Source organism: Ascaphus truei, chromosome 11 (assembly GCF_040206685.1).
Source record: "Ascaphus truei isolate aAscTru1 chromosome 11, aAscTru1.hap1, whole genome shotgun sequence".
Lineage (NCBI taxonomy): Eukaryota > Metazoa > Chordata > Amphibia > Anura > Ascaphidae > Ascaphus > Ascaphus truei.
The window spans coordinates 12655618-12799796 of NC_134493.1; the positions used below are offsets into that span (position 1 = coordinate 12655618).

Here is a 144179-nt window from a genome sequence, read left to right on the forward strand (position 1 = left end):
ACAAATCTATTGTATCTGCCATCTCCATGGGTAATGAATTCCACATTTTTAACTGCCCTTACTGTAAAGAATCCTTTCCGGAGCATGCGTGGTGGCAATGGGTATGGCATCTTAAAGAAACAGCTCCTCCAGTACACAAAAAAATAATCCCTCGTGGGTTAAGAATTAAGAAGAGTCCTTCGTTTGATTTGGACGATGCAGTGTTCATGGGAGCCTGGGAAGGCATCGTGGACAATGCATTGTTTGAACTAATGAAATTAATTATCCTGCAACACAAAAAGAAATTGGCGATTTTAGATAAAGATATTAATACTATCAAAGAGAAAATAGAGCCTCTAATAGGACATCCTGTATTCAAAGAAAATGATAATATTCTACAAAAGCGTCTAGAGAATCTAGAAACAAATTGAAAGATACAAAAAATGGTACATTTCACGTGATGAGGAAGATTATGCCAGAGGAAATTGTAAGAATTGGAACATTACTAGAAAGTCATAGAAGGGGATTCAAGGAATCCTCGTATTGAGAATGAAAGAGAGAATATAGAACAAGGAAATAAAGTTACTAATAATACCAATGAGAGAAAAGAAATAGGTAATCAACCACAACAGAATAGCCAATACAAAATGCCCCTTAACAAAAGGGATGGGTCATTATATCCTCAAGAGAAAAATCTAGATACATCTAAAGAGATAATGAACCAAGCACATCTCATTTTTTTTAGGAACAGGGAGGTTTTCAGATTTGTGGGAGACCTGCAATCGGTTCTCACCACTGGAATCACCTCTGGGTCAGAAAAAAAAGAATAGAGGAAAAAGGAGGAGGAAACATACTAAAGAGAGAGGGTAGTGATACACGGAGGAAGAGTAGCATTTTTAATTTGAGTAGCTCTGTATTAACAGAAGCACAAGAAATAGTAGTGTCAAAGGGTCTTACCTTTCCATCAACTGTAGGTCCGAACAATTTTCAACTTTTTATTGATGCCAATTTATTCTTGAGAAAATGAACTATACAGAGACACTTTTTAAATCGAGCACAGATGATACATTACCATTAAATAGAAATAATAGTTTGTACAAACCAATCTTAAACCTAGATCGACGTTTTATCCAAGCCATGAAAAGGGACACTTTTTAGACGTTTTTTTTCCGATGGTAAGTAATGATTTTAATAAATTACCTGAACGCACTGTTTTTAAAAATAAATTAACTAGAAAAGAAAGAGAAGCACTAGAAAGTTTAATGAACAATGAGGATATTATTATTAAACAAGCCCATAAAGGGGGTGGGGTTGTGATCATGGACAGAAAAGCATATATAGATGAAGCCAATAGAATATTAAATGATACAGATACATATCAAATATTAGATCACAACCCCACCTCCAAGTTTTTTGAACAATTGAGAGTATTGCTAATGAGGGGTAAAGATATAGGGTTATTAAATGAGAATGAATTCAAATATTTGTGTAAAGATAAAGCCAAATTACCATTGTTTTAATTCTTACCCAAGATCCATAAGAGTATTAAAAAAAAACCCAGGCAGACCAATAATATCAGGTATCGAATCATTGACAAGCAATTTATCTCACTATATAGACCTGTTTTTTTTACATAAATATGTCAAGTCGTTAAAATCGTATATTAAAGATACAACACATCATCAGGATTTTAAACAATATTAAGTGGGAGGACGATTTTATTCTGGTAACCGCAGATGTGACATCTCTATATACTTCAATTTTACATAAGGATGGGTTAAAAGCAGTGCAACAGTGTTTAGAAACAGATAGTGAAATTAAGGAAGAACAGGTTCAGTTTTTAGTTGATTCCATCACTTTTATTTTAAAGAAAAATTATTTCTGGTTCAATGATAGTTTTTACCTCCAAAGACGTGGTATGGCCACGGGGACGAAATTTGCACCGAGCTATGCGAACCTTTTCATGGGAACATGGGAGGAGGACTTCATTTGGTCAAATCGCGAGCTCGGTGCAAATCATGGGGCCTATGCAGAGAGCAGCGCTATTTCGAAATTCGCCATTTTTTGGAGAAAATCGCGCAGAAAGCAGCAGAAAATGGCGAGTTCCGAAAAACGCGCCAATTTTTCTTTTCTATTTGTAAAACTCGCCTCGCGGCTGGCGAGAACCTCAATCTCGCCAGTTTTAAAAATATCCGTATGCAGAGAGGCGCGAACGGCATCTAGCGGCTGTTCGCGCCAATAAAATGGCGCGATTGTCTCCTTTTTGCCTCGCCAGAAAAAACTGGCAAGAAGCTGCCGCTCGCGGCCATTGCAAAGGGAAAAAAAAGGCGCGAATTTGTTTTTACACGTTTCTGAAGCGCGCATCTCGCCAATTTAAACTCGCCACACGCATCTATGTTAAACATAGCAGAATTCGCACTTTTCTGCATATGGAGAATAAAACTCCAAAAAAGCTACTTTTTAATAAATTCGCCAATTTTAAAATTCGCTGCTCTCTGCATAGGCCCCCTAGTCTCCTAGCATCGATTTATAGATATCCTATTCATCTGGAGAGGAAGTGTTGTAGAATTGGAAGCATTTTTTATTTATATGGGAGATAACAATTGTAATCTTAAATTCACCACACATTGGAGTAAGAAAGAACTAGAGTTTTTAGATCGTGTTATATTTATTGAAAATAGTGAAATAAAAACTAGAACCAGGTAGAGCAGGTAGATAGCAATAATTTTATTATGGAGAATAGCTGTCATAATCCGGATTGGATTAGAAATATTCCACACGGACAACTCCGACGTTTAAAGAGAAATTGCAGTGAAGAACACACTTACCAACAGCAGTCAGAGGTTTTAATTAATACATTTAAAGAACGAAATAATAATAAACCATCAACCATTGAGAAAGCAATTACAAAAATTAATTGTCCCTCGAACAGATTTATTAATAGAGAAGAAAAATATTAAGGTAGAAAATAATGATTTTAAAATGTCGTTTCTAACACAGTATAATAGGGAAGCGTATCAGATTAAGAATATAATACGGAAACATTGGCATATTCTAAAAAATGATGGTATTCTAAAAGATCATCTACCAGATGTACCCAAAGTCATTTTTAGAAAAGGTCCTAATCTAAAGGGTAAATTGGCTCCTACTACTTTTAAATCTCAAAAGATTTTAAATAAACCTACATGGATGGACAGACCAAAAGGTTTTTATGGTTGTTTTACTTGTACGGCATGCAAATATAAGGACAGTGATAAGCTACATTTTATTTTGAAGAAAACAGGAGAGTCTTTTAACACAGAAAGCTATATTAACTATAAAACAGAATTTGCGATACACCTTTTAGAATGTACTTGTGGATTCCAATATATAGGGCTTACCTCTAGACCTTTGCATTTACGTATCCTCGAACATTTGAGAAACATCAGAAATGGCATACTAACACACAATGTGTCCAAACACTTCAAACTTTGCCATAATTCAGATCCAACATTTTTGAAATATAAAGATATTGAACATATTCCAATTCATTGGAGAGGAGGCAATAGACTAAATAGCTTATCTAAAAGAGAAACATTTTGGATACATAAGATGTAGACCCTAACTCCAAATGGCTTAAATGTTGATATTGATACCTTTCTTATATAGATATTCTTCAGTTTTAATAGTTCTTTTATATGGTCATTCGTTCCTGTTGTGTATTATGGCCTGTTATCTGGTATGTATTTTATTGACATTTCTTTCATTTTTTCCTTCCTCTAGTTCTAACATTTACGTTGTTTTATATACATTTTTTATTCAGTATTTATAGTGTATTTAATAAATTATATAATGTTATTTGGTTAATAATTGATATTGTTATGGGATGTGCGATATCTTTTGTGTATTTACTATTGAATTTGTTCATTATTTGCACTTACTGCTATGTATGGGAGCAGTTACTGCTATGTATGGGAGCAGTTACTGCTATGTATGAGCACTTACTGCTACGTATGGGAGCAGTTACTGCTACGTATGGGAGCAGTTACTGCTACGTATGGGAGCAGTTACTGCTACGTATGGGAGCACTTACTGCTACGTATGGGAGCAGTTACTGCTATGTATGGGAGCAGTTACTGCTATGTATGAGCACTTACTGCTATGTATGAGCACTTACTGCTATGTATGAGCAGTTACTGCTATGTATGGGAGCACTTACTGCTATGTATGGGAGCAGTTACTGCTATGTATGAGCACTTACTGCTATGTATGAGCACTTACTGCTATGTATGAGCACTTACTGCTATGTATGGGAGCACTTACTGCTATGTATGGGAGCACTTACTGCTATGTATGGGAGCAGTTACTGCTATGTATGGGAGCAGTTACTGCTATGTATGAGCACTTACTGCTATGTATGAGCAGTTACTGCTATGTATGGGAGCAGTTACTGCTATGTATGGGAGCAGTTACTGCTATGTATGGGAGCAGTTACTGCTACGTATGAGCACTTACTGCTACGTATGGGAGCAGTTACTGCTACGTATGGGAGCAGTTACTGCTACGTATGGGAGCAGTTACTGCTACGTATGAGAGCAGTTAAAGTGATAAATTTGCATATTACTGTTGATTGGTTGAAAAGTGCCATTCAGGCTGTAAGGAGCCAGAGACTACATTATGGGATATGGTTCTTGAGAAAGCCTGTGCGAAACACGTTGAATCTATGACCCTGGGAGGACTGGAGACAAGGAAGACTGGCAGTGATAGTTGTAAAGATCGTAGAAGCCACTTCCGCCTGCAGTTGGAGAACAAACCGGAAGTGACGCACGCGGATGTGAGTGTGGCGTATAGCGGTGTGGAGACTCGATCGGTGAGACGTGCAACAACCCAGCTAGTGTCCCAGCAGTTCTCTCCCATGTTCTCTTGATTATTCACAAATGTGAGTGCAAATATATATGTTTACTGGTATAATACAAATTTCCCTACAATATTGCACCATTGTATTACTGCACCGACACACTTTATTCGAGCAAATACCCAGTATGTACCTGGCAGATACCTGGAATGCGCCGCTCCTCACCTCTGACAAGCCCCGTTGCGTTTGCCTTCCCAGCCTGGGTTCATGCCTGGCTGACGGGCGGCTGATCTGTTAAATGATAATGATTAGGATTTAATAGGCTGCAATGCTTCGCGTGTCTACCAGATGGCATAAATTCATGAATTGTAATGCAGTATATATATATATACTGTGCAGTATTACAGCCAGCGGGAATAAAATGCTTCAGTCCCTGCCTGGAAAATACCTCAATGCACTCGGGCAGAAAACAGTCACAAACCTCAATACACCCGGGTATACCCGAATTCGTGGGACTAGCCGAGCTCGAATAAAGTGTGTCGCCAGTGTATCTCTCTTCTTTCTATGACCACCATCCAATGAGTCCAAATGGCATGCAGTAGATGATGCACCAAACAACATTATAACTACACAGTAAAGGCCTCCTATCAGAGAGAGATGTATCTCTGATATGCTATATATCATAAGAAGAACTCTGTGAGTGAGACCAACACTTTATTTATAGATACTGTAGTGCGATCTGTGATGACAATTTCCTATCATTGGTTCTATGTTTTTTTATTTCCTTTCATATCATCACACATTCACCAAGCGCTCCCCCCTTACCTGGAAGAAGACCTCCAGTACCCAGCCTAACAACGCACAATTTCAACTATTAAACCCAACAATTCTATATACAAAATACATGTATTAATAGAGGCAGTGTAGAATCCTATCTGACCCTTTGGGAGGCTCATAAAGTGACGCTCAGGGGTATCCTAATTAATATAGCGGCAGGGTGTAAAAAGAGAGAGAGAGAGAAGCAAGAATAGAAAAATTACAGGATAAACTCCATAACCTCTCCACCCTACACAAGCGAACTAAGAGACAGGACACTGAAGGAGCTAAAAGATGCAAGAATTGAGTTGAATTTATTGTTACCTCCCAGGCTGAGAACTCTCTCAATTGGTCAAAGAGTAAGGTTTATGAAAAAGCAAACAAGCCAGATACCATGCTAGCACATAAAATTAGGATTAAACATGCTAATTACAACATTAGTGTCCATAGAAAATCGGGGGATATGACCTCCAACCCTAAGATAATTGTAGAGAAATTCAAACAATACCATGAAGAGTTATATAATGGAGAGAAGGTTGCCCATGGAACCAAAACAGAGCAAGCGTTGAAGGAATTTCTAAAGAACACGGATTTGCCTGGGTTGAGTGGGGAGGAGAGGAAGCATTTACAGAGTGACTTCACTATTGAGGAAGTGGTGGAGGTTATTAAAAAACTGAAACCATCCAAAGCTCCAGGCACTGATGGATTTTCTAATCTTTACTACAAAAAAATTTGGCAAATTCTTAGCCCCTCACCTTTTGCGAATGTACAATGCAGTGCTAGCGGGTGCCTCAATCTCCCTAATATTTAAAGAAGGTAAAGATCCAACAAATTGTAAAAGTTATTGGTCAATCTCGCTAATAAATTCGTGTCACGGTAGCTTGTGACAGGCTGTAATTTACACCAAAAATATATATAAATATATATATACCTGGGTTTGAACTGGGACGAGACTTAGATATGATAAAATATAATTTATTCCTTGATAAAGGTGAACACACAATAATGTACAAATAACAGGCAAAATATAGACACTTACTTAAAGATTAGGACAGAAAGCCATCAGGATTACAGACTGGGTCATTTCTTCCATATTTCAGCTGACATCACAGCAAGACAGGCAGGCCATGAAGCACATGAAGGACATGAAAACATGAAGCCTTTGCATGCAGACATGAAGACATTTGCATGAAGACAATGGGTAAAGGGTGGCTCTGACTTATATATCATTTTAACCCTTCTTTCCCAGTCACGGCGCCGAGCCGTCTAGCAAAAGTCCCTTTGAAGCTTTTGAAGCTGATTTTGGACTTCCATTGTTTCGTGTGAAATGTCACACTTAAACTGGTCAGTTCCTTTGGTCACTTGGGCCAAGCATAAATAATTAAGCAATTTAGCCTTTGATGACCAGGCTATGTAAATTCTAGCCTTCCTGCTCATTATCATAACAGGAAGGTTGCAGCTTTCAGACCACAACCAAAATTCCATATCTGCTGTAAATACCTACCTAACTTCATAACTTCAGTTCAGTAGTACTTACAGGCAGACGAGACATATTAATACATTCTGTCACGCCTGACGCTCCCAGAGAGACCAAACATTACAGTGTAATATTAAAATTAAGAGAGATATTAATATCTGGCCCTTAGTAGCTGTTAGGGATAAAGTGATTAGACTCCCCAGGTGGGGCATGGTGTCACGAATACACATATGTAACTCTTAGCATGTTCAGCCAAGGACATCTCATAATATTCTTATATTTAATAAGGTCACTCATTCTGATATCCCCTTGGGTAGCCCCACCCTTGCCCCCATCAATAAACCCTTTGAAGCAGGGACCCCTGAGGGGGACATTTGTCCCCTGTGTTTTAGATTACACACTCAATGCCCCAGAACTCTTGAAGCAGAGGTGTGAGTTATAACGCTCACAACCCACCCTAGCTTCCTGCAAACAGGTATTAACATACTGTACACTAAAAAAAAACCTTCTGCTTTTCACATTCAACTTCAATTAAGCCTTTTGAAGTCCAGATTTTCTGAAAAGACACAAAATAGTGGTATTTTCTTAAACTGTATCTTATTAACCCCTTAAGCCCCAGTATGTGTGTTGCAGAAACTGATTAAACCAGATATTACAATGGAACGGGGGAACAGGGGAAAACACATTTCATGTCATAACAGGGGTTAAATCACATTTCTGGACCTCAGCCCAGTTAACCCCTTGTCTCCCTAGTGATGTTAGAGGGTGGCCAATTGGGGGGTAACCCCTTTAATCCCGGGCCAAACCCTCAAGATCGTCACAATTCGGACATCAAAATATATTCTAAATTGCTAGCAAATAGGATAGATCATATCATTCCCCGACTGATCCACCCTGACCAGGTAGGATTCATTAAGAACAGACAAGCAGCGGACAACACGAGACAATTAATTTAATTTAATTGGCTACCAGCAAAAAGATCCCAAGCATGGTGTTAAGTCTAGATGCCGAGACAGCCTTTGATAGAATAGATTGGTCATATCTAAAAGCCACATTGGGAGTGTTTGGCTTTGCCGGTAAAATATTAAGGGCAATTATGGCACTGTATTCTAACCCAGTCGCAAGGGTGACCCATCAGGGCTTTCCCTCTAACACCTTTCAGATCAAGAGTGGTATGAGACGGATGCCCACTTTTGCATGGAACCACTACCGGCCCAAATCAGAAAACCCCCAGATATTTTAGGTATTCAAATTAAGGATCAATTGCATAAATTAGCTTTATACGAAGATGATGTTATACTGGTTCTATCAAAACCGCTCACCTCCCTACCCAACTTATTTAATCTGCTAGGTAAATTCAATAGTATAGCGAGCTTCAAAATGAATCAAGCCAAATCAGAAGCTCTCAATGTGAATCTGCCCAAAGAAATGGAAAAACTTATCTCTATAAATTTTAACAAAAGACAGTGGTGCCCAGTGCTACATCCAATTAACAAAACATAAAGTTTAAATACTTCAATAATAATAATATTTACTTGGTTATTTAGTTAAACTATTTGGCCAAAGCGTCATAAGCCTGCATAACATGTCAAGGTAAACCAAAATTAATGTAGGTCCTAACACTAAACTGAACCCTTACTTTTACCTCTGTATGAGGGGAAGCAACAACAGTGAGCCCTGTCCATTCAGCAAAATGCTAGATAGAACCTCCCAAGTTAAAACGTTGGGGGGGGGGGAAGGGTTCACAGTTTAGTGCTAGGACCTCTATAAATTTTAACTGGCAACCAGTAGCTATTAAATATCTTGGAATCTACATCACCAATAGCTATAAGACTCTGTACAAAGCGAACTATCCTTGTATACTACAAAAACTGAAAGGAGATATAGGGCGTGGTCCTCATATAGTATTTCCTGGTTTGCAAGGATGTGCTGTATCAAGATGAATCTGCTCCCGCGACATCTCTATTTGTTCTTAACCCTGCCAGTACCGGTGGTGCTGGGGGATATTCGCTTGGTGCAGAAGTTAATATCTAAATTTATATGGAAAGGCAAAACCCTGAGAGTTAAAAGTAACATTCTAAAAAGACTAATTCTGGTGGGAGGGCTGGCGGTACCTTGCTTGTTGTTGTACTATAGGGCGGCCCAATTATGTCAAATTACACAATGGCACACAAACCCAATGGCACACGAACCCTTTGCAAAAGTGATGGGTGGATCTGGAAAGGGAGATACAGATGCAGACACCAGTATTAGAACACTTACCTGGGAGATTCTGGGGCACTCACAGTAAATGCCTCAACATTTCTGTGAGATTCTTAATGGCCCATTGGATTAACACAGCAGGGGGGTCCCTTCAGTCCCATTCAAACTGAAGGGGACTGCAGGGAACCCTGCTGTGTTAATTTGATGGGCCATTAAGAATCTCACAGAAATGTTGAGGCATTTACTGTGATACTGTCCCAGAATTTCCTAGGCAAGAGTTCTAATACTGGTGGCGGCATCTGTATGCTCTCCGTTGACGTTACATAATCTGATCTGGGCCCTGAAAAGGATGCTTAAATCCATCCAAGAGCCGTTTTCCTCAATGACCAATTCGTTGGCAGTTTGGGAGGCTACCAAATTTAGATGTTCCTTGATTTCCAAAAACTCACTAATGGCCCCACTACTTGATAACCTCAACTATGCTCCGGGGCTGAACAGCATGGATTTTAACATTTGGAAGCAAAATGGATATTGTAGACCAGGGGTCTCCAAACCTGTCCTCAAGAGCTGCACACAGGCCAGGTTTTATGGATATCTCTGTTTCAGCACAGGTGGCTCAATCAGTGCCTCAGAGCCACCTGTGCTGAAACAGGGATATCCATAAAACCTGGCCTGTGTGCGGCTCTTGAGGACAGGTTTGGAGACCACTGTTGTAGACTCCAGGATCTGGAGGGTAGAATAGTTATCAAAACTTTTGACCAAATTAAGTCAGACAAAGACATTTCCAAGAAAACAGAGAAACTGTCCTGCGCTCCGGTACACAGCCTCAGCACCCGTAGGTGTCAGTACGAGCCACTTGGGAACGGAGCAAGAGGTGCAATTGTGAACCACTAGACTAAATCGGGGTTTGGAGGGAAATCCTCCTGCTCGCTACTGAACTTCGTTTTCCTGCGTGCAACCGTACAAATAGTAGAGTAGATAGAAAGAAGGATCCGGCGCTACTACAAGTGGCAAAGATCCAGGCAACTTCCGGTTTGAAACAAAAAAACTTTAATCCGACATCACACACAAGGCTACACCTCCATCTCCCCTTCAACGCGTTTCACGCTAAGACGAAGCGCTGTTCCATAGCGTGAAACGCGATAAGGGGGAGACGGAGGTGTAGCCTTGTGTGTGATGTCGGATTAAAGTTTTTTTGTTTCAAACCGGAAGTTGCCTGGATCTTTGCCACTTGTAGTAGCGCCGGATCCTTCTTTCTATCAAAAGACATTTCCAACTCTGAATTTTTTAGGTACCTGCAGATCTGGGCATTTTATAATAAAATTATTCCCCGCCCACCATTGACTAACTTTGAAAAACCTCTGTATATTAGAAACAGATACGAGTGGACTAACCTCTCTACTGTACAGGGAACTGATCCGTTCTGGAGATGAGTATGCAAGGAAACTACCATATATAGCTAAATGGAAAGCAGATTTAGGGGAGGAATTGGAATCAGAAGATTGGGAGATTTTCTTAGCAGCTTCAAAAAGCTTAATGTGCACAACCTTAAGAGGAGAACGCATATAAAGTCCTAATGAGGTGGTATCTTGCTCCATTTTAAATATCTAAATTCCTCCCAGGTTACTCCCCATTGTGCCCTAGACAATGTGGAGAGTCAGCGGACTTGTTACACATGCTGTGGTCTTGCCCTCGTTTGACTCCCCTATGGGAGCACATTAAGGATTGGCTACAGAGGATTTTGGGCCTTATAATCCCTATGGACCTGTGGCTGTTCTTGTTGAACAGAGCTTTACAGGGTGTATCCAGGTCAAGCTCTAAATTAATTGCCCACTTTTCAACGGCAACGAAGTGTGAGATCGCGGCACTGTGGAAACAGAATGAGATTCCAACGGTGGCCAAATTTAGGAATAAAATTTGGTGTGTGCCAGATGGAAAAATTAACAAGTCTGGTGAATGACTCTGGCAATAAATTCCAAAAAGTCTGGCTGCCGTGGCTGGCCCAGACGGACATCCCAGGAGTGTTCCACCATGATACTGCTTTGATAGTTCTATATGCGTTCTCCCTTGACTCGTAATAGGGCTTTTGGGGACCTACAGACTGAAACTGGGGCCGCGCAGGAGACAGGGAGAGATGATTTTAACAGGGAACTAGGCCAAATGGTAGACACTTTCACAAGATTTGGGAATAGATCTAGATAACAAAAGACAAAACAGACCTTCACTACATTCCCTTTCCCTCCCCCCTCCCGCATCTCCCTCTGGTTATTTCTTTATAATGTGTATATGATTTTCATGGTATTTGAGACTACTAATGCATCTTGTTTGAAAGATTGGTATGCAATGTAATATGTCTGAAGATAAGAATTTCAATAAAATTTGTAACAAAAAAAAACAACCCTTTCCTTTGTTGCTGGTGAAATCTCCTTTCCTCCAACCTTAAGGGATGACATCAAGTCCTCTGTACTGTCCTTGGGATGAATAGTTATTTTGAAAGCTCCTTGTACTGTCCCCGAATATATTTGTATGTAGTTATCATATCCCCTCTTTTCTAATGTAAATAAATCTAATTTAGTGAGCCTCTCCTCATAAGTTAGATTGTCCATATCCATTATTAATTTGGTGGCTTTTCTTTAGTTCCATAATGTTTTTTCTAATGAGTGGTGCCCAAAATTGTACTCCATATTCAAGGTGTGCCCCTTTAATGCTTTTTAAAGGGGCATATTTATGTTTACTTCCCTTCCACCCATTGCCCGTTTAATGCAAGATAAGATCTTGTTTGCCTTTGCAGCTACTGCATGACTTTGGGCACTATTGCTAAGCCTGCTGTCGACAATCACTCCTAAATCTTCTCCGTCAAGGATTCCCCAGTTTATCCCCATTTAATGTGTAAGTCGCCTATTTATTCTTGCTTCCCAAATGCATAACCTTACATTTATCTGTATTAAACCTCATCTGCTATTAACCTGCCCAAGTTTCCAGTCTCTCCAAGTCCTTCTGGAGAGAAATTACATCCTGCTCTGATTCTACTACCTTACATAATTTTGTATCAGCAGCAAAGATGGAGATTTTGCTCTCGATGCCAACCTTAAGGTTATTAATAAACAAGTTAAAAAGCAGGGGTCCCAGTACCGATCCCTAAAGGTACTCCACTCACAACCTTGGCCCAACCTGAAAAAGTTCAATTTATGACAACCCTCTTGTCTATCCTTCAACCAGTTTTCAATCCAGGTGCATATATTTTTACGGGGTCCAATTTGTTTATTTTGTACACCAACCTCTTGTGTATCAAAAGCCTTTGCAAAATCTAAGTAGACCACATCAACTGCATTACCAAGGTCTAAATTCCTACTTACCTCCTCAAAGAAACAAATAAGGTTAGTTTGGCATGATCTATCCTTCATAAATCCATGTGGACTTTTACTAATTTTGTTTTCGATTAGGTATTCCTGAATATTATCCCATATTAAACCTTGAAGAAGTTTCCCCACAATTGAAGTCAGATTTACAGGTCTGTAATTTCCCGGTTGTGATCTACCTCCCTTTTTAAATATAGGCACCACATCTGCTTTACGCCAATCTTGTGGTACTGAGCCTGTGGAAATGGAGTCCTTGAATATTAAATGTAATAGTTTGGCTATTACTGAACTTAACTCCTTGAGAACTCTTGTATGAATGCCATCGGTGCTAGGTGCCTTATTTACTTTAATTTTTTCAAGCCGCCTATGAACGTCTTCCTTAGTTAACCAATTGTTCATTAATATGGAGGTTGTGGCTTCCTCCTGCGGCACTACTATTGAAATTGATTCTTCCCTGCTCAACACAGAGGCAAAAAATGTAGTTTAATATCTCTGCTTTTTCCTTATTTCCAATAATCTGCCTGCCCATCTTACTGAAAGGGTCCTATATTTTCTTTTCTCATTTTTTTTGTTAAGGTACTTAAAATAACTTTTTAGGATTGATCTTACTTTCTATTGCAATCTTTTTTCATTATCCATTTTTGCTAATGTTACATGCCTTATAATTCTGATACGATGCCTCCGTCCCTTCTGAATTCCAGAATCTAAACACCTGCCTCTTCTTTTCCATTTCCTCCCCTATTTATTTAGCCACATTGGTTTTGACTTATTTCTTTCACACTTATTACCCAAGGGCATACACTGATAGAAAAGCACATTTAACAATGTTTTAAAGACTGCCCAAGTATTTATGGTTGAGTGAAGAAAAATGATGGCGCGTGTTGCAGATAATGCTGCATCTTTTAGCATATCTGTGCCAGCTAACACTTGATGCTCCCATAATCCCAGTGACGCATGCAGTCTCCGAATCAATGCAGTCATTTATAGATTGGCACCAAGAGCATAATTTGGCATATGCATCTCTTCGCATCAATGTAGTGTACTTTTGTGACCTAATCCGCTTTTATAAAGAATGGTTATGGGACAGTGAATTCTATTCAGCCAATTATGCTCACTTCAAACCGATTCAGGGTGCGATATTCCACACCGGTGCTAAGTGAATCTCCCCCATAGTCTATTCTATAATTCCTGTGGAGTATGATACTTTTAGATAAATTGAGCAGACTACATTTTTTTTTTTTTTTACATTCTGTTTATTGGTTTTTCAAAATATAACATACAGTTATCACATGAATACCGTAAAAAGCGTACCGTGGGACATACAACACCCATACAGACAGGGGAAAGGACAGACAGGAAGGTATTGGGGTAGGAAAAGGGGGGGGGGGAGGGGGGGAGGTAGAGGAGGTATCTCTAATGTTCAATGTTCTCAGCTCCTACTCAGATGATCCAGTATCACGCCCATCCATGTCTTCGTGGCATCGGGTAGTGGAGGGGGAGCGTACAACCGCCCTTGACGACCTCGTGGGGCGGGGCTAATGTCACCTTCATGTGCTACCAACGTCGGCTCATGGCTACCATCCAAGGAGCACTCACCTGTTCTTATCAAAGCCAGACGGAGGCATTGCTCATCCCTGGGATGTCCGTCTGTGCCAGCCAAGGCAGCCAGACTTTTTGGAAATTTGGGCCAGTGTCGTTGACCAGACTCGTCAACTTTTCCATCTGGCAAACGAACCAAATTCTGTTTCGAATTTTATCTATTGATGGAATTGCATTCTGCTTCCACAGTGCTGCGGTCTCGCACCTCATAGCCGTAGCAAAGTGTGCAATTAATTTGTTCCCTGATCTAGACACTTCTTTCGTGGGTTTACCTAACAGAAACACCCACGGGTCTAGCTGAATTTTGAGGCCCAAAAAAATCCTCTGAAGCCAATCTCTGATTTGAGTCCAGACGGGTATGAGTTGTGGACAAGACCACAGCATGTGTACCAGATCTCCCTGTTCCCCGCACTGCCTGGGACAGAGCAGGGAAGCTCCCGCTATGAATTTTGCCAATCTAACTGGGGTGAGGTACCACCTCATTAATACTTTATATGAGTTCTCCTTCAATGTCGTGCAGATCGAGCTACTGGCCGCAGCCTTAAAGATCGCTGTCCAGTCTTCGTCTTCTAGTGGCCCTGTCAAGTCTGTCTCCCATTGTGTCATGAACCTAGGTTTGTGTGAGCCGTCGATGTCAGTCCTGACCACCTCTTTGTACAAAGCAGATGAGTCCCCGAGTGCCGGCGCCCCGACCACAGAGCCTCTCAAAATTAGTTAGCGGTGGTCTGTTTATATGTTTGGTGTAAAATGCCCGGACCTGGAGGTATCTAAGGAATTCTGTGTTGGGGATGTCAGTTTCTGACTGTAATAAATCGAATGGTTTGATAGTGTCCCGCCCCTCCAGGTCTTTCAGCCTTCTGAGCCCCATGTTTTGCCATAGTGTGAAGTTCTTACCATCTAGCCCTGGAGCAAAATCCGGATTCCCATATAAGGGAGCCATTAAAGTGTGTTTTGAGGTTAATGATTGATTACTTTTGGCCGCCTCCCAGACCGATAACGAGTTGAGCACCGAGGCCAGCGGGTTCTGTAAGTCTTTTAATCTAGATTTAGGATACCAAATTAAATCCTTGATCTCCAGCGGGGCGCACACCACCTTCTCCAGTGCCACCCATCGCCTCAGATCTGGGTCTCCATGCCACTGCGTAATTTGACATAATTGTGCCGCTTTATAGTATGCAAGCAAACTCGGCACCGCCAAGCCCCCAGTTTCTCTAGGTCTTTGCATAATTGTCATTTTTACCCGTGGCGATTTGTTTTTCCAGATAAATTTCGTGACTAAATTCTGCAAATCCTTGATCTCTGATCGCACCACGGGTATCGGGAGAGTTTGAAACAGATACAATAAGCGGGGGAGAAGATTCATTTTTACACAATAGATTCTGCCAATCCAGGAGATTCCGAAGGCGGACCAGGCTTTGAGTTCCTTCGTCAGGGCCCTCAGAAGCCTTGGATAGTTCGCCTGATAAAGAGAGGAACTCTGTTTGGTAAGGTGTACCCCTAGGTACTTTATAGATTTAGGCTGCCATTGAAATTTAAAGTTGATCTCTATTAATTTCTCCATTTCTTTCGGAATGTTCAGACTGAGTGCCTCAGATTTGGTCTGGTTGATCTTAAAACCAGAGATTCGGTTGAATCTTTCCAGAAGGGCAAACAGATTGGGTAGCGAGGTAAGCGGCCTTGTCAGTGTCAAGATGATATCATCTGCGTATAGAGCCACTTTATGTTCCTGTGAGTGGATTTGGATTCCCGCTATGTCCGGGTTGCTACGGATGTGTGCTGCTAGCGGTTCCACGCATAGGGCGAACAACAGGGGCGAGAGTGGGCAGCCCTGTCTGGTTCCGCTTTTGATTTTAAACAGCGCCGACGGGAAGCCTTGGTGAACCACCTTGGCAACTGGGGTTGTATATAATGCTTTTATTGCCCCTAGGATTTTCCCCCCAAATCCGAATGCTCCAAGCGTGGACTCCATATATGGCCAATCGATCCTGTCAAAGGCTTTCTCCGCGTCTAAGCTTAGTGCCAGTCCGCGGATCCCGTTGGCATTAATGAAATCAATAATATCTATTATACTTCTGGTATTATCGGCCGCTTGTCTGTCTCTAATAAAGCCAACCTGATCCGGGTGAATGAGCCTTGGCAGGACAACGCTCAATCTGTTGGCCAGTAATTTGGAATAAATTTTAACGTCCGAATTGATTAAAGATATCGACCTATAACTTTGGCAATTTGTGGGATCTTTATCCTTCATATGAATTACAGATATCGACGCCTGGAGCATCTGGTCTGTGAAGGGCTCCCCTGCCAGGACTCCATTGAATACTTTGAGCATGTGCAGAGCTAAAATCCCGATACATTTTTTATAATACAAATTGGAAAACCCATCCGGGCCTGGGGCTTTAGAGGGTTTTAGGCTTTTAACGACCCCTATTAATTCCTCTAAAGTGAAATCGGTCTGAATTGCCTCGCGCTCCAGTCTGCTCAGCCTAGGTAATTCTGCTTCTCGCAGGAATGACTGTAGTATGGAATTAGTCTTTGTGTTATGTGCCACCTTCTCCCCATTGTATAGCTGCTGATAATAAAGTCTAAACTCTTCCACTATGCGTTTGGGGTTGGAGGACATTTCTCCCGAAGTGGTCCTGATTGCCTGTATATTATAACTTGGTTGCCTATTGCGGATCCTGTTAGCTAACATGGTGTCAGGTTTGTTGGCTTTCTCAAAGAATTTCCTCTTCGTCCAGCTCAAGTCTCTCTCGGCCTGGGATGTGAGGAGGAGGTTAAGCTTAATCCTTACGTCCTTCAGCTCCTTTAGAGTGTCCCCTCTACCTGATCGGCTATGAAGTGTAGAGAGCTCATGTAACCTCAAATAGTTGAGTCAATTTGGCTTCCCTTAGCTTTTTCCGTCTAGCTGCTAGACTAATCAGTGTTCCGCGCATTGTGGCCTTGTGAGCCTCCCACAGTGTGATGTGAGATTCCACACTACCCGTGTTCAGTAAGAAAAACTGCCTAATCTCTTCCTTGACTGTCTGTGCTAGCTCCGGAATCTTAATCAGGGACTCGTTCAGTTTCCAGTTTGCTCCGGGGCTAATCGGCCTAATTTGCGTGCATCTCAGCTCTATTGATGCATGGTCCGACCATGAAATATCATGAATTATAGTGTCGGAGATCTGAGGGACCATTCTACTCGACTCAAAGAAGTGGTCAATCCTGCTGTAACTGTCGTGGGGGTGTGAGTAAAATGAGTAGCTACGCTCGCCAGGGTGTTGTTCCCACCAAATATCCACCAGACCGCCTCTCCTTAGCCCTTCTAGTAGCGTTGTAGCCCCCGACTGTCTTTCCCTATCTTGTCTTGGGGATCTGTCTATGCGGGGGTCCATGACTTTGTTGAAGTCTCCTGCGACTATTATATTTCCTACCGCCCAACGGTGGAGTTGGAGAAAAAACGCATCAAAGAACTGGGGATCTCTCTCACAAGGGGCATATACGCAAGCTAGGGTCACCCTACACTGCTGTAGCAATCCCACAAGGATAATATATCTACCTTCAGGGTCTCGCTTTGTCTGTTCGACTTCGAAGGGGACTCTATTGTGGAATAGTATAGCAACCCCTTTTTTCTTTTCTTTAGCTGAGGCGAGGTAAAATCTTCTAAAATTTTTGTCTATAAACCCTGGGTTTTGCTTGGAGCTATAGTGCGTCTCTTGGAGGAAGAGAACGTCTGTTTTCCTGCGTTTGAACTCAGCAAAAGCAATTCTGCGCTTCTGCGGGGAGTTAAAACCCTTAACATTTTGTGATAGGAACGTTAGTGCCATGTGTGTGTATATATAGATCCTGCGTGTATATGGTAAAGTCGAGTCCTACCCGTGCCTTGTATCCAGGTAGAGCGCCCGGAGCGGCCGTATCATTTTCTTGTTGCCTTTGCACTTCCTCTGTGGGAGCCTGGGGATGGGGAAGGGAAACACATAGGGGGATGACAAAGAACACATATCCATACAACATAAACATATGAAACCAATTTGGTCCTAACCGACCTATGGTTTGCTGCCCGGGAATACCGCCCATGCCTTGGACTCTCCCTCCCTCCTGTCCAGGCTCGTGGGGCTTGATCCTGCCCACGAATTCCCAGGTCTTTGACTGGGCAGTGGTTTAAGACCGCAGCCCAGCCCCCGCCGGCGAAGCGCACATTCTATAGATAATATTTGTTTCTAACACTAAACTCAAACTAGAAGTAACCCAACTCAACCGGTAAATGGACTTGTTTGTACCTTAACTGCGCGGCCAACTGCGCCTTGATACTATCCGTTTTATCTACTCCTAATCTGTATTATGTGAAAAGTCTAACTAAGGGTTACTAAGGTTAGCTAAAGATACCTAAGCTGGAACCCCTTCTAACTTTGCCTACTTGCGCAGCCTGCACCAATGTGTGTGGAAGTGATTGTTTCCCTCCGCTGCGGGTGCAAGCCCCCTCTCTATTCCAGATTTACCTGGGTGCTAACTATCCCTAGCCTTAAATTTGTCTGCGCGTAACTACGCTTCCCACCTCCCGCTCCCCGTCGTCCCTGCTCCAAGTCCTCCATCAGGTGTCTTGCTGGGACTGAGGCCCGTGTCTAGTCGAGGAGACCCCCCCCCCCCCGCGGCAGCTATCCTTCACCCCCCTCCCCGCCGTGGGAATTCACGCACCCCCCGGGGAGCCCCCCCCCGGTCCCAGTCCAGAGCCTCCAGTAAGCTGTGGGTGCTTCCGGTGCTGATACTTCCGGTCAGACGGGGCTCCGTGGGGACCCGCCCCCCCGGCGTCATCATCGTCGGGAACGCACATCCGCCCGTGAGCAGCAGAGGAAGCAGGTGTCCCGAGGGCGGAGCTGGCTGGAGCTCAACAGCTTCGTGCCAAAACAACGTCCGCCATTCTTTTCAGCGCGCCTTCACCTGCTCGTCCTGTGTATCCTGCTGGGCCGCCATTTTGGTGAGTAAGGGCTTGTTCATTTTCAGCAACCGCTGGCTCATTCTTAGAGGTGTGATCTTTTAGGTTCGGGCTACAGCGAGGGGAACCGGGCCCTGACCCGAGTCAGCAATCAACATAGGGGGATATCCAGGGCCAGACATAGGCAATTTGGGACGTTTTAGGGATGCAGACCAGGCGAAGTTCAGATGGGTCTCGGGGTTCCCGCCTTTTCTCTTCTCTGACCGGCCGCTGGGCCCACTCTCTCCCATTCTGCCGGTCGGGGTGGGTAGGCCTCCGGTACCTGCAGTGTGTCAGGGAGTCCCAGCCTCTTCAGAAACTCCGGACCATCCGACAGCTGTTTGAGCGCATGTGTCCGGCCATTCTGCACCACTATCAGCGCAAAAGGGAAGGCCCACCTATATCTTATCCCCTTGTCCCTCAGCAGTCTGGTAATGGGTTGGAGGGTCTTCCGACGCGCCAGCGTTATTGGAGAAATGTATTGATATATGGCCATTTCCACCCCTTCGAACGGCACGAGCGGAGTGGCCCTGGTAAGCTTGCATATTTCCTCTTTAGTTGTGAAGTGGTGGAGGCGGAGGATGATATCCCTGGGCGGATTGTTGGGCAGTGGACGGGCCCGTAGAGCTCGGTGGCACCGGTCCATCACCAGTTCAGCCTCCGTTTTCCCCGGCATGATGGATGACATCCATCTGTTGAGTAGCTGCTCTGGGTCTAGAATCTCCTCTGGGATCCCTCTGACCCGTAAATTATTTCTCCTGTCCCGGTTCGCTATCTTCATGGCGCTCCTCCAGCTCTGCCACCCTCCTCTCTAATTTAGTGATCCGGGAGCTGGACTCTCTCTGGCATTTGGTAGTAACCTCCATCTTCTCCTCTAAATCGTTCGTGCGGGTGCCGATACTGAGGATATCTCTCCTCAGGTGTTCCACCTCCCCCCGGAAAAATGTCTTCAGGTCGGAGAGAAGCTGTGCTATTTCTCTCTTGAGCGACCTGGTATGCTCCTCTGTGGCTATTTCTAGCTCCGGCGCGGAGTCAGAATCAGAGGCCGCCATGTTTTCAGCTTCCCGGGTCTTTTTCGTCCCTGAGAAGTATGCGCGGACATCCACCTTTTGTTTGGGTTTCTTGCGGGTCGCCGCCATCCCTGTGTGTCCGGGGTGACTTTGTGATCTGGGGGCAGCTTTTTAATTTCGGCTGTGTTAGGTTTTTTTGCTACAATTTTATTGATTTTCGCCGGCGGGTAGCGGAGCTGTCAGTTCAAGCCTCTATCTCCATACCCGTAGCGCATGCGCCTCCGAGCAGACCACATTTTAATTACATTTTTACATTAACTTTAAAAATTGGAAAACAAAAAACATTAACTGATTTAAAGCACCAATACTGTGTCCTTAGATGCTGAATCACTCAACTTTCAGCCCTGGAGACCCCCTGGCTGCCAAGATGCACACAGTTTTTGTTGATGGTATTTCTTCATGTAATAGCCAAAATGGCAGCCAAAAGGAAGCCCAAGCTGATGAATCTGCAGTTTCTTATTGGTTTGCAGAATTTGGTGACCATACGGTTTCCCCATAGGCATCGATGAGTACACCGGTAATTATCTCAGGAACCAGAGGGCCCCTAGAGCTCAAATTAGAGCGATTCACCTTGAGGACCCTCTGGTTCCAATTACAGCATGTCAAACAAATCAATGAACCAGGCAGCGTTGAAGCCTTAACACAAGCAGCATTTATTGTATATTCAGTGATTTTATATTGAGCTTCTCTCAGTTGGAGGAGTTTGGGACCTAAACAACCTACAGCTTTGACCTTGCATCACACAATTCCTTCGCTTTCTCAAACTTTTTGGAGAATGAACAATTGTAAGTTATAATATAGAATACACCGTTTGCATCTATAAATCCACAAGACTTTTGTGAGCTATCCAGCCAAGGCTGGTGGATCCCCGATCGGCGCTATCCCAGTTTAATGAATATCACAAAATACACACATACACAATAAAAATCAATATTATTCATGAAACTTAACAGATCTGACATTGGATAGAATATCTGGAATCTTTTCTTCACTTCCCTTCATCCACACAAGTATCGTTTTGCTTTAATATTAACCCTTTAATTTCCAGGATTGCAACCCCGTTATTATTTGGGTATCGTACACATGGCTCCCAGTGACGTGAATGAAAGCGGAAGAGGCTTTCCGAGACACGATATCCCCCTTGAAAGGCACAAAAAAAAGTGAGGAATTTCAATGTTTGACACACTTGTTAAATAATACTAATTACCAATATTTGCTTACTCCTAAAGTTAGTCCTGTATTCAATATTCCCTTTTTAAAAAGTATATGTAAAAATAGCTACTCTTATGATACAGAAAACGGGATGTGCGCAAAATACAACTATCCGTCGGTCCAATGATCGGATGCAGGTTACCGACCGCTTCCTGCTCCCTCGATTCAGCCTGTACTGGCAATCCAGTATCTCTACTGTATAAGGTACATCTCAGAACCCATGAGGGTACCTGCATGTCCTTCAAGTCTCCCATCCAAGCGAAGGAGAGATGGAGCACAGCTGGAAACAAAATGAACTACTAGGAGAGTGGGACCCAGATAAAAAAAGTTAGTTTATTGGATCAGTGCAAAAATACAAAAAACGGAGCCCTCAGGTACCCACCAACGCGTTTCGAGCCGGTGGCTCTTTCTCAAGGTGCATAGTGATGCCTACTACTAACCTGCCTAATATACTCTAATTTCCCGCCACTTGCCGCCATCCATCCGTCGCGGGGACCGCGTCACACGTGACGCGCCATGCGCGGCATGGACTGGAGACGTCAGCGAGCAATTTGAGTATAAACAAATTTTTCCCAATTTTTTTCTCTTCAACAAAACTTTACTGTCAACAAAATTTTTATCAAACATTTCATACATTGTTAAAATGCTCTATTTGAATCTTCAAACTTTATTACTCTATAACAGGACAATCTTAAAAAAAGGTTTATTCAACACTACTTTAAAAGAGGATTCACGAGCACTGTGTCAGAATTAAATGGTTATCACTTTGTTATCAGTGTAATATATAGTGTTGCTCGTGAATCCTCTTTTAAAGTAGTGTTGAATAAACCTTTTTTTAAGATTGTCCTGTTGTTAGAGTAATAAAGTTTGAGGACTCAAATAGAGCATTTTAACAATGTATGAAATGTTTGATAACATTTTTGTTGACAGTAAAGTTTTGTTGAAGAGAAAAAAAAAAAAAATCGGGAAAAATTTGTTTATACTCAAATTGCGCGCTGACGTCTCCAGTCCATGCCGCGCATGGCGCGTCACGTGTGACGCGGTCCGCGAGACGGATGGATGGCGGCAAGTGGCGGGAAATTAGAGTATATTAGGCAGGTTAGTAGTAGGCATCACTATGCACCTTGAGAGCCACCGGCTCGAAACGCGTTGGTCGGGGCCTGAGGGCTCCGTTTTTTGTATTTTTGCACTGATCCAATAAACTAACTTTTTTTATCTGGGTCCCACTCTCCTAGTAGTTCATTTTGTTTCCAGCTGTGCTCCATCTCTCCTTCGCTTGGATGTCCGGTCTCGTGGAGTAACGGCAGCACGCACCCATGGAGGAATTCCCACAAAAGACCCTACAAATGTGAGTCACTCCAACCTGTTTATTTGTATACACCTATACTTACCCAACCGATGTTTATGTCTGGTCACTAGCCAGTGAAGGTCCCACATTATTGCAGTGGGATCTTTTCCAGCTAATCGGTATCTAGTGGAAGTGGTTTATTGCAAGGGTTGGAGTATTTTGGTCTGGACTGTCTGGGACCTCCAGGGACACAATTTATATGTTTATAGTCTTGGGCTATTTATCCAGTGGTTCATGTTGGAGCACCATACAGTTTCTTGTGACTGTCTTCAAGTCTCCCAAACCTGCTTCATCCCATTTTCATGCCATACAGCGATTAAACGGCAGCCATGAATTTTGGGTAATGAATGGAAAATAGACAATGATTATAGGCCTGAAAAGCAGTGAAGGGGTACGGAGTTAAAATAATAGTTTTTGGTCTGTGTTTAAATAGGACAGTTAAGGTATTCTGAAAATGTGGATTTCTGCTAAGCACGGTCATCAGTATACAGCAGAATGTTCATTTTAAAAAGATACCCTGGACGTATACAAATCCTTAAACTCATAATCGTATTAACCAAATAACTGAAGTATATATTATTTTAATATCTCAAATAGAAAGTTAATAGCATTTGGCAAAAGTATATTATAGAAAACTTTATTTAAAAAAAAAAAAAAGTTGTACTGATATGTAACAATTGAAGAATAAGATTTAACTGTATGTATTAAACAATCCAAGAAAACGTTTACATTTTTACACTTAATTTCAGGATCTCTACAGTGCAGTTTGTATCATATGGAAAAAGATCTTTCTTGTAATAAGGAATCACTTGCCATCTCATCCCAGCTTCATCTAAAGAAAAAAAAAAACAATAAAAAACATTTATAACAATTGTTATATTAGCAAAATCCACGTTAAAGAAATGGCAACTTCCTAATTCTGCAACAATGTGACCATTGTAGTCGTATTTTTAATTTAATTACAACATACTAAATGCAGTCATTAAGCGTATATTTTAACGGTGATACAATTTGCAGTTAATACATGCGACAGTCTTGCATGTTCACCAGAATAGCAAGTGCATACATTACTACGTGACGATATGTGATATTGACACATAAAGAGTAGAAATACAATCACTACATACTTCTAACCCCCACAATTTGACAAGTGATCTATCATTTGATCCTCCCATTATTCCATTCAATATTTAAAGCCAATTTCACAAATGATCATTCAAACACCAGCTGTGAATCGACCTGTGGAGATACACTCCATTTGGAGATTCGTTGGAGTTTGAAAACAAGCACAGACACCAAGCAAACTTAAAATGATGCTCCAGGCTCGTACAGTACTATGATATGTTTCCTGTAGTTGTTATGAAGTTTAGAAGTATGTAGTGATGCTTCATAGAGAGCGAGTAGTCTGCGGTAGTTTGGTGTCAATTTCATCAGAACTTTCCACACCAAGTACATTTTCTGCCTAGGGATATTTATACAGTAACTTTAATAAAACTCAGAGTGAATCAAAAGGTTCATGATACTGCCAATGGCACAACAGACTTACCAAGGACTGTCTGAAATAAATTGTACGTCTCTAGGTTGCGAATTGTAGAGGCTACAAACACTTCAAGAATCTTTCCATCTTTTTTGCAGTTAAAAAGTTTTTTTAATACTTGGGACAATGAGAAGATTATCTCTGGATCGTACACAACATCTAAAAAGAAAGTAATTGGTGTGTCAGACAAAAATCTTAAGCCAATGTTCTAAATCACTGTGGTATTGCTCTTCACTGCTATTCATTACCTGCTACGGTCTTAACCCTATGAGTGTGGGAGGGGCTGCGGCACATTGTGATCATGCGAGATCCACGGGAGCGTTTACTTAATCACAGGTGACGCGACCGGAAGAGGCGGAATCCTCCCCTCCCAATCTAGTCAGACCCAGTTCAGCGCTCCACAGGAACGCAGAACGTGACCTCCCCATGGAAACAAGCAAGATGCCCTCAACATAGCGACTACATCATAGGGCCCTCAGGAGCACCAGACCTTAGGATATGGTAGCTACGGAATGTGGCACTCAAGGGGTTAAAGTACCAATCCCCACTACTTTTATTAAATATACAATAGTGAACAGTGGGGTGATTGCTGCTATAAAGCATGTTAGCATCTTGGTCCCAGAGCATATCCTGAATTTTAAACTGGTTTAAGAGTATAGCTCCATTTAAACCCCACAGGCACCAAGTATTTATACGCTTATATCTCCAGAACGAAGCATGATTTAAACAAAACACAGCATTGGAAGGGCAAAATGAGATATCTTAAGCTGCAGTTCAAGCAATATCCTGCATGTGTTTTTTTTTTTTTAAATAAATCAGTTCTGTAGTGAGAAAAAATACTTTTAGCATTTTCTGTTTAAAAAAAAAAACAACTTTGAAAGACCAATTTTCTTGTATTCTATTTTAACAAGCATGCTTGTTCCTATAGCAACGATTTACATTCCCCATATTTAAAGATGTCGCCAAACTTTGTCGATCAATAGACGGAGAACGAATTGACCGGCAGCTATGCAGTTTTTTTTTTTAGGTAAGTAGAGATTGCCCACATTAAACTATTGAAGTTAAAAAAATAAATAAAAATGGGAGCCTGAACTGCAGCTTTAAGGGGCGTTAAAAAAATGGCTATCGGGTAGAAGTGCTGCCTTAATGCATCTTATACAAAGCCATAAAAGGAATCATTCAGTGTTGTTCTTTACTCTTTCAAGCAGCAATCTTCCACCCTTCTCGCCTCCAGAAGCCTCTATGAGTTAGTATCGTGCCCCGTTACCTGCTCTTTTTGTTAATGCTTTTTAGTGTTTCAGATCATAAATGTTCTTACTCTCTAATGTCAAAGGTTATCATATTAACCTTTATACTGCACTGGGCTCTGGGGAAAGTTCCATCTTAACCTCCCAGACACAAAAAGTATCAAATGAAGCATCGGATTTACAAATAAAAATATCCTTAGTGAGAGTATAAAGAGAGCTCTTAAGCGAGAACTTCAGCTTTAAATACCAACAATTTATATATAATTAGATATTACTTATATATACTGTATATACATTTGATACAAAATATTATGTCTGCGTAACACAGTAGGAAAAATGACATAACCTTGGTACATTTCACCATAACATTACTTGTAATGTGACAAAGAGGCAATGTGGGAAAAAAAAGTTAATATGTGGAAGATCTTCTAAAAGTTATTTTAGCAAAGGCATCCAAAAGTAAATGCACTTTAAATATAAAAATTAAAGCAGCATTCGAACGAAACATTTTTATTTACATAATTGGAACCATAGGGTGCCGGTGTTTTCCATGGAGATTTCAACATGGCCGTCACTATGGAGACAATAGGAAGCTACAACTTCATTGGTTGCGGCCTCTAATTAGCTGGCGAATCTCTTAAGGATTTGGTGACTGTTTCCCTGCGAGGGGGAACCAACACTGGTGAGCACAACGGTAATGATCTCGGCAACCGGGAGATCCCCAGGGCTGAAAAATGCTTAGATCCCTAGGTCTAAATCATTTAGATCAGAGGATCTCCTGGTTTTAATTATGTATTATATATATATATATTTTTTTTTTACACAACAAAAATGACATTATGTGCATACCTGATGCAATGACCACATCAGCTTGAAGTTCTAGAAGTTGTTCTTCTGTAACCGAATCCCAATTAAGTTCAATTACGGACAGTTGTACGCCTTCTGGATTTATTGCACCGCCACTTTCTCCTACACGTTGCTCTTTAATCAGATTATCCATTTCCACACCCAGGAGGTAACCGTTCAGACGGATGTTTTCCTTTAGTTGTTGGAGAACGCGCTGGTGATGGTCACTGAACACATATTTGTTTGGAAAGCAACTCTTGCATATGGCGAGTCCAGTCAGACCAATTCCACTTCCCAGCTCTAAAATGGTTCTCACAAAGTAATGGATTAAGTTAATATTAGACAAACATTGTAAAAATAAAATAAAAAAACACTTCTATAAATTCCAGAAAATATATATCTCCTGACGATGGTCAGTTGCAAAGACACATTTATGGAATACATATTGAGTAAAATTACTTAAGGCGCCATAGGACACTTTTCGCAGGGTATCTAATTGCTTAACTCTGCTTAGTATACAAGGTCCTTAATATTTGGCTTTTAAGTACTCAAAACCTTACGTTTTACCTAGCAAAATATATTCCATTTGCAATAAAGTAATGCAACTTAGCAGCACCTTCTCTACCATGTTTAACTGTTATTTATAAATGCAATACAAAATATGATGTTAGAATTCAGGCCTGGAGGCCCAATTATGAAAGAAACTCAACAACAAATACTGCTGTTTATACTGTACACAACACTTACAAAATTTGTTAAGTGGTTACAGGAGTTAAGTATACAGCAGCAATTCAAAGTTGCAAGAAGTGACTGGCAAGAAAGACTTGTACAATAGTTAAATGAAAACAGCAAGTATGAATGCATCTTAAAACATGTTGAATTTAAACAATAATTATGTAAGTGTCCCCACAGCCACTTCCCCCTAGGGAAAGTATAAACTATTAAAGCAACAGAAAAATATCGCTTGTATCTGCACCAAATGTAAAACATTTATAAAGATTTTTATATTTGACTCAGATTTGCCACAGTAGCTGGTCCCATCTGAGACTGGAAAATGTATTTTGCAGGTCTCTTGCCAACAACAGAGAAAAATGAACTGAGACAGTTGCCAAGTCTGATAAGTCCCAATATACTGCAAGTACATACGGTGGTATAAAAAACAGAACTTCACCAGGCGCTCCCACAGGTGTCAGGGATAAACACTAAAAGTAGCAAAAAATGTTGCAGGGGGAACAGAGAAAGAGTACAAACAGTTAACAGGATGCAGCTCAACCTTCACTGGATCTTCCTTGTTGATCCTTGGGGTGAAATACAGAAGTCAGGGAGCGCAGTTCACAGATGAAGAGATATGTAAAACAGAACACAATAATAGTGCAACCCTGTCTGAAAGGGTTAACCCTAAACAGCTTCACAGCAGAGACATATACATAAGCAAATTCCCTACTGCAGATATAGCAGATAGGTGGGTGGGTTCCTTACTGCAGATATAGCAGATAGGTGAGTGGGTTCCTTACTGCAGATATAGCAGATAGGTGGGTGGGTTCCTTACTGCAGATATAGCAGATAGGTGGGTGGGTTCCTTACTGCAGATATAGCAGATAGGTGAGTAGGTTCCTTACTGCAGATATAGCAGATAGGTGAGTAGGTTCCTTACTGCAGATATAGCAGATAGGTGAGTAGGTTCCTTACTGCAAATATAGCAGATAGGTGAGTAGGTTCCTTACTGCAGATATAGCAGATAGGTGAGTAGGTTCCTTACTGCAGATGGAACCAATGGATGAATCAGCAATGAAATCAATGCTAAACAGCACACGGAAGTGCTCTGATCGCGGAGAGCAGAGGAGCCGCAAGACGCAGCGAATCCTCTGCACTACCAGCGTCACCAGTTGGAACACATACCCCCATTACCAGGATGCTTTCTGCCTTGCTACATGCCCTATTTGAGGGTTTTCCTGTAAGTATGTATTGCCTACCGCTGCTGCGGTTTATTGCACAATAATATACTGTTGTTTGTTACACATTACCTCATTTGAGTGGTTTCTATTATTATCACTGCTACACCAGTATAGCGATTCCTTGCCCTGCCTTCCGTGTGCTGTTTAGCATTGATTTCATTGCTGATTCATCCATTGGTTCCATCTGCAGTAAGGAACCCACTCACCTATCTGCTACATCTGCAGTAGGGAATTTGCTTATCTGTATATCTCTGCTGTGAAGCTGTTTAGGGTTAACCCTTTCAGACAGGGTTGCAGTATTATTGTGTTCTGTTTTACATATCTCTTCATCAGTGAACTGCGCTCCCTGACTTCTGTACACCAAGTACATACGGTGTAATTAAACTTTGCTTATTAACACTCCTCACATCTCTTACTGAAATACATTTAATCAAATACATTACATCAAAGCAGATGTTACATTATGTAAAATCATAAGGGGCCAGACTATAGGTTTAGGCAAAGTCACACAATGCAGTTTTGAATTGATTTTTCTGTGGGTATTTTTTCAGCTTTCATTCTAACAAAACTAAAAAGATACAAACTTGGACTTTGTAAAAGTGGCTAATTTTAGCAGAATAATTAACGCGTCAAACGGTATAAGCAACCAGGGAATTATAATAAAAACAGAGCTATATTGCAGGTCTGGTGCAGAAGCACGAGGGTGGAATAGTGAGAGTAAATATTTACTTTACACGCGCCATGGTTCAAGGGAAAACATACCTGTTATTGAAAATGTCAACGTTTTCAATGGCCCATTCAGCTAGATAGAGAGCAGCCTCCCAAGTTACCAGGCCAGTAGTTCCTTCGGAGATGATTGCCATATTCTCTGAGAGAGTGACCGAGTCCCCAGAGGGCTGCAACATAAACATATCAAATGGTAGAGGTAAGACGCTGGATAGCACGTATGGTTGTAAATCTTTACCATCACCACGGGTGAAGTGTGTACACCTGAAGTAAACAAATTGTTTGACATTCCTTATATACACACAAACACACACACAGAAAAATCTCTAGACACGATTTCAAGCAGTGTATTTTTTTTTTGCAATTTTGGAACTGAGCAGAAATATCCATCTCTTTTAAGCAAACAATACCATAATCCTAGATTTTAAAAATGTGTCCAGAAAAAAATTCAATCCATTGACTTAGAGCTCGCAATTACTGTACCATTTCCCAAAGCAGAACAGTTTTAAAATGACATGATTAGCGTTAATATGGTTTACATGGCATTATTACAATTTTAGTGTGTCAGCAATTCCATTTGCACCAAGTAAGAAAAATTAATATATTTATCTACGAGTATGTTTAATGTTTTATTTAGATCTTCATTATGTATGTACTGTTTTGGTGGGGCATGAGGACTAGAGTCGTGCAGCCTTGGGTTATATGACAATGTGTCGAAAAGGACAGCTACAGTATATTAGGAGCGAGAATGAAAATAGAAAGAAGTAAACATTAGGGCCAGTGATAGATAAGGGCCCATTTCTGTGAAACGGGTACAGAGACTATAGGATAGCAATAGTAATGGGATATACAGAGTCATGAGGTTTTAGGTCACTCTTGGTTCTAAAGACCCTAATAAATAGCTGACCCCTTCACTGAAGAGAAACCATTTTTGGGTATGATATGTAAAGATACGTTTAGACTGTCAGCATACACTATACAAAACGCCCTTTTCTGCCCTCCTAATGTTTCTTCCGTTTGCATCAGGGGAAAAACTTACATGGCAGGTTTTTTTTTATTTTTTTTTAAAATGTACTTATCAAATTATAGAGTAATTTATTATAAAAATTGTCATCAATGTTGCAAATCTCATCTTGAAAATCAACAGGTGTATATGTCACAAAACGTCCTCTGGTTGTTATCAACTGTTCCTATGATCTCCATAATGAATCCGTTAGTGATACTTGAGGTTAAACAAACATTATTTCCGTTAGCTAAGAATTGAAACACTTACTAGGAAGTAACTTTTATGGCATATTGTGGTCTCTTCAGAGTTTAAAACGTTGGCAAGTGCATCATACAACTCATCCAGTGGCTCTGCTGCTACCGACTCGTGCTGCAGAAAACAAGCAAATCTATGTAAAGCAACATTCCCGGAAATAAATCTATTATAATTCTGTCATTATTTTTACTACAGGGTGCGAAATTGCAGCCTGCCGTCTCCCAAAAGCAGTGGCAAGAAAATAACCAGGATTGGCGCTCAAGAGGAGATAGTGCCAACAGAGACCAAGTAAAAACAGTGTAATACTGACACCCTCTGGTAACCAGGGCTCACTACAATGAATTAACCCAAAGGAGTGCTATTAACATATGTAATAAAACTGAAATGAATAAAGAAACAAAGGATACCCACTCAACCTAGACAAGATGGGAAAGTCTTCGTTTCCCCTGGGACGTGGTGGGTAGAGGTGACAAGGGAGCGGGACACATGCACATGAAAAAGAGGAGAGATCACAGAAATAGTACAGTACTGTAAGGATTCCTGACGAAGCTAGTTGTCTAGCGAAACGCGTAGAATCGAGGCAGATACCAAGACACGTGGAGGAAAAGACGCCGAGCTGTTCGTTGCTTCTTGTGGTCGCAATTAGGAGCACCTGTGGCGGAGCATCTCTAATCCAAACCTGAGCGCGATTCCTGGAGAGGAAGGGGCGTGCACTCTATCCGTTCCATCCTGGTCCCCAGACGCACCTCAACGTGGGATTACTTGTTCGTGTACACTTTATGTGTGAAATGCCTTTACTCACTGTTTGCTTGTGAGTTTAATCTGTGCAGAATTTCATAGGATTATTAATTTTGTGCTTTACAGAATTGTACTATTTCTGTGATCTCTCCTCTTTTTCATGTGCATGGTGTCCCGCTCCCTTGTCACCTCTACCCACCATCTCCCAAAAGCAGGCCACATATATTATAGGCAAAATGTTTTGCCACCTTCCAGTTCTCCCCCAGGCTGCAGCAAGGCCGCATCCTGTTTCCTTCAGCCGGCACGCGGCAGTGATGTCTATCACTGCCACATCTGCAATTGTATGCCACATAATCCCCTGCTATCAGTCACTTGACAAGGCTCTGGAGTGCAGCTTCCCTCCTACTTATCTCCCTTTCTTGCCACACAAATTGTGAAGGGCCGAGTCGTCAAACAGAACGCTGTTAAGCTGCATTGTCTTATTATTATAATTATTATTATTCAGCCTTGGTTTAAACAGCACATAGCAAAGTGGGAAGTGCATTGTTTTTTGGAAGTAAATGGGATTACATTTCTCATACTGCAGATCAGATTATTCACATTTGTTTATTAAACTGTGTGCATCGCTTGAAATCTGTTGACTCACATTAAACATTTATCACTAGAGAGAAGAGTCAGTTTGAAGAACAGAATATATGTTATTTTTTTATCTGTAAAAAGGCAGAAGCGTAAACACTTCACATGGCATAATAAAGTATTTTTTATAGTGTTAGAGGTATATTTCATTTATTGTAAGGTATATAACAAAGTCACACAATTTAAATCTACTCACATTTGCATTTAGAAAGTATAGAGATCCTTCCAGCCTCTTAACCTCAGGGTTGGTAATGCGGTCAAAGAATCCTGCAGCGGATGTGCCGCCTGGTGTTCTCTCCGATGTCCGCGTTCCGCGTATCCTTCAGATACGTCCTCCGGTTGCAGCGTAGAGACGACAGGTAGTCACGTCAGGCTACGCACGACAGCTCTGTTCCTTTTTATGGGGAGTTCCTCCTGTTCCCTCTGTCCCTATTTGTCCCTGTGTAATACTGATAACTCACGCCCCCCCTATGTTCTTTTTCATGTTCGCTTGACAGGATCCGAATTCTGTTTAGGAATGGCACCCTCTTTAATAGCTGCTCTGTTGGATGGGTTAATGTATTTGATTAGATGTTTCTTCCAAGTGAGGAGGTGTAGGTACAAACTGTGGTTTATAAGGGGCCACGTGTTGTTTATTTGACCTACCTCTATAGGGTCTTGTATTTTCCCTATAGAAATAACTCTGGGGTTACCATTGATCTGATTATTACTGCTGTGTATTATATCTGTTGGAATTCTGTACCCTATTATGAGGTATGAACGATCTATTTCTTTGTTGATCTCTATTTTATATTTGAGGTATGTTTTGGTTATTCTGGAAACTTGTCCAATTCCTCTCTAAAATCACGTATAAATGTCTTTTGTTTGGTATTTATTCTTTTTTCCTCAAATAGAATGGTCCTTTCTTTTTCGCCTGTGTCTACTTGTATGCAAAATACGTCTTCTTTAAAGACTTAAATTTCCCTTGCATACCATCTATATTTATTTTAATGTTCTCCAGTTTGTTTTCCCTGATTTTGATGAGAAACTTCATTAATTTAAAAGAACAGCCCTATAGCATGTTTTCCCATTCTGCAGTAAACGCTACATCTCGTAGGTCAAAAGGTGGATTTTGGGGACTCTTAATCCTCTAGGGCTACAATTATTTTATATAGTTTTCTAGAGTTATATTATCATACCAATTAATTATTTCTGATTCAAATGCTTTTGCTAGTCTAAAGCGCACGTTGGGGTCTGGTACATCAATGTGCAATATATACAGGGGTCCTCAGCACACAATAAAGGAATAAAGACAAAATCTGTCAACAAGAGGATCAATGTATTGAATGTAATAGCAGCTACAAAATCAACCCTGGCATAAGGTCTGGAGAGTACATCTTGTGGAGAAAAACAGTACAGAGGGAGAAGAGGGGAGGAAGGGGAACAAGGGGGATGAAACACAAAAAAAAACAACAAAAAGAAGGTGAACTACGTACATACACGTAAAGTTTAAGGTGATAAAAATGTAGGGGGGCACGTGTAGTAATTTTTAATGAAGAATTTTTTGCCTGTTTTCAAATGCTTTTGCTAGTTATCTAAGGCGCACGTTGGGGTCTGGAACATCAATGTGTATAACAAATCCCTCTAAAAAGTCTTGTTCCTTGCTTCTCCAGATGGAATGGTGCCAAAGGAGCGAGTGGCGGCCGCACTACGCTAAATGAGAACACAATATACAAAGAGTCCTAACCTGGATAATCTACCGTGTGTACATGGGGTAATTATGCTTAGATACCCAAATGGATAGTGTGTAAAAATGATTCAAAAAAATATGTATTGGACCAGACAACAAATAAGGTTAATAAAAACAAAACAAGGAATTAAATGAAATAGCAGGTGTCACTGGTATAAAAGGTAATGATAAGAAGAGGGTTATAGATTAACCCCTTAGCCATACGTATTACAAATATCCAATGAGAAATAGTATATTTGAACAGTTCACTAATCTTACCCCGCAGTGAAGCTGCGCGTGTGTGTGTGTGTGTGTGTGTGTGTGTGTGTGTGTGTGTGTAAGAGCGGAACAATTTATTGCAGAAAAAAAACAAAAGAGCTACCTGAACTGGGATATAAATTTGCTTTTGTGTGTGTGTCTCATACATTGTAGTATTTATCCAGATGGGCCTTCTAATCTAGATGAACATAACAGATATTATTATTAAATTATTATTACATCATCTTTTAAGATTATTTTGTCCAGTTGTTTTTAAGATTTGTTTGAGGTTTAAATGATTATGCAACATGCATTTTCCTGTTAATATACAGTGTGGTACAACCATATCTTGATAAAATATGATACGCTTACGTAACATGAACCTACCACGTAAGCAGTAGTAACTAGTCTTAATAACAGCTATTGGTTTCACATCAGCTCAGTATATTGGTGCAATTTTGAGCACGTTAGGTTTGCTATATACACTATCAATTCACCATTATCATCACTGACAATACATATATATGTTTAACATATTTTTATCTTCATTCATGGAGTCGTCATTGCATATATAAGAAGAGGTGTCATATATGAGTGTGTCCTGTAAGTAAGAGGTGCGCGGTTACCATTGTAACTAGTATAGGATCAACTATCCATTCATAACCCAAGGAAGTGGGAGCAGATTCCTACGCAATGCGTAGGGTGAACGCAGCAAGTCTGGGTTTTCTTATATAGCGCGACGTGATTACCTGTCGACTTCACGCTGCAACCGGCAGACAAATCTGATGGCGGGGAACGCGGAGATCGGAGAGAACACCGGGCAGCACCTCCATAGCAGAAGTGTATGACCGCATTACCAATCCTGAGGTTAGGAGGCTGGAAGGACCTCTATACTTTCTAAGTGCAAATTTAACTACATTCAAATTGTTACCGTGCATTTTTTTTTTATACCTTTGTCCAATACAATTAAAAAAAACTTTATTATGCCATGGGAAGTGTATGTGCTTCTACCTTTTAGATAAACTCCTATATCAAGACAAGAACTATCTGAAGCAGCATCCAACATGTAGCATCGGACTTGCCTCTCTTATAATTGCACGAATAGTGAATTATCTACATATACCTTGGTTTCCTGTTATCTTATTACATATTTTCACTATATTTCTAATCCTTTTTCAACTAACCATGGTAACCATTTTCTAAACACCATACACAATATAATCCTTTTAGATTTGTATACATCAACGCTTACACCTGTTCTGCTAGTGCATCTGACACACACTGCGTACTAGGGGGTGATCAGGGCAATGGTGCGGCCAGCTTGATTGAAACGTTTGAGCCACCTCTACTTCCGTTTCCAGCATCCCGGCGAGTCATGTGATCACTCCTGGCATAGTCACATGACTAGGAAGCACCCAAGGTTCGGCGGCCCTCTCCGCCTGCAGCAATCCTATCCACTTCTGTTTTCTATATGCAATATTTATACCGGATTCCAGAGATATTCACAGTTGTAGGTTCCGGTGTTACTGCCTGGTTATTTAAACATGGTGGCCACAGTTTCCAATAGGAAGTACCAATGTCATCTGTTTATTTTCAATACTCAGAACTAGTCTAAATATTACCTTTTTTATTAGTTCTGTCAAGAAACGTCTTCTGTACTGCAGTGAAGGAGGATTTGTTAGGCATAGTGGATGAAGAATAGTCTAAATAAAAAAACGAAGTGTGCGAGACTCAATTTAAAACATTCAAGTAAGAGCAGGTTTTTATACTTTGAAATGTGCATATCTACACATAATAATATTATTTAAGAAATGTTTCCCTGGAGCTGAACTGAACTATTTACAGCTCGATGAACTGCCTGGTTCCCAAATCACTTACTTTTTTGTTTTTATTCCCTGGAGTTAACTTATTGTCCAGAGAAAACAATACAGACACAAGGTCAGCCCCAAAATTGGCAAACTAACAGGAAGCGTTAACATCATTCAGACATTGACACAATCTTGTTGCTTTCTGCTGGGTAACCCTGCCAGTCACCGTTTTTTTTTTTTTTTTTACTATAACAGGGTTGTGACGGTAGGGGGTAACCAGGCTATAAAATAAAGCCCTCTGGTTACCCCTGAAACCGTGGGGCCCCTAGCAGCTACATAAAGCACCATAAGCCAGAGACAATACATGTAAAAAATAAAGTGACCCCTGCTTTTTTGTTTTTATGTTCCCTTGGCCCTAGAACTGTGAGATTTCGTGTGCGTCAGTTTTAGGGGGGATATTTGGGTAGAAAAGCAATTATTTTGTTTGGAGGAGTTCGAGTATCGAAGTTACCGGTAGTCCTTTAATTCTCCCCGCGAGCAGGGATAATTTGCCGGTACGCGGGGTGAATTACACCGGGGCAACCCAGTGTCCCCCAGACTAATGGATTTCGAACCCAAATATCCCAAATCCATTTCCCTTATAAGTATAAGGCTCTCCAATGTGTATACTTAAAGTGTACTGTATAATGTTTTAGTCATTTACTGTAAGGCTCTATACTGTCAGCCAGGGCATCAGCATAGACGCCGGCATCTCTATATAGAGTCCGTAGTTCAAAGAGGAGAGGATGTCCAGAGGTGAGAAGAACGTTTGGTGGGCGAAGAAGGGCGAATTGCCAAGTTCGGAGGGCACCCTGTTGGGACACCTTATTTATCTGCCAGATTTGGTGGAGCCTGCCCAGCGGGTGGCAAAAAGTTAGCCAGGGGAGATGCAGCTCATAGGCGCTTCTCCCATTTGCCAAATCATATACAGGCATACCCCACATTAACGTACGCAATGGGACCGGAGCATGTACAGCAGCGGCAGCTTTTATTCGAGTAAAAGCCGCCGGCTGCATGCGTCTGGGAAGCGGGTAGCCGCGGCGCGTGGCGGCGCACTGTGACGTCACAGTCACATGCGCGCCCGGCTTCCCCCGTCTTCCCCGACACCCCTGGAGATCAAATTAAGGTAAGCGGGGGTGCGGGGAAGCAGAGGGGCAAAGCAGAAGCCGGGTTCGGGGTCCGGAAGGGGGGGTAAATTGCGCGCGAAGTGGAGGGGGGGTGCGTGGGGGAAACGCGGCGGCGCGCGGTTATTACTGGCGGCAGCTGGGGTAGATCCCGGCATGCCGCCGGCATTTAGTTCAATAAAAGATGTCGCTACTGTATGTAAAGCGTAAATGTACTTAAAGTGAAGCACTATTTTTTTTCCACCTATCGATGCATGTACTGTACTGCAATCGTCATATACGTGCATAACTGATGTAAATAACGCATGTGTAACAGGCTCTATAGTCTCCCCGCTTGCGCACAGCTTCGGTACAGGTAGGGAGCCGGTATTGATTTTCAGGACGTGCTGACAGGCGCATGCGCGAGCTGACGTTTGCCTATTGGGCGATATGTCCTTACACGCGAGTGTACTTAAAATGAGTGTCCTTGAACCGGCTTGGCATGCCTCCTCCTCTGACGGCAGCCCAGAGACGAGCCCGTTTCTATTGGCTGGCGGGGAGGAATTCCCACACTCTGATTGGTAGCTCCTCCTTCCTCCATGCTGAACATAGCTCAACGGAGGCTATATAAGAAGCCCCAGTCAGAGAACCAGGCGATTTTGTGGCTTGAGTCGATGAAGCTAGGGCGGGCTTTTGAAAGTTGCTCTGTTCCAAATAGCAGAGCAACCGGCTTCGTTTTGAAGCTAGGAAAGTCTGCCCTGCAAAGACTAAGTCAGACTCGAGAACCAAGTTCTCGTAGCGGTCGCAAGTTCCTGCCAAAAATAGTTCTAGGACTATTGGGACTAGGTCCCGTCAGGATTTTCCCGCTGAATCTCTGTCCCGGACAAGGTTCCGATCAGGGTAAGCTCTTGCAAGCGGGCGCTCTGCACCTAGGAAAGGCTAGATCTCAAACCCCAGACCCCAGTAATTGGGTATATTTCTGTATTTCAGAGGTTTTATCAAAATAAATCCCATTTTATTTCACTGCCTTGCTTTGCCTATTGAATGATCCCTAAAATATAAATGTGTTAAAAGACCTGGTCTACCGTGACAGGCTATTTTCTGGTGGCAGCGGTGGGATCATAGGGCTTTGGACTGTAGCTCCCGGCAGGGAATTATAGGACAAAGTGAGCTTGAAGATTGCAAGCTCTCAAAACAAGTGGTGTCGGAAAACACGTTATACCAAATCAGGAATCACACTTTTCAGTGTCACTCAGTTTAATGCCACAAGGCAAAGATGGCTGCCTGTTCAGGACGGTAATCGGTCCTGGGATCGTTCAGCAATTGCTGTCAAGTGTGAGACATTCGGTCTGCAAACGGAGGGCCGAAGCAAAGCTGAGCTGGGAGCAATACTGGAGGAACATGAAGATGCCCTTGCCAGTGCTAACCTGACGGGAGCTGTTGCCCTTGCGGAGCGCAGAGGAACGGAGCCCTCTGTATAATTTAAATGTATTAACTTTACCTGTGAACAGAATTGCATGCCTAAATATATTTTTGGCAGATGTGTACATTACCAATGGAACATCTCAAAATAAAGGCACATTTGTTAGATTAAAGCAACAATCCCTTCTGCTCGTTAATATATTGGTACCAGGGAGTCTCTGGAACTGAAATGAATGCAGTTTAGCTCAAGAGAACACGGTTCACAGCTATTAAAAAAATAATGGGATATGTAGAGAAAATCGCTTCTTTAACCCTTTGGCTTGAGGGCACTTGAGGGGCCCCATGACACAAGCCATTTGCTTGTTTTCTAGGGGAGATTGTGGGCCACGGTCTGTCCGGCTGAGGAATAGAAGAGGAGAGGCCTTCTTCTGTTCCGTCATCGGTAACACCATAATCACAGGATTACTCCTCACAGGGTGGTCATGTGATCGCTCGGTGTCTGAGGGTCTGCTGTGTATTCAAGGGGTTAGCGCAGCATAAATTCAGGGTGGCCCACCGGAAATTAATCGAGAAGCATCTAAAACTGGGGATCTCCCAGTTGCTGTGAAATTATATTTTAACCTTCAGGACAAATAGAGCAGCTAGGGTCAGATTTGCTATGGCAGCCAATAGAAAGCCGCAGTGTCATCAAGAGAGGGTGTTACGGCTTTCTACTGTTATCCCCGCAGCTATATAACATTTTTGTAAGAAACTGGGACATCCTTGTCAACAGCAGATAATTGTACAGGAATGTATTTACCTTCTACCTACAGTATCTTAAGTATTGCACAGTAACATCTGAAGTTAAACAGGGTCAGATGTTAATGTGCAATAATTGAAAAATGAATTCAACAGTACAATGTACTTTTGGACTCTTCCTACTTATTGTAGTAAGGTTTGGAGTGCAATTTTCCAAAGACATGATAATGGAACATTTTTACATGAATTTCGTTAATATAATGAATATGGTAGCATTTGGAAGTCGTCTTATACTGTGTATAACAAATTAGATTAAATACTATTCTGCAACTTTTACACATATTGTTTCTATGTATACACCTTCTGGCCACTCCCGCTCCCTTAGGCCTCGGGCCGCGCTGATCCGCGCTCCTGCTCTGCCTCGCCTGCTCAAACTTGAGCTTTTTTGTGCCCTGGCAGGCGAGGCAGTGAGCGCGCTTTGGGGGCGGGGCGGAGCAAAGGCGGAACAGAGGCGTGGCAGAGGCGGAACAGAGGCGTGGTGGGAGGCGGGGCTAGTTCCTCTCTCCCATTGGATGTGACTCCGTTTCCCTGAGCGGCAAATTTAAAATTTGCCTGTCTGCTCAGAATTTCTCAGCCTCTGCATGCATGCGGAAGCAGCTGCTAAAGCCGCGCTGATGACAGATGCAGGGGGTAAGTGCATCTGCTCAGCGCGGCTCAGCACAGCCCTATCTACTATGTCCCAGGCCTTAGAAAAGTCGTTTGAAAGCGCTGCATTACGTGATGTGTTCAAAGTAATTTGGGGGGGGGGGGGGGGATTTGTGAGCCTGCTATATACAGTCTCAACCAAAATCCAAAACTGATACTTACGGTATTCACATTTTTCAACATGAAAATGGGAGGTATAGTTTTTACCTTTTGCAAAATAGTCCGTAGTAACAAGGAGTCTGGTGTATGTCGTAGTGCTTGTTCAAGTTCCTGATTCAAAAAAATAATACAGAAGGTTAAATAACATTTACTAGTTACATCAAAAGCATAACTTCTCTGAAAGGCCTTGTGTTTATATTATTATTATTTTGTATGTCAGTAAAACAAGCCTCCGCTATATAATTACCTTATCTAATGGGTGGCCCTGGGACCAGTGGAGTGGTCTTATTATGCGGCCCCACATTCTTAAAAATGGATCCACAGTGCAAATACCCCCACACATCACCGAGATATTGGTCCTTTATATTTTTATTGCGATTTTACTTCAATCAAACTTGCCCACATTTACCACGAGTTAGCTTTATTAGGGCTGTTATATACAGGATGCGGCCGTGCGTTCCTATGCGAACGCGTGTGCACGTGCCGCATGCTTTTCCTATATATAGTGCCGGGAGCTGCAGGTAAGTGTGTATATATGTGTGTATATGTTGTGTGAGTGAAATTAAGTCTTAAGTAAGATTTTTTTAAATAAAAAAAAGTTTAATAATTTTTTTATTTGTGCATTTATTTACCCCCCCCACACACACATCCATACAAACACACATCTATACAAACACACATCTATACAAACACACATCTATACAAACACACATCTATACAAACACACATCTATACAAACACACATCCATACAAACACACATCCATACAAACACACATCCATACAAACACACATCCACGCACACATACATACACAGTAATACATACATTTGAGCGCAGGCAGTGGCGCGAAAAGATGAATTTCTTCATCTTCGCCGTTGTCTGTCGGCTCCCCTCTCCCTGCCGTGCGAGCGCGCGGCCCTTGTATACAAAGCCAGCTAAAAATCCGCGCACGGCACTATAGAACGTGCCTTAGGCCGGGTCCAGGGTCAGCGCTTAGGCGCTGACCCGTGCTGAGGCGCGCTGACACTTCTCAGTGAGCCCCTGCAGCCGCAATGAGAGCGGCTTTAGCAGGGGCTCGCGCATGCAGGGCCGGTCACGTGAGCGGTTCACCCAATGAGGACGAACCAGCTCCGTGACGTCACAACCCCCCCACCCCCCGACACGCCCCCGGACGGCGCATGGACCAAGTCCAGGGAAAGCACCCGCTTTCCCTCAGCCTCCTATGGACGCAGCCTAAGGCCTGGGACATGGGCAGCGCTGCCGCAGGAGATTTTTCTTGTCCCTGCATGAGCGTCAGCGAGCGCGCTTGTGTGCCGGGTGGGAGGCAGGACTAGGGCGCCACGGCGCCGACATCACGGACTGCCATTGGCTTCCCCTCAGCGCGGCTCAGCGTGCCTCAGCACGGTCTTTTTGACCATGTCCGAGGCCGTATTAGGCAGATTGTGATTGCACTAAACGGTTTGCGCCCTTTAGCAAATGTAACATGAGGGATCTTTGTGTATCAAGCAGCCACAATGGGCTTTGACACAGCAAAGCCGTGTTATTGTTTCTGTGTGATTTAGGTATAATAAAAGGTATTAATCACACGTCACAGGTTTCACACAGACCTGTTTTGCTTGTGAGACCCAAAGTAAATGTAACTTCTGGTTTGCTGCAAGAACTAGATCGCTAAATATGTGAAAGGTGCTGCAGTACTGAGCGCGCAGAGTATGTGTCCGGTTATAGTACTTACTTCCCAGGGGAAAGCGCCGAGGCGGCGGCCGGCCATGAAACAGCGCTGGAAAGTGTCCCACAGAACCGGCCCCTGCTCCCCCGCCTCCATGGCAGGGTGTCCCGGGGGCGGGCAGGGTGTCCCAGAGTGTCCCGGGGCGGGCGGGCAGGGTGTCCGGGGGCGCGGCGGGGTGTCCGGTTGTCCGGGGGCGGGCGGGCGGGGCGTCCCGGGGCGGCTGAGAATCACACACAGGGCCACACTGCGGGACACCACGCGCATCAGGAGCTCAATACAGTAGGATGTATACAGTATGAACCCCGGCTTGTCAAACCCAACCACAGCTCAGGCCTGGTATCAGCAGGACGGCGTGCGCCTATACGCGGAAGAGTGCGGTACAGCGCTCCTCCCCCTGCTCTCAGGGACTGCACGCGCTGTGCAGCAGCGCACTGCCCTCCTGCTCACTGCACAGTGGGAGATTTGCCAACCGGGGGTCCCCAGAGGTCAGTAAACAGAATTTCTGGGGGATCCCCCCCCCCCGGTTTAGGTTACCTAAAGAAATGGAAGCTGCTGAATTAATGAGAAAAATACTTGGTTTCGTGTGAGCATAACTATTGTATAGACCTGGAGTGGCGAACTCCAGTCCTAAAGGGCAACCAACAGGTCAGGTTTTAAGGATATCCCTACGTCAGCCCCAATGTGGCTCAATAACTGAACCACTGATTGAGCTACCTGTGCTGAAACAGGGATATCCTTAAAACCTGTTGGTGGCCCTTTAGGACTGGAGTTGGTCTGCCCTGGTTTAAACCTTCTAAACTGGTATAGATTCCCCTCACATGGTGCAATAGCTCTAAGACAATGTGTAACAAATACCAGATTATTTTGTCAGGCACAATCCCGCTACTTCTCTAACCACTGTCTCCATTGTCTATTCAGGTTAGGATCCAACCTTAGGCTGCACTTATAGTGCATTGTCGCCAGCGCTTAGGCTGCGGTTCCAGTCATGACTGTGACAAGCGCGCCCGGCGGGGGGGGGGGGGGGTTGTGGGGGGTGGGGCACGTGCACAGCGCTAACCGCGATCTGCGGTCTCCAGGAGAGAGGGAGCTTGCGACGGGAGGGGGCGTGGTCGGGGATTTGCGGGTCGCAAGGTTTTAACTCAATTTCATTGAGTTTAAAAAACCTTGCAGTACAGCGCGGCTGCACCTTCAGCGTGAGGGTGAGTACTGAGCCCTTCCCCATTGAGGGGCGGTGCTTACACGCACACCTCTGCCCTCCCCTTTTATGATGTCGCAGGCCTTGCAGCCAGCGACGTCGCCTAAACTTCAAATACAACAATTATCAATGGCGACGGCGACAGGTGATGTCATCGGTCGCATCGCCATCGCCGGCTGTCTGCGCTTATAGTGCCTGCGACAGCGCGTCGCCTCAAAAAAATGCATTGCCGCCGTCGCGTGTGCTTATAGTAAGCGCGGTGCGACGGATTGGTCGCAATCGCTGGAAGTCATCACAATTTGATTTTTCCCGCGACCACAGCCTGACGTCGCTTTCACGTCGCCTGCACTATAAGCGCGGCCTTATTCCCGAAGGACTCCCTATTTGTATAGAATTCATAAAGGTGGGATTTTCACTGTAATTTTAGATCATTTCTGGACGAAAGTGAGCCAATAACCATACCATGTTGAATGGGCCAGCAATCTGTTCAAGGCTTATGAGCTCAGGTTATTGTAGTTGATTTTGTTTTACAGTATCTTATCTCTAAAATCCCCTCATGATCCCAGAAGACGTCCTTAAGCGAAATGTGTGCATCATTGGTATAGGAACAAGGTGCACCAACTAAAGGATACATCATCAGCCAGTGATACCAAAAATGGGAGTTCTGGGTCTCCAAACTGGACCATCAATCTGGTGGTTGGTGGATAAATTCAAATTCTGATCTTCATGTACAGTAGACGAAAAAGAAAATATTGTTCAATTAACAGGTTATCATAAAACATGTTTGATATATTTATATACAGTGTTCGACAAATCCAGTCGCCCACAGGCCCCGGGCAACTGGATTTGACCACGTGGCGACCGCAAAAATTTTCCCGAAATCCTGCAGCCTGATTGGCTGACAGGACTTGGCGGGCTGCAAAGATTTTTTCCCCTCAAGGCCACGCATGCGCATCCTCTTCCTTTCCTTCCTGCTCCTCGAAGAGGTTAGTAGATGGTAGCGGGGTGTTCCCCCCTTGCCCCCAGTCCCCGCTTCCCCCTCCCTGTGTCTGCCCACAGGGCGGGAGGTGGTAGCGGGGGTGTTCCATTTTTAATGAGGGTTTTATATACTGTACTGTATACTGTACTGAGCATTCTTTTATTTCTACAGTAGGCTTTAGCACGTCCCCAGCAGGTATAGTTTTTGTGCCCAAAGAGCGCCTCAAGAGAAGGCTGCAAGGATGCTACCTGCACAGATGCGGTAAGGAATGTCTATAACAAGTCGCAGACCATCCCAAAGGATTTGCGCTGTCACACACTTACCTTATAATCCCATTCTTTGTTGAACAATTAATACAATATTTCCAGCCATTGACCAATTCCAACATAATAGAATACCCAATAATTTAACTGGGACAAATTATTAATTATAATTAAATGTACATATCATGCTATAGAGATGGAAACTAAAATTGGCTTCAAGCAAGCTCAGTGTTTATTATACTGGTTAGTAAAGTTTTATATTACAGTTAGTTGTAACTGCTGCCATGGCCAAACCCCATAGAGAACAGCAGGAATTTTCCCATTGGTTATCAGAAGTCCCATGACCATTACCATGGGAACAAGACGCTATTTAATGCTGGTTCTCCCTAAAATCTGTTACTCCATCGCGTTACAAAGCTCTGTATGTGAGCAAAATACACAGGGCTTCGTGACACTATGACGTCATAACCAGGAAGTGTATGTCAGTGAGGGTTAGTTATGCCACTATGGCAAGGGATAGTTCAGTTATTGGAGTTGACCTTAGAATCCTGTTTCCACCATCCATTTGAATTGTTAGCAACAACAGGCAACTGTCAAGGCCTCAGTATATCAATACTACCGGTCTCTGGGTGAGGGGTAGTAGTAGAGTCCCAGCTTAAATTGTATCTTATCCTGACGTTAACAGGCCCTTCACCTCTCTAGAACCTGGTAATATACACAGTTCAGAGGGTGATTGTCCTGTGTTGCTAAAGCCTATTCAGGCTGCTACATATTCTGCAATAGTACAAAGGGTATTAGGGTGCTCAGGTGATCTGATCCTTCTCAGTGTGTCATAATAATATATACTGTACACAATGAGCTCCATAGTGGGAATATATAACAATAAACAGTCCTGATACAGTAATTTGATTGCAGTCTGACAAATATCCCCTGAAGGTTAAGAAAAAGCGGGGGATGCCACACTCTTTTTAAAAACCTAATTGGGGGTGTCTTCAAAATGATCTTGATCAGGAAAGTACTAACAATTAATTGTATGTGAAGTGAAGTCCCACTTGTGGTAGTTTCAGTGAGGGAAAAGGTGACAAAGCAGCACACAACCAAGGGAGTAGGGTCCAAAAAAATTAATAAAGTTTATTGAATTATCAGTGTAAAAAAAAGGTGGTACACAGCTCTCCTACGCGTTTCAAGTACGAAACGTGTAGGAGAGCCATGTACCTCCTTTTTTTTTACATATTCGGCCTCTGCTAGTAATATATTTGGCAAACAGGTAATTGAACACAGCTGGCTATAGTGTATAACACAGATTTACCAGCCTGTCGCTTACCTTAGCCTCAATAGGAAATAATCTGTGCAGATTTCTTTCTTGCCTGTTTTTTTTTAACTTTTTGAGTTTCTTAATAAAATATTTTTCACGAGTGTATCACTTCACTTATTTTGTTCTATTATCTGCCATCCCATTTTAATACTATCTAATTGTATTGTATGTCTTTATTTGGATAGCGCCAAAAGCGTACTCAGCGCTTCAGAAAGAATACAGTCCAGGGAATTATAATAATACAATAAGTGCAGCAAAATCAGACAATAGGAAAGGAAATCCCTGCCCCTTACAATCTAAGAGGTTTGATGGGGAACTTACAGAGACAGCAGGTGAGGGAATAAGTGCTGTAGATGGCAGTGCTTGGCCACAATGGGTGGTAGGAGTGACTGTGTGTGGGTGAATAGCCATGAGTGCAGGCTATTGGGATGCTTGATTTGTGGGGTGAGTTTTAAGGTTAGTCAGTATTAAAATGAGGGGGCTACACACAAAAGGGGAGCCCCCGCATAGCTAAGGGTATAGGGGTGATGTGCTCTATAGGTAAGGTACAATAGCATAAACAAAAAGAAAAAGGAAACCTAGTGAACGAGCACTCCGTTACAGGAAGAGTAATGTGATTGTGTTAAAATCATTTTGATTGTATCAATGAATATAAAATATAGGGGTTTAAAATAAAACAGCATTAAACGTAACTGTAATCAGAGTAACATTGCTGTAAAAGCTCTGTTGATAATACATATGGGAGATTAGTGACAGTTAAAATCTCATGCTGTAAATAACAGCCGAATAGGGATTAGAGTAAAGGGGCTGATATTAATCACTGCTGTATCATAACTGCCTAGGTGGCCAGTGGTATATGTTGGTAAAGTATAGGTCCAAACAGCTGGAGGCTAAAAATACCAAAACTAGCCAACAGAGCTTTAACAGCAATGTTAAAATGAGAGGGTTAACACAATTTACAGGGGAAGAGATGGCAGGGAGGCATGGGTGAACTCAGGTGTGTATGCCTGGGTTCAGGATTAGGGGAGATCCCCAGCAGCAGGAAGGAGTAGATAAAGGGTGTGAATAGAGGATTTGTGTGGGTGTTTTTTATTGTGGGGTAAAGAAGTTCATGGAAGAAAGGTGTATAAATAATGGTGCAGTGTGGAGTGGAGAAGTTGGAGAGAACAGAGACATTAACAAAGGAGTGAGGAAACAGTAAACAGAAAAAGCAATAGGGAAGGCATAGTGCAGTGATTCCCAACCTTTTTTGTTTGGAGGAACCCTTGAAGTATTTTGAAAACTCTCGGGGAACCCCTATCTGGCTGACACATATTAGGCTGCGTTTATAGTGCTGGCATCGTCGCGTCAAAACAAATGTATTGACGCCGTCGCGTGCGCTTATAGTAGGAGCGACAGGATGGCGCGGCGGCTTGGTCGCGATCGCTGGAAGTCACTTCAATTTGATTTTTCTAGCAACCGCAGACTGACGTCAGCGTCGCCGGCACTATAAGTGCGGCCTTAGGTTAATTTCACCACTCACGAGCCACCTCTATTTCCCACCCTCTACCCATGTATTTCTCTCTCCTCTGTCTCACCCACGCTCCTCCCCCTCCCGCCTTGCATGTATTTCTCTCTCCTCTGTCTCACCCACTCTCCTCCCCCTCCCGCCTCGCATGTATTTCTCTCTCCTCTGTCTCACCCACTCTCCTCCCCCTCCCGCCTCGCATGTATTTCTCTCTCTGTCTCACCCACTCTCCTCCCCCTCCCGCCTCGCATGTATTTATCTCCCCTGCTTCTCACTCTTACTCCCTCTTTTCCTCACTCACTCCCCCCTCTCCTCTCACTCGCTCCTGCCTTCTGTCAATTACCCCACTATCACACAATCCCCCCCACAAAATACATACCAAAAAACACCACCCCTCTAAATACATGTAACCACACCCCGCAATACATAATAAAAATACCTCGCCGCCGCAATACATTTGTAAAAGACCCCCACCGCCTCAATACATTTTTTTTTAAAAAGACACCCAATACATTTTTAAAAAGATCCCCCAAATACATAATTTTTTTTTTAATCGGTCGGCATGGGTAAAATCATCATCATCATCATCATCATCATCATCATCATCATATCTCCCCCAGTACCCCTCATATCACCCCCCCTGCATCTCCCTCACATCACCCCCCCCCTGCATGTCCCTCTCATCACCACCCTGCATGCCCCTCACATCAGCCCCCTGCATGTCCCTCACATCACCCCCCTGCCCTGCATGTCCCATCGCCTTCACATCACCCCCCCTGCATGTCCCATCTCCCTCACATCAACCCCCCTGCATGTGCCATCTCCCTCACATCACCCCCTGCCGTGCATGTGCCATCTCCCTCACATCAACCCCCCTGCATGTCCCATCTCCCTCACATCACCCCCCTGCCCTGCATGTCCCATCTCCCTCACATCACCCCCCCCTGCATGTCCCATCTCCCTCACATCACCCCCTGCCCTGCATGTCCCATCTCCCTCACATCACCCCCTGCCCTGCATGTCCCATCTCCCTCACATCACCCCCTGCCCTGCATGTCCCATCTCCCTCACATCACCCCCTGCCCTGCATGTCCCATCTCCCTCACATCACAACCCCCCATAATGTCCCATCTCCCTAGGGTTGCCAGATGGCTTGTCCAAAAATACTGGACACCCCCCACCCCCCCGAACACATGTAAAAAATACCCCCTCACTCCCCAATACATTTAAAAAATACCCCCACGCCCCCCAATATATTTAAAATATCCCCCCATCATCATGATCTCATCTCCTCAGGCTTGCCCCCATCACCATCTTATCCCCCCCCCCATTATCATCTTATGCCCCCCATCATCATCTTCTCACCCTGGCCCCCCCATCCTCTCCCCCTGCCCCCCCATCCTGTCACCATCTCACCCTGGGCCCCCCATCCTATCACCATTTCACCCTGGCCCCCCCATCCTGTCACCATCTCATCCTGCCCCCCATCCTTTCACCATCTCACCCTGGCCCCCCCCATCCTGTCACCATCTCACCCTGCCCCCCCCATCCTGTCACCATCTCACCCTGGCCTCCCCATCCTGTCACCATCTCACCTTGGCCCACTCATCCTGTCACCATCTCACCCTGGCCCCCCATTCTGTCACCATCTCACCCTGGCCCCCCCATCCTGTCACAATCTCACCCTGGCCCCCCCATCCTGTCACCATCTCACCCTGCCCCCCATCCTGTCAGCATCTCACCCTGCCCCCCCATCCTGTCACCATCTCACCCTGCCCCCCATCCTGTCACCCTCTCACCCTGCCCCCCATCCTGTCACCATCTCACCCTGGCCCCCCCATCCTGTCACCATCTCACCCTGCCCCCCATCATGTCACCATCTCACCCTGGCCCCCCCATCCTGTCACCATCTCACCCTGGACTCAAGAGTGCTCCGGCCCCGCCTCCAGTCTTACTGCCTGCCGTACCAGCCCTCGCGCTTGCGCTGCCCTCTCCGCAAAAATGATACACATGCGCGCGCTAGAGCGCGGGCTCGGGGGGGGAGTAGAAGAGCTGGGCGGCACGCGCATGCGTACACACACGCACGCGCCCTAGAGCGCGGCTGTGTGCGGGCTCCGGGGGGGGGAGGGAGTGGAAGAGCCGGGGAAACCTAGGAGAGGATGAGCGGGGGAGCCGGGGAGAGCCAGGAAACCGCTGGGGCGGCCAGGCGGAACCCCTGGGACAGCTCCGCGGAGCCCCAATTGGGAATCACTGGTATAGTGAGATGCAGGAGGAGAGACTTCCCTGGTACTGGTGGATAGAAAGAGTACAAAGAATCACAGCGTATTGAAAGTAAAGTTCTACAGTTGCAAAGTTGCTGTGCAGAGTCCCGATCTTCCTCCAATTTCAACTCCAAAATTAACTCTGCCACACACTTTTGATGTTACACATTAAGATGGGACATAGCCATATTGCTCACATGCAATTGAATAACAATTAAGGGAGGGGTCTGCCTATCAACTTACAGAAACATACCCCACTAGTTAATTAAATCTTAATTTCTCTTGATGGTAGAAATTCAGTTCAATGAAACATACAGTACTTTTGATGTTACACTTTAAGATGGGACACAGCCATATCTAATGGCTAATAAATATGTAATAAAAGTTCTGTTCTAACTGTCCAGGTGTTCGCCTACAAAGCAAATCTTTTGGGATGGTGTAGACGGACGTTCACAGAGGTACACAATTGGAGGCTTTTATAAGGTGAAATTATAATAAGGCTTTATTGTGCCTTTTCCTTTTCATCAGGAAATGATCCAAACACAGGAGGGGGAAACAAAGCTTAATTCACTTGGGAGTATTTCTAGTGAAATCCCATGCAATTCACAACTCCTAGTTAAGCAGGTCTCCCAGACCCAAACACATAGCATGACATAAACAGATATAAGAAGTCTCTTTAGAATGAAAGTCTTATCTGTTAGCTGCTGTAGATTAAGCTTCTCTGCTCTCCTGGAACCGCACCCGTGCGTGCACAGAAAATCAGCATCCAGGTTTAGAAGTCTTATTTGGTGTCTTGCAATCAGCTCTACTGTTTCTTCTTGACAGAGCTCAAGACAGGTCAGCTCCAGAGATATGTGTTCTCCAAAGTTCAGCCCACAAGTGAGCTAAGGAGTCACTTCCTCTCTCAACAGAAAGGCTTTTGTAAGCAATCTAAATCAGGCAGGTGGTGTTTTATTAATTGACTACCAGCAGTTTAACCATCACACTGCTAGATTAAAGGCACATTACTTGAACAGGGATTACTCCCCTGTTACAGATGGTCTGTGACCCTTATCTTAAAACAAATAAACTCAAACTAAAGTGTGTTGATATATTTGCACTTGCAGTGAAAACAAGACAATTTTTGTGCTGAAACTCACAGGAAGTTATAAATCATTCTCTGCATGATGGGTCATATCTATATTTGACCGATCCTGGATTCAAGCACATTCTGTTAAAACCCCTGCTACAGTGCATGATTATCAACTGAACTGCACTGCATTTATTAATGTGAGTGTCCTCTTGTATACAGTTCAGCATTTACTATCACTTATCTTGCAATCAATTTGTGTTTTACACTGTTCTTTTTTCTATTCTTTATTTCATATTGCACTACACATGCAATCACCTGAGGACCTGCACTGTAGAGAACTATTCTTGTGTCCACAAGATTGGCATAAACGTGGTGCCTATATTTAAAAGGGGGCTAGATCACAAACAAGGAATTACAGATCTGTAAGCCTGACATCAATAGTGGGGAAGCTACTTGAAGTTTTAGTAAGGGATAACATCAAGGAATACCTAATAGCAGGGATGGAAAAAATCCAGTGGCACCTGTGCTGTGCGCAGTGATAGAGAAATGGACACACTGTGACGCAGCACCAACAAGAATGAAAGAGGGAGGGTGACTTCCAAAATTAGAAAAAGTTTTTCGATCATGTACAATTCAGGCGAAACAGGATCCGACATGTTTCGCGTGTAAGGACCTTGAGAATTGTACATGATCGGATAAACTTTTTCTAATTTTGGAAGTCACCCTCCCTCTTTCATTCTTCTTGGTGCTGCGTCACAGTGTGTTCATTTCTCTATCACTACTCTGTCGTGGACAGCACACCGTAGGAGTCCGATCACGGCCTGATTGAGGAGGACAAGAGCAACACACCTCGGCAACAGTGAGTTACTCTGTCCAGCAGGAGAGGATCACAGTCATCACTGGGGGCCCATGTCAGTAGTCAAATTGGTCTATAAAGAAAATTGGGCGTCGCATATTGTTCCTGGATGTTGCAGGCTCTTATAAAGAGTGAAGCCAGGTAGGTGCCATCTTTATTACATATACCCTTCACTGGAAGCCCCCTGACTATTGTTCCCTATATGTACATATGGACTTGATTGGAATACCTTATATATTTTTCATGTTTTTTGAGACCAGCTATCTCGCCCCTGTCGTTTGAATACTCGAGCCCCAGAATCCATCATTGGACTTTAATATCTGTGCGCAGTGATGACTGATCTGTGAATCACCACTGCATTCTCCAGCGACATCAAAGCCGGGCGCGACCGGCAGCAGCGAAGATGGAAAGGTCATGTCACCGCCACTCAGTGCCCGCCCCCCCCTCCCCCCACGCCTGACAAAACGCTGGCTCCGTAAAATTCTTGCTTTCGCCTAATTATTTTATATTTTTGTCCACCACTGTCTACTGGAAAACAAAATGAGTAACAGCATGGATTTATGAAGGATAGATAATGCCAAACTAACCTTATTTGTTTCTTTGAGGAGGTAAGTAGGAATTTAGACCAGGGTAATGCAGCTGATGTGGTCTACTTAGATTTTGCTAAAGATTTTATTCGGTGTCACACAACAGGTTAGTGTACAAAATAAAGCAAATTGGTACTATGTAGAGAAACGTTTATGAAACACATGGATGTACACTTGTTTTGCCTCTGGTGAAATGTAGTTACTGTAGTCACACATTTTGGTCAGAAGTTACATCCTTTACAGTATATCAATTATTTTTTTTATTATATTGTTGAACTAGGTTCTGCAAACTGACAATTCCCTGTAATGTGTTCAATTTAAGGGAGCTGTGCTTTCTCCTTGAAAACATGATTAACAAATGAGTAAAATACTTACTATGCATGTAATAATTTTTTATTTTTGGAATTATTTAAGAAATGGTAAATTAAATAAATATGTAAACTGTTTACTCTAGAAAATTTCATTATGTAAAATATATGTTTTACAAATGTGTTTCAAAATGCTTCAGCAAAGAAATTAATTGATAAAATGTTTAAAAATGCAATTATGGGACACATGACAAAGCTAAAATGTGTGTTGATCTTCAAACAAGTGAAACGAAACGATACAATTTATAAAGCAACTTATTCTTTAGATCACTTTGTGCAATAACTTTTCAGTCCGCTTTTCATCCAAAAAGACAATTAAGGGCTTAGAATGATGTTGTTGGTTGATTTTCATTATTAGGTTTCTTTTGATTTGTTCCTTCATTGGGTTGATCTTTTTTTGTTTTTTCACTATGTTCATCTTTTTTTGTTTCTTTTTCTTTTGTGTTCCCTCTGTAAAAAAAACCAAAGAACAAACAGGAAATGGTTACAGGCATACCCCGGTTTAAGGACACTCACTTTAAGTACACTCGCGAGTAAGTAGAAATTGCTCAATAGGCAAACGCCAGCTCACGCATGCGCCTTTCAGCACGTCCTGAACATAAATACCGGCTCCCTACCTGTACCGAAGCCGTGCGCAAGCGGGGAGACTATAGAGCCTGTTACACATGTGTTATTTACATCAGTTATGCACGTATATGACGATTGCAGTACAGTACATGCATCAATAAGTGGGAAAACGGGAGTGCTTCACTTTAAGTACATTTTCGCTTTACGTACATGCTCCGGTCCCATTGCGTACGTTAATGTAGGGTATGCCTGTGTTACGTACATGCTCCGGTCCCATTGCGTACGTTAATGTGGGGTATGCCTGTGTTACGTACATGCTCCGGTCCCATTGCGTACGTTAATGTGGGGTATGCCTGTGTTACGTACATGCTCCGGTCCCATTGCGTACGTTAATGTGGGGTATGCCTGTGTTACGTACATGCTCCGGTCCCATTGCGTACGTTAATGTGGGGTATGCCTGTGTTACGTACATGCTCCGGTCCTATTGCGTACGTTAATGCGAGGTATGCCTGCGTTACATACATGCTCCGGTCCCATTGCGTACGTTAATGCGGGGTATGCCTGCGTTACATACATGCTCCGGTCCCATTGCGTACGTTAATGCGGGGTATGCCTGCGTTACGTACATGCTCCGGTCCCATTGCGTACGTTAATGTGGGGTATGCCTGTGTTACGTACATGCTCCGGTCCCATTGCGTACGTTAATGTGGGGTATGCCTGTGTTACGTACATGCTCCGGTCCCATTGCGTACGTTAATGTGGGGTATGCCTGTGTTACGTACATGCTCCGGTCCCACTGCGTACGTTAATGCGGGGTATGCCTGTGTTACATACATGCTCCCGTCCCATTGCGTACGTTAATGCGGGGTATGCCTGCGTTACATACATGCTCCGGTCCCATTGCGTACGTTAATGCGGGGTATGCCTGCGTTACATACATGCTCCGGTCCCATTGCGTACGTTAATGTGGGGTATGCCTGTGTTACGTACATGCTCCGGTCCCATTGCGTACGTTAATGTGGGGTATGCCTGTGTTACGTACATGCTCCGGTCCCACTGCGTACGTTAATGCGGGGTATGCCTGTGTTACATACACGCTCCCGTCCCATTGCGTACGTTAATGCGGGGTATGCCTGTGTTACATACATGCTCCGGTCCCATTGCGCACGTTAATGCGGAGTATGCCTGCGTTACATACATGCTCCGGTCCCATTGCGTACGTTAATGCGGGGTATGCCTGTATCTGCTTAATATTGTTTAAAGTTTCCCTCCTGATTTCCTTTGTTTAAATGTTTTTTTTTAATTTTTTGAGTTATAAGATTGAACCTGGGGGTCTCCAGAGCTGAACTGCATTCATTTAAGCTCTGGGGACCCCCTGCTTCCCGAGATACTTACCTCCATTGGGAGTGCCGGTATCTCTGTGCAGACAGCAGCTCTTGGTGGGGCTATCAAAATGGCGGTGTTTAAATATCCCACGTCCCAATAGGAAGCCATAACTTCATCCCTTGTGGCTTCCTACTGACTCTCGTGACCGGGACATTTAAACCTGCACAGAGATCCCGACATCCCCTGCAGAGGGAAGTGTCTCGGGAAGCAGGGAGTCCCCGGAGCTGAGACTAACACATCCCCTGCAGAGGGAAGTGTCTCGGGAAGCAGGGAGTCCCCGGAGCTGAGACTAACACATCCCCTGCAGAGGGAAGTGTCTCGGGAAGCAGCGAGTCCCCGGAGCTGAGACTAACACATCCCCTGCAGAGGGAAGTGTCTCGGGAAGCAGCAAGTCCCCGGAGCTGAGACTAACACATCCCCTGCAGAGGGAAGTGTCTCGGGAAGCAGCGAGTCCCCGGAGCTGAGACTAACACATCCCCTGCAGAGGGAAGTGTCTCGGGAAGCAGGGAGTCCCCGGAGCTGAGAGTAACACATCCCCTGCAGAGGGAAGTGTCTCGGGAAGCAGGGAGTCCCCGGAGCTGAGAGTAACACATCCCCTGCAGAGGGAAGTGTCTCGGGAAGCAGGGAGTCCCCGGAGCTGAGAGTAACACATCCCCTGCAGAGGGAAGTGTCTCGGGAAGCAGCGAGTCCCCGGAGCTGAGACTAACTCATCCCCTGCAGAGGGAAGTGTCTCGGGAACCAGGGAGTCCCCGGAGCTGAGACTAACACGGTTCAGCTCTGGAGAACCTTGCTTCAAACCTTTAACTCACAAGGAAGGGGGCGGATTACAGCAGGAGTGCTGCTTTAATAATGTGTTTGCAATGTAAACATTGGGGAGTAATAAGGGCTATTACAATTACATATCCTTAAATAAATATATGTAGCAGTAACCGATAATATTAAATGCACTTCTGTTGCATTCTACATACATGCCAGAAATAAACATAGAATTGGACTGGTCTGCTGGGGGAAACCCCAGGGGGCCCACAGTTCTGGTGGGTCATTCCAATAGGCCGGGAACGCCGACAGCTGCAGAGAGCCAGGACCGGCAGAGGAAGGGGGGCCAGGTGTACGACACCGAAGTTTGGCAGCTAGAACCCATTAGGGAATCTGATTTTAGGGCTGTGGTGCCAGAATCGGACCTTTGTTCCGGTCCACATCGTTGTTGGCGTTTGACCACCAAGGGACCCTTCACCACAACCGCTCCCACAGAGCTGAATTGTGTCAATAAAAAATGAGCTGACAGGATTGCTACTTTAAATTACAGTAAACTCTCTATTTTCTCAGTTAATAATAATTGTATTTCATTGTGCTACCAAATTAAATTGAAGAAATGCATTTTCTTTAATCACTTTATATAGTCTTTCCTGCTTTACACAATGCACGCAATACAGTACAGTAACTTGTGTTCCACACTAGTGCTAGTCTCTAATGCAGGTAATGGTGCTTCTATGTACTGTACTGTATAAAAATAAGCAAAAATATCAGCCCAGAGACAGCTACAAATATGGGCTTTATGAATATGAACTGAATAGGAAATATTTTTTTATTAGAGCATGTTTTGTACTTATTCTAATAATGCATTACATGTGTTTAAACACTGTAAACATAATATAAAATGCTACTAGTAAACAGTTTGTACTCTTGGTGAATATAACACCATCTAATAAATCATTCACAGTCTACATGATAAGATCATTTTAAATGAGCTTTCAAGACCTAACAAAATCAATTTCAAATGTGCTGCAAGGTTAAAATGTGCTGCAAGATTATATATCTATATATCTATATATATATTTTTGAAAACATTGTATGTCCCTGTGTCTATGGGCAATCACATTGGACCTTTGGCCCGTCACTCCGCCTCAGGCCAATGAGATGGCTCCCTTGTATAAATTCCGTCACCTGGTTACCACTGGGTGACAGGATTTTGCGCGCTCGCGCTGCGCCTGCAAGAAAGGAGGGGGAACCCCCCCCCCCTTTCCTGATTGGCTGCCGCGTGTTGGCATGCAAGATAATTTTTTTTGGCCTCCCATCCCCCCTCCCTCCTTTGCGCACATCCACAGAAGAGCAAGTCTGCGGAGGGAGAGACACCTCAATACCGACCTCCTTCTCCCCACACCGGGCAGCAGTTATGGAGGGTACCTGCTACGATTCCCCCCACCCCGATCAGATTCTCCCCCCTCCCCCCCTGTGCACTTACACGGCCCTTCTCCCCACACCGGGCAGCAGTTGCGGAGGAGGGAACCTGCTCCGATCCCCCCCTGCTCAGATTCTCCCCCCCCGCGCACTTACACGGTCCTCCTCCCCACACCGAGCAGCAGTTGCGGAGGAGGGAACCTGCTCCGATCCCCCCCTGCTCAGATTCTCCCCCCCCGCGCACTTACACGGTCCTCCTCCCCACACCGAGCAGCAGTTGCGGAGGAGGGAACCTGCTCCGATCCCCCCCTCTCAAATCCCCCCCGCTCAGATTCCCCCCCCTGTGTGTGTGTCTGAGAGAGAGTGTGCGTGTGTGTGTGTGTCTGAGAGAGTGTGTGTGTGTCAGAGAGACTGTGTGTGTGTGTGTCAGAGAGAGTGTGTGTGTCTGAGAGAGTGTGTGTGTGTGTATGAGAGAGTGTGTGTGTGTGTCTGAGAGAGTGTGTGTCTGCGAGAGTGTCTGTGTGTGTGTCAGAGAGAGAGAGTGTGTGTGTGTCTGAGAGTGTGTGTGTCAGAGAGAGTGTGTGTGTGTCAGAGAGAGTGTGTGTGTGTGTCAGAGAGAGAGTGTGTGTCTGAGAGAGAGTGTGTGTCTGAGAGAGTGTGTGTCTAAGAGTGGGTCAGAGTGTGGGTCTGAGAGTAAGAGTGGGTCTGAGAGTCAGAGTGGGTCTGAGAGTCAGAGTGTGGGTCTGAGAGTCAGAGTGTGGGTCTGAGAGTCAGAGAGTGGGTCTGAGAGTCTGAGAGTGGGTCTGAGAGTCTGAGAGTGGGTCAGAGAGTCAGAGTGGGTCTGAGAGTGGGTCTTAGAGTCTGAGTGTGGGTCTGAGAGTCTGAGAGTGGGTCAGAGTGTGGGTCTGAGAGTCTGAGTGTGGGTCTGAGAGTCTGATTTCCCTCCCCCTGCCCGATTTTCTCTGTGTGCGTGTTTGTGTATACAGACACCAACCCACAGTCAGTCATAGTCACCCAAAGAGAAGCAGTTCCAGCCATCACATTAGGGGTGAGTTAATTAAATGTTTGACCAAATATAGCAGGCTAATTTTTAAGTTGATAATTTTGTATGGCCCTCGAATGATTTTATAAATATCAAAATGGCCCTTGGCAGAAAAAAGGTTCCCCAACCTTGGTCTATATCCTAGTGGCTAGTCAGACTATATCCAAAGAGGCTTTCAAACCAGGATAAATGTGCGTCCCTGATATATTAAAAGATACACTGTGAATCAGCAGCGTGAAATTCATTCAATCCAGGTATAGACTAACGACAAAGTGATTTGCTCACCATGTTCCTGGAGGCAAAGAAACCTCACTGAATCTGTATATGTCCCAATCTGTTCCCTTTGTACAGTAGATGGAAACACATTCTGCCATTGCCTAAATAGAATATTTTATTTTCCATTTCATAGGGAGAAATAGTCAGGTTACACTCATTAAAATGCATCCAACAATCCTTTAGATTAACCATTTGGTAGAGCACACATAATACGTACGGCATGTCCACGGTTGTGGCATACAGTAAATCTAGTCCCACCGACTGCCATTAGTTTTAAAACACATAGGAGTATGTTACATCAACTGAGCCACTTATCGAGCCACTTATCGAGCCACCTGTACTGAAGCAGGGATATGCTGAAAACCTGACCTGTTGGTAGCCCTTGAAGACTGTAGTTAACCACCCCTTGACCTACCGTCTCCACACAGTTACAGTATAATTGAATTTGGGTTACATTTGAAAGATAAACATACTTCATTTTTATTTTTAATCTGGGAGCGTGATGTATCCAATATCTTCCTATATATATCAGAAGGGCTCAGCTTTTTACTTCTATAGTCTCACGTGAGAGGCTTATTTACTGGTGGCAGCGGTGGGATCATTGAGCTTTAACATAAAGAGCAACTCGTAGATTGCAAGCTCTCAAAACAAGTAGTGACTTACACACATTACACAAAGCAGGAAATGCGCAGGTTCTCTCTGTCACTTTAAGTTTAGTGCCACCAAACGAAGATGGACAAACGTTCAGGTCGCTATCAGACCTGGGACCGTCCACGAATTGTAACCCGGTGAGAAAGTTATGGACTACCGACCGCCGGTCGGCCAAAGACAATGCTGGAGGAGGATCTCGAGAAATATGAAGCGAGCATAGCTTCACCTGAGGTGTGCACAACCTCACCTGTGGATGCAGGGGTCACTAACCCCACCAGGGTACAGGAGGATCATCCAGCTCTGGGGAAGTGGGGGCAGAGGAAGAGGAGGAGAGCGGGGATGAAGAGGAATCAGATGGCGAGCATGATCCAGGGAGTGCAGCCATAGTAGCCCCTGTGGCTTCCGGTCTCCCTGCTACAGGGCTTGCCTCTCTCCTTGCCACCTGGGGAGAGGGGTCACCTTTGAGCAAATGTTACAGTTGATTGCAGCCTCTCAAGGTGTGCAGCCCCCAACACCCCAGTGGAACCCTCCCCTGCCAAAGGTGTCACGCAACAGCTTCAGCAAGTTTGTAGATGGCACAAACAAGATCGATGGATTCCTAAAAGTGTTTGAAGATCAATGTCGCCGGTTCCGTGTGCCAGAACGGGACTGGGTTTTGCAGTTGTCGCTGCTTTTGACTGGGATAGCCCTGGAGACCTTCCAGATGATCCCGTCAATGGACAACAACGATTACGGCATGTGAAGGCTTTATTACTGATCCAGTATGCCCTCAATCTAGAGGCATAGCGTGGCATGTTCAGGTCTGGGGAAAAGATGAGCCAGGAAACATACATGTGTTTTGACTCAAGACTTATCTGGCATGGCACTTAGTGGGTTGGAGGGATGTGATGCCACCAAGTACCACAGCTACTGGACTTAGTGTTCAAGGAGCAGTTTTTACAGCGGTGCCCACCTGAGGTGCGGGATTGGGTCTTTGACTGAAAACCAACCACTTGCCAGGATGCAGCCAACCTGGCTGATGAAGTACATCACCAGCCATGCCCTGTCGGGCAAGAAAGTATCTGCCCAGAATGGAGCCACTCCGCACCTGGGAACAGGGATGCAGGTCACCATACCAGATGGTGGACATAGGTCAATCCAGGTCATCCGGGTGTTTCTCAACTGGGGTGCCAGTCAAGGCATGAGGGATGTGGGGGTTTTGTCTGGGTTGGATACTGAGGTGCTACTCGGTAACAACCTAGGGCACCTCATTTGCTCATTTGCGGAGGAGGCTGCTCCGGTTGCAGCCATTACCAGAAGTAAGAGCAGGGCACTTGCTCAGGCAGGGGAGCCTTTGGTACCACTGCCCACTGAGGATCCCACCGTCCCCCTGCATTTGGGACCAACAGCTCCAGAGGTCTCTGAGGAGACCAGGCAGGTAAGCTAGACAGAGTCGAGACAATGTACCGACCTTATTTCCAACTTACCTGTTTCCTCAGCACCTGACAGTGACTGAGGGAGAGTGCCCGGAGCTGGGGGCACAGTTCAGAGATGCGGTGCGGTCTGATCCCGGCTTAGAGAGAGTATGAGACTTCAGGCATCCGAGTCTGCCTCTGGGAGTGGGTCGGACCGGTTTGTTTGGCACCATGGGCTCTTGTATAGGGTGCAAGCTCCTACTGCTCTGGATAGAGTGTGGACAGGTAGGAGACAGTTAGTGGTACCCAGGGAGTATAGGCAGCAGTTATTGCAGGTAGCCCATTCCATTCCTCTAGCGGTGCATCAGGGGGTCACTCGAACCAGAACCCCGCTATTGCAGCATTTCTACTGGCCGAGGGCATCAAGGGCAGTGGCAGATTTCTGCCGATCCTGCGATGCCTGCCAGCGAGTAGGTAAGGCAGGCGACCGTGTGAAGGCACCCCTGAACCAACTGGTAATTAGGAAACCCTTTCAGAGAGTAGCTATGGACATAGTGGGACCTCTGAAGATCCTTAGCTGGATCGGCAAGCATTACATACTCACGATGGTGGATTTTGCAACCAGGTACCCTGAGGCTGTAACGCTGGCCACCATTGAGGCGAGTTCAGTGGTAAAGGCTTTGATAGTGATTTTCTTTAGAGTAACGTTTCCTAGTGAGATTCTAACTGATCAAGGGTCGCAATTCATGTTGTGTGGGGTGAAGCACTAGTGCACGACCCCATACCACCCCCAGACAAACGGACTATGTGAACGGTTCAATGGTACCCTGAAGCAGATGCTTCGGGCATTCATAGAGGCTGAAGGGAAAGACTGGGAGATTCACCTGCAGCACTTGCTGTTTGCATACAGAGGTACCGCAAGAGTACACTGGCTTCTCTCACTTCAAGTTTCTATATGGTCTCAGGGTACGGGGACCGCTTGACTTATTCCATGAGAGATGTGAAGGGGAGACTACTGCTACTGATGCTTCTGTGCTTCAGTATGTAGTAGATCTCATGGACTGGTTAGAAATGGTTATGGGGTTGTGTGACGGAGCGGCATGTAGGCGAGGGCAGATAGACACATAGACAGAGGGTTCCGCTTAACTGGATTGGTTTATTAACCACAAAACAGCAGCCAAACAATAGGGCTACTGCCCCTTTAAGGCAAAACACAAAATAATAAAATAAACACCTACTCCTTTCAGGAGACTGTTAGGACCAGTAGGTCAGGCCAGAATCTGCACTTGTATTAAGCCATCCATTTTGTCTGTTCATAACTAGTTAAGATTCTGTAGTCAGCCTTTTGCTGATATATAATTTTTAATGTATTCAGCTTCTGCCAAATTACAGTTCCCCTCTTTCTGCTCAGGATATTGCTAAGATACTTTTTATACTATTTGTATTGTCAGTTTCCTGCTGTTTTAGTCAGTAAACAATAAGACTGGTTCTTTTAGAGAGGCAGAATCGTATAATTTAGTTGCTAGAGAAACTCAAGGTTTTTTTGATAACAGACAATGAATAAGCTACTCAGACAGTGCCTGTATTGGGAGAATCACATTCCAAAATCATGCCACTAATATGTCCTGCCCCTAAATCACGCCTCTAATCCAAGCCACGCCCAAGCCACACCCAGGTTACACCTATGTTACGCCTCTAACCAAACCCCTCTGTTTCCCTGTATAAAAATCATAACCCAATGCTTAATAAACTGAGGCGGAAGGATTGAAACACTGTCTGTGTGTTGGTTCTTTTGTTTCAAGGATGCGTACGTTCTATCAAAATCGGAGATAACATTGTCAGTGCGTGAAAAGCTTCCCGGGGGAGTCTGCTGCAATGGTGCAGATATGTGTATCCAGTCACAAGGCCTCCAGCTCTTTTGGCAGAGGAAAGGTTCCTTTCAGAGACTAACTACACTTTGTTGTGGCCCTTTCTAACGGCGCTGGCCAACTAACCTGGTTCCCAGCCCAAAACATATGAAACAGTATTTAGAAAGACAGGGAACAATAGCAAGTCTTATCTGACATTGTTGCTGGTTCGGCATCTCCGAATTCTCCAGCGCAGTCTTTGAGGTCCTGTTACTCCCAAGAAGTATTTTTGCCCTTCTTTGTGTCAACACAGCCTGGATCCCTGCGGGCGGGCACTCTGTCTGTGATCTTCTCACAGACTGCAACTCTGTGATCCTCTCACAGACTGCAAACAGGGAGACTGACATCAGCTACTTCCTGCTTTTTATAATAATTCACTCAGGTGTTTTACATGTCAACTGCAGGAAATCCGACATCTCAGTTAAGTCTCCTGCTCTGTAAAGGGAGTTTAACCCTTGGACTAACTTACAGATTGACACAAACTAACCTCAGGGAGGCTCAGACCAAACAAAAGACTAGGTATGACCAACATGCCCGTAGCAGAGAGTTCATCCCTGGACAGCAAGTGCTTCTTCTGAAGCCCACTCAGCAGAACAAACTGATGGCTGCCTGGTCTGGTCCGTATACGGTACTTAGGAGGATGAACGAGTGCAACTATGTTGTGCAGTTAGATGGAGAGACAGGAAGACAGGACTTATCACATAAATATATTGAAAGAGTATTTCAAGAGTGTGGCATCAGTGATGGCTATCTGTAGCCCACTGATGCGGGACCTGGCGAGCCAAGCTCTGCCAGACCTCCTCGGGGAAGCTAGGCAGGGGGGCACAGTGGAGCAGGTAGAGATAGGGTCTCAGCAAAGTGCACCACAGCGGGTGCAAGCACGAGCTATGCTAGAGCAGCATAGGGTCCTGTTCACGGATAAGCCGGGCAGGACACTTATCACTGATCATACAGTCCACACTGGGTATCAGAGACCTCTTCATAAGCATGCCTTTCGGATATCAGCAGAGGTGAAGGGGAGTATAGAGAGGGAGGTAGAAGAGATGCTGGCCCAAGGGGTAATTGTTCCGTCTCAGAGTCCTTGGGCTTTTCCGGTAGTCCTTGTGCCCAAGAAGGATGGAACCACTCAGTTCTGTGTGGACTACCAGAAGCTCAATGCTCAGGCGGTGTCGGATGCTTATCCCATGCCCTGAATGGATGAGCTTGCGGGTGCAAAGTATCTGACCACTATGGATTTGTCCAAAGGGTATTGGCGAATTCCTCTGACCCAGGAGGCACAGGAGAAGTCAGCTTTCGTCACTTCAAGTGGCTTTTATAAATTTCTGGTTATACCATTCGGGATGAAGATGAAGAAGTATGGCAGAAGATTTGTATCTGGGGCACAGAGTGGGTGGAGGGCATCTCAAGCCGGAGCCAGCTAAGGTAGAAGCCATCATACTGTGACCAGTGCCTAGGACTAGGAAGTAGGTCATGGCTTTCTTTGGCACTGCTGGCTACTATAGGAAGTTTGTCCCCCAGTATAGTGCCATTGCCAAACCCCTGACTTACTTGACTCAGAAACGACTCTCGGTTCTGGTAGCCTGATCTCCTGACTGTGAGGAATCATTACAGGCTTTGAAGACAGCACTGGCTAGTGCTCCAATCCTGGCAGCACCAGATTACAGCAAGCATTTCTTTGTGCAGACCGATGCCTCTGACTATGGTATCGGTGCTGTACTTAGCCAGGTGTGCGAGGAGGGGGCGAACACCCCATTGTCTACTTGAGCAGGAAACTGCTACCCAGAGAAGTAGCTTATACTACTATTGAAAAGGAACGCCTGGCCATTGTGTGGGCACTGAAGAAACTGCAGCCCTATTTGTATGGCAGTCATTTACTGTGATAACTGATCACAATCCTCTCAGTTGGCTACAGAGAGTGTCAGGGGAAAAAGGCAAATTACTTCGCTGGAGCCTTGCCCTTTAGGAGTTTGACTTAACCATACAGCACAAGAAGGGTAGTGGGCATGGTATTGCCGATGGACTCTCCCAACAGGACACCCCCAGCGACACGAGAGCCTCAAGAATTTCCAGCCTTGCGGAGCCACCAGAAGAGGTGACAACCACAGAGCCTTCATCTTGAGGGGGGAGGTGTGACGGTAGGGGATAACCAGGCTCTCAAATAAAGCCTGTTTTTGGTTACCCCCGATCCGTGTATAAGGGTTCAAGAGAGTTTGCTCTTGGGCCCAGTAACATTGTACTGTTCAACTGTGTTACATGTAATAAATGCATTTTTTGTGTGTTTCCATTTCCGGGCATGTCAGCGAGCAGGGATTGCTGGGGGATGAGTTTCAAGGGGGTTTTGCAGAGGAATTGTTGTTAGAATGTGTCTAGGTAGATGGGGTCCTGAGTTGTCGGTTCCCCTAAAAATGTACCTGGGAATCATGCCTGATTCTCGGATACATGTAGGCACATTGTCCCGGCAATATCTTCGTAAGCGCGACTCACCGCTAGGGTTCCCTGTATCAGCATAGCCCAGAAAGGTGAATGGGGCACAGGAATGAATGTGTCCCTATAGCTGAGGGGATCCCTAGGTTAAAAGGGGTACCCCAGTTAGTGCCCAAGTGACCCAGAACCTGTATTGGATTTGTAGGTGCCCAACCGTATATAAGCTTCTGGGGGAACTCTCAGAGTCCAGAGTAAGTCTCAAGAGATTTTGTGTGCCTATAGCCTATCATAGTTAGTGAGTAAGCTACTGGTTATATCTGTCTGACCCACTCAAAACAGGCAAAATTATTCTGTCAGCACCTATTAAATGTCATTAGACTGTTAAGAACATGTGACTCATTAATATCAATAAGTATGTGATCTATTATTTTTAAGCATTCACACTACCTGCTTATCATTCACACTACAGGCGGGCCCCGGTAATGCGGCGGTTTCCATTCTATGATCCCGCCGCAAATACAAAATCGCCAGAAAGTGGAATTGGCAATTTTCGGCATCTGCGCATGCGCAGACCGGCAATTTCCCCTTCTGTGGATGCGCAACCTCCGTTCTGTGCAAGCGTGACCACCGTTCTGCGCATAGGCGACCTCTGCCCCCCTGTCCTGCGTATGCGCAGACATGGCAGCCCCTGTACCGTTGTATGAGCGGAACGCCGTAAAGCGGGGCCCAACTGTACCTGCTTATTTGATACAGGTTTCTAAGTCTGTTTTCCCAGTCCACATTATTGCATTTTGGATAAGGAGTCACCCTGTTATTAAATGAAAGACTTTTTTCTTGCAACCCAGGGGGAGCATGTGGAAAAAAAACAACAGAAAACAGCAATCTAAGTGCAGATGAAACACTTTAAGTTAATATTTTCTCAAGGAGTCTTGGCTCATATGTGTAGCTTACTCACAAGATGTAAGTGGTATGCGGGCAACAATTGGTATCTTTAGTAATATGGTCTCCTGTGTCCGGGCGTTGATACACTCCACCCCAGGTATTCAATGTGGTGGTTAGATGTAAAGACAAAAGGACATATCCATGGTGCAGATCAATGGTATAAAGGTAGGTATTTTATATACGTGATAAAAATGCGCACTTACAATAAAATAAAATGAAAACAGGCAATGCCTGTTATATCTATTGGTGAAACGCGTAGAGGAGTACTGCCCAGAGGAAGAGGGGATTGGTGCAGAGTGACTGCCGACCATAGAAGCCTCACCGGAAGTGATGCGACGCTCTGGAGACCGCAGGGGAATCGAGCTGCAGTCAGTGCAGCATGTGACCAGGCAGCAGTCAGCTGAATGCTGGAGAGCTGTTAGAACAGACAGAACAGAGGCGGCGGGTGAGCCACGGCGGTATCATATCCTCACTTCTTTCACGATTATGTGATATATGCTGTTTTAATTTTATTTTATTGTAAGTGCGCATTTTTATCACGTATATAAAATACCTACCTTTATACTATTGATCTGCACCATGGATATGTCCTTTTGTCTTTGCATCTAACCACCACATTGAATACCTGGGGTGGAGTGTATCAACGCCCGGACACAGGAGACCATATTACTAAAGATACCAATTGTTGCCCGCATACCACTTACATCTTGTGAGTAAGCTACACATACAGTATGAGCCAAGACTCCTTGAGAAAATATTAACTTAAAGTGTTTCATCTGCACTTAGATTGCTGTTTTCTGTTGTTTTTTTTCCACATGCTCCCCCTGGGTTGCAAGAAAAATGTGTCTACCTTCTGGGGACCAGTGAAGACCGTCCCTACCAGAGGGTTCGAGCAGGGAGTTGCAACATTTAATCTAACTCACTACGCCATTTGGCATTATTTTATATTCTTTCACTTAAATCACTTTCACACTGAAGACTGGATTTGTTATTTATCACTTAATATTTAGTGAGCACTAACAGTGTTTAGCGCCTTTTCTGCACCATCACTCTGTCACATTAAATGAAAGACTAACAGGTCTGATTAGGACTAAGAAAGGTCTATCATGACCATGGTCTGACTAACTATCCAGATGTTATTTTGACCTACAAATACCAACTACAGTCATTGGACTTTAGTCCAATTATTCCTATCAATCCGGTTATATGAGCAACTCCTTTTCCCAAGTGGACTTACTAGGGATTCACTGCTACCCTGTGTTTATTTGCTTTTATGTTTTTGTGTATAGTTCACTGATTGGCTACAGACCCTATCCTACCAATCTGTATATATTTTTAGATTATTATGAATTAAAGTATTTTAACTTATGCTCATTTTCACATTTGACACACAGAGTGCATTCTAGAGGGATTTCTTTTTCTATATGACATATTTCCCGCTGACCCGGCTTTTCAGACCGGCTTGGCTCAGATTGGCTACTGGGAAAGTTCCCACGCTCTGATTGGCTGAGAGTTTAATGAATGAAGCTCAGAATACAATAAAGAATGTGTGAGACAATGAGATTGGAGATCCGCAGTAAAAAGAGTGCGGGCGGGCTTTTCAATGTTGCTTCTGCGTTTATGCCCTTGCCCTCAACAATATACTTTGGGTTGTATGAGGAGATGTAAATAATGAGACACTTCTTAGTGTAAAACTCAGGCAACAACAGTCAATGAATGTTGCCCTACTAATACTCAAGTAGGTAAATGAGAATAGATTGGCACTGTATGGTCGCACACAAAAGAGATGTAGCAGCTTTGCAGTGGTATAGTGTTAGGCTGCGTTTATAGTACTGGCTACAGCAATGGCAACTCTACCCGTGTTGTCACACGTCGCCGTTGCTGTAGCGAAAGTTGCACACTGGAATACGGTCGTTGGCGGCAAGGGGCTATGTGATTGGCTGCTGCCAGTCATGTCGTGCGGCTGTCTCTGGAAATCTCAAATTCTTTTAACTACAGTGATTTTGGTCGCTGTGACGTCACATGTCGCCATCACGCCGGACTACATTGAGTTGCTTTGCGGCTGCATGCCTACGCCAGTACTATAAACGCAGCCTTAGTCACGGTGATTGATCCGGCCTCTTTATGGCAACACAGTACAGTGCATGTGCTCCGATGTTACTATATGCTCCTCTGTCTCTGAGGTATTAGTAAAAGTACTCTTCCACAGAGATTAATAAGTAAAGTGCTCTTCCACAGAGGTTAATACAAGTAAAAGTACTCTTCCACAGAGGTTAATAAGTAAAAGTACTCTTCCACAGAGGTTAATACAAGTAAAAGTACTCTTCCACAGAGGTTAATAAGTAAAAGTACTCTTCGACAGAGGTTAATAAGTAAAAGTGCTCTTCCACAGAGGTTAATAAGTTAAAGTACTCTTCCACAGAGGTTAATAAGTAAAAGTAGTCTTCCACAGAGGTTAATAAGTAAAAGTAGTCTTCCACAGAGGTTAATAAGTAAAAGTACTCTTCCACAGAGGTTAATAAGTAAAAGTGCTCTTCCACAGAGGTTAATAAGTAAAAGTACTCTTCCACAGAGATTAATAAGAAAGGTACTCTTCCACAGAGGATAATAAGTAAAGTGCTCTTCCACAGAGGTTAATAGGTAAAAGTACTCTTCCACAGAGGTTAATAAGTAAAAGTGCTCTTTCACAAAGGTTAATAAGTAAAAGTACTCTTCCACAGAGGTTAATAATTAAAAGTACTCTTCCACAGAGGTTAATAAGTAAAAGTACTCTTCCACAGAGATTAATAAGAAAAGTACTCTTCCACAGAGGTTAATAAGTAAAAGTACTCTTCCACAGAGGTTAATAAGTAAAAGTGCTCTTCCACAGAGATTAATAAGAAAAGTACTCTTCCACAGAGGTTAATACAAGTAAAAGTACTCTTCCACAGAGGTTAATAAGTAAAAGTACTCTTCCACAGAGGTTAATACAAGTAAAAGTACTCTTCCACAGAGGTTAATAAGTAAAAGTACTCTTCCACAGAGATTAATAAGAAAAGTACTCTTCCACAGAGGTTAATAAGTAAAAGTACTCTTACACAGAGGTTAATATGTAAAGTGCTCTTCCACAGAGGTTAATAAGTAAAAGTACTCTTCCACAGAGGTTAATAAGACATAATGCTCATATAGAAGTGTAGCCAAGTATCCCCATCGAGCTCCCCTTGCTCTAGTTCCCCCCCTTACCTCTAGAGTGCAGACAGGGTGATAGAGGTGCAGGTGGCTTCCGCAGCAGGGCGCCGCCATGTTGGGAGGGTGCGAGTGCTGAGTCGCGCATGCGCGGGAAGCAGCGAGGAGCGGCATAGTGCCTGAGAGGCTGCGTCTGTGTAGGGCAACCCCACAGCGGCCATTACAGAAGTTGCAATAGTCGCCATCACGCCGGACTACATTGAGTTGCTTTGCGGCTGCATGCCTACGCCAGTACTATAAACGCAGCCTTAGTCACGGTGATTGATCCGGCCTCTTTATGGCAACACAGTACAGTGCATGTGCTCCGATGTTACTATATGCTCCTCTGTCTCTGAGGTATTAGTAAAAGTACTCTTCCACAGAGATTAATAAGTAAAGTGCTCTTCCACAGAGGTTAATACAAGTAAAAGTACTCTTCCACAGAGGTTAATAAGTAAAAGTACTCTTCCACAGAGGTTAATAAGTAAAAGTGCTCTTCCACAGAGGTTAATAAGTTAAAGTACTCTTCCATAGAGGTTAATAAGTTAAAGTACTCTTCCACAGAGGTTAATAAGTAAAAGTAGTCTTTCACAGAGGTTAATAAGTAAAAGTACTCTTCCACAGAGGTTAATAAGTAAAAGTGCTCTTCCACAGAGGTTAATAAGTAAAAGTACTCTTCCATAGAGGTTAATAAGTAAAAGTACTCTTCCATAGAGGTTAATAAGTAAAAGTACTCTTCCACAGAGTTTAATAAGTAAAAGTACTCTTCCACAGAGGTTAATAAGTAAAAGTACTCTTCCACAGAGGTTAATAAGTAAAAGTACTCTTCCACAGAGGTTAATAAGTAAAGTACTCTTCCACAGAGGTTAATAAGTAAAGTGCTCTTCCACAGAGGTTAATAAGTAAAAGTACTCTTCCACAGAGATTAATAAGAAAAGTACTCTTCCACAGAGGTTAATAAGTAAAGTGCTCTTCCACAAAGGTTAATAAGTAAAAGTACTCTTCCACAGAGGTTAATAATTAAAAGTACTCTTCCTCAGAGGTTAATAAGTAAAAGTACTCTTCCACAGAGATTAATAAGAAAAGTACTCTTCCACAGAGGTTAATAAGTAAAAGTGCTCTTCCACAAAGGTTAATAAGTAAAAGTACTCTTCCACAGAGGTTAATAATTAAAAGTACTCTTCCACAGAGGTTAATAAGGAAAAGTACTCTTCCACAGAGATTAATAAGAAAAGTACTCTTCCACAGAGGTTAATAAGGAAAAGTACTCTTCCACAGAGATTAATAAGAAAAGTACTCTTCCACAGAGGTTAATAAGTAAAAGTACTCTTCCACAGAGGTTAATAAGTAAAAGTGCTCTTCCACAGAGATTAATAAGAAAAGTACTCTTCCACAGAGGTTAATACAAGTAAAAGTACTCTTCCACAGAGGTTAATAAGTAAAAGTACTCTTCCACAGAGGTTAATACAAGTAAAAGTACTCTTCCACAGAGGTTAATAAGTAAAAGTGCTCTTCCACAGAGATTAATAAGAAAAGTACTCTTCCACAGAGGTTAATAAGTAAAAGTACTCTTACACAGAGGTTAATAAGTAAAGTGCTCTTCCACAGAGGTTAATAAGTAAAAGTACTCTTCCACAGAGGTTAATAAGACATAATGCTCATATAGAAGTGTAGCCAAGTATCCCCATCGAGCTCCCCTTGCTCTAGTTCCCCCCCTTACCTCTAGAGTGCAGACAGGGTGATAGAGGTGCAGGTGGCTTCCGCAGCAGGGCGCCGCCATGTTGGGAGGGTGCGAGTGCTGAGTCGCGCATGCGCGGGAAGCAGCGAGGAGCGGCATAGTGCCTGAGAGGCTGCGTCTGTGTAGGGCAACCCCACAGCGGCCATTACAGAAGTTGCAATAGTCGCCATCACGCCGGACTACATTGAGTTGCTTTGCGGCTGCATGCCTACGCCAGTACTATAAACGCAGCCTTAGTCACGGTGATTGATCCGGCCTCTTTATGGCAACACAGTACAGTGCATGTGCTCCGATGTTACTATATGCTCCTCTGTCTCTGAGGTATTAGTAAAAGTACTCTTCCACAGAGATTAATAAGTAAAGTGCTCTTCCACAGAGGTTAATACAAGTAAAAGTACTCTTCCACAGAGGTTAATAAGTAAAAGTACTCTTCCACAGAGGTTAATAAGTAAAAGTGCTCTTCCACAGAGGTTAATAAGTTAAAGTACTCTTCCATAGAGGTTAATAAGTTAAAGTACTCTTCCACAGAGGTTAATAAGTAAAAGTAGTCTTTCACAGAGGTTAATAAGTAAAAGTACTCTTCCACAGAGGTTAATAAGTAAAAGTGCTCTTCCACAGAGGTTAATAAGTAAAAGTACTCTTCCATAGAGGTTAATAAGTAAAAGTACTCTTCCATAGAGGTTAATAAGTAAAAGTACTCTTCCACAGAGTTTAATAAGTAAAAGTACTCTTCCACAGAGGTTAATAAGTAAAAGTACTCTTCCACAGAGGTTAATAAGTAAAAGTACTCTTCCACAGAGGTTAATAAGTAAAGTACTCTTCCACAGAGGTTAATAAGTAAAGTGCTCTTCCACAGAGGTTAATAAGTAAAAGTACTCTTCCACAGAGATTAATAAGAAAAGTACTCTTCCACAGAGGTTAATAAGTAAAGTGCTCTTCCACAAAGGTTAATAAGTAAAAGTACTCTTCCACAGAGGTTAATAATTAAAAGTACTCTTCCTCAGAGGTTAATAAGTAAAAGTACTCTTCCACAGAGATTAATAAGAAAAGTACTCTTCCACAGAGGTTAATAAGTAAAAGTGCTCTTCCACAAAGGTTAATAAGTAAAAGTACTCTTCCACAGAGGTTAATAATTAAAAGTACTCTTCCACAGAGGTTAATAAGGAAAAGTACTCTTCCACAGAGATTAATAAGAAAAGTACTCTTCCACAGAGGTTAATAAGGAAAAGTACTCTTCCACAGAGATTAATAAGAAAAGTACTCTTCCACAGAGGTTAATAAGTAAAAGTACTCTTCCACAGAGGTTAATAAGTAAAAGTGCTCTTCCACAGAGATTAATAAGAAAAGTACTCTTCCACAGAGGTTAATACAAGTAAAAGTACTCTTCCACAGAGGTTAATAAGTAAAAGTACTCTTCCACAGAGGTTAATACAAGTAAAAGTACTCTTCCACAGAGGTTAATAAGTAAAAGTGCTCTTCCACAGAGATTAATAAGAAAAGTACTCTTCCACAGAGGTTAATAAGTAAAAGTACTCTTACACAGAGGTTAATAAGTAAAGTGCTCTTCCGCAGAGGTTAAGAAGTAAAAGTACTCTTCCATAGAGGTTAATAAGACATAATGCTCATATAGAAGTGTAGCCAGGTATCCCCATCGAGCTCCCCTTGCTCTAGTTCCCCCCCCCTTACCTCTAGAGTGCAGACAGGGTGATAGAGGTGCCGGTGGCTTCCGCAGCAGGGCGCCGCCATGTTGGGAGGGTGCGAGTGCTGAGTCGCGCATGCGCGGGAAGCAGCGAGGAGCGGCATAGTGCCTGAGAGGCTGCGTCTGCGTAGGGCAACCCCACAGCGGCCATTACAGGAGTTGCAATAGCGCGAGGTGCGGAGCGACAGCCATTAGAGGGAGAGCACGAGGCTCCCTATGTTAAAGGCTATAGGTGGGACTACAATTCCCATGATGCTCAGGGGCAGTGACACCACCTGATACCAGGGAGCCAGTAAGGCTGCAGGATTCTGCCAAAGGAGCAGGAAGGACTATTGCCTGCTGGGAGAGGAAGCAATAGGTGAAGACCAGGAGCCTGAAGCTACAGGTGGGTCCACGGAGCAGTGCTCCAGGGACTAGGCCAGAGGTCAAACCCCCAGGGCCCAGTTAGTCCCCTGAGTCACTGTAGAGGTGCTGAGAGTGCTTGCTGTAGGGAAGGCCTTAATGCAGGGATCTTTCACATAGCTTGAGACAGATCATACTGCAGGACATTGCCTGAGGGCCAGTGCAGCCTGAATGCTGAAACAGACGCTGATTCCTTAAAGAGACAGTCAGTCAAGGATCATCCGGCTGGAGATCCCTCCCCTGGGGGACAGACAAGGGATTCATCTCTGCCAGAGCAGCACATTGCGGCGTGGGATCACTGTGCGGTATTGCTGATTCACCAAGGATTCTCCTGGTTAGGACCATAACCAGGGAAGTAGTATATTAAAGTGCACCAACAGGACCCAACACAGGGAAGCGCTGTCCCTTACACACACACTAACTTCATAGCTGGTGGACACTGAGAGGTTAAGTGCCCTGGCACATTGGTACATTAAGGACAGAGGGTGATGCAATGATGGACACGTGGGCTGGTGGGATGTTATGCAATGTTATGCAATGCTGTGCCATTGATATGCAAAGGATAGTATGCTGATTAGTAAATACTGTTTCATACAGCCGTGTGTGTATTTACTGTATGGTTGTTCTGGTGAGGGCACACTCCCACCACGTTGGGATCCCTCATCAGTGGAGGCGCTGCACCGAGTGTGAGTACACCCCAGGCTCCCAGTGGCGGAGGCTCAGGCCTCTTGTTAGCCTCACAGGTTACAGCAGTACCAGTAGTTATAGTATCCTAGGGGTACACCCGCTACAGAAGCACAAAGTAGATTGTCCATAATAGAAAAATACCTTTTTTTTTTAGCACAAACATTATAAACACCCGGCAGGCGAATCACCCGATCGAGAGTCAGTGGTAATCTAACTGCACATTATATAGTGTCCAATAAAGCTAACCTGCACCGTTACAAATCATTAACTTCAATCAAAAACACACTTTACATCCATGGGCCAAAAGCTACAAGAAATGCTCCAGTCGCACACTATTTACTCTACCTTACTGAGGGACGGATCCACAAAGCTCTGTTAATTCAGGGCTCATTACGTGAAAATCAGTGACAGACGTTATGTTCCATGAGGTTAACGCCAATCCTCAAAGCTAATTCTATGCAAAAGCAATGGCCGTTCGCTATCTCATTAGAATAGGCTGTGTAACAGTATGTTGAGTTAGCACTGCTTCGCATAACATGATTCCCATACGGCTGTCTCTCTCTTATTATTTCAGGAGGGAGATAATGCCACCTTTTGGTATACCCTAATAATGCATTGTTAAATCCCTGCGTTAACTGTAACGTACCTCTGTGAATAGGTAGTTGTTAGAAGGAACACCTCTTCTGAATAACTTTAGAACTGAAGTCCATTATAGCTAATGGAAGGTCCTTTTATTGTATTTTATAGGTTCATATTGTTGATACCAGCATTTTGTGGTAGTATTGCTTTTTCAAACCCCCTTCTTGTGGAAGGTTCTTTTATGGCTGAAATCAGCATTTAACAGTTCGTTAGTGAACTTTGAAGGTGCCTTTAGCACTTAAAGATCAGTTAGAGTAAGTTAACGCCTTAAGTTTAAGTCTTTTATTAAGCTTTTTCTGGGCCAGAGTGCTCGGAACTCCTGCATCTAGAACAGTTCTGTCTGTAATATTTTTTTCAACATATTTCCATTTAGGATGTATTCTTTCTAAGCCAACAAATGATAACTGACACAGAGAGGGACGTTTTGCATGAAAGGAATAAACAGCATTTGATTTTTTTCCTTCTCTTTTTCTCTACCAATGATCTTTTAAACAATTTGTATTGCTGATGTTTGGTTAAAATAATATATAAACTAATTGTACCACTAATGGTTAGGGAGATAACACGTGTTATTTTATGCTTTATTTTGTGCATTAACTCATGTTAATGGGGGTAATATATATATTTTTCACCATGGCCCCCAATCTTTTTCTGATATGATTTTTTTGAAAACCGATGTGTTTGATCCTCCCAGGAACCCATTTGTGACCAGGGTTCTGGCATGGGCTAGATACATCGGTAATGTGTTGCTATTGAGGGGAGTCATTATTGTAATCTAAAGCATTATTGTAATGTAATGCTTACTTAATGACAGCTTTGGGGACTAACATTCTCCCTGACAAGACAGGGAAAAGTTGCCTTTTAATATCTTTTGATTAGTAAAAAAAAGGGGTTAATTCCATCCAACCGCTTATAGAAAATCAATGACTGATTTTGGATATGTATACAGTACCTCTACTTTATACCTGCACTTTTAATTACATTTTGATCAGATATAGGCAGCACTGTGGATCCCTTATTGATAGAATTGATAAGCACAAGTCACCGAGAAGAAGTATTCAAAAGTTTATTGGCAGATAAGAAAAAGGAGAGAGAGAAGGAAACCCTAATGGTTGTTCATTTCTTTTAGGCAAAACATCACTCTCCATGATAGCTATAATTTGTAGACTTCTAAAGAATAACTCCTAAACTGTGAATAGGAAATATGTTTGAAAAGATTTTTTTCTGTGAGGGCATTCAGTAGACAAGGAGGTAATGAAGTGTGACACTGGAGCATCTTCTTATAAACATAGAAACATAGAATTTGACTGCAGAAAGGAATCACTAATCTGGTATTTTTCCTATCTGCTGTAACACCTCACACCCTATTTCAGCCTGGCCTTCCTTTCATATTTAGAATAGCCATATGGTTTCCCCAATCACTTTCCATTTCCCTTACTGCATTAGCCCATACCACCTCTGTTAGGAGGCCTTGCCACAAATCCAACACACTGCCTGGGAAGAAGTACTCCCTCACATTTCCCCTTAGCCTCCCTGCCTCCAGCTTCAGAGCACGGCCTCTTGTTCTTGCTCTTCTCTTTCTCTGAATTACTGTATATTTACCTCTATGGTACTTTGTTGAAACCCTTTACGGATTTGAAAGTTTTGATTATATCTCCCTCTCTGTTGGACTTTGGACTGTGGAACATCCATAACAGAGACTGAGTAGGACCTGGTGTCACAGTTATCTCTCAACTGTACCTCTTTAGACACCAAATACATGATTTAGTTACTAGCTGTCGACACGGGATACAAAAGAAAGGCGTCCTGCTTATATGCAGAAGATAAAGAGTGTCTGGGAAGATAAAGCCAGAGTGGGGATGGTATGTGCAAGAATGATGTGAGAAGGAAATATACACAAGTGCTTTGGGAGAGATTCTTTATCTAGACCAGGGTGCTTGCCCTCGTCACACTGAGGCAACATTGTACCACTTATCCTAATTGTGTGCTGTGCTTGAATAAAGCTAAATCTGCTTTGAGAAATGTCTTTGTGTCAGGCTCTACTTCCTTCTCTCTCCCTTCTATCCTCCAAGCTGTTGATGTAATATATGGCTTCCTATCTTCACATTATTGGCTTTAAGTTAACCGCTTCAACACAATTTCTTGTTCAGTCTGTTATTACTGGGCACGTTCATTTGGTATAGTTATCTCAGACAGTTAACCATGATGTGGAACCCCCGGTGGTAGCCACTAGCCTAAGTTATTCCATAGGCTCCAGTCTGCTGATATTGTCTATCTATATATATAAGAATCAAATAATGTTTGCGTGTGTATTTGTGCCCCCTGTGATTGGCCAGCTGACGTCACAGCAGGGCGTACCCCCTCACACCGCGTGCGCCTCTTGGCCTGACTTAGACTTGGCAGCTCACGTGGCAGGACCACACAGTGACTACTTTGCTACTCAGTTGCACAATGCTAGCCATGCTCCGTGCCTCTCCGCCGCTAATCTCACCCTTCCACCCGCTCCCTCACTCCCTCTCTCCCCCTTCCCCCCGTCACACCACTCCTCGGCGCTGCTGCCGCTCATCTCACCCTTCCACCCGCTCCCTCACTCTCCCTCCCCCCCCGTCACACCGCTCCTCGGCGCCGCCAACAGCGCACACTGCCTAATCTCACATTTCCACCCTCTCCCTCATCTGTCTCTCTCCCCTCCACCCCACGTCACACAGCTCCTCGGCACCGGAGCACACCGCTTCACGGCTTCACCGTCGCAGCCAATGCATCCACGACTGAACGCCAATGCGCTGCCTTCCTCCCCCGCCTCCATTCGCCTGCGCCTGCCAAGGGCGCCACACGCACGAACCTCTGACCTGACTGTGGTGGCATCACCACTACCAGGTAACAATATGCATAAAACTGCCATAACCTTTTCCAAAAATGCCGGGGGGCGGAATAACGAGCGACGGGGACAGGGGGGGGGGAACGAGGATCGGGGGTCATGCAGGGGGGGGGGAGTGATGTGGCGTGCAGGGGGGGAAACTGATGTGAGGTGCAGGGGGGGAGTTATGTGGGGTGCAGTGGGGGAGTGATGTGGGGTGCAGGGGGGAAACTGATCTGAGGTGCATGGGGGAGAGACTGATGTGATGTGCAGGGGGGGGAGACACTGATGTGAGGTGCAGGGGGGGAGACACTGATGTGAGGTGCAGGGGGGGAGAGTGATGCGGGGTGCAGGGGGGGAGTGATGTGGGGTGCATGGGGGAGAGACTGATGTGAGGTGCATGGGGGAGAAACTGATATGAGGTGCAGGGGGGGAGAGTGATGTGAGGTGCAGGGGGGGAGAGTGATGTGGGGTGCAGGGGGGTGGAGAGTGATGTGGGGTGCAGGGGGGGTGGAGAGTGATGTGGGGTACAGGGGGGGAACTTATGTGGGGTGCAGGGGGTTGGAGAGTGATATAAGATGCAGGGACGGGAGACCGCAGCTGTGAAGGAGGGGTGGGGGAACAGAGCTGTGAAGAGGGGGGGGGGAACGGAGGTGTGAACATTACCCAGCTGTGAAGGGGGGTAAATCTCGGGCAATGCCGGGTATATCAGCTACTTTTATATATTACTAGCTTTATATACCCGTCATTGCCCGGGATCTCATGTCCACGTGTACTGACCCAGTCGTGTTGCAGGATGGAGCTGCCAGGACTTCAAACCTGCACGGGTAAGTAATGGTGGTGTGTTTGAGTGTGTGTGTGTTGCTGCTCTTCCTGCTCGCGTGGTGTCCCTCCCCACTCCTGCCCCCGGTCCCCGTGGCTGGATACCCGCGTGGGGCGGGGCAGGAGGTGGTAGTGGGGTTTTTTCCTTCCACCCCCGGTCCCTGTGGCCCTTCCCCCGGTCCACGGCGCTCCAGTTTCACCTGATGCCGACTGAGTGGGGAAACTACCTTCACCGATTTGAAGAAGTTTTTTCCCATACCATAACGCTTCGCCAAGCCACAAACCCAAAAACCAACAATTTTTGACATATATATATAGATAGATAGACAATACACAGTTTGTTTCACTTTGGTACTTGGTTTCAATTTGTGAACAGCTATACCAGACAGATAACATAGATGTGGTACCCCCAGGGGTAGCCACTAGCCGCAGTCTATCATAGGCTCCTACCTGCTGATATAGCTACTTTTTCATATATGCTATTTCATAGCAGGAGAATGATTAACACCAACACTGGTGTGTCTCTGAGGGATTTATTCTGATATGAATTATTAACCTTAATTTAAAGGCACCTTGAACTTGTTATCTGAAGAATTAGATCCTACTGCAACAGTGCAGGGAGGATCTATAGCATGGCCTTTTCACATATTTAACCCTATGCTTACTAACTGCATATATATTGACACCATATATATAACATCATATACTGTCAGTATAACGTCTTGCTTTGATGTGTTTGATCTGTGATAGCAAATCCTAAACATGTCTTACTTACTGGGTGTATGAAAGGATGTACCCATATATTGGGGATATATGTCCAAATGATGATTAACACTGACATTATAGCATCAAATGATATCTTCCCTTATCTGTACAAGGTTTAACGCTACATACCAGCGCTTCCTAGGTTTTAACCCTATGTTTTCTTGATACATTTTTAATAAATCATTTTTTTTTACCTATATACCATTAGTAAAGGTTGAATGCATCACAAGGGATTCTTTCTCTTTCTGTGTTCTCACAATATATTTCCCTGCTAGCACCCTTTAGTACGTAATACACTTGAGCTGAGCAGGGACCACCTTTCTGTTTTGTATTGTCATTCATTAGGTTGCGATAGTGCTTATCGGCACTACCTCATAAACTCCCATTGAATTCAATAGGGATATTCAATAACCCCCTCAGAGAGGAATGTTTAGCTCCCGTACTATATTTCCTTTTGAGTTTTTTAATTTGTCACTAAATTGTAGGGCCTCTCTGTGATGTCAGCGCGTGCCGGAAGTTGCGGCATGTGCTTCCGGCATGAGGGAGGCCTAGCGTGGGACAGAGCAGGAGGCAGGCCAGCAGCAGGGGAGACGCCCGGCGGCAACAAGGGGCTCGACCAGTGCCGGTCGAGCCCCCACACAGCCAAGAGCAGCACAGTGAGGGAGAGAGGCAGCAGCTGGCGAGCGGCAACCCAGGACAGTGAGGAGAGAGGCAGGGCCGCAGTGAGTGTGTGCATGTATGTGTGTGTATTTGTGTAGGTGTGTGTGTGTGTGTGTATTTGTGTAGGTGTGTGTGTGTGTATTTGGTGGGGGGTAGTGTGTGTGTGTATTTGGGGGGTAGTGTGTGTGTGTTTTTAGGGCCTAGGGCAGAGTATTGACCTTGCCCCCAATTGTTGGGGGGGGGGGGGTGGTAGTCTTGGAAGCTGGCAGTGGGAAATTTTCGGGGGGGGGGGGAGGGCGGTCGCGCTTACAAATGCCCCGCACTCTTCCCCACAACATTTAAATAAAATGCCGGGAGAGCACGAGAGGCCTCTGCATGTGTCTTACCTTCTCTCCAGCAGCTTTGGCAAATGCGTTGCCATGACAACGCAGAATGAAAGGACGCTGTGGATGCCAGAGAAAAGGTAAGGGGGTGGGGGGGCGCGCTGGCAGGGGGACGCAAACAAAAAGTTTGCGCATTTCTGCCTTACATCCTTTATAGCAAGTTAAGTGGCCATAATGTAACAAAAGTGAGTTTAGGTTGAACTGCTGTTTAAATAAATATATATAAACAAACAGAAAATACATGTTGAAGGTGCAACTGCTGATACCATTTTCAAGAACATATATAAGATCTTTCATATTTCAATAACTTTATTATAGTGTTGCCGTCCAGAAATTATATACTTGCTTTAATTTTTAGGGATTGAACAAGATTCCAGCTATTTCCTTCATAGGAAAATGTACTAGATGCATATCATAGGTGTTCTAAGCACAGAAATACAAATTAAGTATATCCGGATGCTGAATACTCGGCTTTACTTTCAAAAAGCATTTTGGACACTATAAAAAATAAAAGCAAAAAACATAAGAGAGCTTGAAGTTAAGTTATTACACAGGTGATATCTTATACCTGAAAGACTGAGTTGGATTTACCCAGGGCACGCCCCTCTATGCTTGAGGAAATGTGGTCCGAAGGGTTCATTATACAGTATGTATGTATATCTTTATTTATTTAGCACCATATATGTCCAACGCTTCACAGCAGTAATACACGTGACATAATATATAACACATAGTGGGAACAAGCGCTTTAGACATGAGAATAACATTAGGAAAGGGAGTCCCTGCTCTGAAGAACTTACAATCTAAGTGGTAAGTAGGGAGAACATACAGAGACAGTAGGAGGGTGTTATGGTAAGGGCGTCTGCAAGGGGCCAAGGTCAGTGAATATGAGATGTATAGTATCAGCCAGTGGAGCTACCCATATGCTTCGTTAAAGAGGTGTCTTTTAAGAAAGGTCCTATAGAGTGCTATAGGTGCTATAGGGTGCCAGTTGGATATTTAGAGGAAAGACATTCCAGAGGAGTGGGCCAGTGAGTGAGAAAGGTTTTAGATGGGAGAGGAGCTTTAGATACAAAAGGGGCAGACAGAAGACATTCTTGAGCAGAACGCAAGAGTGTATAGCAAGAAGTTAGGATTGAGATGTAAGGAGAGGCAGGAGAGGGATTGCAGCCGGAGAGACACAGAGAGATTTAGGAGAGAGTAAAGTGATTCTAGCAGCAGCGTTTAGTATAGATAGTAGGGGATACAGGATGTCCAGAAAGTAGAAGTTACAGTAGTCTAGATGAGAGAGAATGAGGGCTTGCATAGGGTTTTAGCAGTGGCGGTACAAAGGAAGGGGCATATCTTTGCTATGTTACGGAGGTAAAAAACGCAGGTTTTAGCTACATTGTGAATGTGAGAGGATAATGTAAGGGAGGAGTCAAAATGTGACACCTAGGCAGCGTGCTTGGGCTACTGGGTGTATGATGGTGCTGCCAACAGTAATGTAGAAAGGGGCAGTAGAGTCAGGTTTGGGAGGAATTAGAAGGGGCTCCATCTTGGACATGTTACATTTGAGTCAGCAGAGGGCCTTCCAGGATGATATAGCAATGAGACATCTGTAGACTTTGATCTGTACAGCAGGAGTAAGGTCAGGGGTTGAAAGGTAAACTTGTGTATCAACATAGAGGTGATATTTGAACCCTAGAGATGTGATATGGTAACCTAGAGCGAGTGTGTAAAGAGAAAAGAGAAGAGGTGCCAGGACAGAGCCCTGGGGTACACCTACAGTGAGATCCACAGAGGAGAAGGAGGTGTTAGCAAATGAGACACTGAAAGTATGATGGGAGAGGTAAGAGGAAATCTGGGACAGAGCTCTCTTATGGATACCAAGAGCGTGGAGAATGTGAAGAAGAAGAGGGTGGTCCACAGTATCAAAGGCTTCAGAGAGGTTGAGTAATATGAGCAAAGTGTAATGACCTTGGTCTTTTGCAGCATGGAGGTCATTAGTTATTTTGGTGAGGGCTGTTTCAGTGGAGTGAGCAGTGCAGAAACCAGATTGTAGAGGGTCCAGGAGTGAACAAGTGGTGACAAAATGGAGTAAGTGAGAGAACAAGAGGCAGGAAGGAGACAAAGCAAAAATTAAAGAGACAGGTACAGTAGGGTCAAGCTTGTTATTTTTGAGTAAGGGTAGAACAGTTGCATGCTTGAAGGAGGCGGGAAAGGTACAAGAGCAGAGGGAGGAGTTGAAAATGTGTGAGTGTAAGGATTAGAGTATGAGCAAGAGGTTTGAGGCGATGGGAGGGAATGGGGTCGAAGGGGCAGAAGAGGAAATCAGCAGTGACAAGTCCTCTGTGACAGAGGGAAAGGAATCGATAAATGCAGGAGAGTTAGGAAGAGGTGTAGAATGTGAGGAGGATACAGAGGGGATGTCTTGACGATTGCAATCCATCTTTATCTTGAAATAGTCAGCAAAATCCTGAGATGAAATAGAGGAAGAAAGACAGGTAACAGACAGTGGTCTGAGTAGAGAGTCAAAGACAGAGAAGAGTCTGCGTGGGTTAGACTTGTGGGTGATGATTAGTGATGAAAAGTAGGTTTGTTTAGCCTGGGAGAGGGCTAAGATGAAACAGGATAAGATACATTTGTAGTGAAGGAAATCTGCAAGTGTGTGAGATTTCCTCCAGCGGCATCCAGAGGAGCGAGTGCAGGAGTGGACCGTGCATGTGTGGCAGTTTAGCCAGGGCCTGGGGTTAGAAGTAAGAGAGCAGGAGGAAAAAAAGGGGGGCATGTAGATCAAGAGAGGAGAATAGGGCAGAGTTGTAGTAACTGACCAGATTGTAAGGCTAAGGCCCCGCTCCCAGAGTCAGCGCACCCGCACTGCATACAGGCGGTGCGCTGAGATACACAGACCGCGATATGCGGTCTGTAGGGAGCGGGAGCTGGAGCGGGAGGTGGGCGGGAGTGGGAGGTTTGACAGGGAGGGGGGGCGTGGCTTGAGCGGAGGGACCTGCTACTCTCCCCCCCCCCCCCCTCCCTCCACGGACTCGGGCTGGAGCTGCTGAAGGTAAAGTTTAAACACACACACACGCAGGCACTCATACATACACACACACACACACACACACACACGCGCACTCACGCACACACACACACACACACACACACACACACACACACACACACACACACACACACACACACACACACACACACACACACACACACACACACACACACACGCAGGCACTCACGCACTCAGGCACACACATACACACACAGACAGGCACGCACGCACTCAGACACACACACAGACAGGCACTCACCTGCTTTCACTCCACACTCCTCCCCGCTCCCCGAAGCCTCTCCTCCTCCCGAAGCCTCCCCTCCCCATTGTCTCACAGCCACACCACGTGACACGTCAACGCTAGGAAACACCATTCTCTTGTGTCTCCTAGCGGCTGACGCGCCACAGCGTGTAGTCAGCTGTGCCGCCAGGGGGGACCGGGACCGGCTCGCGAGGATTCCCCTGCTGGTGGGGAACTCACGACATAGCCGCCCGCGCCAACGAGCGCAGCGGGACCGAGGCCTAAGAGTTTGTAGCAGAGCAGAGAGAGGACAGGGAGGAGTGCAAAAGTGAAATCAAGGGCCGGGAGGTTAATGGAATGCAGGTTTCTGCAGAAACAAGGGGTAGGTGGAGAAGGGGTAAAGTGTGAGAGAGGAAATGAGATGATGGTTAGAAAGAGGAAAGGGGGAAAAGAGATGTCAGAGAGAGAAAAGTTTTTAGTGAAAACCTAGGTTCAGTAGTGGCGGCCCTTATGTGTGCTGGCTGAAGTCCTTGGTGAAGGTCAAAAGAAGAGTTTAGAGAAAGCTGAAAGTCCAAGGGATAGAGGGGACATAAATAAGGCAGTTGAAGTCCCCAAGGAGACCAGGAAAGTCAGTGGAAAGAAAGAAGGTGAGCTAGGATTCAAAGTGAGAGAGAAAAGACAAAGGGTGATGAGTAGAGGTAGGTGGGCGATAGATGATCGCCACATGGAAAGGGAGAGGAGAAAAAAAGCTGGACAGTGTGAGATGGGAGGGAGTTTAACAAGGGGTGGGTATGAGGTTAGAGGGGTTTACACCACAAGGAGGTGAAGTTGCAGGTGAGAGGCGAGGACGAGAGCTTGTAGAAATAAGACGGGGACTAGGATTGGGAGAGATGTCCCCAGAAGCAAGGAGGAGAAGCGTGGAAAGAAAGCGGATGTGTGAGGAGGATATGTAGGGGTGTGTTTTAGAGCAGGGGGTATTGCTAAGGGAAGTCAAAGGGCGCAGATAGGAAAGAGAGAGAAGGAAGGAGAGATGGGGAAATATGAATTTGAGTTAGAGACATAATAAAGCTTATAGAAAGTAAAATGTAGTTTTGAAAGAAGTGAGGTTAGAGCTAATATAAGTAGCAGAGGAGGCGCGGCAGTGGTGCAAGTTCAGTGTTGAGAGGGGCCTGAGGGCTGGGAACTGAAAATGGAGTTATGATAAGTGCAATGTGCAAGATGTGAGAAATTCAATATATGAATGCCTGTGCTCTAGAGTGATGAGCGCTGTGTCTTGAATCTGTGATAGAAAATGTCCTACTTTCCAGTGCAGTTAAACTCCAAAATCCAGAACTAGTAGGTGTACAGCGGGCGACTTATTATTTCACTTCTGTTGAACTCCCTGTTAAACTCCACTTAAAATTGGCCACTTTAAAGATGGGATGCTGCCTGCCCCCTGCAGTAGCTGCTTCCCAGTCTGTCTCTTAATATATAGGTCTAAGAAGTCACATGACTCATTTATAGTTCGTAGTTCTGATCCTTAGGTTGTGGCTTCATTGAAACTTCCTATCTCTGATGCCTTTTGCAAACTTAAAACATTATGAGCGGTGTAGTGTAGTAGTGCTATTCCATACAACACCTTTCAGTGCTAGAGATGCATGTTTTCTTAACTTGCACCATACAGCTGTATATAGCATTATTACTAAATCGAAACGTTTGAGTTTAACATTACAGTACTCACCCTTTCTTTCGTTGTATGACTGTGTATGGCACATAGGAAATAAAAACAAGCATCAGCACTCCAAGTACAGAACACAATGTTATAACGACCACAAAGACAGTGTCATCTATTAAATGAGAGACATTTTTTAGTATTTATTATAATAATTATTGGAATTTTTTAGTATCACGTACTATAGTTTTCATAATTAGTGTTTAACAATATGCATATTTATATTTCTAGACATAATTATAATACAAATGCTCAATTCAGCATTATCAATAGAATAATTTCCATACTAAAATCAATTTGTCAATAAATTGTTCAAGCCTAATGACTTATCTTACAGATAAACCATGTTTTTTTATTTTACAATATAGGCAAGGCTTATTGTTTTACGATCAGAAATTCTCTTACTTTTAGAGTGCAAAATTGATTTTTTTAATGCAGATACAAGGGAAAGACACTAGATATAGCACTTAACACATTCCTCTTATTTAATAATTACATTTAGATAAATACCAGATTTCCCAACCTCCTGTATACGTTATCGTACTACAATCCTGCGTTATCTGCCATTATTTTGAATGGCAGTTAACACAGGATTGTGGTGCTATAACCACATATGAAAATTAATTAATCTCCCCCCTCCCCCAAAGTCCCCCATCAATGTTGTTGAATACATTTACTGCCCAAACAAATGACTGTAATAGCATTATTCATATACCTGTAATTGTGAGTGGTCATAAAAAAAGGACAGTAGTAATATTTGAGAGAGTTTTATATTCATAACTTACTTTTTTTGTCATCTGACTGGTCTGATTGATCAGAGTCAATAGAATTCAAAATCATGTCCTGTGTAAATGTTAAAGAGCCATTGTGTGGCTCGGGAGTGATCCCAAGAAGTTTGCACATCAGGGGGTAAATATGAATGCTGTCAAATGGTTCAGCAATGTAGTCCTTTTTAAAATCTGGACCAAAGGCTCGAAATATCATCTTCATATCCATTTCCTTATTGTCAAATCCATGGTCTCCCTTGTTAACATAAAAAATGACTCTCTGCAATTAAAACAAAAATGTATTTCTGAGAAAACGGTTCCCCTTCAAAAACATCTACAGTACGTGAACGGCTCAATATGACTACGTTGCAAAGTTATCATGCCTTCTAATGTCTTTAGAAAGCTCTTAGCTTCCCACTGTGTACTCTATAACCCTTTCTAAAGGAAGACCTTCTGCATCAGCATACTAAATATATATTTACCAAGGTTCTTACACAATGATATGACTAGAAATGTGAAACAAAAATTATAAAAACATGGTGCAACAGATATCTTCCTTTCTACTGCCTCAAATTAAGTGTTTGACTGTGTGAAAATCTGGGGTTTGTAAAGTGCCAATTTTACTCAATTAAATGCATGGACGAATACGTCCTCTTTTATAAAGTCATTAGTTTCACGGGAGACCAGAACTTTTAACACCTTTACCACCAGGATCACAATCACCAGACAGGACACAATAGTACATAATAAACTAAACTTTATTCTGGCAAGCAAGCAAACACTCAAATCACACAGTCACAGGGTAACACTCACCAACTGGCGCCTGCGAGGGAAAGAATCTAGACTCAACTAGGTGCAGGGGTCTGCTTCGGTAGGCTTGCCCTGTTTCTCAGTGCTATTCTTCCAATAGCACTTTCGAATAGCCCTCCAGTCGTGATGTCACTGTCTCTGTCCAAACTCCAAGACTTCTCTGGTACTCTGATCGGCCGTGCACCTTACATAGACATCGATGGGGCATATTTTCCATAGAGCACAGGCCGCTGACAAATCAGAACACGGATCGTGATGGTGCAGCCAATCGGACGACAAGGGCTCGTCTGGCTGCACCAATCATAGGAGGGGGCGGTTTAAGGACTCTAGACCGTCCCTCTTGGAGTGAGCTTCTAGCGAGCAGGAAATTCAAACTGGCCAATGGGAATCGTGCCTACGACCCAGCAACGGTTCCCCTGGCCAGCCCGATACCCCCTGTGGGTTAGGCGCCTCAGCATCTCGGGAGAACTAACTGCCAGAAAACAGTTCCCCAGACCTGAATCACAGCCCTTCCCCACTCACCATTGTCTAGGTACTCAAGCCGCTCCCAAGCTCTGTCACAAACTGGCATTTCTCCTTATGCAGCCCAGCTAAATGAATTAATGTGTCTGCATGCAGAGAAATGCTAGCAACACAAAGGACAAGGCTGGCTGCCTTACTAACTGTATGGGGAACATCTACCACAGGGAATAAAGGGCTTTTTACATACAATCCCCATTCCCCAGGTCACATAGTTTTCCCCCTTCCAGATATCACACAGTGATACTGTAGCTCTCATCTGGTAGAGGTTACACACACTTTATAATAAACCAGCCAAAATGAGCCTCAAAGAGGCGGCCATTACACACGGTTTTGGGGCAGCCAACCAGCCCAGCTTCACCTTTATTATGTGAGGCTAGCTACCACTACCGTGACCATCAGTATTCTGCCTTATTTCAAAGTCATAAGTATGTCATCTTGCCTTGCCAAAGGCAGTCTGCTTCTCAAACTTCAAAAACTGTTCCTTAACTCTTAGGCCACATCTCCCTGAAACAGTATGGGACGTGTAAGATAATGTGTAAAAATAGTAAACATTTCATATGTGAGGAATGCAGTAGCTGCTGATATTTTGTATATGTTTTAGGACAGCTTGGATCAGGCACTGTGATTCTTAAGGCAGAAAGGCGTATTCAGGGCTTGACTAAAAAATGACCTTGGATATGGACATGATATTGGCCTTTACATGTGTTCAAATAGATAAATGTAGCTTTGTTGCAGGTAGTGACACCTTCTAGGTTATTCATAGATTAAATCAGTTATGCTACACTCTAATTTAATCTCCAGGACCAATAAGGATACAAAAGTACAACATAGTTTTTTTTTTTTAGGTAGTGAGAGAGTATTGAGCTGGTTGGCACGGCTATGATGAAGGTTATCAGGCAAATGTAGGCAAAGAAAAACGTGAGACAGGTGAAGTAATCCTGCAAGTACAGTGAGTATATTACATTGTGCATCATTAAATGTGTTGGATCAGCAATCTTATTCTGACTTGGTCCTCAAAGAAAAATTTGTAGCTAGACTGGTGAGAGGACAGCTGTCATATTCTAGCCTGGGATACCCATGCTTGGCCACCGGGATTGCTGCCACTCTCTCAATGCCTTGTTCTAGCCTGCAGTACCTATAATTGTCCACCGGGATTTCTGCTGCTAAACTAAGGAACATTCTAGACCCTGAAACCTCTGCACCTGTGCTCTACCTCTCAGCCTGCATATATAAATCTCCCTTTCCTGTTCCTCCCTTGCCTGTTTATACTGGTTCCTCAGCTCTTGCTAGGTTCCTGTGTTTACTGCTGTGCTAGCTACAGTATTGCTATCATCCTGTTCCAGTCTCCTCATTGCCGACCTCTGCTTGTTATCTGACTACGCTATCTGCCGCCTGCCTCTGACCTCTGCTGTTTACCTGACTACGCTATCTGCCGCCTGCCTCTGACCTCTGCTGTTTATCTGACTACGCTATCTGCTGCCTGCCTCTGACCTCTGCTGTTTACAGTACCTGACTACGCTATCTGCTGCCTGCCTCTGACCTCTGCTGTTTACCTGACTATGCTATTTGCCGCCTGCCTCTGACCTCTGCTTGTGACCCCTCCCACGCTCCCTGCTGTTCCTGCCACTGGGATCCACTTCAGCCGAAGTCCAATCCTTGACAACAGCAATGGGTTTAATTTGTTAGTTAAAGATCAAACAATTGTGTTCTTCATTACTTTCTGACAAACAACAAGAAGCATATTTTAATTATTTTCTTACTGTAGCATTTTTGCAAGCGCATGCAGTAGCTAATACAGCTAAAATGTCAAGAAAACAAACTGTTCGTTTGTGTTCTAACTGTACTATTGGCGAACACTATTGCATCAAAGGTTCAAGAGGCAAATAGTGAAATGGTGCTCATTAATATTTGGAAGATAACAGTTAACCTTTCCCCTCTCCTTTCTTGTTATCACTAGGAATATGGGAAAGGTCTGTTAAAAGTGTAACATATCGTGACTTGCAGAATTGTGTATATATGGTTGAGGTAACGAAGAACCCTGATGAAGTACAGTATGTTCATTCTTACGAAATGCGTAGGATAAGATAGCTGCAGTGTATGTACGCTCCAATACACTTTCTAGCTCAGCACCAGACAATATGACTGTGGTTATAATTATTCACTGAACTCTTTGTTTGACTGTCAGTCGCCAGCAGGCGCATGTCAATGACGTCAGTGTTTGCCACGAGAGTCTGAGTCTGTTTGCGGCATGAGAGCTGTGTATCATGTCGGGCGTTCCCCTACCATTAATTGTAAGTACATAGTCTTCACCGTGAATCGAGTGGAGAGACGGGGGCTGAGGTGGCGAGTTTCGGGGCTGAACACGTGTTCTGTAGAGTGAGTGTGACCATGGACCTGCGGACCGTCTCCATCTGGCAGATGCGGAGATCCTGTGCCTCTGATGACCAGATGTTTGCTGCATCGTGGTAACATGTCCCTAACATGTACTGCCTGATATTTTCCATCTAAGTGTACGTGCAATACTTACCTACCTGTGATGAGCCAATATAATCACATTTAATACACTACGAGTTGTGCGCTGTTTTTTGTTTTCCTATTTGCAGTGATACCAAATCAAATGTTACTTCATCAGATATCCCACAGACACAAAAGTAGATGGTTATTTGTTTTGTACACTTACCCCATTTACACTATAACCAAGATCTCCATAAAGTATTATTGGTAAGATCCGACTGTGTTTAGCGAAATGAAAATCTTTTGGAAAATGATCTTTCTTGTACACTTTTAAATGAGGATGTGCATTCTTCAGCGCTTGATACAGCTCCTCTTCCTTGCCTTCTTTTGGTACAATCATGCCTTGACCACCATAGTCCAATATGTCAAACTTTACCAAATTCTTAAAATCAATGTATTTCGACAGCAAAATTTCTTCTACTTCAGGTTCTTTCTTAACAGTGGTCATACCGTGATCTGATGTAATAATGACATTTAGTTTGTCTTTTAAGTTGTTTCTTTCAATTGATTCAAAAAGGTATCCAATAGTTCTGTCAATTTGTTTAATTATAATTCTTCTCTGTTCAGTTTCTGGGCCTGACATATGTCCTACTTTGTCCGGTTCACCGTAGTAGAGAGTTACAAAATCTAAATCTTCCTTATTGAACCAATTTAAAACTATATCTATGTTTTCTCTCCATTCCGTCTCATTGCTGTCTGGGTGATCATATGCCTCCACTAGGGATTTATAGACTGATTGTCCACTGTAATTTGCGCCTCCACCTGGGTAATGGAAAGAACCTGCCTTTCTACCCTGTAAAGGAAAAAAAACATGTGTTAAAGATGTAATCCCATGAAACGGACAAAAAACATCTTTTGTAAAGAATGTGAGGTCTAAGTTGCTTCCTCACTCAAATCTAACCATGCCAAAAGCAAAGATTGTGTTGCTTTACTCTTTAATAATTAAATACAAATTGTAGTTCTTAGGGGTCTCTGAATGGGGAAGTGTTTGTAAGTCAAGTGTTTTCTTTACCGTTAGATGTACCAGGCACAAAGCCCAGAAAAAAACGCTGCACTTTGATAGAGCCATTTGTTGGCGAAACATGTCAGTGTTATCCTCTCTCTTTTTGGCACATTAAATTGTTGTTTTTTAATCATCTCCCTTTTGCTTTTTTGTGGTGCAGCGTTTTTTCTGGGCTTTGTGCCTGGTACATCTAATTAGTTATCCACTTTCAACGTTTTTGCACACAGAAGACTCAGAAGATTCCGTTTCAAGGACCCTTTATTTTGCAAGTGAAGAAACTCCTACGGTTGTGTCTCTTACTAGGGAGTGACCATCATTGTTCATGCAACAGTGAGTATTATTCCAATTGCTACTGGATTTATATGCTGTACTAGAGGGGTGATCTCTATGCGTTTGAATATATATATATGGTCAAATGACCGCAGTTAAATGCTAAATCCTCTACAAGTGCATTTCAAACTCACATGGTCAAGGCTTGCATAAGGGTTCCTCTCTGCTTCTTGTATACCATATTACTTCATTGGATTATAGAAAGTATTCCGGATTTGTATCAGTGGATTTCTTTCTTTATAGTGAATCCCATATATTTGAGCCCCAGTTGTTTCCCCTATCTAGGGTAATCTATTGCTTCTTTACCATTAGCCCAGCTTGTCCTAATGAGAGAGCCAATAAAGTTAAGGGCACTGGAGATAAGGGGCTCTGTGTGTGCAGTTGAACATCAAAGGAAATAGCCCAGGGAAATGAAAGTCTCTTAAGTTTCTGCTCACAATGTTGACAAAATAACTTAACAAATTATTGAAAATACTTACAGGTGTTGAATGTTAGTAAAAAAAAAAAGACATTAAGTTCCCCCGATTTAACCCCTTAAATATGTGATGACCCCTTTAACAAAACTAAAGAATATTATGTGTAACATAATTAAGATTTACTATCCCCAGAAATATAAAATAACATGTCAGTGGTATTATTTCACACTAAATGAGAAATCAAGGCATACTGCCCAACATGGAAAAATTTGTATTAGGAAAATTTGAGAGGAAATTGGGTGAAATATTACCGTCCACTGATTTGCATTGGGTTGAAATAATTTTTTTTTTATAAGGATAACATTAAAACAAGAGTAAAACTAGTACATTGTTCAGCTAAATATCTGGGAGTTTCCCTGGTAGAGAGAGCTGATCAATATGACTGAAAATAATCTCCTCCACACCAATGTCCTTCTTGTCTTAAAAGGGAAATTCAATTATAAACAGAGATAGGTGAAACCGTTTCGTGGAATTTACTGAGCTTTCCATTCAAAATCCATTCCATGGTATAAAATCAGTTGACGGATTGTTCCAGTTTCAATCCGTGCGGATTAATCTAAAACCGCCATTGGATACAATCCGCTGGTGAATGTTAACAATTCAATCCGCGGATTCCGCAATCCGTTGGAGGATTTTACCAATCCATTCGGCGGATTCAGCGATCCCTTGGTGGATTTTAAGAATTGAATCTGTGGATTGAATTGACGGTGATTAAAAAAAAATAATCAGGAAAAGACGAATGGTCCTTTTCGAGATTGGTCCACAGATTTCCGCGAATCAAAGGACTCAGACGATCCGAGGCGGATCGAAATTCGCAAAACATTTTTTTGCCCGTCTCTAATGATAAGATATGTTCTGTGGTAGTATTGATCTATTTGCTTCATATGGTGTCACAAATGTTGATATGTGTGCGGCATCCGTGTTGTACTGAATAACATATAGTACATACGTGTTCACTATTTAATCTTTCATACAACGCGCAGATCATTTAGAAGGTTCACCTGATCCCCCAAAATCAGAGCATTTATAATGGGGCAAAAAAGAAAACAAATTCACTTCCCTTGGAAAACAGTTGCTTTTTTGCCAAAAAGGAGGTAATTTATTGTAGTCAAAGATTAAACTACTTTATTTTACTTTCAAAGGAATTGATCTTTTTTATCACTTGATCTACTGTATATAAATATGTGTTATTGTGGCTCTGAGTAATAAACCAATCAAGCTTCTATTTAATATACTGTGAAACTTCCCAGTGCTGGAGAAGAGTTCAAGGTCCATATTTACTAAACATGGCTATTCCAGAAGGAATCATATAGAATAGATTTCCAGGTTGAGGGGAGCGCAGATGTAGTAACCAAAAAGATAAAACAACACACAATAGTGCAATATGTCTGAAATACACCATTAGGATGTGTATAAATCAGATGGGGATACACTCACATATTCCCCAGTCTTTTATGCATTCCCAAATCAGTGGCAATATGGTGGTCTCTGGCAGTCTTTCAAGGGAGAACCTTTGCAGATACAAAGTGAAAGGACCAATAGTGCAGACAGGTAATACTTTATCAATATAAAAAACAAGTACAAATTCAACACTCACAAATTGACACAATAGGTTAAAAGCATGAGAATCTCAAATAGAACATGGATCCTGAATATCTGAATGTAATTGCAATGTATTGGCTTTGTATTGGCTATGTATTTTGTGGGCAACGAAAGACAAGGATGTTGCTGGCGACGGGGGATTCTTATTGATGAGGTCAGTAGTACTTTATTTATTTTAATATGCTAGTTAATGTGTTTAATAATGGGCAAATAATCTATTATCCCTATCTGGATAATAGTTATTTTGCACATTATTGTACTGTAGGTGTTAGGGGGTGGGTGGGGGGGGTGTATGTATTGAATGTATAGGCCAGGTTTATTTTTTTTACATTCAGGGTTGGTTCCTTGGTTCTGCGTGAGACCTCTGGAGACAACCTGCGGTCTCCTCAGGTATCTCATGGGTATCAGGCTGGTGGTTCCACAGGTGACACCTGCGGGGATGAAGCGGTGGCCTCACATCTGTGGGGGCACCGCGGACCCGTAGTCTACGGGGATGAAGCGGTGGTCCCACATCCATGGGGGCACCACGGACCCATAGGTGCGGGGATGAAGCGGTGGTCCCACATCCGTGGGGGCACCGCGGACCCGTAGTGAGCACTCGTGAGTTCCCCAGACCCATGTGAGAACCACCCGAGGCCTCGCAGACACCTGTGGGTCTGACCCGGGGCCCCCAGACATCCGTGAGCCTACCGTGGGGACCCAATTGTGGCCCACGGTGACCCAAGGAGACCACCTGGGGGCCATGGCGCTTGGTGGGACCCACCAACAGGCCTCCAGAACCTGTGTGAAACAAGTTGCTGGTACCCTGTAGGTCTGTCAGGTGACCCGCCAGCCCGCCGGGGACTCGCGTGGGGCTGGGGTAGGAACCCTGTATGCAAAAGAATAAATCATGTATTTATGGGGGGGGGCACAGGGGGTGGGTAATGTATTTAATAAATATAATGATGTTTATTGTGGGGCAGTGTATTGTTGTTATTGTGGGTACTGGGGGTGGGGGGAGGGGGTATTGGCCCCAAGGGTATGTGGGTAGGCCTCCCATGTGGGTAGTGGGTGAGGATGGTTAGGCCTCACGGGGTGGGGGGTTAGTGTGGGAGGATATGTAGGCATCCCGAGTGGTGGGTGAGGGTGGGTTAACCCCTTAATGACTGTAGCGGTTAATAACCGCTATGGTGATTAAGGGGTTAGGGGACATTACATTGGATGTTTTCATTCTTGTGTCTGTTTTGCAGCAGTGGAGGGGGCATGGGCAGGATGAAGATGAGGATGGCCTTCATCGTGACAGCCGGACATGGGTGAGTGCTATATGTTGTTAATGTATTGATTGGTGATTATGTTTTTAAAATGGGCACATTCACTATTATCCATTTGTGGATAATAGTAATTGTGCCCATTACTATACTGTATGTGTTAAGGGGGGGGAGGTTATTTCTTTATAAATATGTATATGTTTTGACATTAATTTTGGGGGGGGGGCACATAATTGGTCTGCAGGCCTGCGGGTAACATCCGCGAGCCCCCGCCGGCCTATAGTATCATTGATGTGCATATATGGGTTGTTGGGGTTATATATATATATATATATTTATATATTTATATTCATTTATTTATATAGATATATTTATTTATTTATTTAGGGTGGGGCTGCTGTGTGTGATTATTTTTTATTGTGGGTAGCGGGTGTGGGTGAAGGGGGTATTAGCCCCAACGGTGGTTGTTAAGGGCTTACGGGTGAGTAGCGGGAGGCCTTAACCCCTTCATGACCATAGCGGTATTAACTGCTACGGTCGTGGAGGGGTTAAGTGCACCCGCAACCCCCCCGCAAGCCCTAAACAAACAACAAGGGTCAAATACCCCCTTTACCCACCCCCGCTACCCACAATAAAGCTGACATGGTGGGTTAACCCCTTCATTGCCTTAGCGGTTATCCGCTAAGGTAATGAAGTGGGCTTTAAATGCATTTTTCCAGCCTCGGATGCATGCCGGGGGGCTCCGGTGCTGGTATTAATGAGTATCAGCTCCGGAGACCCCCGGCATCAATCCCAGGCAGGAAAAAGGCATGAGTTTTTCTAAGTGTCGCCCTTGCCGATGCTTCTCCTCCACCAACTTGCCAACTTTAGTTGGCGGGACGAATTGCTGTAAAACTCTCAATTCTGGAGTGCCGATCAGCAGCGAAAAGCTGACCGGGGCTACTTGAATTCAGCCGATTTAAAAAAGTGCCGAAAAGTGGCTTATCGCCACCCGGCTGCCGATAAGTTTTTATCGGCAACAAAAATTGCCGATTTTTCCCACTTATCGGCGCTTACCGAATCGGGAAGGCAATTTTGGCGAAAAAATGGCGATAAAGGGCTTATCGGCGCTTACTGCATGAGGCCCTAAGTCCTTTTAAGGACTCTTATTATTCCACTAGGTAACGCTTGTTCCATATCTTATAGAATAGCACCACTTTGTAAATATGTACCCAAATACAGTACCGACAATGTTTATTGAAGCAAAAGCCGCCGGTTGACCAGGACTTACTCCGGCTGGTGCTGAGAATAGTCAGTGCGCCAGCCGCATCCAGCCGCGTCCCCTCCGTTTCCCCCCCCTCCAATCGGCGCGCAATTTAAATACCTTCCCGACCCCCTAGCGGCTCCTGCTGTGCCCCTCTGCATCCCCGCTCCCCCGCTTACCTCATTTCAAACCTTCAGGGGAGTCGGGGAAGCCGGGGAAGCCGGGGAAGCCGGGAAAGCCGGGCGCGCACGTCACTGTGACGTCACCGACGTCACGCGAATGAGCCGCTTCCCAACGCTTCTCCACGCTGCCGCCACGCATCCAGCCGTGCGGTTTTTAGTCGAATAAACATTGTCGGTGCTGTACATTCAAATGAAAGGAACTACATTTTCACCACTACATTTCACCTTTATAGCATATTGAAGAAGGGCCTTTATGCAGTTCGTAGAAGCCTAATGTCCAGCTTCTTACTGCTTCCACTAACACACACAATGCAATCATTTCCCATTAGTGCATATCACCTGGTTTTGTGCAGTGATCCACAAAGGCAATACTCCATTGTCCCACCATTCTGACATAGTTTGTGTCCTCTTAAAGGAAATTTTCTCAAGAGTCTCGGTGTTAAACATCAGATTGTGTATGACGCCATGATCTTCCACCCAACGGCCTGGGAGAGCATAGAAAAAAAGGCAAAATAAATATTTTATGGTCATATGAAAATAAACAATAACAGCAACATTTACAAGAATACAATCAAATTCATTATTAAATGTTTCAACACCCGAAGAACATAATTAAATATGATGTGATTTTATAAAGGAATTAAAATATTGCAATATAATGTAATGTGATGGAAATGTGTAATCTACTTCAATGGAATTGTGAATTACATAATATAAATCTCTTCAACAGCAAATTAAATCAAATAAATTATCTATATTCTAATTTGCATATTTAAAACAGAAATGAGTTATACCGTATGTAACTGCTCTGGTTATTTAAAGCTGCAGCCCACGCAAATCTTTTTGTTTTCAATTTTAACTTACTTTAAAAGCTATTCTTGCCCTTTTCAGCACAGTTATGTTTTAAAATCTGTTCAAGAGATATAAACCTCTAAAAATGTAAGTGTTCTGGGGGGTTAAAATGGAGTTCTCCCTAGAGTCTAGTGCAGTCTGAGGATTACCATGGTAACCTCAGAATCTAGAGACAAGGAAAAAGAGAAGGCCATGCTCAGGGGGAGATGCTAACATTATGAATTAAACTGATATAGGCTTCTAGGGAAGAACTTTCTGCTTTATTAGCAGCATAAAACTGAATGTACTGTAGTGTAGAAAAGTAAAGACACAATGAAAGTAAAGAGCAGAACATTTATTCAAATTGCGTTAGCTTATAACACCACCGTTTTGGTTCTCCCTTCAACCTCTTCAAAGGTCTAGGAGAAGAATAGAACCCTTGGTGGCAGGGACGACACACGGGGGTGTGGAGAGAGAGATGGGGATGTGAGAGAGCGTTGGGGTAGAGAGGGGTGGGAGAAAGAGGGAGAGAGGTGGGGCTGTGAGGGATTTTCAATTTGTCGCAGTTTCTGAAGAAGAGATTACACAAGCACTTCTCAATCAAAACTAAGCAGCCAATGTGGACCTGACCTACTGCAATCAAAGTTCCTGAGACTCGGTGCCCCAGACCTTCCCATAACACTTGCTTCCCTAATCAATTCGGCCGACATAGACCAAAACATTGGTCAACTGGCTAATAAATTCACTTTATTTAAATCCGCAGTGCACTGTTTTGCCTCTTTTCTTCCATACTTACTTGGAATATCGCACAGGTTTTCCCTGTACCAGGAGCACCGGTATTTGTATCCTTTTTTACTTTGTGTGGTGTGCTGCATTCCCTTATATTTATTTCTTACAAGCATCAACAGTCACATTTTATATACAGCACATTCTACACTCAGCACTCCCAAACCCTATCTCCTTTAGGGATCCTTAGCATATCCAACATCCCAGAGGTCCCAGACCTTATCATAATTTCTTGTAGTGTGATTCAGGAATGAGGTGAGTTTTTCCATTAATTGATCTTCATTTACCCTTCTAATAACCTTTCTTCTGGAGGGCGGGAGTATCTTTTTCCACACTGCTGCTATAGCGCATCTAGCGGCCGTTAGTATATGTAAATCAATTTAAGTGTGTAGTGATTCACATTTTCCATGTGTTTGGCTAGAATAATTAATCTTAATATCCATCACCTCTTTTATTCATTTCAAAACTGTCTTCCAGTATGTCTGCATTACCGGACAATACCACTAGATATGCACCAGGTCTCCTATCTGCCCACATTCCCTCCAGCATCTATCAGAGGCCTCCGGGAACATCTGATTTAGTCTTTTGGGGGGTGTAATAACAACGTAACAACATAACATTGTATTTACAGTATATATTCTCTATTGTTACAGTCATATAGTGGTTTTACCCACATTCTCCCAAATATCCTCCCAGTCCTCCCTTGTTATTTCATCTGGAAATCCAGAGCCCACTGGTCCATATATCCCTCTAAGAACCCACGTGTATGTGCAGAATATCTCCCCCTTTCCGATAGAATTTGATGCCGACCAGAAGTTGGGTTGCATATATCCGGTCAGCCCCGTAGAGAACACGCCTCAGGTGAAGGCGGCGGCCGTGGAGGAGCGGTTAGGCGATCTGGACTTCAACTTCGGTGAGTCGACGCTGTCCACCAAGTGGAAAGAGCGGCTGACAACCCAGCTGCTCCAACGGCGACATGTGTTCTCCACGAGTGAGATGGATGTGGGATGCAGTCGCAGTGCCCAACATACCATTTTAATGAGTGACGCCACCCCGTTCCGAGAGCGCTCTCGTCGCATTGCCCCGCGGGATGTGGACGACGTGAGGAACGTCATTAAAGATATGGAAACTGCGGGAATTTTGACGGAGTCTCGGGGGCCCTATGCGTCACCCATAGTGGTGGTGCGAAAAAAGAACGGATCCGTACGACTGTGTGTCGACTATCGAACTCTGAACAATCGTACGATACCGGATCAATACAACCTCCCGCGCATTGAGGAGATCCTGAATGCTCTGAATGACAGCCAATGGTTCAGCGTGCTCGATCTACGATCTGGGTACTATCAGGTACCTATGAATGCCGAGAATCAAGAGAAGACAGCCGTCGTCTGCCCCCTTGGGTTCTACCAGTTTACCCGTATGCCTCAAGGTATATGCGGGGCCCCGGCTACCTTCCAGAGACTGATGGAAAAGACTATCGGAGACATGAGCCCTCGAGAGTGTCTTGTATACCTGGATGACATCATTGTCTTCGGGAGAACTCTGGAGGAGCATGAAGGCAGGTTGCTCAAAGTAACAGACCGTCTTGGGAAAGAAGGGCTGAAGTTGTCCCTAGACAAGTGCTGGTTTTGTCACACCTCAGTGACCTACGTCGGGCACATCGTATCGGCTCAAGGGATCGCCACTGACCCAGCCAAGGTAGAAGCGGTCGTGAAATGGCCGCGTCCCGAGAATGTCACAGAACTACGATCCTTCCTGGGGTTCTGTGGGTACTACCGTCGCTTCGTGGAAGGGTACTCTAGTTGAGCTAAACCCCTGAATAATCTGCTGAAGATATACCCCACGGAAACCGGCAAAAAGACTGTATCGGCTCGCCAACCATTTGGTGATAGATGGACGTCTGAGTGTGAACAGGCCTTCATGAAATTGAAGAAATGTCTGACTGAAGCGCCGGTGCTTGCATATGCTGACCCCGAACAACCATACGTTCTGCATGTGGATGCCAGCCTCAATGGATTGGGTGCCGTCCTGCACCAGAAGCACCCTGAGGGCCTCCGGCCTGTTGCCTACGTCAGCCGCAGTCTGACACCCAGTGAGCAGAGATACCCCGTCCACAAGTTGGAGTTCCTGGCTCTCAAGTGGGCGATCACCGAGAAGCTCCATGATTACCTTTACGGGGTTACGTTTGAAGTAAGGACGGATAACAATCCTCTCACGTACATCAATACGTCGGCCAAACTAGATGCCGCAGGCCACAGATGGCAGGCCGCCCTCAGCAACTACAGCTTCTCCATGAAGTATAAGCCGGGACCATTGAATATTGGGGCGGACGCTCTCTTCCGATGGCCAGGACTACTTGCTACTCCAGATGATGAGGAATGGGAAGAACTTCCAGGACCCGGAGTGCGAGCTATGTGTAGAACTGCCACCATCGTCAACGACCAAGTGGCCTTCTCAGAATTACGAGTGGCCGATTCATTGGGATGCCAGTCGCAGGCTGTCCCAGCCGCCTACTGCGATCCAAAGGGGATGCACATCACGCATGACAAGGTGTTACGGTGGAAAGATTTGGTAGACTATCAAATACGGGATCCTGTTGTCAGTATCATCCGACAAGCCGTTGTAAGTAAGAACCCAGCTCTTCTGAAGCGTGCTCCAAATGACTTAGTGGCTTTGCTCATGTGGGAATGGGACAAATTCGAAATAGACAATTGCTTACTCTATCGGGTGGTGCAATATCACAACCATCCGGATAGGCGACAACTAGTCCTCCCTAAGAACTTACAATACCTAGTGTTGAGGTCCCTACATGATGATCATGGACATCTTGGGATAGAAAATACCTTTGGGTTGGTTCGAGATCTCTTTTTCTGGCCCAAAATGCGAGAGACCGTTGAACGCCACTGTCGCCGCTGTACCAGGTGTATACAGCGCAAGACCCTGCCTACCCTAGCAGCCCCCATGGGCCATCTAAAAAGTTCTGGACCCATGGACCTTGTGTGTATGGACTTTCTGTGCATTGAGCCTGATAGCCGGGGAATATGCAACGTGTTGGTCATCACGGACCATTATACCCGGTATGCCCAGGCCTTCCCCACGAAAGATCAGAAAGCCATCACAGTAGCAAAAATATTTTGGGAGAAGTACTTTGTGCACTATGGTCTCCCCAACCGCCTTCACTCCGACCAAGGGCGAGACTTTGAGAGCACCTTGATCAGAGAACTACTCAAAATGCTGAACATCACCAAGTCTCGAACGACCCCGTACCACCCCAAAGGAGATGCACTGCCCGAGCGCTTTAATTGAACCTTACTGGACATGCTCGGAACACTACAGAGTGCTCAGAAAACTGAATGGAGTCGACACGTGGAGGCCCTGGTGCATGCGTACAATTGCACCAGGCACGAGTCAACGGGATTCTCCCCATACTTCCTCATGTTTGGGCGAGAGGCGAGACTGCCAGTGGATGTACGTCTTAGAGTCTCGACGGATGGGATACACAATGCTACCCATTTCAAATACGTGCAAAGACTTAAAGACAGTTAACAGCAGGCCTATCAACAAGCTGAGAAGGCTACAGCTAAGTTGAACGCTGGAAATAAAAGACAATACGACCATAAGGTCAAATATCGGGAACTCCGTCCTGGGGACGCTGTGTTGCTTAGAAATCTGGGAGGCCCGGGAAAACACAAGTTAGCTGACCGATGGAGAGATGGGGTGTATGAAATAGAGTCTCAGATGCCTGGCCTCCCGGGCTATCGCATCAAAGACACTGAAGGCCGGGTAAAGGTATGGCACCGAAATCATCATCTTCCCATCCCACAAGTAGGAGATGAGGACGCAGAGATAATGGCCACACCGCTCAATGGTGAGTCCGACGTACCAGAGATGGGTCAAGAAACTGCCCCTATCGAGACCCCCTCTGAAACGCCTGAAGATCCTATGGAAGGACACTCTCAAAGGGACTACCCTTTGGATGGGGCATCTCCCGGAGGAGCTATGGGTAAAGGGCCCCGTAGGCCAATGCCTACTAAGGTGGCACCAACAGCCCAGCCCTTGGATGCACAGAGCCCGTGCTTTGTGCCTAACAGAGCCTGTTCAGAGACAATTTTCCCCTCAAGGGAAGAGTCTGAGCCTCAGGACTGTGTTTATTACTCCCCCGAGGGAGTTGCCGAAGAACAGCTTCGCCAGAGCCAAAGAGTAAGGTACCCTCCAAATCGGGTAACCTATGATCAAATTGGGGCACCCCATTATGAGGCTCAGCAGTGGGCTCACGGCAGAGTGCAGTCTGTCATTGTGATGTTCACTGAAATGTGCAATCTGATCTAGAGATAGTTAAGATTGTATGTGGTGTTGTGCATTTTCATTGTATAACTTCTGTATATAGTTATATTGAGTTGTGTCCCAAGCGAGGACGTTGGGGATTTTACCAGGGGGAGGATGTAGCCAGGTCCCCTTTCGGTTGTGGGCCCCCCCCCCTCTGGGTACTCACCAGGCGGCCTTTCGTAGAGAGGTGCGTGGGCATGTGCGCGCGTGACGCGTTCTCTCCATGCTGCGGCTGGTTGCCGGAGACGCGTGCGGCCGGTTGCTAGGGCCGCGGTCGGGTTGCATGGCGCGCCGGCGGTTCCCGGTGCAGGGCGCCGCCATGACAGTTCTTCGCGCATGCGCAGACTGCCGATGCGACGGGAGGCCCTGATGTAGATCGCGCATGCGCGGGACAGCGCGCGGAAGGCCACCAATTAGAGGAGGGCTCTGTAAGGGGACTTCAAGTCCCATGAGCCTCGGGAGCGACCCCATGATGCCAGGGAGCCAATAGGGCTGCAGGAGCTCCCTGCTTGCAACAAATAGATACATTTCGCGGGGTTTTGCAGATAGGCAGTTGGTGACCGGAGCAGCTGCGGGAAGGAGATAGGGTGCAGGAATCAGTGACTCTCTGCACTAGGCCAGCAATTCCCCTAGCCCCCAGATAGCCCTGAGTCACACTAGTTGAGTGTTGTAGGGACAGGCCCTAGGTTAGGGACCCTGCCCCATTAGCTATTCGCTAGTTAGGGATCCAGCGGACGCTGTGTTTCCCGCCACGAGGCTTGGGCTCAAGCCCTAGCCTTAAAGAGAGCTGGACTATCTTCACGGAGGCCAAGCAAGCAGTGACTGCGGCCTGCTGGCAGCAGACAGATACTCGCCAAGGTACAGACGGTGCGGAGCTGCGGTGATATTATCCACGCCGGAATTCACCCCACGCGTAGGAGGATATCCCGGCGGATCCAATCCCAGTGGTATAGCAGCACCCGTGGCTGGAGCCAGGGCAGGTACCGTTATAAAGTGCACCGACAAGGCCTATCATCAGACATAGTGACTGCGCAATCACACCTGTACATGTATATGACTTGGTAGTGTGAGACAGTGGGATTACTGAACACGGGGTGGGATCCTTCCGTGGGAAGGACGCATAAGGTGTTGGCGTCCGCCGTGACGTATAAGGTGTTGGGGTCCGCCGTGACGCATAAGGTGTTGGCGTCCGCCGTGACGCATAAGGGGTTGGCGTCCGCCGTGACGCATAAGGGGTTGGCGTCCGCCATGACGCATAAGGGCATAAAGTGTTAGCGTCCTGCGAGACGCAATAGTTAGTGTCCCCTCTAGAGAGGGGCACCAGTTGATGCTATATGTGTATGTATGTTCCTGTGTTCACTACTAAAATCACTGATTGGTTACACACGTTGTGCTGGTTAATTATATGTGTCCTGCGAGGACCAATTCCTGCTTTGCTAGGAACCATCGCAGGTGGAGGCGCTGCACCAAGTACCAGAGTACTACTAGTCGTAGTATTTAAGCCCCCAGGTTTCCTGTGGCGGAAGCTCAGCCCTCCTGTGTGCCAACAGGTAAAGCACCACACCCTGGTAACATTGTATGTCCTTAGCACCCACACTATAATCCGTGATTGGGTGGGGGAATACCCGTTACACCTATAAAAACTCAATAAAACTATTTGTAAAAAATAAGATAGAGGCAGAGGGGATTACACTCAGGATTTATGGACCCTTCTAGCCCACCAGATACATTGATCTAGCATCATTACTATCAGAGGGCATTTATTGCACAAGGGCTCCAGTCAGAGAGAGAAGGATCTCTGACACGTCTGTTACCTATCCATATATTGTGAGTGAGACCTATTTTGAGATTACCTTTTGCACATTTTACATATTTGGTCGGCACTATTATTTCTTCCATTTTTTCCCTGCATATTATCCCAAGATTTGAGCGCTCCTCCCACCTGGAAGAAAACGCAAGTTCTCTTTAAAACAGGATGCCCTTCACAACTGCTTGCACCAAAGCCAAGTAATAATTTAGTAATAAACAATATGGTAATATTGGTCTTCCAGCTTCCAACAATCGAAGTAGCTGATAACTTTGGTAGTTGACCTTTCAGTATGCACCAAATAGAATATTACAGTAATTACAATAATACACCAAAAATGTCTGGATCTTACTGTAATCAGCAGGCACAAAAGAAGAATGATTTTTCGGATGAACTTCCATTACAAATACCAGTGCAATATACATTTGCAATTGTTATGAAAAAATGACAATATGGCCAAAATGCCATAAAAAAAATAACGAAAACATTTTCTATACATATTTAACATTGAAAGCTTAAACTCTTATCCATCATTAAAACGGTGGAATACTGCAAATGCAAATGAGCTAATATGTATAATAATGTCTACAATTAATTCTGCATAGCTTTGTTAAACTACATAAAAAAGAATGGAATATGTTGACCATTATATATAGTATTAACATTGCATTATTGACTAAAAATATATGCAAACAATTAAAACAATTAGTAAATTGCTTTGTGTTTGGGCTTTTTCTGACTTACCAGTGATGGTTGTAAAATGAGACGGAGATGTCATTGTTACAAAAGGTGGGCTCACATATTTTGCCTTTACGCCTCTCTCTGCGAGGTAGTCCAGGTTTGGCGTCTCGACGTCTTGATCATAGTTCCAACGAAATCCATCAAAGGATATGACTAGCAGTTTATTCACGGGTTGTTTTCCATTTATGGAAACTGGTTTGCAGATCGTTGTCTTTAGGAAAATAAAAAACAGTAGGACAAAACCAAGACTTCTCGTGTTCATATTTTCTAGTTAAGCTGCTTGAATTTGCATCTGCCCTGTACGGCTTGTCTGTTTCTACTTTACTTTTGTGTTTTATGAATTGCTGATCAGAGCAAAGCTCACTTTAGATAACAGCATCATGTGCTCACACCTTGACGTCATTTTCCTTGATTTTTTTTATTGCCATTTTTACCTGGTTGGGACTTCATTGGAATGCAGAAGTTTCAATTATCAATGGAAACTGGTAGAAATAAAGGATTTGTGGATGTGGACCTCATTATGGCCACATTCATACAACGGCTTGGAGATGTTCCTTATGCCATTGCTTTAATGCAAATGTACTACAGAGTGACGTCTCTGGCAGCAAAGGTGTTAATCTAGCATATTACTGACCAGAAAACTCTGGGTTGGCTGAATGGAAATAAATTGTGAACATGCGAATTGAATGCCTATGTTATGTTGTCAGTTATTTTAAATTAGCCTTTTTAATAATTACGCCATTGATAATTATGAATTTCTTTTTTTGCACTCACAGCATCTTTCCCAGTGTCTGGAATAAAGATGACTTTAAATTCCCCCATATATTCTTTAGTCCTTGGGGTCTATTCACTAACTCGTGGTAGCCATTATCGATCATTAATAGCCATTCAAACAAAGTTCACTGGGAAGTCGTAAAGAAAACAACTTCCAAAGCATATGTAAGGCATTACTCTTAAAAATGATAAATCTATAGTCGGTCTTAGACTCTGGAGCCGTATCTGACCTGTAATCTATCTTTATCAGGTTCCAGGTAACACCAGCCAGTCACACATACAGTACAGTACAGACTTTGTTTTTTCACCACGGCATATGCTGATGATGAGTAATTTTTTTACATTCTGTATAAAGAAGTACATAAAAAAAACTGACATTACTGATCTCTTTCTGAGCATTCTCAAGGATTTCAAAATTGTGAATGTAAACGTTTCCTGTTGGAAAAACAAAATGTACTGTCTTAGAAATGGAATACGTGTATTGTGGGTATTATCAATGGCATGTACAACCTTTGATTATAGTGTCTACTGTAAGAGTTGAGTTTATCACTGATTGTACTGGGAACACACTGCTATTAAATGGGGATAGAAACTGTACATTTCTTTTCAGCATATCTTTACTACATTCTGTGGCAACCACAATTCATAATACTGCTTTCACCCACAGGAATGAACATTAGCAATGTGTTTTTTTTTTTTTTATTACTTGAATTTTTATTGAGCATTTTTTCATACAAAATAAGAATTAACAAAACATATAACAGATAAAAAAAAGGGGGGGAGGCAAGGTGGGGGAGGGGAAGCATTGTAAAAATATAGCATTGTACACAACAATTTAGTTACCACATGTATCACTCTGTTCCGAATATTCTAATCTATATATGGGGATATATGGTGAAACCAGGGGGCCCAAATCTCAGAAAATCGCGAGGTAGAACCGTTCAGATAGGCTGAGAGTTTTTCCATATAAACTATATGCCAGATTTTATTGTTTATTTGGTTTAAGGATGGGGGGGGGCAGGTTGTTTCCAATTTTTGGCAATTGTACACCGTGTAGCATTTAACATTTGGGCTAGTACTCTAGCTTTTTTTCGGGGAATATTGGCTATTGGCTTGCCTAACAATATATATACTGGGTCATGTGGGACAGTGATTTCTAGGATCTTGTGTATTAAGGTGAACACTTCCGTCCATGTTTGTTGGATTTTGGGACATGACCAGAATATATGCAGAATATTTCCCACTTCGCCACAACCACGCCAGCATAGTGGGGAGACCCCTGGGAGAAAAGAGTGCAGTCTGGCAGGAGTCATGTACCATCTGTATATTAACTTGTAAATATTCTCTTTTATTACAACGCATGATGAATTTTTGGAGGCACCTTCCCAGATGTCTTTCCAGGTATCAAGATCTATACAGACGTTAAGATCTTTTTCCCAGGATACCATATAGTTATTGGGGGTTTGATTTCTCTTGATAGAGGATAGACTTTGATAAATTCTGGAGATGATGCCCTTTGTGTGGGGCTGGTGTAAACACCAATCCTCAAACAGAGTTAAAGTATGGGGTTGGCTTGATTTATAGGCTGATTGGATATAATGTCTAACCTGGAGAAATCTGAAAAAATCGGAAGAGGGGATATCATGATTCGTTTGCAGAGAAGCGAATGGGGGGACTTTCCCTTGAAAGAGAATATCTTTGACTCTCGTGAGTCCTTTTTGAACCCAGGTATGGGGCAATGTCTTTTTTTTATGATACAGTACAGACAAACAAACTAAAGGGTCTGTGAATCAAGGCAAAAGTGGAAACATTCTGGTTAAATAATAATGCCCCAGAAATATAAACAAAATCCTACTGCTACATACTGTATGGTGCAGAAAATTGTTGTCAAAGAATTGCACCCCTTTTGCCTTGATATGTACTGTTGCGGCCGAGTTTATTCTTACCTTTGCCCGGTCTCGGCTGCGACAGAAACCGGGCGCGCGCCGTGGTGTCCCGTGCGCGCGCCGGAGCCTCGGAGGATCGGTCCTCCGATCGGGGCTTCCCCCTCCCCTCTCCAGGTCCGCCGGGTCCCCCGGAGCCCCCCACCGCCATCCCCCACATTAGGAGCAACCCAGGGCTCCCTCAGCGATGACGCGCGGCACGCCGAGGGAAAACAATGAAGAAACCGGAACACCACGCGGCTTGCGGCTCCAGCCAGGTAAGAATTAAGTGTGCCGCCACTGTATGCCACTGTGTGATTATTAAACAAAATTCAACTTCTACAGCAATCAGCTTCCTAGATGCAGTCTTATTAGACAGAATCGGGTGACAAGGAATTAGATACTTCTATAAATCTTATCAAACCCTGTTTTACTAACATACTACAGTTTTTGTTTTTATCACTGTTTCCACAAGGTAGAATACAACCTGTAAATCATTGTTAATTTTACAAATATGTTTTAGTAAAGTGTATTTTGGTATATTATAGTAACAATGTGATGTTAGTCATCGTACCTTCTAACTATAATTTAATCTATAAAAACTCCAATGTTTGTCCCTTATTCCTATTCCTCCCTCGCTTGATTTTCCCTCCTTTGAGGCTCACACTGTCCAGATCATCTCTCCTCTTCCTGTCCATGTGGCGGTCATCTATTGCCCACCTAACTCTACTCATTCCCCTTCTGCCTTTCTCTCTCACTTTGAATCCTGGCTCTCTTTTTTCTCTCCTCAGACTCTCCTGTTCTTCTCCTTGGGGACTTCAATTGCCACATTCATGACCCCTCTCTCCCTTGGGCTTCTTGCTTTCTCTCTCTAACCTCTTCCTTTGGCCTTCAACAGTAGACTGCAGCCAGCACCCACAAGGATGGCCACTACCTAGACCTAGTTCTCACAAAAAACTTTTCTCTCTCTGATTTCTCCATTTCCCCCTTTCCCCTCTCTGACCATCACCTCGTCTCATTTTCTCTCTCTCGTTTCTCCCATTCTCCATCTCCATCTACCCCTGGCTTCTGCAGAAACCTGTGCTCTATTAACCTACCAGCCTTTGATTCCGCTTTACGCTCCTCCTTCTTCTCTCTCAGTTCTGCTACAGAGCCTGACAACCTGGTCAGGAACTACAACTCTACCTTATCCTCCTCTATTGATCTATATGCCCCGCTTTCTCTCTGCCGCCCTCGCATTTCTAACCCCAGACCATGGCTAAATTCCCACACACGCATGCTGCGCTCCTCCACTCGTTCCTCTGAACACCTCTGGAGGAAATCTCACTCTCGCAGACTTCCTTCACTACAAATTTATGCTATCCTGTTTCAACTCTGCCCTCTCTCAAGCTAAACAAACCTACTTTACTTCACTAATCAACACACACAAGTCTAACCCATGCCGAATTTTCTCTGTCTTTGACTCTCTACTCAAACCATCCCCAGCTGCCTCTTCTTCCTCCATTTCACCTCAGGACTTTGCTGACTATTTCAAGGAAAAGGTGAAATCCATTCATCAGAACATCCCCTGTGTTTCCTCCTCCTATCCAACACTGTTTCGTAACTCTCCTCCTCCCTTCTTTGACTCTTTTTCCGCTGTCACATAGGAGGATGTATCACTACTGATCTCCTCTTCTCCCTCTACCACTTGCCCTCTTGACACCATTCCCTCCCATCTCCTAAAACATCTTGTCCCTACTATAATCCCTATGCTCACACACATATTTAACACCTCTCACTATTCTGGTACCTTTCCCTCCTCCTTCAAACATGCAACCGTTATTCCATTACTCAAAAAAGCAAGCTTGACTGTCTACCTGTCTACCTGTCTTTCTAACTATTGACCTGTCTCCCTCCTGCCTTTTGCCTCCAAGCTCCTTGAACTTCTTGTATTCTCTCGCTTGCTCCACTTTCTCAACACCCATTCTCTCCTAGACCCTCTGCAATTTGGCTTCCGCACTGCTCACTTGACTGAAACAGCCCTCATTAAAATAACTAATGACCTCCATGCTGCCAAAGACAGAGGTCATTACACTCTGCGCATATTACTCGACCTCTCTGCACTATTTGACACCGTGGACCATCCTCTTCTCCTCCATATTCTCCATACTCTTGGTATTCATAACAACACTCTATCCTGGATCTCCTCTTACCTCTCCTATCGTACTTTCAGTGTCACTTCTGCTAACCCCTTCTCCTCTTCCATAGATCTCTCTGTGGGGGTGCTGCATGGTTCTGTCCTGGGACCTCTTCTCTTTTCTCTGTATAAACTTTCTCTAGTTGACCTAATCGCAACCCTTGGATTTAAATATCACCACTTTGCTGACGACACACAAATGTAATTTTCAACCCCTGACCTTACACCTGCTGTACAGACCACAGTTTCTGAATGTCTCTATGCGAAATCATCCTGGATGGCCCTCCGCTGACTTAAACTTGACATGACAAAAACAGCTCCTCATACTTCCTCCCAAACCTCGCCTTACTACAACCTTCCACATTACTGTTGGAAGTACCATCATTCACCCAGAAGCCCAAGCAAACTGCCTAGGGGTCTCACTTGGCTCCTCTCTCACATTCTCCTCTCACATTCAAAACGTCTCTAAAACCTGTTGCTTTTTCCTCTGCAATATTACAAAGATTCGCCCTTTCCTATGTTGCTCGACTGCTAAAACTCTGACTCAGGCCCTCATTCTCTCCTGTCTCGACTACTGTAACCTCCTGCTGTCCGGCCTTCCTGCCTCTCCTACAATCTATCCTAAACGCTTCTGCCAGAATTACTCTACTCTTTCCTAAATCTAGGCAGGAGTCCACGTGGGGAAAGCGGAGCACAGCCGGTCTAGAAATGAATGATCCGGGGCTAAGCAGTTGAACTTAAAAAATTATTTATTGTGGGTGCACGAACATGGTGGCACAAGGATGTACCTCTGACGCGTTTCGTGCTGGAATAGCGCTTTTTCAAAGAGTATCCTGGCATAGGTAATGATGTTAGTGCTTAAATACCTGTATAACAACCGGATACAATGTTAATTGAATAACGCTATACTCTATGGTTCAGAAAACAATGCTCACCCCTGGTGGAAGGAAAATATGTGTATAAAAATATATAAAAAAACTTGATGCAAAAAATTGATACATGAAAAAAACAAATAATGAAAAACATAAGAAGAAAAACAAAACAATTAAAAAAACCACAGTGCAAAAACAATAATATGGTTGTGTGAACAAATAACTAATAAAATAAAATATACTGTACATGAAATAGCAACCTGAAAGTGAGAACTAAAGAATATATATATATATATATATATATATATATATATATATATATATATATATATATATATACATATATATATATATATATATATATATATATATATATATATATATATATATATATATAAACTTTAAAATACAGAGTAAGGGTATAGTACTAACTTAAGAGTATACCCATTGAATCAATTATTAAATCAGTTATCAGAACATGATGTATATACTGTAATTATTAAAATCAATATTGAGTGACCGTATATAGTAATATACAAATGGGACATTATATAATTATACTATCTATAATGAGGAAGAATATCTATATCTAATGGCAACAACAATGGAGTGATGTACAACCAAAAGTTCGAATCAATAATCATAATAATGAATTATTAATCTTATTTGATCCAAAAGACAAAGATGAAGCATAATATGCACAAACATATAAGATCCTCTCTAGTTTGGTATATCTCAGCATATGCATCTAGCTCCAACCACATCAACAGTTCATACTATTTCCAACACAGAACTGAAAAGATGACGATGTGAGTGTTCAGCAATGAAGAGTGTGAACTAATATTATCAAAATTAATATAAATCCATAAATGAAAAATGGAAAAATAAAAATAAAACAAAAATATAAAATGAAAAATATAAAATGAAAAATAAAAAATAAAGCATAATCATAATCAATATTAGTAATGAAAATTAGAAATCAAGCAGCATAATGTATTCAATCAAAAAATGTTTTAACTCCCAATCTGTATTGATTCCACTCGGGGTCATGGCCCCAGAGTGTAAATCCAGTACATCTCACGGTGATTTAGGATATTTTCTCTGTCTCCTCTCCTAGTAGGAACTGGGATGTGTTCCACTGCACTGAAGGAGAAGCCCTTAGTGGATCCAGATTGACAAGCCGTGAAGTGTCTGGATACAGGAAACTTGGGATCTGAATTCTTTATAGTTCTTAAATGCTCATTGATCCTGATTTTTAGGTGTCTGATTGTATGACCTACATAAATGCTACCACATGCACAGTTCAGCAAATAAATAACAAAGTTACTTTTACATGTGATAAATTAACTGATTTTATGTGTGGCATTAGTATGTAGATCTTTAACTGAGGTGATTGGTTTAGCATATTTGCAAACCGAGCATCCCCCACATTTGAACAGCTAAATAATAATCCGTACAATTTAAAATTTACACACAAATATAGTCATGATAGTATAGAATTTCTGGATTTAACACTCTATGTTTCCAATGGAGTACTGGAAACCAAGACATTTGTAAAAGCAGTAGATTGCCATAACTTTTTAATGGGGGACAGTGGACACCTAGATAGATGGATTGACAACATTCCCCTAGGTCAACTACAAAGGGTGCGTAGGAATTGCACACAAGAACATACATATCACGAACAAGCACATGAACTGATGGAGAGGTTCACTGAAAGAAAATATAAGAAAGAAGTGGTTGAACAAGCATATCACAAAGTCACCCAGATGGAACGTTCAGAACTGATGACATACAAACCGAAAGGGGAAAAAGGCAGGAAAGGAGAAAAAGACAACATTTCAATACCCTTTGTCACTAGATATAATAACTCCTCTAAACACATTAGAAGAATATTCCATAAACATTGGAATATTCTACACAAAGATCCAATACTACAGCAAATACTACCAGCAAAACCTGAAATAATATTCACGAAGGCCCCGAATTTGAAACAAAAATTGGCCCCAAGTTGTCTAAAGAAAGAATGTGTCAAACCAGTGAGTGTAACTAATGGCTTTTTCAAGTGTCAGACATGTAGAGGTTGCAAACTAAATTCAAACACACAAAAATCCTTTAAAAAGGTGAAATCTGAAGTAACACAAGTGGAGTTTGAAATAAAAGACTTCATAGATTGCAACTCGAGTTATGTAATATATGTTGCAATGTCCATGCAATAAGCAGTACATAGGTAGAACAACAAGAAAACTGAAGTTGAGGGTAGCGGAGCACATAAAGAACATAGAGAAAGGGTTCATGCAACACAGTGTATCGAAACATTTTAAAGAACACCATGACCAAAATCCAAATGGTCTAAAATTCTTTGGAATAGATAAGATCCATCCAAATTGGAGAGGAGGGAAACAGGTAATAAAAATATCAATGTGGAAAATAGCTGAAGCGCTCAAATGCAGGTATAATATCAAAAATAATAAGCCAAACCACTAAACCAGGGTACTAACAATTGATATAGTACCTATTGTGTGATATTATGGGTACTATCCTCCTGAAGACAGGTGGTGTGTGGTGCAACCCACTCACCATCAGTCTCATTGGCAGGTTCCCCTGAAAAATATACAAATACTCACATCCTGGTAGGGCAGGTAGGCAGGCTGTGCAGCTACTCAATGCAATACAGGGAAAAAGGAGACCAAAAAGCGCACCAGCACAAACGGAGCAGGAAGGACCCAAAACAAAAAATGATTAAAAGGGCACTTTAATGTGACAAAAGACCCATCCAACGTGTTTCGAACGTCACAGCGTTCTTTTTCAAGGATGAAAAAGAACGCTGTGACGTTTGAAACGCGTTGGATGGGTCTTTTGTCACATTAAAGTGCCCTTTTAATCATTTTTTGTTTTGGTCCTTCCTGCTCCGTTTGTGCTGGTGCGCTTTTTGGTCTCCTTTTTCCCTGTATTGCATAAAAATATCAAAGCAGGAAACATTTTGGATTTATACTATGAAAACGTTAATACCTCATGGAATGAATATAGACATTGACCTGGGATCCTTCCTCAAAGAATAAAGTAGAATCTCTATGTTCTTTGCCATGCTCTGGCTATCAGCTTCAGCACTATGTACTGTATAGACATTGGGAGTGCTCAATAGGTTACCTACATGTGCTGATATGTTGACAGGTTGCTGCAGAATCAAATTTATCATCCATCAATGGCATTTTTTCATTATGTTCCTGATCCACCATGTAAATTTACTTGATGTATAATTATGTCACAACTGAAACCAGAGGGCTATTAGCTCTGTGTTGCCCTAATGTAACTGATGCGACTGATTTATTATGTTATATTATGAGGTAATATTGTATATTTATTTATCTAGTTCTGTGTTGTTCAAATATATTTTACTCGATTGATATGTCCAGATGGACCAATATCCATCCAGAAGTTCTGTGCTTATTATATATCTGATATGTTAGTTCCGAAATAGCAATTATGCAAGTCATGAGGTCAATACTTAACCTTATACACCCAGTAATAATCAAATTATTTATGTCTATGATAATCTTTTGAGTATTAGATTTACTATATTAATGACTTGAAACATTAACATCAATGTTAACGTAAATTATACCTGTGTTCCCCATGATACACTCCATATAGATAAATGCCAACTATATAATGAATTTATCCTCTGTATAAAGACTAATCTTGTCCAGAATTGATTATGCTGGTATTAACGCAAAAAGATAGCAAATAACAAACAAAAGATCACATTTGATTATATTTTTGTATTTATTATGCAATGATACTCCATAAAGAAACAAATTGTTCATAATTACTTGGAATACAATACATAAGAAAATCCCTTATAGTAATAATATTATAGTTAGTCACTTCACTTTGTTATCCAGTTTCATAAAATTAATTTTAATATACTAAATATAAACATATAGGTATAACACAAATCTTAATATTGTTTATAACACGGGTTTTGATATATTAATAGGAATGAGATCCTAATAATCAATGGGACTCTAATTTGTAAAAGTTTGATATAGGTTGTTAATTAATCACTATATAATTTATTTTTGACACGGTTTTTGAGCACAAGTTGATCAAGTGATGTATTAGTTACGAGTGTATAAAGAGTCTGTACTGTTCATATCAGTACAGTTATGATGTGTTGTTAAACAAAGTATTATACGTGTATACAAGAATACACAATATACACGATCCCCCTCTCTTTCATATATAATAGTGTGAAATTGATAGTTTTGTATCAAAAAATACTGTAAAGTGTTGGCATAGAGATACTCTATTTAAAACAATATTATAATAGATTATCTGCGGTCTCTACTATAGGTATATAATTGCAACTATGCTAATAAGTATTCCACATCTAGTTATACGACCCAATTAATTTAACTATATGTAATTGTATTCACCTACACAAATATGAGTAATAATCTCCCAAATTTCCTTGGTATAAATAAATAAATATACTGTCTTGTTAGAGGATTGCCACATTAGTAAATATGTCCCTTTGGTCCATAGATCTGTATAACTATATTGCTATACACTCTCAATTACACATGATTTCAGTTATTTAGACCTAAATACCTTATGTATATTAATTACAATAGTCTGAATCATTCACAGTCACAGTAATAATGAGTATGTGTTCTATTCTAACAAGATATGTAATATGTCCAAGTGTGTTGTTTTATATATTATTACTATGTTTAATATCCGATCTCACTGTTCTATAAAGATATCCCTTATATATGGTCCGAATTTGTTTAGATGCTGTATGATTAACCAATTATGTAATAGCCAATCAATCAAGAGAGTTGCATTTAAATACCCAGGCAGGGATTAGGTAATGAGAGCAGCCCCTGACGAAGCCCAAGTGGAGAAACGCGTAGGGCCAGCGTTACTGGAGCAGAGAGAGATACGCCGAGATACCGAGCAGAGAGACACTCTCACAGAGCCACGGCAGTGAATTTCTGACAGAGACCAAATCCCGCGAGAGCCGAGCCGCGTCAGACCACGTGATGCGGAAGTAGCTGCTGACGTGAGGAGGACTGGTAATCGGCGCTTCCCAACACGAGTGTGAGAGATTCGCTAAACACTCTCTACTGCCCTTATTCTACTCACAGAATGTGAGTTGATTACCTGTTTTTTATTTTTCGTAGATGTTTTATTAAAAGGTTTTACACATATTGTTCTTCCTTGTATTCCCTTCCTACCCTCTATTACGAGATCCATCTATAAGGGAAAGTGGGTTTTCACAAACCATCCGTGATTGCTGCTGCTGTTGCTGATTCCTGAGGACAAGCATCCAGAAGATACAGAGGCCAAGGAGAAAAGCTGCAGGAGCTGAGTTCGTGAGTCCCATAGAGGATTAAAGGCTTTTATTCATTTTATCAGTGTAAGTGCATATTTTACCATAATATAGTCTGATTATAACCAGATATACTGCCCTATGATTTCTCTTTTTGTCTTTTCTCTTCCCCTGCATATGTGCGCCTAGGTCACTCTTCCATATACATTCCAGTCGGCGATTGTGGAGCCGCAGACCTAGTTTGGCTGCAGTCTGTAGGGTTAGTTGATTACCAGGGTATGTACCTCTTTTATATTGATTGAATCGGCTAGTAGGTTGGTGTATATGTTCCCTCCGCTACAACATATTGTTGAAATTTGCGCTGTTTGTTTCTTGTCTGTATATATATATATATATATATATATATATATATATATATATATATAGTCTTTAGTTCTCACTTTCAGGTTGCTATTTCATGTATGTTATATTTTGTTAGTTATTTGTTCACACAACCGTATTATTGTTTTTACACTGTGGTTGTTTTTTTTTTTTAATTATTTTGTTTTTCTTATGTTTTTCATTATTTGTTTTTTCATGTATCAATTTTTTGCATCAAGTTTGTTTACATATGTATACACATATTTTCCTTCCACCAGGGGTCAGCATTGACTCTACCTCAACTGCGGAGGAATGGAAGGTTTTCTGAACCATAGAGTATAGCGTTATTCAATTATCATTGTATCCGGTTGTTATACAGGTATTTAAGCACTAACATCATTACCTATGCCAGGATACTCTTTGAAAAAGCGCTATTCCAGCGGGAAACACTTCAGAGGTACATCTTTGTGCCACCATGTTCGTGCACCCACAATAAATAATTTTTTAAGTTCAACTGCTTAGCCCCAGATCATTTATTTCTGCACCGGCTGTGCTCCGCTTTCCCCACGTGGACTCCTGCCTAGATTTAGGAAAGAGTAGAGTAATTCTGGCAGAAGCGTTTAGGATAGATTGTAGGAGAGGCAGGAAGGCCGGACAGCAGGAGGTTACAGTAGTCGAGACAGGAGAGAATGAGGGCCTGAGTCAGAGTTTTAGCAGTCGAGCAACATAGGAAAGGGCGAATCTTTGTAATTTTGCAGAGGAAAAAGCGACAGGTTTTAGAGACGTTTTGAATGTGAGAGGAGAATGTGAGAGAGGAGCCAAGTGTGACCCCTAGGCAGCGTGCTTGGGCTACTGGGTGAATGATGGTACTTCCAACAGTAATGTGGAAGGTGGTAGTAAGGCGAGGTTTGGGAGGAAGTATGAGGAGCTCTGTTTTTGTCATGTTAAATTTAAGTTGGCGGAGGACCATCCAGGATGATATCGCATAGAGACTTTAAGAAACTGTGGTCAATACAGCAGGTGTAAGGTCGGGGGTTGAAAAGTAAATTTGTGTGTCATCAGCAAAGAGGTGATATTTAAACCCAAGGGATGTGATTAAGTCACCTAGAGAAATTGTGTACAGAGAAAAGAGAAGAGGTTCCAGGACAGAACCCTGCAGCACCCCCACAGAGAGATCTATGAAGAGGAGAAGGTGTTAGCAGAAGAGACACTGAAAGTACGATGGGAGAGGTAAGAGGAGATCCAGGATAGAGCTTTGTTACGAATACCAAGAGTATGGAGAATGTGGAGGAGAAAAGGGTGGTCCACGGTGTCAAATAGTGCAGAGAGGTCGAGTAATATGAGCAGAGTGTAATGACCTCTGTCTTTGGCAGCATGGAGGTCATTAGTTATTTTAATGAGGGCTGTTTCAGTCAAGTGAGCAGTGCGGAAGCAAGATTGTAGAGGGTCTAGGAGAGAATGGGTGTTGAGAAAGTGGAGCAAGTGAGAGAATACAAGACGTTCAAGGTGTTTGGAGGCAAAAGGCATTCTATTGTCATTTTTGCTCCTGGTTTAAAAACTACTCCTGAGAGATGGAGTGTTACAAGGATTCAAAACAAATGTTTTTCGATGAATGAAAAACAAATGTTTTAATCTGAGATCAGGGACTTCCCGGTGCTGGAGAAGATGTTAGGCTGAGATTATACCACGTGCTGCAGGGCTGCAGTACTATTCTGGGTCGTCACCCAGCGCTGCCGCCGAGCAGCATCTTCATTATACCGGGGGGAGAGAGCAGAGGAGGCTTGGAGTCGTGGCCGTGAGCGGTTCGCCCTCATTGGCTGAACCACTCCCATGACACGGCCGTCGCAAGAAAAAAAAAATCTTCTGTCTCTTCCCCAGCCGTCCGCTTTGCAGTACGTCGCACCGCGACCATCGCCAGTGTTATGAGCAGTTTCATAGGATTTTTGCATGTTGTTTTGGTGCCACCGCTACACACGACGCCGCTCGCGTTTTTGGTTATAATCACTGCCTTATTTCCATTCATTTGAATGGAGCATAACACTTCTTCGGCAGCTGGAAGGTGCGTTACAGGCAAAATGTATAAAGATGTATGAGTGAAAACTCGAACCTGAAGTTTACTACATGCAAACGTGACAGTGCTGTTATAATGTGATTTACTGTATATCTATCTTACAATCTATATGTGAGACTAGCTGACTCAGTAAGTGTGTGAAAAGTAAGATATTACAAACAATACAATAAAAACAGACTTTGTCCACTTAATCTTTCTTTTATCAGGAACAATATATGTTTTCTTGTGCTTATCAAAAAAAAAAAGAGATATATTTTGATAAAACATTTTACGCACTTGATGAATATCTAACATATGAAAGATTAGACATCTTTGGCTGCATAAGCAGTTCCTCATGAGTTCAATGTTCTTAAAGATACACGTTTTGCCAAATAAATTACTGTAATATCTCTAAGGCTCAAAGATTATAAACAAACTGTCGTGTTTCTCATAAGTACATCATAACGTACAGTACATTACAATACAAAGTAAGATATGCTTAATTAAAGAACAATCTGGGATTTTTATAATTGTCTTTTCTTTTAAAGTGCCAAAATATTCCACAGTGCTGTACAATGGAGGAACAGAGTTATATTCATTACATAAACGGAATGACAAATAAGGACAGACAAGTGCAAACAGATACAAATGATAATGATGGCCCTGCTTGTGAGAGTTTGCAATCTGGAGGATATCTATCTATTTATCTTATTATTATTGTTTCTTCTTGTATAGCGCTGACAGTGTAAGCAGTGCTGTACCTCAAAAGACAAAGAGAGGGGCGCAAAATAGCAACAAATGACACATTTTTTATATAACACTAATGTTACATCAATGAAAACAGAATAAAATCAGAATAAAAAACAGAGATATTGCTTTATGAGTTGGACTAATGCTGGTGTGCCTGATGTGGGTATTAGACACCTTTAATCTGACAGTCCCTTGGGACCTTCAGTCGAGGGGGGAGGGGGGTGGCGATGTCCATCAGATGTACCTGCTGTGGCCGGGGTGTCCGTCCCATGTGAGTCGTTTCACGCCACAAATGCCTACCCCTATTCAGTAAGGGGCGAAAACTTGTCGAAAAGCAAAAAAAACGCCAATGTGTTTGGCGGTTTTTTTCCCCGCCATCGGTGCAGCGAAAAGGCACTTTTCGCCTCGACTAGCCATTTTTTCCGCCACGCTCAATTCTAGTAGTGGTGAGTAGCTTTGCGCCGCTATTCGCCACTCAGAATGGCGCTTTTCTGCCGAATCCGGCACGCCACAAAAAGTAGGCAAGTTGATGGTGAGAGGCTGCTGATGAGCGGCAGATCGGCACTTAGAAAAAATCAGGCCTTTTTCCTGGCTGGGATTGATGCCGGGGGTCTCCGGAGCTGATACCATTAATACCAGCACTGGAGCCCCCCGGCATGCATCCGAGGCAGGAAAAATGCATTTAAAGGCCACTTCATTACCTTAGCGGCTAACCGCTAAGGCAATGAAGGGGTTAAACCGCTGTGCCAGGTTTATTGTGGGTAGCGGTGGTGGGTGAAAGGGGTATTTCGCCGTTGTTGCTTGCTTAGGGGTTGCGGGGGGGTTGCGGGTGCACTTAACCCCTTCACGACCGTTAATACCGCTACGGTCATGAAGGGGTTAAGCCCTCCCGCTACCCACCCGCAAGCCCTAAACACCCACCGTTGTGGCCAAATACCCCCTTCACCCACCCCCGCTACCCCACAATAAAAAAAAACACACACACAACAGACCCACACTAAATAAATAAATATATTACCCCAACAACCCCTATACCCCCCAACATATAAATATATGCACATCAATGATACTAGAGGGTGGCTGGGGCCCTCGGGTGTTACCCGCAGGCCTGCAGTACCAATTCTGTGCCCCCCCCAATTAATGTCAAAACACATACATACAGTACTTATAAAGAAATAACCCCCCCCCCCCCAACACATACAATACAGTAATGGGCACAATTATAATAGGGGCACAAATGGATAATAGTGATTGTGCCCATTTTAAATACATAAAGAACAATAAATACATTAAATACATATAGCACTCACCCATGTCCGGCTGCCACGATGAAGGCCATCCTCATCTTCATCCTGCCCATGCCCCCTCCGCTGCTGCAAAACAGAAACAAGAATAAAAACATCCAATGTAATGTCCCCATACCACTTAATCACCATAGCGGTTATTAACCGCTACAGTCATTAAGGGGTTAACCCACCCTCACCCACCACTCGGGAGGAATACATACCCTCCCCCACTAACATCCCACCCCGTGAGGCCTAACCACCCTCACTCAAACAATACCCACAAGGAGGCCTACTCACATACCCTTGGGGCCAATACCCCCTTCCCCTACCCCCAGTACCCACAATAAAAACAATTCACAGCCCCACAATAAACATCATTATATTTATTAAATACATAACCTACTCCCTGTGCCCCCCCATAAATATATGATTTATCCTTTTACATACAGGGTTCATACCTCAGGCCCACGCGAATCTCTGGTGGGCCTGATGGGTCACCTGACAGACCTACAGGTTACCAGCAACTTGTTTCATACAGGTTCTGGAGGCGTGTTGGTGGGTCCCGCCAGGCACCATGGCCCACCAGGTGGTCTCCGCGGGTCACCATGGGCCACAATTTGGTCCCCACAGTAGGACCGCGGATGTTTAGGAGCCCCGGGTCAGACCCACAGGTGTCTGCGGGGCCTCGGGTGGTTCTCATGGGGGTCTGGGGACCCACGGGTGGGCACTACAGGTCCACGGTACCCCCACAGATGTGGGACCACCGGTTCTTCCCCGCACACTATGGGTCCACGGTGCCCCCACAGATGTGAGGCCACCGGTACCTCCCCACAGACTACGGCTCTGTGGTGCCCCCACAGATGTCCCCCGAGGACCACGCAGCCAGATACCCGTGAGATACCCGAGGATACCGCAGGTGGTCTCCAGAGGTCTCACGCAGAACCAAAAGGAACAAACCCTGAATGTAAAATAAATAAACCTGATCTATACATTCAATACATCAATCCCCCCCCCAACACCTACAGTACAATAACTATTATCCAGATAGATTATTTGCCCATTATTAAACACATTAACTAGCATATTAAAATAAATAAAGTACTACTGACCTGATCAATAAGAAGCCCCGTCGCCAGCAACATCCTTGTCCTTCGTTGCCCACATAATACATAGCCAATACATAGCCAATACATTGCAATTACATTCAGATATCAATTAACCCCTTAATCACCTTATCGGATAATAACCACAAAGGTAATTAAGGGGTTAAGCCACTCTGGCCCGATACACACCTTTCACCCATTCATTTGTACAGTTGCTTCATAATGCAACTATATATATACACATATATAGGAAGAATGATTTATAGTACATCTGTCAAAATTAGTTTTAAATGGTTAAAAGCTCACTCCATAGCATCTCCCACTCTCAGGGGAACTTGCCTGCTTGCAGTGTGATTGTGACAAATCTAATACAGAGTGCTTTTCCTGGTAATGTACAGGTTAATAAAAGCTTCAATTAGACTTAGAACTTTGCAACTAATTTTGACAGATTTACTATAAATCATTCTTCCTGGCAATGCACAGGTTATTAAGAATTTATATTAGTGTAGGGACCCTTGAGATTTGGTCTGCTGTGCAGTGGCTCAGGGCCTTACAGCAATTTGGCCAAAATGTTAAACTAAAAGACCATTTTATTTAATTGATATCAATACATGTATATTTAGGCACTGTACCGTGTATAAAGTTTCGCTGGATGTGCATTGAGCTCTGTCTGTGTTTCATGTTCGTCTCTGGTTTTAAATGTGTTTGGTACCCGCCAGTTCCCATCAACTTGTACTAGAAGTTCTGGTAGTGTCAACCTCTCCTTGTAGACATCTTCTTCTAGGTATTCGATGGAGTGTATGGATGCCAGTTTATTAAAGAAGGACTCAGCTTGATTGAAGACAGGCAAAGAGATTGTAAAGGACACATCCAGGATATCGTTATATGAGCAGGCTGATTGCTTATCATGAAAGTGGTGCAGACCTCTATTTCGGTGTGGGGTCACTCTACCTACATTTTGAATGGTGGAAATTGGCAATGGTTTACAAGCCCCAGTGTTACTATAGGTCTGAGGACAATACCATCGGGACAAATCTTTATCTTTTAGAATATCTGGTACCTTTTCTGATTGTATATCCCTGATGATGTCACTTATTTTGTTAAGAACAAAACTGCCATATGCGGGGCAAATTATTTCCTTACCAACATGGTTATCGCTGACCTTCCTGTTATTAACCTCTATCACATCTGTTAATGTTGTCCTGGGCCTTGGAGAAAAGCTTGGCTATATTATGCATGTTGTACACTGTAAATCTTTCCTCATCAGCTGCAGGATCCCTGCAGGATTGGTTTCAAGACATGTTGGACCTCTTCTTGTTCAAAATTGGCAATATGTTTACGGATTGCCTCTAAATCAGACCTATTCCAAATTGACATACTGGATCAAAAAAGTCCGGGTATGGCTCCTATGATGCCATCTACACTGTGCAATTTTCTTGATCTGAAAATACCTTTTTTGGCGAGGGATGTCTGTCCTGAAAAAGGGTCTTGAGTTCTGCTTGCATGAGATGCAACTAAATCTACTAATAAGGAAGTATAAAATAGTGAAACATTAGTTTGAATACAGGAACCAAATTCTGCCATGTTCCATTTTGATATATTGATGACAACAGGCACATTAATAAATTGCACCTTATTATATAAAGTCCCAGGGATGGATGTGGCAGTGAGACCACTGGAGGGTCCATCCTGTTGTTGGGCATAGGATAGGGCTAGGTTTGGGAAAGCTTGTGGTTGGAGTTGGTGTCTCAAATAAGGTTGATTGAACTTGAATTTCCAGGGTGATGGTATCAGGAACATCATATCCTGTGTTCTCAGATAGTGGATAAGGCAGGATAAAACGGTACACCCATTTCCCAGCATCCTCCAAACATGCTTGGCGGAGCAACAGGGATCCATTTGGGAAGACAATTACCCTATTCTTGTAGGGTGTTATCTCAACTACGTTACCATTTCCCAAACCTTGCTCTTGTCAGCTGGACCCCGACCAGGACACTTTTTCATCACTTGTTCCAAATGCTGAGACAGGGACAAGGATTGACTCTCCCTCATCACATTGGACCCGGATATCAAGAAGGGTGTCAGGGATGATACCGATGCTCATGTGCATGAAGATGATCATAATTATGGCCTTCATTGTCCTGAGAAAATATTAATATTAATAAAAGAAATAAAAGAAGAAAGCAAGAAAGAGAAATTAATTAGCATTGCATTTCTTTGATCTAAGGGTCCTGAGATTGCATTTCAGAAATGCCTGAAATATCTGGGACATTGTTGGGGGCCTTGTTATGGCACAACCAATGGAGCCCAAATGTTCATTAATCTATGGGATTTTCCAATTCTCCCCCCTTGTGCTCCTTGTTTGGCCAAAGAGTCAGCAATGTAATTTTGCTCAGTAGTGAGTGAATGGTCTCTTTTATAAACCTGACTGCTTCCTTTGTATTGTTTGTATGGAAACATCCATGTAAATAAAGGTGCACAGCAAAAAGAGAGTGGGTCAAAGCTACTAAAAAATACTCCTTGATAAAGTGCTTGGTGCACAAAACATGTAGGATGGTTTTTGTACCTCCCTTTCTCTTTTATTGAGCAATAAAGGTTATTTTTTAGTAGCTTTGACCCACTCTCTTTTTGCTGTGCACCTTTTTCTACGTGGATGTTTACTTGGATCTTCTACAAGCTGCAGCACGCTTCACACACCAACTAGATGGGGAGACTCCAATATTGTGAGTAACAGACTTTATTCAATCTGATATACACTTGTGACATATGAGTGTTCCAGGGCCCATCCCAATGAGGTTCTGTGCAGGGATTATTTTCTTTGCCCAGTCCCTTCAGGGAATATAGGTCCTCATTAAGGAAAACATACCACAGGATCAGTGTCATCATTCACTTATTACCCCCTATGGTGTTGTGGATTTATTCTGGATTAATATAAGGTCATACCTAACAAACTGAGCCCCTAATAGGGGCAGCCCCCCATTTCAGCTGCTGAGGAGAGTGTTGGAGATTACATTTGCTGATTTATACCCTGTAGTTTGACTTTGATATATTTTTGGAACATTTATATATACTTTCTCTCTACTGTTGCCTCAGGCTCTGGTAGCAGTTATTGCTGATAAGGTTACGTCTTTTTGCTGATACATTAGGGTCTCAGTTTGTTGTTTTGGGGTATTGGGGTAAGGGAAGTACCTTTTTTTCCTTTGGGGACAAGAGGGAACGGGCCTGAGGAAGGGGTCTGTTCCGAAACGTTGCCCCTCTGTTTATCCCAATTTTTTTGCCCCCCCTTTTTTCCCCACTCACTCCCCACTCCCTGGGTTTTGTCCCTTTGCTACATTTATTTTTATATGTTCACATTATTGTGTTTGTGTCACATTGCTCCTTGTATCTAACTTGTGCATATATTAAATACTTATTTGATTTGGCATTTTCCCGCTTATAGATTTGTTCTATTAGTCAGTGAGTTTTGGAATGTTTGTTACTACTTTGCAGTAATTGACACATTTCAGACCAAAAAAGGGAGATTAATTGAGATCCTCGGTCTGAAATAATCTTACGTGGGAGTCCATGTAAACGATACACTTCTTAGAGGAAATCTTGGACCCGTCTTTGAGCTGTGGGTAAGAGAGAAAGAGGCACGAAGTGAGAAAGATTAGAAAATGAGTCAATGATTGTGAGGATTACTGTAGCACCCTCAGAGGGAGGTAATTCTATGATAAAACCATACAGGTCCAAGGTTGACTAGGAGAGTCAATAATCCTGCTGTTTTTTGTCATGTTTGTTTCATGTGTGCACAAGTTTCATAGAAACAAATACATTGAGCAGTATGATGGGGAAGCTTTGGCCTTCAAAAATATATTTGGAGCAACTAAATGGTCTTTTTGACCCCCTTGTTCTCTGCAGTGTCTAGGTCAGGGTAATACGTTGGTGGGAACAAAGTCTATTCTTAAACCATAAGCACTTACTTTGAGTTCTGAAGTTATGGGGTCGGCTGCATACAACTTTGTTAGCAATAGTGTCCCTGTCAGTAGCCCGTCTTACATGGAGAAGAAAATTGTTGCATATTTGGACGTTGCTCATACTTGTGCAGTAGGTGGAACAAACTCCGAAGGAATTGGGAGAATCATTGGCAGATCTTTACATGAAAGAACATCTGGCATTGCATTATCCTATTCAGGTTTGTAAGTTACTTTGAATTGGAGATAAGGCTCAGCGAGCCAGTCGTTGCTTGGTACAGCAGGCAGTCTGTAAATGTGTTACATTTTTATGATCAGGCCATACTTCCACCTTATGTTCTACTCTCTACAAAAGATGTCTCCACTCAAAGAGCGCCATTCGGATAGCCAACAGATCTTTCTCCAATCTTACTTGGGAGTCCATGTAAACAATACACTGCTAAGAGGAAATCTTGGACCCGTCTTTGAGCTGTGGGTAAGAGAGAAAGAGGCACGAAGTGAGAAAGATTAGAAAATGAGTCAATGATTGTGAGGATTACTGTAGCACCCTCAGAGGGAGGTAATTCTATGATGAAGTCCATACAGGTCCAAGTTTGACTAGGAGAGTCAATTGGTTATAATAATCCTGCTGGGTGGGGGAAACACAGTTACACACGCATTCGGGGATCCACTGTCAGGTTAATCAAGACTAATCCAATTTTAGCTTGATCATCTAAAAACAAGGTCTGACAAAAACAAAAATTTATTTCACATTGGTTGAAGAAAACCAGGAATTTTTCCGGTTTCCCATCAAAGCAGTCAGGCACGGGTAAAGTCAGAGCTGGAACAGCGAGACAAGTAATCAACTCCCTCTGTTTCTTTAAGGTGAGGCAGGCACCCTGCAGAAAATGTTTCACCGCCTGTAAGGTGGTGACATGAACCTGCAGGTAGGAGACTTGAGCCTGTAGATACTGCAGCGCATGCGCATTTCTTGCATCTGCGCTGTAACTCTCTAGGTGGGGAATTTGTTTTTTTTTTGGCTTCACAAGCTATCAGGTTTGGTGGTGTGTATTCAGGGAGAGTCAAAGAAAGTCTTAATAGTTTTGCTGATTTCACCTCTGACCAGCCCTTGTATTTTATCTGATTAAATCACGGACGTCTGTGAGTGTGAGTCTTTTACTTTTGTTCCTATTTCAATAAATACTACACTGGGAAGTTTGCGCTCTTTTTATATTTTTATCTAAGCCTGCTGTCTACAAGCATTCCTAAATCTTTCTCACATTATCCTGCTTCATAACTTATAACAACAGTATTTATGAAGTAGCTGCAGTTTTTTAAATAACTTCATAAATAAACAGTATTTACAGATGCAGCGTCCGTTATTTGGACAAATCACGGCGCCGTTTTCGTGTGCGCTGCTGTACTCCACACGGCATGAACGTGGCCAATCACCTCTGACATACGTGTTTATCGTGGTTGCTTTGTTTGAATTTCATGGATTGTGTGCAATTAAATGAAATGAATGAATTGTAATGTGTACAGTACTGTGCTTCTGTGCTACTGTGTCAATTTCAGGGTTTTAAAACCAGAACACTAAAATGCTATTTTCTGCACTCACCTGCACTCACGTACAAAGGCGGTATGGTTGGAAGAAATCCCGGGCCATGACGTGGATATTCTGAGGTATACACCGCGTGAAGTGTTCGAATAATGACCGCTGCATCTGTATTTAAGGTAACTAGGTCCATACTTACCAGGCAATGGTAAACCTGTTGGCTCATCTCGTGCACCACATACAGATGTAGCCAACATTATTACTCCTGTTAGCACGGAGTAACATGAGAAATAACGCCATAAACATTGCATGTATTGAGATAACGTTACTGTTGTATTTAATGGTGCTTGCGGTAATAATTTGGTAGTGTTAATGCATTGCGTAAATGTCTGCAACAGTGTCTGCTACATGTGTAGTAAATATGAATTCTAATCTGGTTACAAGATATAAAAACACTCATGGACAAATTAATGATTACAATTTAACATTTTCAGTTTTATTTTTTTTCTGTTTTTTTTCTTTTTCACTGAAAATTGTATCCTAACTTTAACCTTGCATACAGTAATCTAGCAAACGAGTGGCATACATTCAACGAAGGCACACAAATAAGGAATATTTCACTACATATTACTTTCTTTTTAAATATTACAAATATTCTGTATAGCAGGCCTGCACAACATACGGCCCGCAGGCCGCATGCGGCCCACCGGGGCACCCGGTGCGGCCCCGCGATGGACCCCCTTCAAACCCCCCCTCCCTTCAAACCCCCCTCCCTTCAACCCCCCTCCCCCTCCCTTCACCACCCTTCCCTGGTAAGGACAGGAGCGCGCTCCATCATTAAGTAGGAGGGAGCTCCAGCAGTGACCGTGTGACCGTGTGACCACGCTCTCCACCCCCCCCCCTCCCCTCAGCATGCTCCAGCAGTGTGATGCGCTCTAGCAGTGTAACTTCCGGGTCTGCTGCTAGAGTGCACATCCCTTGCGCTTCCCTGCCGCCATCGTTAGGTAAACATGTGAGTGGGACGTGGGCTGCTGGCATGTGAGGAGGACGTGGGCTGCTGGCATGTGAGGGGGGTGGGTGGGCTGCTGGCATGTGAGGGGGGTAGGCGTGCTGCTGGCATGTGAGTGGGGTGGGTGGGCTGCTGGCATGTGAGAGGGGGTGGACTGCTGAAATGGGCTGTGGGGGGCTGATGTGGGGGGCTGCTGAAATGGGCTGTGGGGCCCGACTGTTTTCCTTGTGAGGGGGGAGACTGGTGTGAGTTGCAGCGGGGGAGATTGATGTGAGGTGCAGGGCATGGGAGTGATCTGAGGTGCAGGGGGTGGGTTTGATGTGAGGTGCAGGGGGGTGAGGTGCAGGGGAATGAGATGCAGGGGTGTGAGGTGCAGGGGAGTGATGCGAGGTGCAGGGGGAAGGTGAGGTGCAGGGGGGGTGAGGTGCAGGGGAGTGATGTGAGGTGCAGGGGGAGGGGGAGGTGCAAGGGGTTAGGTGCAGGGGGGTTAGGTGCAGGGGGGGTTAGGTGCAGGGGGGTGAGGTGCAGGGGGGGTGAGGTGCAGGGGGTGAGGTGATGTGAATGGGGGGGTGATGTGAATGGGGGGGTGATGTGCAGGAGGGGTGATGTGAGGTGCAGGGGGTGAGATGCAGGGGAGGGTCATTGGAGGTGCAGGGGGTCATTGGAGGTGTGGGGGGGTGATGGGAGGAGCAGGGGGGAGAATGATGTGAGGTGCAGGGGGGGAGAGTGATGTGAGGTGCAGGGGTTGGGAGTGATCTGAGGTGCAGGGGGTGGGATTGATGTGAGGTGCAGGGGTGGGAGTGATGTGAGGTGCAGGGGGGCGTGCAGGGGGGTGAGGTGCAGGGGAATGAGGTGCAGGGGTGTAAGGTGCAGGGGAGTGATGTTAGGTGCAGGGGGGAGGGTGAGGTGCAGGGGGTTAGGTGCAGGGGGGGTGAGGTGCAGGGGAGTGATGTGAGGTGCAGGGGGGTTAGGTGCAGGGGGGGTTAGGTGCAGGGGGGTTAGGTGCAGGGGGGGTGAGGTGCAGGGGGGGGAGGTGCAGGGGGTGAGGTGATGTGAATGGGGGGGGGGGTGATGTGAATGGGGGGGGTTATGTGAATGGGGGGGTGATGTGCAGGAGGGGTGATGTGAGGTGCAGGGGGTGAGGTGCAGGGGAGGGTCATTGGAGGTGCAGCGGGGGTCATTGGAGGTGTGGGGGGGTGATGGGAGGAGCAGGGGGGAGAATGATGTGAGGTGCAGGGGGGGAGAGTTATGTGAGGTGCAGGGGGGGAGAGTGATGTGAGGTGCAGGGGGGAGAATGATGTGAGGTTCAGGGGGGAGAATGATGTGAAGTTCAGGGGGGAGAATGATGTGAGGGCTAGGGGGAGAATGATGTGAGGTGCAGGGTGGGAGAATGATTTGAGGTGCAAGGGGGGAGAATGATGTGAGGTGCAGGGGGGAGAGTGATGTGAGGTGCAGGGGGGGAGAGTGATGTGAGATGCAGGGGGGAGAATGATGTGAGGTTCAGGGGGGGAGAATGATGTGAGGTGCGGGGGGGAGAATGATGTGTGGGGCAGGGGGGGAGAATTATGTGAGGTGCAGGGGGGAAGAATGATGTGAGGTGCAGGGGGGGAGAATGTTGTGAGGTGCAGGGGGGAGAATGATGTGAGGTGCACGGGGGGAGAAGGATGTGAGGTGCAGGGGGGGTGGGATGTGTGTGGTGTGCAGGGGGGTATTGTGTGTTTGATGTGGAGGGGGAGTATTATGTGTGTGAGTGAGGGGGAGAGATGGGGGTATGAGAGATAGATGGGGAGTATCGCAAAGCTTGATAGTGAGGGGTTCTGGGAGAGATATGAGGATGATGATGAGGGGTGCTGGGGGAGATATATGAGGATGATGATGATGATGATGATGATGATGATGATGATGATGATGATGATGATGATGATGATGATGATGATGATGATGATGATGATGATGATGATGATTTTACTCGTGCGGCCCAATTTTTTTTTCCTTTGAGCAGTTCGGCCCTTCTCGCTTTATGAGTTGTGCAGACTGCTGTATAGTGTGCCAAATTATGGCCTGAATCCAAAAACAAGTGAACAAATAGTAGTATTATCATTTGTGGATTAAGTTTTTAGCAAGACGTGAAAAGGGACAAAACTGAAATCTTGCAAATAATCACCTTTCCTATAGAGCAATTATAAATACCAGAATCATTAAAATTAATTATATTTAGCAAAACTCTTGAAGCCACTAAGTATAAAAAAAAAGTTTCTCTTAAACAGAAATGACATACTTCATTAACAATGTATTTCATTACAAAAATTAGTCTGTGAGAACATAATGATGTGTGTCTAGATTAGGGTAGATAGTGTTAGATCTTAATTTACTTTCATTAACAAAGCACTTTTCAAACAAAGTCAGTTGGTTTTTCATTTTCAAGTGTGTCAACAGGAAGTTTCTTAAGTTCATTTCTTTTCTAGAGCTGAAAGATGGGTAAATTGGTCTATAGAACATTCTTAAAGGAAGGGCTTCTGTCTCATATAATTACATAAAGGAATAGAGGCTGGGGCGCTCCCTTATTTATTAGGCTTGTGGTGTGGCCTATGTTGTAATGTGTAACCAAATAAGGGGTAGTGTATACTTGCCCTTGTTGTTTTCTGCAGCTGGACCTGTAGAGAAGATAAAGCCCGGAATCTTCTTGTAATGACAGTAGAATCGGTGGATTGGTCAGTGCACGGATTTTTCGCTCAAATACAGCTTTGGCAATAGCCCAGCTGCAGCCTGATCGTCCGATGGCGCTCCTCCGACCGGTGTATCCCCCGTGTGAGGGAACCTGTGAGGGAACCTGACGAAGCATCACTGCGAAACGCATAGTTCCCTGCCGGAGCCCATTACCTGAAGGACCCAGCCAGCCTGTTGACATCCGGTAAGCTCTCCCCTTCCGGTTCCCGCCATCGGACGCGGTCACGGGGGATACATCGGTCGGAGGAGCGCCATCGGACGATCAGGCTGCAGCTGGGCTATTGCCAAAGCTGTATTTGAGCGAAAAATCCGTGCGCTGATCAATCCACCGATTCTACTGTCATATAATTACATAGTTACATAGTTACATGCTGTAGTAGATGAGGTTGAAAAAAGACATACGTCCATCAAATTCAATCTATGCTAAATTTTAATGGATGTGGATTTTAGTAATGCATTATTTGAGATCTTAACATGCAAACAAAAAAGTTTGGAAATAAAATGATGAATGGCTTCTGTACGATATTATACCAAACCAGTCTTTATTTTATGTTTTATTTCAAAGTTATCGAAATGATAGCAAAAATTAGATTGAAATAGATTGATAAATCTGGAGCAGTTCTCTCACACCGGTTTTTGCATTAATTTTGAAGCTAGACAAATAACCCTCTGTAGCCTGGATTCAGCACAATCCGATAAATGAAAAATTGTTAGAGCGAAACTCGAAGCAAGCTATCACTAAGTCATGTAGACATGTATGTTTCTTTATTGTGGAAGACTGTGCAAAAAACAACGTTTTGGGGGTTAACCCCCTTTGTCAGGTGTAGTGATACAACAGTGCTCAATACACACCTATTAATGGCCTCTGTATAAACACATCTTTATATACTGTACTCCCCCCATTATATTCCCATTATGTCATGGTGCATCTCACACAGCGTTAAATAAGTATAATGGGTTGGCAATAAACAAATGGGAAACAGCAGCGCACATCAATTCAAACAGGGATTTATAGAAGTCATGTGCCATTCTTTAGCAAACATGTTAACACTCAAAATATAATTTATTAAGTACGTTTATTTTATATAAAAATAGCTCTGTTGTTGCACTTCTTTGTTGGGGGTTAAGCCCCTTGTTTACCATGCCAAGCAATGTCAAACTAACCTCTTGTAGGTAGGGTGTTGAATGGTGTTTTAACCCTTTCATTGTCTGAAGACATTCCTTGGCAAGGGATTGATAGCCTGAGCCATTAAAGAGGTTAGATAATTTCCTGCCACAAGATTTTGCAGTAAATCCTGTTAAATGACCCTATAGTAGAACAGGGTAATATTCCCCTTTCCTCCCCAATTGCATCAAAAACAATGTTAAACGCTTATTTTAAAAGGTAAGGTTATTTACCGCATCGCTACTTCTACTGGGTGCAATAATAACTCAAGCTTAATGGAGTTTAGTGAATCTAGGCCAGGGTGTTTAAATTCAAGTCATAACGTTCTTTTATAATGTTTTGTGAACATTATATCCAAAGTTATAGGGACATATAGTATTTTACATATCCGAGAGAGTGTGATTTTTTTCTAAAAAAAATTGCGATGTGCTTGATTGAATTTGTCCCCCTGCGAATCGCTAATCTATTTTTTTTTTCTCTTGGTTGAATTGTGTTTGATATCACAGGAAATAACTCATCAAACCATGTTGTACTTTGTTTTATCTACCTTATTGCATCAAGACTTTATGAATCATTTCACTGTTGAATTCACAGAGATAAAAGGCACATTCCCTGGCTTCCTGACCTTGATCAAGTGGGAGAGAAATTCAGCTGAAGTGTGCAAAACTGTAAAGGTGACATAAATCAAATTTAGACAGTGCATGCTTTGTATATATAGCATGAAACATCGGAAGTCACATTCCAAAGCTTTCTAAACAAAAATAGCAGAGAAATGTATTCAACCTCAAGCAGCTTTATTGCATAAAATATTTGGCAAATGTTCATTTGATTGGGTTAGAAAGCAGTTTATACATTTTGACTGGAGATACCGGTAAGATTACTTATAACCAGTGATACTTTTTAAAGCAGCATCTTACCTCCTAAGATGTATGTATGTATGTATGTACATATGTATTTATATAGCGCCATTAATGTACATAGTGCTTCACAGCAGTAATATACGTGACAATCATATAAATAAAAAATAATATAAATAACACATAAAGGGGAGAAGTGCTTCAGACATAAATGTAACATTTAGGAAAATGAGTCCCTGCTCCAAAGACCTTACAATCTAATTGGTAAGTAGGAAGAACGCACAGAGACAGTAGGAGGGCGTTCTGGTAAGTGCGTCTGCAAGGAGCCAAGATTTATGCATGAGGTGTTAATTATCAGCAATGGAGCTACTCATATGCTTCCTTAAGATCAACGTGTACTAATTGCACTGACATGATTGAGATGAAATCTGGGCGAATGACACCTGTTTTTTTAATCAAAATTTGTCACCAAGGTGATCCGAGACTTCCTCTTACAAATCACTTTTTTATGATGGGTAGGTGTGTTAAACAAGAGTTTGCACAGTTAGAGCCCACTTTGCTCCCCCTTCCCTTATCTTTAATAGTTTTCTGAGGTCCAGGTCCACAGAGGCTCGTTACTGACTTAACGAGGTGCTAAACTAAGTTAACACTCCATTAAAGGTTAACATATTCCTTCATAGCTTAATAATATTAAGTCCTGCATTCGACCAGAAAGGGAATTGCATTAACTGAAACGGACATTAAAGCTAATAAATACAAAAGAGGCGTTCCCACCAACAACGCATAGTAACAGAGGTCTGTTAAAGTTAATGCAGGGATTTTGAATCTAACGTTATTTACAGATGTAGCAGAACTCGCAACAAGACTGACCCCAGCGCCGCAGTTGAAAAAGCAAAATGTTGTGGTGCCTGAGACAGTGTCCGGTGCGATCGTGCTGCGGAGTGTTCATGTTTCTGCATGGGACCCTTTCTATGTCATAATTAAAGAGAGAGAAAGAGAGAGAAGATAAGAAAACTCTTTTTCTCTGCCCCTCTCCCCCCCCGCCCCCTCAATATTCAGGGTATGGATAGGAGTAAGGCCACCTTTTGGTAGAGTAACACATGCTTAACGTCATGTTACATAGTTACATAGTAGATGAGGTTGAAAAAAGACATGCGTCCATCAAGTTCAACCTATGCTAAATTTGTACAACAGATACTTCATCCTATATCTATACTTCCTTATTGATCCAGAGGAAGGCAAACAAAAAACCCCAGTGTCATATCATCCAATGATAACTCATAAGGGGAAAAATAAATTCCTTCCTGACTCCAAGAATTGGCAATCAGATTACTCCCAGGATCAACATCCTTCCCATGTTTATTTATTTGGCATAACCCTGTATTCCTTCCCTTTCTAAAAAGACGTCCAACCTTTTTTTGAACAAATCTATTGTATCTGCCATCAGAGTCTCCATGGGTAATGAATTCACATTGTAACTGCCCTTACTGTAAAGAACCCTTTCCTTTGTTGCTGGGGAAATCTCCTTTCCTCCAACCTTAAGGGATGGCCCCGAGTCCTTTGTACTGCCCGTGGGATGAATAGTTCTTTTGAAAGCTCCTTGTATTGTCCCCGAATATATTTGTATATAGTTATCATATCCCCTCTTAGACGCCTCTTTTCTAATGTAAATAAATCTAATTTAGCTAGCCTCTCCTAATGAGTTAGATTGTCCATCCTCTTTATAAGTTTGTTGGCTCTTCTCTGCACTCTCTCTAGTTCCATAATGTCTTTCCTAATGAGTGATGCCCAAAATTGTACTCCATATTCAAGGTGTGGTCTTACTAATGCTTTATAAAGGGGCATAATTATGTTTACATCCCTTCCATCCATTGCCCGTTTGATGCAAGATAAGATCTTGTTTGCCTTTGCAGCTACTGCATGACTTTGGGCATTATTGCTAAGCCTGCTGTCTACAAGTACTCCTAAATCCTTCTCCATCAAGGATTCCCCCAATTTATCCCCATTTAATGTGTAATTCACCTTTTTATTCTTGCTTCCCAAATGCATAACCTTACATTTATCTGTATTAAACCTCACCTGCCATTTACCTGCCCACGTTTCCAGTCTCTCCAAGTCCTTCTGAAGAGAAACTACATCCTGCTCTGATTCTACTACCTTACACAATTTAGTATCATCACCAAATATGTAGACATTACTCTCAATGTCAACCTCAAAGTCATTAATAAACAAGTTAGAAAGCAGGGGTCCCAGTACCGGTCCCTGAGGTACTCCACTCACGACTTTAGCCCAACCATGTTATTTCAAGCAAGGCAATGCTAGCTTAACATAGCATTAAGCCTATGACAATGAGATATACAACAACTGTTGTTTTAGCATATACTGTAATTAACTTTGTGTATACAGATGCAGCGGCCGTTATTTTAACAAATCACGCGGTGTATACCTCGGAATACCCACGTCATGGCGCGGGAGTTCTTCCAACCGTACCACCTTAAGACGCGAGTGCAGGCGAGAGCATAAAATGGCATTTTAGAGTTCTGGTTTTTAAACACCTTAAATTGACACCGTAGCACAGTACTGTTCACATTACAATTCATTCATTTCATTGCATTTAATTGCACACAATCCATGAAATTCAAACAAAGCAACCGCGATAAACACGTGTGCTTGGGGCGATTGGCCGCATTCATGCCATGTGGGGTTCAGCAGCGCACACGAAAACGGTGCCGTGATTTGTTAAAATAATAGCCGCTGCATCTGTATGTGAGTATCCTATATATGACTCATACTTACCCCCTCCCCACAACCCCTAGGCCCAGACCTACTCTCCCCCCTCCACCAGGCCCATATCAACTCCCCCATGCCCATACTATCCACCATCTCCTTCTCCCTGTCCCTGTCACGATGACACCAACACATTTATATTTCTGGGTACTTGATTGAACAGAACAAGTTGCAAAATAAATTGTAATTTATTTCCTTAATAGACAAACACACGACATCTGCAGAATACAGCATCGACACACTTTATTCGAGCAAATGCCCAGTTTGTACCTGGCAGATACCTGGAATGCGCCGCTCCTCACCTCTGACAAGCCCCGTTGCGTTTGCCTTCCCAGCCACGGTTCATGCCTGGCTGACGGGGGCCTGATCTGTTAAATGATAATGATCAGGATTTAATAGGCTGCAATGCTTCGCGTGTCCACCAGATGGCATAAATTCATGAATTGTATTGCAGTATATATATATACAGTACGGTATATACACAGCATATATATATATATATACTGTATAACAACAACCCCTATAAGCCCTAACATACAGTACTGTACACATACAGTACTGTATATGCACATACATAAATGATACTACTGTATGGGCGGCGGGGGTGAGATGTGTTTGCAGCAGAGAGAGATGCGCAAACATCGGCACATTAAAAATTATTTTAAATACATTTTTATTGATAGTGTAGATGTGCAGGGGGTCTCCGGAGCTGAACCGCATTGGTTTCAGGTCTGGGGACCCCCTGCTCCCCGAGATACAGCCCCCTTTATGAGGTGCCGATATCCCTCTGCTTGGTTTAAAGGTCCCGATCACGTGATCGCGGCCTGTAAACCAAGCAGAGCAGAGGGATACCGGCACCCCCTAAATGGGCCTGTATCTCGGGGAGCAGGGGGTCCCCAGACCTGAAACCAGTGCGGTTCTGCTCTGGAGACCCTCTGCACATGTACAGTATCAATAAAACACATACAGTATACAGTATAAATAAACACTCGATCTTTACCTTAGCGGCTATGCGCTATGGTAAAGAAGCAGCATTTCTGTATTTTAATAATATTGTACAGTGAGCAGGGGGTTCCCTGAGCCAGAAATTAATGCTCAGGGACCCCCCCTGCTCCTGCTCAATATTATTAAAAATACAGAAATGCTGCTTCATTACCATAGCGGATAGCCGCTAAGGCAATGAAGGGGTTAACCCTCCGTGCCCGCTTTATTGTGCGTAGTGGGGATGGGTGAGGGGGGTATTTGGCCCTTGGTGTGAGTTTAGGACTTGCGGGGGGGTTGCGGGTCCACTTAACCCCTTCACGACCGTAGCAGTTAATACCGCTACGGTCATGAAGGGGTTAAGCCCTCCCGCTACCCCCCCGCAAGCCCTAAACAAGCACCGTTGGGGCTAATACCCCATTCACCCACCCCCGCTACCCACAATAAAAAAAATACACACACACAGCAGCCGCCAAAAAATAAATAAATAAATATAAATAAATAAATGACAATAAATACATTTGAAATACATTTTTATTGATAGTGTACATGTGCAGGGGGTCTCCGGAGCTGAACCGCGTTGGTTTCAGGTCTGGGGACCCCCTGCTCCCCGAGATACAGCCCCCTTTATGAGGTGCCGGTATCCCTCTGCTTGGTTTAAAGGTCCCGATCAAACCATGTTGTACTTTGTTTTATCTACCTTATTGCATCAAGACTTTATGAATCATTTCACTGTTGAATTCACAGAGATAAAAGGCACATTCCCTGGCTTCCTGACCTTGATCAAGTGGGAGAGAAATTCAGCTGAAGTGTGCAAAACTGTAAAGGTGACATAAATCAAATTTAGACAGTGCATGCTTTGTATATATAGCATGAAACATCGGAAGTCACATTCCAAAGCTTTCTAAACAAAAATAGCAGAGAAATGTATTCAACCTCAAGCAGCTTTATTGCATAAAATATTTGGCAAATGTTCATTTGATTGGGTTAGAAAGCAGTTTATACATTTTGACTGGAGATACCGGTAAGATTACTTATAACCAGTGATACTTTTTAAAGCAGCATCTTACCTCCTAAGATGTATGTATGTATGTATGTACATATGTATTTATATAGCGCCATTAATGTACATAGTGCTTCACAGCAGTAATATACGTGACAATCATATAAATAAAAAATAATATAAATAACACATAAAGGGGAGAAGTGCTTCAGACATAAATGTAACATTTAGGAAAATGAGTCCCTGCTCCAAAGACCTTACAATCTAATTGGTAAGTAGGAAGAACGCACAGAGACAGTAGGAGGGCGTTCTGGTAAGTGCGTCTGCAAGGAGCCAAGATTTATGCATGAGGTGTTAATTATCAGCAATGGAGCTACTCATATGCTTCCTTAAGATCAACGTGTACTAATTGCACTGACATGATTGAGATGAAATCTGGGCGAATGACACCTGTTTTTTTAATCAAAATTTGTCACCAAGGTGATCCGAGACTTCCTCTTACAAATCACTTTTTTATGATGGGTAGGTGTGTTAAACAAGAGTTTGCACAGTTAGAGCCCACTTTGCTCCCCCTTCCCTTATCTTTAATAGTTTTCTGAGGTCCAGGTCCACAGAGGCTCGTTACTGACTTAACGAGGTGCTAAACTAAGTTAACACTCCATTAAAGGTTAACATATTCCTTCATAGCTTAATAATATTAAGTCCTGCATTCGACCAGAAAGGGAATTGCATTAACTGAAACGGACATTAAAGCTAATAAATACAAAAGAGGCGTTCCCACCAACAACGCATAGTAACAGAGGTCTGTTAAAGTTAATGCAGGGATTTTGAATCTAACGTTATTTACAGATGTAGCAGAACTCGCAACAAGACTGACCCCAGCGCCGCAGTTGAAAAAGCAAAATGTTGTGGTGCCTGAGACAGTGTCCGGTGCGATCGTGCTGCGGAGTGTTCATGTTTCTGCATGGGACCCTTTCTATGTCATAATTAAAGAGAGAGAAAGAGAGAGAAGATAAGAAAACTCTTTTTCTCTGCCCCTCTCCCCCCCCGCCCCCTCAATATTCAGGGTATGGATAGGAGTAAGGCCACCTTTTGGTAGAGTAACACATGCTTAACGTCATGTTACATAGTTACATAGTAGATGAGGTTGAAAAAAGACATGCGTCCATCAAGTTCAACCTATGCTAAATTTGTACAACAGATACTTCATCCTATATCTATACTTCCTTATTGATCCAGAGGAAGGCAAACAAAAAACCCCAGTGTCATATCATCCAATGATAACTCATAAGGGGAAAAATAAATTCCTTCCTGACTCCAAGAATTGGCAATCAGTTTACTCCCAGGATCAACATCCTTCCCATGTTTATTTATTTGGCATAACCCTGTATTCCTTCCCTTTCTAAAAAGACGTCCAACCTTTTTTTGAACAAATCTATTGTATCTGCCATCAGAGTCTCCATGGGTAATGAATTCACATTGTAACTGCCCTTACTGTAAAGAACCCTTTCCTTTGTTGCTGGGGAAATCTCCTTTCCTCCAACCTTAAGGGATGGCCCCGAGTCCTTTGTACTGCCCGTGGGATGAATAGTTCTTTTGAAAGCTCCTTGTATTGTCCCCGAATATATTTGTATATAGTTATCATATCCCCTCTTAGACGCCTCTTTTCTAATGTAAATAAATCTAATTTAGCTAGCCTCTCCTAATGAGTTAGATTGTCCATCCTCTTTATAAGTTTGTTGGCTCTTCTCTGCACTCTCTCTAGTTCCATAATGTCTTTCCTAATGAGTGATGCCCAAAATTGTACTCCATATTCAAGGTGTGGTCTTACTAATGCTTTATAAAGGGGCATAATTATGTTTACATCCCTTCCATCCATTGCCCGTTTGATGCAAGATAAGATCTTGTTTGCCTTTGCAGCTACTGCATGACTTTGGGCATTATTGCTAAGCCTGCTGTCTACAAGTACTCCTAAATCCTTCTCCATCAAGGATTCCCCCAATTTATCCCCATTTAATGTGTAATTCACCTTTTTATTCTTGCTTCCCAAATGCATAACCTTACATTTATCTGTATTAAACCTCACCTGCCATTTACCTGCCCACGTTTCCAGTCTCTCCAAGTCCTTCTGAAGAGAAACTACATCCTGCTCTGATTCTACTACCTTACACAATTTAGTATCATCACCAAATATGTAGACATTACTCTCAATGTCAACCTCAAAGTCATTAATAAACAAGTTAGAAAGCAGGGGTCCCAGTACCGGTCCCTGAGGTACTCCACTCACGACTTTAGCCCAACCATGTTATTTCAAGCAAGGCAATGCTAGCTTAACATAGCATTAAGCCTATGACAATGAGATATACAACAACTGTTGTTTTAGCATATACTGTAATTAACTTTGTGTATACAGATGCAGCGGCCGTTATTTTAACAAATCACGCGGTGTATACCTCGGAATACCCACGTCATGGCGCGGGAGTTCTTCCAACCGTACCACCTTAAGACGCGAGTGCAGGCGAGAGCATAAAATGGCATTTTAGAGTTCTGGTTTTTAAACACCTTAAATTGACACCGTAGCACAGTACTGTTCACATTACAATTCATTCATTTCATTGCATTTAATTGCACACAATCCATGAAATTCAAACAAAGCAACCGCGATAAACACGTGTGCTTGGGGCGATTGGCCGCATTCATGCCATGTGGGGTTCAGCAGCGCACACGAAAACGGTGCCGTGATTTGTTAAAATAATAGCCGCTGCATCTGTATGTGAGTATCCTATATATGACTCATACTTACCCCCTCCCCACAACCCCTAGGCCCAGACCTACTCTCCCCCCTCCACCAGGCCCATATCAACTCCCCCATGCCCATACTATCCACCATCTCCTTCTCCCTGTCCCTGTCACGATGACACCAACTTTATCAACACATTTATATTTCTGGGTACTTGATTGAACAGAACAAGTTGCAAAATAAATTGTAATTTATTTCCTTAATAGACAAACACACGACATCTGCAGAATACAGCATCGACACACTTTATTCGAGCAAATGCCCAGTTTGTACCTGGCAGATACCTGGAATGCGCCGCTCCTCACCTCTGACAAGCCCCGTTGCGTTTGCCTTCCCAGCCACGGTTCATGCCTGGCTGACGGGGGCCTGATCTGTTAAATGATAATGATCAGGATTTAATAGGCTGCAATGCTTCGCGTGTCCACCAGATGGCATAAATTCATGAATTGTATTGCAGTATATATATATACAGTACGGTATATACACAGCATATATATATATATATACTGTATAACAACAACCCCTATAAGCCCTAACATACAGTACTGTACACATACAGTACTGTATATGCACATACATAAATGATACTACTGTATGGGCGGCGGGGGTGAGATGTGTTTGCAGCAGAGAGAGATGCGCAAACATCGGCACATTAAAAATTATTTTAAATACATTTTTATTGATAGTGTAGATGTGCAGGGGGTCTCCGGAGCTGAACCGCATTGGTTTCAGGTCTGGGGACCCCCTGCTCCCCGAGATACAGCCCCCTTTATGAGGTGCCGATATCCCTCTGCTTGGTTTAAAGGTCCCGATCACGTGATCGCGGCCTGTAAACCAAGCAGAGCAGAGGGATACCGGCACCCCCTAAATGGGCCTGTATCTCGGGGAGCAGGGGGTCCCCAGACCTGAAACCAGTGCGGTTCTGCTCTGGAGACCCTCTGCACATGTACAGTATCAATAAAACACATACAGTATACAGTATAAATAAACACTCGATCTTTACCTTAGCGGCTATGCGCTATGGTAAAGAAGCAGCATTTCTGTATTTTAATAATATTGTACAGTGAGCAGGGGGTTCCCTGAGCCAGAAATTAATGCTCAGGGACCCCCCCTGCTCCTGCTCAATATTATTAAAAATACAGAAATGCTGCTTCATTACCATAGCGGATAGCCGCTAAGGCAATGAAGGGGTTAACCCTCCGTGCCCGCTTTATTGTGCGTAGTGGGGATGGGTGAGGGGGGTATTTGGCCGTTGGTGTGAGTTTAGGACTTGCGGGGGGGTTGCGGGTCCACTTAACCCCTTCACGACCGTAGCAGTTAATACCGCTACGGTCATGAAGGGGTTAAGCCCTCCCGCTACCCCCCCGCAAGCCCTAAACAAGCACCGTTGGGGCTAATACCCCATTCACCCACCCCCGCTACCCACAATAAAAAAAATACACACACACAGCAGCCGCCAAAAAATAAATAAATAAATATAAATAAATAAATGACAATAAATACATTTGAAATACATTTTTATTGATAGTGTACATGTGCAGGGGGTCTCCGGAGCTGAACCGCGTTGGTTTCAGGTCTGGGGACCCCCTGCTCCCCGAGATACAGCCCCCTTTATGAGGTGCCGGTATCCCTCTGCTTGGTTTAAAGGTCCCGATCACGTGATCGCGGCCTGTAAACCAAGCAGAGCAGAGGGATACCGGCACCCCCTAAAGGGGCCTGTATCTCAGGGAGCAGGGGGTCCCCAGACCTGAAACCAGTGCGGTTCTGCTCTGGAGACCCTCTGCACATGTACAGTATCAATAAAACACCTACAGTATACAGTATAAATAAACACTCGTTCTTTACCTTAGCGGCTATGCGCTATGGTAAAGAAGCAGCATTTCTGTATTTTAATAATATTGTACAGTGAGCAGGGGGTTCCCTCTGGTGCCGGTATCCCTCTGCTCTGCTTGGTTTACAGGCCGCGATCACGCCCTTTAAACCAAGCAGAGGGATACCGGCACCTCATAAAGGGGGCTGTATCTCGGGGAGCAGGGGGTCCCCAGACCTGAAACCAAAACGGTTCAGCTCCGGAGACCCCCTGCACATCTACACTATCAATAAAAATGTATTTAAAATAATTTTTAATGTGCCGATGTTTGCGCAGAGAGAGAGCAGCGGATCTCTCTCTGCTGCAAACACATCTCGCCCCCGCCGCCCATACAGTAGTATCATTTATGTATGTGCATATACAGTACTGTATGTGTACAGTACTGTATGTTAGGGCTTATAGGGGTTGTTGTTATACAGTATATATATATACAGTATATATACTGCATTACAATTCATTATAGGGGACGGCTTCAAAGAGAACAGCTCGCAAGCGCCCCCATGTGTATTTACACGGCATTGCAGTATTGCAACCAGCCGGAATAAAATGCTTAAATCCCTGCCGGGAAAAAAACGCAATACACTCCGGCAGAAAACGATCAGAAACCTGAATACACCCGGGTATACCCGAATTCGCGGGACTAGCCGAGCGAGAATAAAGTGTGTCGGTACTGTACACTTAAAACAACACTCACTGGGATAAGGAAACGAAATAAATAATTCTTGGAACGAAAGAAATTGTCCTTTGCTTGCAAGCACCAGAAATGCAACCTTGGTTTAAAGGTCCTGTGGTTATGTTGTTATTAACCCCTTCACTCCTGGACTGGTTGCTGCTGTGCTGGAACAAAGTCTTGCATCTTTACATCATGGATCAAAATTCAGGAATCACACTGGGGATACCTGGGGAGCCACAGTTATAGACTGGCCAAAGCTATCTTTAACATGTGGTCCAATCCCCATCGTGGGAACCAAACAACCCACAAATAGCCAAGTTACCCACAGTTCATAAGACCGGTCAAAAGGGCTGTCCGGTGGGCAGGTCGCATGGGTCAGGTTGACGCCCATGCCACTTAGCATACCTGGGCTACACCCATTTCTTGGCACCACTAAGTCTGATTTTTGACCCGGAGGGGTCACTAGCCTGACATCTGCTGTTCATCAGTATGTCAGTTTTGTATACATTATGGGTCTGCTGGGTCTTTTCATAACTGACACTCTTTTAGACAGGAAGATGCTAATCAGCTCGATCTCTTTGAGGCTCCATCATAAAAATACCGAAGCTCATTCACCCATATCACAGCTGTATGTCCACAGAATTCCTGCTTGGACTTAGAAGAAATAGCTCCTGCCTTACATTTAAGATCTGGAGTTTTTACCCACTTTATTAAACAACATGTTACGTTTGTGTTATAACTGAACCACTACATGAGCATAAATATCATTTTTCACTGTATTTGCACCTCAAAAATCAGGTTTCTGGGTGCTTTCGTTCTAGAATTAGTATTTCTCATTGAAATGCCGGCTTCTAGATTGCCATCAGGTGTCGGTTAGAGGGTATGTCAAGCAATGCATCTTGTATTTTACCCTCGCAGGCAGGGAATGGCCTGAAAATGGGGAATAAAAATGGCTGGGACAGGGTAACCACAGTAATGCATAGCAAATCAGGTATTAACCCCTTCCTCCCCGTCACACCTCCCCCACTCAAGACGCAGGGACTGCCCTGACCACCCCGTCCAGTGGCTGGGCTGACCTGCCAACTCTTGAAGTTAGTAAGTCCTGAGGGCTGTCCTGGCAGGAAAGGCCATCAGCATTACCATGCTCACTTCCCTTCTTGTGCTGGATGGTGTAGTTCCACTCCTCTAAGGCAAGACTCCAGCGCAAAAGTTTAGCATTTTCCCCCGACACCCTCTGTAACCAACTCAAAGGATTGTGGTCAGTTATTACTGTGAAATGTCTGCCATACAAATAAGGCTGTAACTTCTTTAGAGCCCACACTATGGCCAGACACTCTTTCTCAATGGTGGCATATGCCACCTCTCTGGGCAGCAGCTTGTGGCTTAGATATACTACTGGGTGCTCACCGCCCTCCTCCCAAACTTGGCTGAGTACAGCCCCAATGCCAGTCTGAGGCATCAGTCTGCACCAGGAACTTTTTTGCATAGTCTGGAGCGGCAAGTATAGGAGCGCTGGCTAGTGCAGTCTTTAATGCCTGAAACGAGACCTCACAGGCAAGAGACCAGACTACCAGCGCAGACTGTCGCTTCTGGGTCAAGTCAGTCAGAGGTTTGGCAATGGCGCTATACTGAGGGACAAACTTTCTGTAGTAGCCTGCGGTGCCTAGGAAAGCCATGACTTGCTTCTTGGTTTTGGGAATGGGCCACTGCACTATAGCTTCCACCTTAGCTGGTTCTGGCTTAAGATGCCCGCCACCCACCCTGTGCCCTAGGTACAGTACTTCGGCCATCCCTACTAAGCACTTGGTGGGTTTCAGCGTGAGTCCCGCTTCCCTAATCCTGGCTAGCACCGCAGCTACATGCACTAAGTGTGAGTCCCACGAATTACTAAAGACAGCAATGTCGTCCAAGTATGCCCTTGCAAACCCTTGCATACCCTCCAGCAAGCGATTGACCAGGCGTTGAAAGGTAGCCGGTGCATTTTTCATCCCGAATGGCATTACTAGAAATTCATAGAGACCACTTGGGTTAATAAATGCAGACTTCTCTCTAGCCTCCAGGGTCAAAGGGATCTGCTAGTACCCTTTACTGATATCCATAGTCGTCAGATACCTTGCCCCCGCAAGTTCATCTAACAACTAATCCATGTGGGGCATGGGGTAGGCATCTGACACCGTGTCCGCATTGAGCTGCCGATAGTCCACACAGAACCGGTGTTCCGTCCTTCTTAGGCACCAGGACTACCGGACAAGCCCAAGGGCTCTGGGATGGTACAATTACCCCTAGGGCCAGCATCTCTTCTACCTCCCTCTCTATACTGCCCTTCACCTCTGCTGACACTCTATAAGCGTGCTTATGCAGAGGTTTCAGATCCCCTGTCAGCACTGGGTGATCTGCAATGTGTGTCTTCCCTGGCTTGTCTGAGAACAGAGCCCTATACTTCTCTAGCATAGCCCTGGCTTCTGCTCTCTGCCTGACACTCAGCTGGGCCCCTATCTCCACCTGCTCTATGGTATCCCCCTGCCTAGCCTCCCCCAGGAGATCAGGCAGAGCATTGCTCGCCGGATCCCCCATCGGTGGGCTGCAAATGCCCAGCACCGACGCCACACTCTGTGCTATATACTCCTTCAGCATGTTGATGTGATAAGTCTTATTTCTCCCTGTCTCAGCATCTACCAGTACAACATAGTTGCACTCGTTCATCTTTTGCAGTACCGGATATGGTCCTGACCAGGCAGCCATTAATTTATTCTCCCGAATGGGCTTGAGAACAAGTACCTGGTGTCCTGGGATGAAATCTCTGCTACGGGCATTCTGATCATACAAGTCTTCTGCTTGGTCTGAGCAGCTCTAAGGTTGTCCTGTGCTAACCCCATGAGCATCTCTAACCATTCTCTGAGCTCTATCACATACTGATGCACAAAAGCATCAGTAGTGGTAGTCCCCCCTTCCCATCCCTCACGGAATAGGTCCAGAGGTCCACGTACCCTGCGACCATATTGTAGCTCAAAGGGAGAGAAGCTTGTAGATTCTTTCGGTACCTCTCGGTATGCAAACAACAAGTGCTGCAGGTGAATCTCCCAGTCTTTTCCCTCTGCCTCTATAAATGTTCGCAGCATTTGCTTCAGGGTACCATTGAACCTATCACATAGTCTGTTGGTTTTGGGGTGGTAAGGGCTCGTGCGCTGGTGCTTCACCCGCACGCATCCCAGAGACACTGGAGCAATTCACTCATGAACTGCGACCCCTGATCGGTTAGGATCTCGCTAGGGAAATCTACCCTAGAAAAAATGGCTAACAGAGCTTTAGCTACTGCCCTAGCATCAATACTGGCAAGCGCTACTGCCTCAGGGTACCGGGTGGCAAAATCCCCCACCGTGAGAATGTAGCGCTTTCCTGACCAGCTGGGAACCATGAGGGGTCCATAGCTACCCGCTGAAAGGGTTCCCCTATTACCGGTAACGGGTTCAGGGGTGCCTTCACATGGTCACCTGCCTTACCTACTCGCTGGCAGGCGTC

At 43.7% G+C, this 144179-nt stretch overlaps 2 protein-coding genes across 3 annotated transcripts; both read right to left on the bottom strand.

Moving 5' to 3' along the window:
- Positions 1-23468: 23468 nt before the first annotated feature.
- Positions 23469-41837, bottom strand: EEF2KMT (eukaryotic elongation factor 2 lysine methyltransferase). Its single transcript, XM_075565291.1, has 8 exons — positions 41466-41837; positions 39782-39844; positions 35382-35462; positions 30432-30533; positions 29195-29328; positions 26481-26788; positions 24394-24543; positions 23469-23679 (listed from the first exon to the last, which is right to left on the bottom strand). The coding sequence occupies exons 1-8, from the start codon at positions 41721-41723 to the stop codon at positions 23573-23575; spliced, it is 1203 nt and encodes a 400-aa protein (XP_075421406.1). The 5' UTR covers positions 41724-41837; the 3' UTR covers positions 23469-23572.
- Positions 41838-51550: 9713 nt separating this feature from the next.
- Positions 51551-102994, bottom strand: LOC142463054 (ectonucleotide pyrophosphatase/phosphodiesterase family member 7-like). Of its 2 annotated transcripts, none has more exons than XM_075565293.1 (6): positions 102674-102994; positions 94519-94664; positions 88263-88889; positions 84269-84530; positions 83493-83511; positions 51551-52312 (listed from the first exon to the last, which is right to left on the bottom strand). In XM_075565293.1, the coding sequence occupies exons 1-6, from the start codon at positions 102930-102932 to the stop codon at positions 52186-52188; spliced, it is 1440 nt and encodes a 479-aa protein (XP_075421408.1). In that variant the 5' UTR covers positions 102933-102994; the 3' UTR covers positions 51551-52185. The 2 variants fall into 2 exon arrangements, with proteins under 2 accessions (XP_075421408.1, XP_075421407.1); XM_075565292.1 differs by having other exon boundaries at positions 83493-83598.
- Between the last annotated feature and the right edge of the window lie 41185 nt (positions 102995-144179).

Bases quoted from the DNA above. Each gene is read 5' to 3' on its own strand.
- EEF2KMT (XM_075565291.1), bottom strand. From the start codon at position 41,723: ATGCGCGTGGTGTCCCGCAGTGTGGCCCTGTGTGTGATTCTCAGCCGC. The intron at 39,845-41,465 runs GTAAGTACTATA...TTTTTGAATCAG, and splicing joins TCGGCGCTTTCCCCTGGGAA to GAACTTGAACAAGCACTACG. The intron at 26,789-29,194 runs GTATGTTTTCCC...TTACTTTGTGAG, and splicing joins GTTGACATTTTCAATAACAG to AACCATTTTAGAGCTGGGAA.
- LOC142463054 (XM_075565292.1), bottom strand. From the start codon at position 102,932: ATGAACACGAGAAGTCTTGGTTTTGTCCTACTGTTTTTTATTTTCCTA. The intron at 84,531-88,262 runs GTAAGTGTACAA...TTTTAATTGCAG, and splicing joins TTGGTTATAGTGTAAATGGG to AGAGTCATTTTTTATGTTAA. The intron at 52,313-83,492 runs GTGAGTACTGTA...TTTTTTTTACAG, and splicing joins GTCATACAACGAAAGAAAGG to AGGGAACACAAAAGAAAAAG.